The following is a 144,179-nucleotide window of genomic DNA, read 5'->3' as shown; positions in this document are numbered from 1 at the left end:
TCGTAGTACATCGTTTAAGAAGACCTGGAGTGCCGCAGGGGCGTTGCAAAGACCAAAGGGCCTAACGAGATATTCAAAAAGACCATACCTTGTTTTAAAAGTGGTCTTCCATTCATCTCCATCCCTTATTCGGACAAAGTGATATGCACCTCTAAGATCCAGTTTAGCATATATCACCATAATATTTACTTGATCCATAACACTGGAATAAGGGGTAGAGGGTATTTGTTTTTTATAGTATTTTATTTAATGTCGTATAGTTGATGCACGTTCTTGGCTCCCCATTCGCCTTTAGGATGAAAAAAGAGGAGATGGTGCTAGAGAGCTTGAAGGACGTATAAAGCCATTCTCCAAATACTGATCAAGATATTTATTAAGTGTTGATTCTCTGTTTCTGACAGTGCATATATACAGCAGCTCAAAATGCTAGATCCAAGTACCAAGTCTATCTGACAATCGTATGCCCTGTGTGGCGGTAACATGGCTGCCTTTGTTTCACTAAAAACATTAGCAAAGGCAGAGTATTGTGGAGGAAATACAATATCTTTTTCTGCAGCTGTGGCTATCTGACTATGCACTTGATTATGATTTGTAATGTTGACTTGTGGAGCACAATTCCTTAATATTGATTGACAACAAAGTTCTTGTTTTTGCCAATCAATAGACGGATTATGCAAACAAAGCCACGACATCCCAAGTATAAACCCATACTGTGGGGCTTGAATAATGTCAAATTGCAGTGTTTCTGAATGTATTTGCTCTGTGGCATATCTACAAATGATGTGAATTTCAATAGTTTGCATAGTCAAAGGACCTCCGGATAACATTTTTCCATCCACTGCTTGCACTATTTCAGGAATGCCTTTCTTAATGCATGGAATCTTTAACCGTTGAGCTGTTTCAAAATCAATGAAATTTCTAGTAGCTCGTGATTCCAATAACACTTGCAATTGGTGTTCCACTACATCCAACATTAATTTCACAGGTAATCGAAAATGAGCTCTGTAATTTGTAACACATGAGTTAATGGAAGGGAAGGCAACTGTGCCCAAGAGGTCCCCTTCTAAACATCTTGGGCAGCTTAGTTTTCTGTCTTGGTATCCACTGCTGTCACAGTTTCCTTTTTAGCTAAAACCTTACCTTTAGGTTTTATTGGACATTCTTTTACAAAATGACCCTTACGTCCACAGTACAAAGATTGTCCATTTCGTTGACAACTTTCTTTCTCATCCTTTGATTAAAGTTGATGAATAGTTTCATTCTCCATTGGTTCAATCATTTTCTCAGTTGTTACTTGCAGCACTCGGGGTCTTTCAACACAGCAACCTGTTTTTTCAGATTTTCTTCGATCTGCTAGTCTGTGATCTAAAAATAAAGAGGGGTTAATCAACTATGGTCAAGAAGTTGGTTTTGGGTCTATTTGGCCTAAAAGGTCTTTGAGTTCGTCTTTGGGTCCCTGATAAAAAATAACTGACCTTTTTTCTTCTGGCCACGATGTCTCAGCTACCAGACATCTAAACTGAGATAAATAAGTAATTAGATCCTTATTTCCTTGTTTCAGTTCCAGTTCCAGTAATTCTCTGTCTGCAGATAATGTGACCGCACTCCGATCTAAAACTTTTTTTAACTCTTCCACAAACCTCCGACAATTATACAACAATGGTCTATCTTGTCGAACAAGGGGAACTACCCAAGTCGCTGCATCTCCCGAAAGATAGGATATTAAGAATGCTATTCTGGACTATGGATCTGGGTAGGCACTAAGATGAAAAGTGAAATGTAACTCTATTTATGTAAGGAAAATCTATACTTTAGTTGTCTGGAAAAATGTTCAGGAGCTGCCAATGAAATTATTGTTGGGATATTCACAGCAATATTGGTGTGAGTTGCCTGATCAGACCTAGAAGGAGGCAGAGTGGTTTGAGAGAGAGCGGGTCCTGTCCCTTGTTGTTGTAATCCATCCACTTACTCTGAGAGAGTTGCAGTGGCAAGCTTAGGCTCAGCCAAATCTCTCTGCATTTGTGTGATGATCCTCTTGAGATCATCCAAGGTGGCCATTGTAGCTCCTGTGCAGACTGGGAGGAATAAACATCATGTATTCACTATTCTGTAAGAGCCTCCTATCTTTCTCAGTGTCTGCATGTGATGACACATGGACCCACCTCATTACACCTCCAACCATGAATGCCGTAATACCACAGAGGCTTGGAGTGGTCAAATGGGGAAGGGAATTAGGAAGGGAACAACAGGGAAGGAGACCTGCAAAGAAAAAGGTTAATAACAAACAAACCAATAATCACTATCATGAGATTCAAACGTATTCGGAGTAGTGACACTAATGATTCCCTGGTGATATTGCCTTTTTTCCAAATATGAGTAAATATGCAATGAGGGCTGTGGAATGAATCAAACCTAGAATCTTAACCACATGTCTTTTTAATGTTCTTTCATACATTTCATTATTGTGTCATCATAATGAACGGTAAAATCACTTGTAAATTTCAAATGATATCTTTCGACTCTAATTCAAAACAATGCTAATAATTATTATATTCAAACTTTATACATCTGATATTTATATATCTATTCCACTCTCAGATCTCTATTTTTCTTACTGTATCAAATTTGTGCTACTCAGAATGTAGTGGTGCTGAAAGCTTGCAATGCAGAGAAGATTGAATATCTTACCAAATGCGGGAGCCAGCTGCTCGACAATGACTGCCTGAGCCGACCCTTTACCGAAATGCTGAAACCGGCAGCAGGACCACCTCTGGGAGCCGGCTGCTGGACAATGACTGCAGGAGCCGGTAAATTGACATGAATGCTGAAACCAGCAGCAGGACCAAATGCAGGATCCGGCTGCTGGATCTGAATGCGGGAGCTGGCAGCGTACTTCAAAACAAAGGATCAACAAGGAATCAGGAAATTAAGTTCCCAACAACCGGAAACTGCCCAGCAGGCACCGGAACCAAGACAGAGAAAGAAGAGCTCTGCACCCGAGGCACTCCGCTGGAATAGTGAGCAGTGAGAAATGAGCATATGGCGTTGCTTTATTCTGTCTGCCACACCCAAGATGACTGCCAACAAGCATTCTGGGATATGTAGTTCACAGTGATTATAAGCTCCTGGAACAAATAGAGAAAAGGTCCATGAGCTTAATTGTACCCCAAAGGCATTTATGCATAGGGGCATGATCACCACAAGGACTATTATAAGAACATTAGATAATAGAACACATAAAAGAACATTACAAGAACACTACAAGGAAAACACAGCATTGCTCCTCATACAATATCCTAATATTTGTAACAGCACACAGACCACCAATTTGCAATATGATCCGTCTCATAAGCTTTCCTACATTGTGGCTTAGCAAATTAAGGCATAGATGCACAGCTATGCACCACAGAGATGCTTTGAGAGGGTCCTAGACAGCCCACCACCCTAAGTCTGACAATCTGAAAACATTCCTACAGCAGTTTAAACACATTCTGAAGTGCAATTCTACTATGGTCTGTGAGTCAATTGTTTTTTATTATTAAAGCAGTTTCCCTCACATGCTTAAGCAGATGTGATATACAATTAAACTCATAAAAAACATTTTAGTTTTGAAATAGATACATAAAGGACTGTCAGTGATTTTGAATAGACAGTCAAAATATTTCTGAACTGAAAGGGAAGAAGTTGATGTTAATATACCTTAAGGTTGTCTTAATTTGTGAAAAACCAGGGTCGTTTATCCAGGTCATTAATGTGCAGATCAATAATGTTCATTCTGGCCCCAAGGCTGAATCTCTTTCATTTTGTATTGGCCCTGGACACACATTCTAGAACAGAGCTAGAATACTTTGTTAAGGAACAAATCATGATAGGTACCGAAGGCCTCACTAACCTGGAACTTATACCCTTTCTGGGCATCCCTCTGCTCCTGCACTTGTGTGGTACCTGAATATTGTCTCCAAAATACTGTTTGACCATAATATTGTAGTCAAAATAGTGTCAGTAGCAAAATATAATAGAATACAAGTGCAAGAAAATCGTTTAACTTTATTTAATAATAGTGATGTGTAAAATATCAAATATTAAATCAATTTGTATGTATTATGTTATGTGCTTGATTTAAATTATAACTTGGATTACATCTTTATTTTTGAGCTTTTGGGGTTTATTGGAGTGTTGGCTAGATAGTGTTTAATATTCTAGATGTAATGTTATGATTTTATATTTCACAATATTCAATTATTTTAATTTTTGTTTATTTATTGATTTTTTTTATAATTTATTTTTCATTTTAAATGTTTTAGAATACTTTGTTTTGGGTTGTAGAGTTTATTAGAGATGTCAGTAGTATTTAAGTTAAACAGTTAATAAGTTAAATATTGAATACAAAAGTTTCAAAAATAGATACAGTAACTGGAGTTTATTATTATTTTTTTAATAGATATATACATTTGTATTAATTTTGAGGGATGTTAGATATATTGTTATTATTTTTTTATTGAATTCTTCAACATATTTGACCAACATTTTTTTTAAAAAGGTCATATTTTTGAAGTAAAGTAAATAATTGAACTTGACAGAAACCAGATGTTTGTTTTAGTTCATTTTGAAAAAGATGTGTTTGATGATAACATGTTTAGTTATATATCTAAAATATATTTTTTTTGGTTGATTACAATTAGGATATTGAAACCTATCTCTCCCCCCAAACAAAGTATTGGTGGAGCTAATGGGGGGCGAGGTTGTCAAGGAGCGCCATGGCCCCTGTGGGCTTGCTTTCTTGTTTCTTGGTGAACCCCTTGCCTGGGCACACAGAAAACAAAATTCTACATATTCATAATTGAAATGCAAGCAATTCATTTTGCGATATTAATTCCTGAAGTAGTTGGTTAGAGCTGAACTGTCACTCTGTAACCACCCTGTGGGTACTGCTGCCAGGTGCACCAGAGCTGCCTATCTGTAGCTGTGTGAAACCCATTCTCAAGACCACATGAACATATCAGGGTCACTCCACGCACATGCTGATCTGGTTTTGCATCTGCCTGTGAGAGGACTGACTAAGGCTGACTGTCATAACTTGACGGCAGTTCAAGCAGCTACCAGGTCCTGCAAGTGCCCTTCTGTGCAGGAATAATGCTTAGGAGCGGATAACAAGTCAGACAGTGGTCCTGTCTTGTAATCAAGCACTTTTGGGTGGCACAATGTGGAGAAGGCTTGTGTCTCCAGGAATACGGTTATTGTCCTTACTACATCAGGACCCGTAGTTAAAACCATCTACCTGGACCAACACTCCGATCCATACAACACATTAACCATCTATGTGTTGTACTCGCCAGGATCAGAAGAATGAATGGTAGAATGAATGGTGAATGGTACAAAATGAGAAAGAGTGGGAAGAGATTGAAGTGAATGAGACAGAGTGTGTGTGTAGTGTGGCTGGTACTGGGTAGGACTATCTTCCCTGTTGTTGTTGCCCCCATATCTATGTTTGTCCTATTTATGATCTAAATGTACTTGTGATACAAAAATTTCATTCAATATTTATATCCTTGCCATCTTTAAAAAATAAAAAATATATATATTTCTAACATGAACTGTATAGTCTACTTGATTTGACCATGTGATTGTTATGTGTAGTGTCAACCCCTAGGTTAATCACCCCTTCACATATATCTGTTGGACCCTCTAGCTGGGGCCTTTATATCCTGAGGCAGGGCGTTCTTTCTTTCTATTTAAATTGGTCTCTCCCCCCTACTACCTGCCCATATCCTAAAGCTACCCACGGGGAACCCCCTTCTTTGTCTACTGCTGCCAGGTGCACCAGAGCTGCCTATCTGTAGCTGTGTGAAATCCATTCTCAAGACCACATGAACATATCACGGTCACTCCACGCACATGCTGATCTGGTTTTGCATCTGCCTGTGAGAGGACTGACTAAGGCTGACTGTCATAACTTGACGGCAGTTCAAGCAGCTACCAGGTCCTGCAAGTGCCCTTCTGTGCAGGAATAATGCTTAGGAGCGGATAACAAGTCAGACAGTGGTCCTGTCTTGTAATCAAGCACTTTTGGGTGGCACAATGTGGAGAAGTGTGGCTTAATGGTTAGAGCATATTTACAACAAGGGGTGGTGAGGGACAGAGTCTCTGAATTAAGCAGAAAGCTCTCAACCAGTCAAAAGATCAGGGCTAGATCCAACACCGTTTTTTAGCTCACTGCACCATCTCAGTTTCAGAACCTGGCTGTATGCAAATTAGTCTATTCCTGTCCCAGTGCATGATGGGAACAGGGAAAACCAAACTACAAAAGCCAATTCTTACACTGGGAAGGAAACAAGCTCCCGGGGACCGGTTTCTGGCATTACAGCCGCCTTTGGCCCAGTTTGCTTGAATCCTGATGGTGCAATGAGCAAGGGTCTCACATCTGAGAATACCCTTCCACGCTTAGGGTGGACAAAAATATTTACAACAAGGGGTGGTGAGGGACAGAGTCTCTGAATTAAGCAGAAAGCTCTCACCCAGTCAAAAGATCAGGGCTAGATCCAACACCGTTTTTTAGCTCACTGCACCATCCCTGTTTCAGAACCTGGCTGTATACAAATTAGTCTATTCCTGTCCCAGTGCATGATGGCAACAGGGCAAACCAAACTACAAAAGCCAATTCTTACACTGGGAAGGAAACAAGCTCCCGGGGACCGGTTTCTGGCATTACAGCCGTCTTCAGCCCAGTTTGCTTGAATCCTGATGGTGCAATGAGCAAGGGTCTCACATCTGAGAATACCCTTCCACGCTTAGGGTGGACAAAAATATTTACAACAAGGGGTGGTGAGGGACAGAGTCCCCGGTAGCTTGTCTCCTTTCTGGTGAAGAATTGGCTTGGTAGTTTAGTCTGCCCTGTTCCCATGATGCACTGGGCCAGGGACAGACTGATTTGCATATAGCCAGGTTCTGAGCTGGGATGGGGCAGTGAGATAAATAACGGTGATGGATCAAGCCCTGATCTTTGGACTGGGTAAGAGTGGTCTGTTTAACTCAGACACTCTGTTCATCACCACCCCCCTTTTCTAAATCGTTTTTGGCCACTATAGGTGTGGCAGGGTATACTCAGACATGAGTCCCTTTCTCACTGCTCCATCAGGATTCAAGCAAGCCGGGCCGAAGAAGGCTGAAATGCCAGAAACCGGTCCCCGGTAGCTTGTCTCCTTTCTGGTGAAGAATTGGCTTGGTAGTTTAGTCTGCCCTGTTCCCATGATGCACTGGGCCAGGGACAGACTGATTTGCATATAGCCAGGTTCTGAGCTGGGATGGGACAGTGAGATAAATAACGGTGATGGATCAAGCCCTGATCTTTGGACTGGGTAAGAGTGGTCTGTTTAACTCAGACACTCTGTTCATCACCACCCCCCTTTTCTAAATCGTTTTTGGCCACTATAGGTGTGGCAGGGTATACTCAGACATGAGTCCCTTTCTCACTGCTCCATCAGGATTCAAGCAAGCCGGGCCGAAGAAGGCTGAAATGCCAGAAACCGGTCCCCGGTAGCTTGTCTCCTTTCTGGTGAAGAATTGGCTTGGTAGTTTAGTCTGCCCTGTTCCCATGATGCACTGGGCCAGGGACAGACTGATTTGCTTATAGCCAGGTTCTGAGCTGGGATGGGGCAGTGAGATAAATAACGGTGATGGATCAAGCCCTGATCTTTGGACTGGGTAAGAGTGGTCTGTTTAACTCAGACACTCTGTTCATCACCACCCCCTTTTTCTAAATCGTTTTTGGCCACTATAGGTGTGGCAGGGTATACTCAGACATGAGTCCCTTTCTCACTGCTCCATCAGGATTCAAGCAAGCCGGGCCGAAGAAGGCTGAAATGCCAGAAACCGGTCCCTGGTAGCTTGTCTCCTTTCTGGTGAAGAATTGGCTTGGTAGTTTAGTCTGCCCTGTTCCCATGATGCACTGGGCCAGGGACAGACTGATTTGCATATAGCCAGGTTCTGAGCTGGGATGGGGCAGTGAGATAAATAACGGTGATGGATCAAGCCCTGATCTTTGGACTGGGTAAGAGTGGTCTGTTTAACTCAGACACTCTGTTCATCACCACCCCCCTTTTCTAAATCGTTTTTGGCCACTATAGGAGTGGCAGGGTATAGTCAGACATGAGTCCCTTTCTCACTGCTCCATCAGGATTCAAGCAAGCCGGGCCGAAGAAGGCTGAAATGCCAGAAACAGGTCCCCGGTAGCTTGTCTCCTTTCTGGTGAAGAATTGGCTTAGTAGTTTAGTCTGCCCTGTTCCCATGATGCACTGGGCCAGGGACAGACTGATTTGCATATAGCCAGGTTCTGAGCTGGGATGGGGCAGTGAGATAAATAACGGTGATGGATCAAGCCCTGATCTTTGGACTGGGTAAGAGTGGTCTGTTTCACTCAGACACTCTGTTCATCACCACCCCCCTTTTCTAAATCGTTTTTGGCCACTATAGGTGTGGCAGGGTATACTCAGACATGAGTCCCTTTCTCACTGCTCCATCAGGATTCAAGCAAGCCGGGCCGAAGAAGGCTGAAATGCCAGAAACCGGTCCCCGGTAGCTTGTCTCCTTTCTGGTGAAGAATTGGCTTGGTAGTTTAGTCTGCCCTGTTCCCATGATGCACTGGGCCAGGGACAGACTGATTTGCATATAGCCAGGTTCTGAGCTGGGATGGGGCAGTGAGATAAATAACGGTGATGGATCAAGCCCTGATCTTTGGACTGGGTAAGAGTGGTCTGTTTAACTCAGACACTCTGTTCATCACCACCCCCCTTTTCCAAATCGTTTTTGGCCACTATAGGTGTGGCAGGGTATACTCAGACATGAGTCCCTTTCTCACTGCTCCATCAGGATTCAAGCAAGCCGGGCCGAAGAAGGCTGAAATGCCAGAAACCGTTCCCCGGTAGCTTGTCTCCTTTCTGGTGAAGAATTGGCTTGGTAGTTTAGTCTGCCCTGTTCCCATGATGCACTGGGCCAGGGACAGACTGATTTGCATATAGCCAGGTTCTGAGCTGGGATGGGGCAGTGAGATAAATAACGGTGATGGATCAAGCCCTGATCTTTGGACTGGGTAAGAGTGGTCTGTTTAACTCAGACACTCTGTTCATCACCACCCCCCTTTTCTAAATCATTTTTGGCCACTATAGGTGTGGCAGGGTATACTCAGACATGAGTCCCTTTCTCACTGTTCCATCAGGATTCAAGCAAGCCGGGCCGAAGAAGGCTGAAATGCCAGAAACCGGTCCCCGGTAGCCTGTCTCCTTTCTGGTGAAGAATTGGCTTGGTAGTTTAGTCTGCCCTGTTCCCATGATGCACTGGGCCAGGGACAGACTGATTTGCATATAGCCAGGTTCTGAGCTGGGATGGGGCAGTGAGATAAATAACGGTGATGGATCAAGCCCTGATCTTTGGACTGGGTAAGAGTGGTCTGTTTAACTCAGACACTCTGTTCATCACCACCCCCCTTTTCTAAATCGTTTTTGGCCACTATAGGTGTGGCAGGGTATACTCAGACATGAGTCCCTTTCTCACTGCTCCATCAGGATTCAAGCAAGCCGGGCCGAAGAAGGCTGAAATGCCAGAAACCGGTCCCCGGTAGCTTGTCTCCTTTCTGGTGAAGAATTGGCTTGGTAGTTTAGTCTGCCCTGTTCCCATGATGCACTGGGCCAAGGACAGACTGATTTGCATATAGCCAGGTTCTGAGCTGGGATGGGGCAGTGAGATAAATAACGGTGATGGATCAAGCCCTGATCTTTGGACTGGGTAAGAGTGGTCTGTTTAACTCAGACACTCTGTTCATCACCACCCCCCTTTTCTAAATCGTTTTTGGCCACCATAGGTGTGGCAGGGTATACTCAGACATGAGTCCCTTTCTCACTGCTCCATCAGGATTCAAGCAAGCCGGGCCGAAGAAGGCTGAAATGCCAGAAACCGTTCCCCGGTAGCTTGTCTCCTTTCTGGTGAAGAATTGGCTTGGTAGTTTAGTCTGCCCTGTTCCCATGATGCACTGGGCCAGGGACAGACTGATTTGCATATAGCCAGGTTCTGAGCTGGGATGGGGCAGTGAGATAAATAACGGTGATGGATCAAGCCCTGATCTTTGGACTGGGTAAGAGTGGTCTGTTTAACTCAGACACTCTGTTCATCACCACCCCCCTTTTCTAAATCGTTTTTGGCCACTATAGGTGTGGCTGGGTATACTCAGACATGAGTCCCTTTCTCACTGCTCCATCAGGATTCAAGCAAGCCGGGCCGAAGAAGGCTGAAATGCCAGAAACCGGTCCCCGGTAGCTTGTCTCCTTTCTGGTGAAGAATTGGCTTGGTAGTTTAGTCTGCCCTGTTCCCATGATGCACTGGGCCAGGGACAGACTGATTTGCATATAGCCAGGTTCTGAGCTGGGATGGGGCAGTGGGATAAATAACGGTGATGGATCAAGCCCTGATCTTTGGACTGGGTAAGAGTGGTCTGTTTAACTCAGACACTCTGTTCATCACCACCCCCCTTTTCTAAATCGTTTTGGCCACTATAGTTGTGGCAGGGTATACTCAGACATGAGTCCCTTTCTCAACTGCTCCATCAGGATTCCAGCAAGCCGGGCCGAAGAAGGCTGAAATGCCAGAAACCGGTCCCCGGTAGCTTGTCTCCTTTCTGGTGAAGAATTGGCTTGGTAGTTTAGTCTGCCCTGTTCCCATGATGCACTGGGCCAGGGACAGACTGATTTGCATATAGCCAGGTTCTGAGCTGGGATGGGGCAGTGAGATAAATAACGGTGATGGATCAAGCCCTGATCTTTGGACTGGGTAAGAGTGGTCTGTTTAACTTAGACACTCTGTTCACCACCACCCCCCTTTTCTAAATCGTTTTTGGCCACTATAGGTGTGGCAGGGTATACTCAGACATGAGTCCCTTTCTCACTGCTCCATCAGGATTCAAGCAAGCCGGGCCGAAGAAGGCTGAAATGCCAGAAACCGGTCCCCGGTAGCTTGTCTCCTTTCTGGTGAAGAATTGGCTTGGTAGTTTAGTCTGCCCTGTTCCCATGATGCACTGGGCCAGGGACAGACTGATTTGCATATAGCCAGGTTCTGAGCTGGGATGGGGCAGTGAGATAAATTACGGTGATGGATCAAGCCCTGATCTTTGGACTGGGTAAGAGTGGTCTGTTTAACTCAGACACTCTGTTCATCACCACCTCCCTTTTCTAAATCGTTTTTGGCCACTATAGGTGTGGCAGGGTATACTCAGACATGAGTCCCTTTCTCACTGCTCCATCAGGATTCAAGCAAGCCGGGCCGAAGAAGGCTGAAATGCCAGAAACCGGTCCCCGGTAGCTTGTCTCCTTTCTGGTGAAGAATTGGCTTGGTAGTTTAGTCTGCCCTGTTCCCATGATGCACTGGGCCAGGGACAGACTGATTTGCATATAGCCAGGTTCTGAGCTGGGATGGGGCAGTGAGATAAATAACGGTGATGGATCAAGCCCTGATCTTTGGACTGGGTAAGAGTGGTCTGTTTAACTCAGACACTCTGTTCATCACCACCCCCCTTTTCTAAATCGTTTTTGGCCACCATAGGTGTGGCAGGGTATACTCAGACATGAGTCCCTTTCTCACTGCTCCATCAGGATTCAAGCAAGCCGGGCCGAAGAAGGCTGAAATGCCAGAAACCGTTCCCCGGCAGCTTGTCTCCTTTCTGGTGAAGAATTGGCTTGGTAGTTTAGTCTGCCCTGTTCCCATGATGCACTGGGCCAGGGACAGACTGATTTGCATATAGCCAGGTTCTGAGCTGGGATGGGGCAGTGAGATAAATAACGGTGATGGATCAAGCCCTGATCTTTGGACTGGGTAAGAGTGGTCTGTTTAACTCAGACACTCTGTTCATCACCACCCCCCTTTTCTAAATCGTTTTTGGCCACTATAGGTGTGGCTGGGTATACTCAGACATGAGTCCCTTTCTCACTGCTCCATCAGGATTCAAGCAAGCCGGGCCGAAGAAGGCTGAAATGCCAGAAACCGGTCCCCGGTAGCTTGTCTCCTTTCTGGTGAAGAATTGGCTTGGTAGTTTAGTCTGCCCTGTTCCCATGATGCACTGGGCCAGGGACAGACTGATTTGCATATAGCCAGGTTCTGAGCTGGGATGGGGCAGTGAGATAAATAACGGTGATGGATCAAGCCCTGATCTTTGGACTGGGTAAGAGTGGTCTGTTTAACTTAGACACTCTGTTCACCACCACCCCCCTTTTCTAAATCGTTTTTGGCCACTATAGGTGTGGCAGGGTATACTCAGACATGAGTCCCTTTCTCACTGCTCCATCAGGATTCAAGCAAGCCGGGCCGAAGAAGGCTGAAATGCCAGAAACCGGTCCCCGGTAGCTTGTCTCCTTTCTGGTGAAGAATTGGCTTGGTAGTTTAGTCTGCCCTGTTCCCATGATGCACTGGGCCAGGGACAGACTGATTTGCATATAGCCAGGTTCTGAGCTGGGATGGGGCAGTGAGATAAATTACGGTGATGGATCAAGCCCTGATCTTTGGACTGGGTAAGAGTGGTCTGTTTAACTCAGACACTCTGTTCATCACCACCTCCCTTTTCTAAATCGTTTTTGGCCACTATAGGTGTGGCAGGGTATACTCAGACATGAGTCCCTTTCTCACTGCTCCATCAGGATTCAAGCAAGCCGGGCCGAAGAAGGCTGAAATGCCAGAAACCGGTCCCCGGTAGCTTGTCTCCTTTCTGGTGAAGAATTGGCTTGGTAGTTTAGTCTGCCCTGTTCCCATGATGCACTGGGCCAGGGACAGACTGATTTGCATATAGCCAGGTTCTGAGCTGGGATGGGGCAGTGAGATAAATAACGGTGATGGATCAAGCCCTGATCTTTGGACTGGGTAAGAGTGGTCTGTTTAACTCAGACACTCTGTTCATCACCACCCCCCTTTTCTAAATCGTTTTTGGCCACCATAGGTGTGGCAGGGTATACTCAGACATGAGTCCCTTTCTCACTGCTCCATCAGGATTCAAGCAAGCCGGGCCGAAGAAGGCTGAAATGCCAGAAACCGTTCCCCGGCAGCTTGTCTCCTTTCTGGTGAAGAATTGGCTTGGTAGTTTAGTCTGCCCTGTTCCCATGATGCACTGGGCCAGGGACAGACTGATTTGCATATAGCCAGGTTCTGAGCTGGGATGGGGCAGTGAGATAAATAACGGTGATGGATCAAGCCCTGATCTTTGGACTGGGTAAGAGTGGTCTGTTTAACTCAGACACTCTGTTCATCACCACCCCCCTTTTATAAATCGTTTTTGGCCACTATAGGTGTGGCTGGGTATACTCAGACATGAGTCCCTTTCTCACTGCTCCATCAGGATTCAAGCAAGCCGGGCCGAAGAAGGCTGAAATGCCAGAAACCGGTCCCCGGTAGCTTGTCTCCTTTCTGGTGAAGAATTGGCTTGGTAGTTTAGTCTGCCCTGTTCCCATGATGCACTGGGCCAGGGACAGACTGATTTGCATATAGCCAGGTTCTGAGCTGGGATGGGGCAGTGGGATAAATAACGGTGATGGATCAAGCCCTGATCTTTGGACTGGGTAAGAGTGGTCTGTTTAACTCAGACACTCTGTTCATCACCACCCCCCTTTTCTAAATCGTTTTGGCCACTATAGTTGTGGCAGGGTATACTCAGACATGAGTCCCTTTCTCAACTGCTCCATCAGGATTCCAGCAAGCCGGGCCGAAGAAGGCTGAAATGCCAGAAACCGGTCCCCGGTAGCTTGTCTCCTTTCTGGTGAAGAATTGGCTTGGTAGTTTAGTCTGCCCTGTTCCCATGATGCACTGGGCCAGGGACAGACTGATTTGCATATAGCCAGGTTCTGAGCTGGGATGGGGCAGTGAGATAAATAACGGTGATGGATCAAGCCCTGATCTTTGGACTGGGTAAGAGTGGTCTGTTTAACTTAGACACTCTGTTCACCACCACCCCCCTTTTCTAAATCGTTTTTGGCCACTATAGGTGTGGCAGGGTATACTCAGACATGAGTCCCTTTCTCACTGCTCCATCAGGATTCAAGCAAGCCGGGCCGAAGAAGGCTGAAATGCCAGAAACCGGTCCCCGGTAGCTTGTCTCCTTTCTGGTGAAGAATTGGCTTGGTAGTTTAGTCTGCCCTGTTCCCATGATGCACTGGGCCAGGGACAGACTGATTTGCATATAGCCAGGTTCTGAGCTGGGATGGGGCAGTGAGATAAATAACGGTGATGGATCAAGCCCTGATCTTTGGACTGGGTAAGAGTGGTCTGTTTAACTCAGACACTCTGTTCATCACCACCCCCCTTTTCTAAATCGTTTTTGGCCACCATAGGTGTGGCAGGGTATACTCAGACATGAGTCCCTTTCTCACTGCTCCATCAGGATTCAAGCAAGCCGGGCCGAAGAAGGCTGAAATGCCAGAAACCGTTCCCCGGTAGCTTGTCTCCTTTCTGGTGAAGAATTGGCTTGGTAGTTTAGTCTGCCCTGTTCCCATGATGCACTGGGCCAGGGACAGACTGATTTGCATATAGCCAGGTTCTGAGCTGGGATGGGGCAGTGAGATAAATAACGGTGATGGATCAAGCCCTGATCTTTGGACTGGGTAAGAGTGGTCTGTTTAACTCAGACACTCTGTTCATCACCACCCCCCTTTTCTAAATCGTTTTTGGCCACTATAGGTGTGGCTGGGTATACTCAGACATGAGTCCCTTTCTCACTGCTCCATCAGGATTCAAGCAAGCCGGGCCGAAGAAGGCTGAAATGCCAGAAACCGGTCCCCGGTAGCTTGTCTCCTTTCTGGTGAAGAATTGGCTTGGTAGTTTAGTCTGCCCTGTTCCCATGATGCACTGGGCCAGGGACAGACTGATTTGCATATAGCCAGGTTCTGAGCTGGGATGGGGCAGTGGGATAAATAACGGTGATGGATCAAGCCCTGATCTTTGGACTGGGTAAGAGTGGTCTGTTTAACTCAGACACTCTGTTCATCACCACCCCCCTTTTCTAAATCGTTTTGGCCACTATAGTTGTGGCAGGGTATACTCAGACATGAGTCCCTTTCTCAACTGCTCCATCAGGATTCCAGCAAGCCGGGCCGAAGAAGGCTGAAATGCCAGAAACCGGTCCCCGGTAGCTTGTCTCCTTTCTGGTGAAGAATTGGCTTGGTAGTTTAGTCTGCCCTGTTCCCATGATGCACTGGGCCAGGGACAGACTGATTTGCATATAGCCAGGTTCTGAGCTGGGATGGGGCAGTGAGATAAATAACGGTGATGGATCAAGCCCTGATCTTTGGACTGGGTAAGAGTGGTCTGTTTAACTTAGACACTCTGTTCACCACCACCCCCCTTTTCTAAATCGTTTTTGGCCACTATAGGTGTGGCAGGGTATACTCAGACATGAGTCCCTTTCTCACTGCTCCATCAGGATTCAAGCAAGCCGGGCCGAAGAAGGCTGAAATGCCAGAAACCGGTCCCCGGTAGCTTGTCTCCTTTCTGGTGAAGAATTGGCTTGGTAGTTTAGTCTGCCCTGTTCCCATGATGCACTGGGCCAGGGACAGACTGATTTGCATATAGCCAGGTTCTGAGCTGGGATGGGGCAGTGAGATAAATTACGGTGATGGATCAAGCCCTGATCTTTGGACGGGGTAAGAGTGGTCTGTTTAACTTAGACACTCTGTTCATCACCACCCCCCTTTTCCAAATCGTTTTTGGCCACTATAGGTGTGGCAGGGTATACTCAGACATGAGTCCCTTTCTCACTGCTCCATCAGGATTCAAGCAAGCCGGGCCGAAGAAGGCTGAAATGCCAGAAACCGGTCCCCGGTAGCTTGTCTCCTTTCTGGTGAAGAATTGGCTTGGTAGTTTAGTCTGCCCTGTTCCCATGATGCACTGGGCCAGGGGCAGACTGATTTGCCTATAGCCAGGTTCTGAGCTGGGATGGGGCAGTGAGATAAATAACGGTGATGGATCAAGCCCTGATCTTTGGACTGGGTAAGAGTGGTCTGTTTAACTCAGACACTCTGTTCATCACCACCTCCCTTTTCTAAATCGTTTTTGGCCACTATAGGTGTGGCAGGGTATACTCAGACATGAGTCCCTTTCTCACTGCTCCATCAGGATTCAAGCAAGCCGGGCCGAAGAAGGCTGAAATGCCAGAAACCGGTCCCCGGTAGCTTGTCTCCTTTCTGGTGAAGAATTGGCTTGGTAGTTTAGTCTGCCCTGTTCCCATGATGCACTGGGCCAGGGACAGACTGATTTGCATATAGCCAGGTTCTGAGCTGGGATGGGGCAGTGAGATAAATAACGGTGATGGATCAAGCCCTGATCTTTGGACTGGGTAAGAGTGGTCTGTTTAACTCAGACACTCTGTTCATCACCACCCCCCTTTTCTAAATCGTTTTTGGCCACTATAGGTGTGGCAGGGTATACTCAGACATGAGTCCCTTTCTCACTGCTCCATCAGGATTCAAGCAAGCCGGGCCGAAGAAGGCTGAAATGCCAGAAACCGGTCCCCGGTAGCTTGTCTCCTTTCTGGTGAAGAATTGGCTTGGTAGTTTAGTCTGCCCTGTTCCCATGATGCACTGGGCCAGGGACAGACTGATTTGCATATAGCCAGGTTCTGAGCTGGGATGGGGCAGTGAGATAAATAACGGTGATGGATCAAGCCCTGATCTTTGGACTGGGTAAGAGTGGTCTGTTTAACTCAGACACTCTGTTCATCACCACCCCCCTTTTCTAAATCGTTTTTGGCCACTATAGGTGTGGCAGGGTATCCTCAGACATGAGTCCCTTTCTCACTGCTCGATCAGGATTCAAGCAAGCCGGGCCGAAGAAGGCTGAAATGCCAGAAACCGGTCCCCGGTAGCTTGTCTCCTTTCTGGTGAAGAATTGGCTTGGTAGTTTAGTCTGCCCTGTTCCCATGATGCACTGGGCCAGGGACAGACTGATTTGCATATAGCCAGGTTCTGAGCTGGGATGGGGCAGTGAGATAAATAACGGTGATGGATCAAGCCCTGATCTTTGGACTGGGTAAGAGTGGTCTGTTTAACTCAGACACTCTGTTCATCACCACCCCCCTTTTCTAAATCGTTTTTGGCCACTATAGGTGTGGCAGGGTATACTCAGACTTGAGTCCCTTTCTCACTGCTCCATCAGGATTCAAGCAAGCCGGGCCGAAGAAGGCTGAAATGCCAGAAACCGGTCCCCGGTAGCTTGTCTCCTTTCTGGTGAAGAATTGGCTTGGTAGTTTAGTCTGCCCTGTTCCCATGATGCACTGGGCCAGGGACAGACTGATTTGCATATAGCCAGGTTCTGAGCTGGGATGGGGCAGTGAGATAAATAACGGTGATGGATCAAGCCCTGATCTTTGGACTGGGTAAGAGTGGTCTGTTTAACTCAGACACTCTGTTCATCACCACCCCCCTTTTCTAAATCAATGGTTAGAGCGGCAGACCGTGATGCAGAGGTCTAGCCCGGGACCAGGGTTCAATTCCCCGCCTCGGCGGGTCTTGGGCTCAAAATTCCAATGACCTGATAATTCTCGCCTCAGTGCCTATTCTAATCATGGAGTCCCACTCTGAAACTCTGGGCAATAGCTTGCTTAATCTCCACAACGGCCCCCACAACGCTAAGGATGCCTGGCCTTCACCCTGGGGGTGCCCAGGAGTGGACGCCTCACAGGGAAAGCCAGGACGGGTTCCACAGCGGTATTAGTACAAGCGCCTTGAGACCCTTGCGGGTGAGTAGTGCGCTATACAAGTATCAATTTACAATTTACAATGTGAGACTGTGAAACATCTTAACTTCCTGAAGTCAGAGACAAGAAAGCAGGCACCAACACACAGGTGAAGAAACATAAAGCAGTTCGAGTACAGTTCTAGTGCTGGTTGCATGACAATGGTGCTGTGGTTTGTGCATATACACAGTGGCCATGAGTGACATGGCAGAAGGTAGTGGAGAATATAGGATGCCCTTATTTCCTAATTTCGAAATCTGGTCAGGACTACATTGAACAAGGTAGAAATTAATCTTTTTAACTAAAAAATACAATGCCTTTTCTAAATTTGGTTAAAATCAGCATGTTGCTGTAAAGTAGCTATTGTATTTTAGTGATTACTTGGCACTGCGTTGCCACACAAATGGATGCCAAGTGGCTACATGTTGTTTATGGCACCTTAAATCTGTCAATACTTTCAATGCAAATAGTGAAAAATGCAAGCACCAGAATGCAATTTACTGCTATCTTAAAAGCAGTACAGCTCACTGATGTAATGCAAACATAACACGATTTGAAAACAAAGCTTGCTACATTTGTGGTCCAGGAACGTGTATGCATATATTCTTTCCCAAATCCAAGTGGGATTTGAGTTAGGATAGTACATCTGTACCCCCTAGACCTCAATATATGAACTTACCCTACGTTTGTGGGCATGAAGTTAGAACAATAAATCTTTCCTCAAAGTAAATTGGGATAGAACTAGAGTAGTAAATCTGAACCTGTTTAGGCCTGGAATTAAGATAATACATCAGCATACCCGCAATATAAATACCTTCTCCAGTGTAAGTGGGATTGGAGTTAGAACAGTGGCGTAAAAAAACTTGAGGGGGCCCCCCTGCAAATAACATGAGGGGGGCCCCACAAGTTGGGCCCAGTCAGGAGCTCTCAAGCCAGGGGTCTGCTGCACATGCGCAGTGCCGGCAGGGGCTACCCCGCAGGAGCTAATGTTATGCCACTGCACAGAGACAGATTCACGCATTTTAGATCCACCTTCCATATTATTAATTTTCATAAATGCTTTAGATCAAGGGGTCCTTCTAATGTGGTATTTTTGCCACATACTTTTTATCAAAATCCCTTGGGGCATGCCATAAATCTTCCTTGGCTTGGTCTTTCAGTCTCTTCTAGATTTTACCAATGTTTCCGGTGGAACGTGCTTCAAAATGCAGTGTTTAATCCTACTTTGTCTCTAACATTCTGGGGAACCCCAAACCTTACTTTAAAACATTGATTAAATCATATTTCTTTTCACAAAATTCCCAGTTTAAGTGTGCACCTAAAAAAGTATTTGCGATTGCCACGGATTGCCCTGGAATGCCACTAAGGGACAGTAGGACACAAAATCTTCTGTAACGTTGTTCAAGCTCCATCCAGTTTTGACCAAACACACTGGGCAATTGTGCTTAAAAATGCACCATTTCCACAAAATAAGTAAAATAATAACATGACACTATCAAAAATAACAATAAAATGCTTTACACATGTATTATCTTTCAACGTTGTTAACTGTTTTAAAAAATCCAGGGTGAGAATCATCTCCTCCTGATGCCCCCTTTTATATTGGTGTTGCTGGTGGCTGTGCTCCCCAAAACCTACACTCCTGGCTAAGGGCATGTACAGAAACTTGAGGCCTCTGTATGTCATGCGACCTAACCTGGCTACCTGAACCCTGTGCTATTGCCAGGCTAAAATTCACACTGAGCTCTGTCAATGCACTTCTGCCTAAAGCTTGAAGCCCCCAGTGCACTTCTCCAAGCTAGAACCCTTCCATGTGCCATCAAGATGGCCTTGCATACTCCATGCGTAACTCCAGGCTAGTCCTCGACTCTGTTCTGCACATCACTAAATGTGCTTCCCAACGCCACGCACGTCCCATGGTTACACTGCGTAACTTACTTAAAACAGAGAACATCCACCTTATATATACACACCTTATCCAAAACGGGCTCATAATTCTTGGGGCTGGGGTTAACATTTGCATTTCTTGCTCGAAATAAAGCCATCTGCTGTGGTGCAATTTAGTTACTGAAAGCCCCATCTATGCTGCAATAGGTATCACGCATTGCATGTGGCTGCAAAGGAAATGGAGAGGCGGCGGGGCGCTTGCGGAGCACAGTACACGCAGGCGAATTGTCAGATGCACAAAACTGCACATACAATAACTATTTCCTCAAACCAGAAATTGCCAACCTCCAATGATTGACACCCATACCTCATGCAAAATTAACCACTAAGTCTCATTCATGCAGATTTAACCACCTGTTTAACATCAGACTGCTTAATTAGTTGTATGTATGTACATAATTCTGAATGCTTCTCTATTTACCTTACAGAGGTGCTGGAGACAGTGCCGGTTTTAGGGTGGTGCGACCGGTGCCACTACACCGGGTGCTAAGGGGAGGGGGCGCCAAAACCCTGGATCTTTGATTTCACAACGTTGATCCTCGAGGTAATAAAAGTTGGACACAAGTGTTCACGTCATCTTGGATGACGTAGCTTTAGTGTCGTCCCGTGTCCCACAATTGGTGTGCCCTTACAAAATCAAAGAGCACCTGCTTAATTCAAGCTGTGTCCCTTTCCATGATAATATTAGCAGTGACACGCAAAGGTAGCTATGCTCTTGACACTGCATTAAAGGTCAGTTTGGTCCCATGAATTATCCCTACTCCCATCGTAGTGTTTACGTGACATCCAACACCTTGCTTGAATTTCATTTCTATAATTCTCAAATGGAAGCTCGAAAAAGGCTTTCTTGAAAGTTACGTTTTAGTTGGCGTAGTTTTCAGAGGTTATGCAAGCTGTGCATTAAAGCTACAAAAAAGTCAAATTGCAATTACATAACTATACAAAAAAGTTTAAAGTATGATGGATGATGTGTAACAGTTACATCAAGTTTTGGCCTCCACTGATTTAGAAAATATTTAATAAAATGTGACCTCCCACAGCACCAATAAAATCTGCTTCCTGAGGATTATTTTTACTATCCTCAAACAGTAGAATACAAAATTGCCCTCATAAAAATTGACAGAAATCACTAATATTACTAATAAATGTAAGATGCTTCTGTCACACAAAGTTTAAGCCAGCAGAATTTTCATTTGCTTTCACTCACTATAAAGTAGCGCAGAGGGTTAATGTGCCTGCTGAAAAAACAGGTACCCTGCAGATCACAGAACTGTATTTTATTTGGATAGCTCAGTGGGTCAGGTCAGTGCATGTGTCAGAGAGATTCTTCTGTTACTTGCTGCTCATAAATTGCAATTATGGTATAGCTCAGAGAGCTATGATCTGTCGTCCAAGAGTTTAGATGCTTTCAGACTGCGTGATGTAGGTTAGAATATCATTTTTTTCCCTAGTCTTTCATTGTATTAATCTAGCTAAAAATTGGTTTGTTTAGGAGAAATGTATTCTTACTACTACTAAAGCCAACCCTGTGGTGCATTTTAAATTGTGAATTTGTGCTGTTCCAGACCAAACTCTTAAAATATACTGGGTATTGGTTCCGATGTCCTGCGACTCCTTCACAATATAATCCTCATTGTAACAATTCCCGTAACACCGATTCACATTGTTTCTGTAGAATGTGTGTGTTTGATGTATAGTGCTCTTACACTCTACAAATTGGTATGAATAGCACTATAAATCAAATGAAATGCATGTGAGAGACAGGAGCTATAGAGAGACGGCCCTGTTTGAGTGTGGTAGTGAGCCTAGCCCTGGCTGGAGAAGGATTTCAAACTACTGTCATAATATTATAAATCCAATACCAAAAATTATTTACAGAAACAGACGTGGTGGCCTCTAGAAGCTGCTAACTTACCTTCGTGCGCCAGTACATGGGGTGGGAAGAAGGGCTGCGGAGATCAGCCTATACGATGCTTTTATTTTTACAAATGGGGCTGATTCAAACACTGTTGCTCTTCGGGTGGACGGATTTTAACACCTCCTTTGCAGTAAAACACCCAAAGTTCCACCAGTAGTTGGTGTGAAATCCGAGCAGTGATTACTGCTGTGATGCCGCTAATAAGGAGGTGTTCTTTTACAGGGTTACATATAAAGTGGGAGATTTTGAAATGTATGCCAGCAAACTGAAAGCCTGCTGGGAACGATCCATTCCGATGAGCGCGCGCATTTCCAATAAGGCAATCGTGGGGCTCAGGCTCACAGTAGCAATCACTCGAATCTCGCACCCTGGGGTCCCTGAATACAGCAGCCCCCACTGCACGACAAGTGACTGTGGTATCGAGACAGCTAGTTCATTTTACTCGTCTCACCTGTGACCTGCAGCTTCGGTTTCAGGAGCAGGCTGCTTTGCGCCGCACATGTGCAGTTTACATTGAGCATGTCTCAATATAGTCACACCCTGGCCTCCGCCCCGCCCTGAAGACCACGCAGTGGCGCGCACTGCTGCACTGCACCACGTGACGTGTAAAGACTCCTGTGACTTTCATGGCGCACATCGCTTGTACGTGTGCGCAGGAGCGTAACTGTAAAACGAACTGGTCCCAAAATCCAGTAAATTCGTGTACTGGGCTGATGGGGCCCTTTGGAGCTGGGGGCCTTTGTTACGCCCATGGGGCAGCACCATTTAATTTATGGTGACTTGGAGGGCGCGTGCGCACCATTTAGGCTTGCTGCTGGCTCCGCTAAGACTGAGGGGCCCCCTGGGGCCCCTGGAGCGGGGCAGGGCCCCCCGCAATGCAGGGGCTGCGGGGGCCTGTGTTACGCCCCTGAGTTAGAACACTAAGGGGCCCGATTGCGATGCGGCCCGTAAAGGCCTTTCTGTCTGCATCATAATGGTCCACTCGGTTTACTTTATGACCACTGCATTATGTTGCTGGTGTACGTAAAGTAAAGTGTCAGGTTATTCTGGCTGGCTTACAACGGGCTCATGGAGCCCGTTGGCCTGTCAGAGCCAGCTCGCAATCCTAAAGCGCGGGCCTTTCCGCCATTGGGATTATGATGCACGGATCCGTCATGATTTCCATGCCTGCCTGTCCGGCATGGACATGGAAACCAAGTTGGAAAGGGTGTTTTGGTGACCCCCAGCAGGCCCCCCCTTGTGCGTGCAGCCTCTTGTTGGGGGTGTGGGGACACATATGGTGCCCCCTTTTGTTGGTGCAGGGATGAACAACACCTCCCATTTCTCAATGGCAGCTTGAGTTACAGCCGGTTTAAAGCCGTAACACCAGCTCACGTATTACAATTTGCCGGTCGGACCGCCGACCGGAGGTCGGTCAGTCCGAGGACTGTGACAGTGTCAGGCGGACAAAATTCCGCCTGACATCATAATCAAGCCCTTAGTAGTGAGGAGGCTGAGGTGTATCTAAGATACTTGAAATAAGGCATTCTCCTCCTCATCTGGGTTCAGTTGTACTTTTTAACATATCAATATATATATTTATTCAAACATTTTTTGGCAAGGGTCTGCCAGCCCATCACAATCTGTTAATAGCCCTTCATTTAAGCCTGTACTAGCCACCATCCTGCATAGACACATTACGTTTCACTGCTGTAGCCTTACTATCAACATCACTGTTACAGAAGGACCAAGATTTTTGCCAACAACCAAAAAGTATCCAAAACAAACTCTACTTTTTAGCTTTTTTCTTTATAGACAGAACCAGTTAAGCAACTTAGCATAGGAGATAATTACATTAGATGTTCCCAGTTCAAATCATAGTTTAGTTTGTGGGCAATGTACAAATGAATCCCTCCGTATGTTACTGGTTCGAATCCAGTCAGTGCGCTCAATATTTTGAAATCCTGTAACAAACTATAACAAAAACACAGTTCATGCTTAAAATGGAGCAATGATAAATTAGCAAATTAATGTCTGTACGTTTACAGCTTGGATAAAAATACTTGCAAATGTCTGCCAGGTGCCAAAATGAAGGAATCCTCTTTAGTTGTACTTTAACAATGTGCATCATATATTGAAGCTTGCAGTGTGTTTTTTTGCCAACTAGGAGGAATCATTATTGGCTGGTGGTGGGAGTGCTGCGGGGCGGTGAGGAGGGGCTGGGGAGGAGCAGGGTGGGGGATAATAATCTACGGCATACGGCCTAACAGAGGTGAGTAAACAAAGAAATAAATAAAACAAATTTCATTGCGCGAGCTGCATTGCCAATTGAGATGCAGCGCGCCCAGAGAAATTCGTTTTATTTATTTATTTATTTACTTACCTCCGTTGAGCCATGTTCCATAGTTTATTATCCCCCACCCTGCTCCACACCTGCCCCGCAGCACTACCACCACCGGCCGCTATTGCTCTCATGCATGAGAGCAGCTTCAGTATTGGCCTGAGTGCCAATGATTTGAGCTCCCAGGGAGACTGGGAGCCTGTGCTTTGCTGTCTACAACCCCACAATGTAGCTGGGTTGGAGAGAGCTTCAATGCGCATGACAGTTTGGCCAGCCTGAGACTGCCTGCCAAACTGCCATACGCAATTATAGCAGTGCATACCACTCCCTGTGGGTGCCTGCTATCCCTCTGGCCCTGCCCCCAAGACTCCGAGAAACTAAATCAATCGATAAAAACAAACAACTGGGGTTATTATTGTTTTATTTTTATTTATTTTTTACGCTGCTGAAAAGGGGGGATGACATGGGTTTGAATTAATTTTCTCTCTTGTGATTTCACTTTAGGTACAATATGATTTGTAGAATTCGAACCTTTCATTCCAATTCTCAAAGAAGACTGTCCTTATAACTCAGAAACTCCTAGTAACTGGTGCACCATGCTGAAAAAAGAAGCAATACCTCGGTTGAGGCCATATGCTGCTGATATTAGCCAATCTTATGATTCAGCACTATAAGACAATTTTTCTTCTGCATTATACTCCGACTAGGTTTTTCAAATGGAGCTCTTCTAAAAAATACCATCTGAGGTGTTTAGCATGCTGCGGATGCTCTTCACATATGTTTTCATGCTGCCAAACTTCTAACAAATTTTGGATGCAATTCTTCTATACATGAAGGTGTATTCCACCTTTGCAAATACGCATGTCAGATCAGTTAATCCTGAGAAGCATTGATTATTCTATTCTCAGAAATGTATCAGTATTTGTTGAAGTTACAATTACATAATACTAACCTGCAACTGAGTGGCTCAACCAAGATTTTTCATCAGCCTGGTGAAGATGGTCAATCAATCAATCAATCAATCAATCATATCATTTGTAAAGCACACTACTCACCCGTGAGGGTCTCAAGGCGCTGGGGTGGGCAATGCTGCTACTGCTCGAAAAGCCAGGTGTTTAGGAGTTTTCTGAAGGTCAGCAGGTTTTGGGTCTGCCGTAGGTGGATGGGAAGGGTGTTCCAGGTCTTGGCGGCAAGGTGGGAGAACGATCTGCCACTGGACGTCGCTCTACGGAAGCGGGGGACTGTGGCGAAGGTGAGGTCAGCAGAGCGGAGCTGGTGGGTGGGAGTGTAGAAGCTGAGTCGTCTGTTGAGGTACCTTGGTCCAGAGTTGTGGAGTGCCTTGTGTGCATGAGTGAGGAGCTTGAAGGTTATCCTCTTGTTAACCGGGTACCAGTGCAGGTCTCTTAGGTGGGGTGTGATGTGGCTGCGGTGAGGGATGTTGAGGATCAGGCGTGCAGAGGTGTTCTGGATGCATTGGAGCCGTTTCAGAAGTTTGGCTGAGGCTCCTGCGTAGAGGGTGTTTCCGTAGCCCAAAGTGCTGCTGATGAGGGCCTGGGTGACCTTTCTTCTTGTTTCAGTGGGGATCCACTTGTAGATCCTGCGGAGCATGCAGAGGGTGTTGAAGCAGGAGGAGGAGATGGCGTTGACCTGTTTAGTCATGGAGAGGGTGGAGTCGAGGATGACCCCTAGGTTGCGTGCGTGGTCCGTGGGTGTTGGAGCAGTTCCCAGTGCGGTCAGCCACCAGGAGTCGTCCCAGGCTGAAGGGGTGGATCCGAGGATGAGGACCTCCGTCTTGTCTGAGTTCAGCTTCAGTCGGCTGTTCCTCATCCATTCAGCGATGGCCTTCATTACTTCGTGAAGGTTGGTTTTGGCGGTGTTGGGGTCCTTGGTGAGGGAGAGGATCAGCTGGGTGTCATCGGAGTAGATGATGTTGAGGTCGTGCTGGCAGGCAACGTGGGCGAGCGGTGCCATGTAGATGTTAAACAGAGTTGGGCTGAGGGATAAGCCCTGGGGTACGCCGCAGATGATCTCGGTGGCTTCGGAGCGGAAAGGGGGACGCTCTGTGTTCTGCCAGAGAGGAAGGAGGTGGTCCAGTTCAGGGCCTTCTCCTGGATCCCATTGTTCTGGAGGCATGTGCGTAGTGTGTGGTGGCAGACCGTGTCGAAGGCGGCTGCCAGGTCCAGGAGGATGAGGGCTGCCGTTTCTCCATTGTCCAGCAGGGACTTGATGTCATAGGTGGCGGTGATGAGGGCAGTCCCGATGCTGTGGTTGCTGTGGAACCCGGACTGGGAAGGGTCCAGGATGTTGTTCTCCTTGAGGTAGAGGGTTAGTTGTTCGCTGACCGTCTTCTCGATGACCTTTGCCAGGAACGGGAGCAGGGAGATGGGCCGGAAGTTCTTGAGGTCCTTGGGGGTCCGCCTCAGGTTTCTTGAGTAAGGCGTTGATCTCGGTGTGCTTCCAGCTCTCCGGGAAGGTTGATGTCTCGAAGGAGGTGTTGATGACTTTCCGGAAAAGGGGTGCGATGGATGTGCTGGCTTTGTTGTGGGCATGGGTCTGATGGAGATCAAGAGTGGATAGTGTTTATGATCTTGATGGTGTCATTGTCATTGATGTTGGTCCAGGAGAGCAGGCAGTTGGTGCGGATGGTGGTCGTGGGGGCGGAGGTCTCAGTGGTTGTCGGATGGTCATGGTGTTGAAGCTGCCGTGGATGTCTGCGATCTTGCGGTGGAAGAAGGTGGCCATTGAGTCGCACAGGTCTTGCGAGGGTGGGACGTCATCGGTGTTGTAGCTGGGGTTGCAGAGTTCCTTCACGATGTTGAATAGCTCTTTGCTGTTATGCGCATTGTTGTCTAGGCGGTTTTTGAAGGAGGCCCTTTCAGAGGATCTGATGAGGTGATGGTGTCTGCAAGTGGCGTTCTCGTGGGCTGTGTGGCTGTCCGGTTTTCGTTCACGGAGCCAGAACTTCTCCAGTTTACAGCAGGTTTGCTTGGAGGCCCGGAGGTCTTCAGTGAACCAGCTAACTTTCTTGTTGATGTGACTGTTGGAGGGTTTCTTGATCAGGGCGAGGGTGTAGGCACAGTCGTTGATCCACTGTCTGAGGTTGTGGGAGGCGGTGTCCGGGTCGGTAGGGTCGGCGGGTGGGCTCTGGGCGAGGGTGGTGGTTAGCTGATCTTCGGTGACTTTGCTCCAGCAACGGCGAGGCATCTGTTGGGTGAGGTGGTGCGTGGTGGGTTTCTTGAAGGTGAAGTGGATGCAGCGATGGTCGGTCCGGTGGAGTTTGGTGGTGTGGTTGAAGGAGACATGAGGGCTTGCGGAGAATATGGGGTCAAGCGTGTGACCATCAGAGTGGGTGGGTGTTGTGAAAAGTTGTCTGAGTCCGAGGTTGGCTAGGTTGTTGATCAGGGTGGTGGAGTTGGTGTCGTTGTTGTTCTCGAGCTGGAAGTTCAGGTCCCCGAGGAGGATGTAGTCCATTGAGGCGATGGCGTGTGTGCTGACGAAGTCGGCGATGGAGTCGCTAAACTGTGGTCGGGGTCCGGGGGGTCTGTAGATGAGGGTTCCTCCGAGGGTGGTGTTGGGGTCAGTGTGGATCTGGAAGTGCAGGTGTTCGGCAGTGCTGAGGGTGTCGTCAGTGTCTGTCGAGACTCTGAGAGTGTTTCTGTGGATGATGGCGATTCCTCCTCCTGCTCTGTTGGTGCGGTCCCTGCGGGTGATCTTGTAGCCTTCCGGGACGGCTATGACAATGTCGGGTGCCGAGGTGGGGTTCAGCCAGGTCTCCGTCAGGAAGGCGACGTCTGGGGAGGTTGAGTCGAGTAGGTCCCAGAGTTCAACGGCATGTTTGGGGCAGAGCGGGTGTTGAAAAGGATGCATCTGAGGTGGTTGGGTTTTCCTGCTCGGCAGCATGGTGGGGCGTATGCTTGTGAAGCTGCAGTTCCGGCAAGAGAAAGCTCCATAGGTGCGCTTCAGAGAGGCCAGGAAGCAGGTGTGTAATCGTCCGCTGTTGAGTGCATGGAGGGTTCTGGCATCGTAGCGGTATCGGGCGTCGTGGCGTTCGCGGGGTCCAGGGTTCCTGGCGCTGGGCGCGGTCCAGGCAGGGACGGGCGCAGACGTGCATACCTTAGGCAGATGTGGGAGGGAGGAGCAGCTGGGAGGCGGGAGCAGGGCGGTCAATGGGATTGCAGGGTGGCGGGCCGCAGGGACGCAGTGGTGGGAAAACGGGCGGGGGCCGCAGGTGAACTGGGCCCAGGAAGGAAAAACAAGTTCAGGAAAGAAAACAAGCACTGGCACAGGCGAATAAAATCAAGTCTGGGCAAGAAAGCAAGTACAGGCACAGGGGAATAAAAACAAGTCTGGGCAAGAAAGCAAGTACAGGCACAGTGGAATAAAAACAAGTCTGGGCAAGAAAGCAAGTAGAGGCACAGGAGAATAAAAACAAGTCTGGGCAAGAAAGCAAGTTAGGCACAGGGGAAAAATACAAGATTAGGCAAAAACAATGCAGGCAGAGCTGTGCAGCAGCATGGGGAGCGACCTGCCTGCGAGCAGGTCGCTCCCCATGGTCAAAGTATACAGCTTGCTATAACCTTGAGGTTGCATTATATAGACTCAGAGGAAGAGGAAACTAGAAGAAATGCCAAAGTATCAGAGTCCCTTAGAGGATTGATTCATCTTCTGGTTTTAGAAAATAAGATTAATTTAGTTGTTTATATGATATTTTATTTATAATGCTTTTGAATAGTGGGGGAAGTTCTTATTTACATGTTGAGCTACTGTCAGTGCTGTGTATTAATATATTTTTTATTTCAAGATAAATAAATCAATTCACAAACTACACATTTGAAACAACTACAGTAGTACTGCAGCCAAAACAGGCTCAAATGTACTCTAGCACAGCCTTGGATTAAGTCAAGTCAGGCTATAAATAACACTTACACGTAGAGAATCGTATAACATGTATTACATTAAACAATATTTTAAATTAAAGTTTCTTCGTATTATTTTTAACTTTTTTATTTTTAATGACACTTTTCTAAATGGTAATAATTAATATTCATGAAAACATTTTATGAACTCAATCAAGCAATCAAACAGGATTTGTATAGTGCAGCTTATCACCCATGAGGATATTCAGGTGCTGATGGCCTGTAGCATAGGGCTCAGTTGAGCAGCCAAGTCTTAAGTCCTTACTTGAATACCAGCCAGGAGGATGCGGTCCAGTGGTGGAGCGGGTGGGGGGTTATTCCAGGACTTCTAGGACTTCGCAGCAAGGTATGAGAAGAAGCGACTTCCACTATTGCTTCGACGGATGAGAGGGGTTTAAGTGAGGGAGAGAGAGGCAGAGCTCAGGTATCTAGAGGGTTGGTGCAAGTTCAGTTGGTGGTTGATATAGGATGGTCCTTGGTTGTGTAGAGCCTTAAAGGTCTAGATGAGCATCTTGACTTGACATCTCTTCTGGATGGGCAGCCAGTACCTTCTTGAGGTAGGGGTGATGTGGCTCCACTTCAGGAGGTAGAGAATGAATCTTGACCGTGAATTCTGTATGGTCAGCAGTCCCTTCAGGAGGGGCAAGGTGATTCTTACATAGAGTGTGTAGCCGTTGTCCAGCTGACTGGTGATTAGGGCTTGAGCAACAGTTGTCTGGTGTTGAGGGGGAGCCACTTGGTGATCTTACAGAGCATTAAAAAAATTGAGGAAGCAGGCAGAGGAGACTGCTTTGATCTGGCTTTTCATAGTGAGCTCACTTTCCAGATGATGCCTAGGTTGCAGGCATGGTCTGTTGGAGTGGGTGAGGGACCTAGTTCAAACGTAAACCATGAGTTATTCCATGGGGAGTTGTTTTTGAAAATCAATAGGTCCGTTTTTTTCTGTGTTGAGCTTTAGGCAGTTGTCTTTTATTAAGTTGACAATGCACCACCTGCATCTGTGGAAGTTTTCCATTATGGTGGAGGGGGTTTTCTGATAACAAGAGGATTATTTGGGTGTTGTTGGCACAGGATATGATCTTTGATCCATGGGTTCTGACAATGTTGGCCAACTGGCTCATGTATGTGTTGAACAGTGAAGGGCTGACGGATGAGCCTTGAGGACTGCCACAGAAGGTGTTCTTATTTTCTGAGGTAAAAGGAGATCCATTTGTGGGTGTCTCCTTGGATTCCAATGTGGTTGACACTGTTCATGAGGGTGTGGTGGGATACGGTGTTGAATGCTGCTGGAGGATCAGGGCCACCATTTCTTCCTGGTTGAGGAGGGTTTTGATGTCATCTGTCATAGGGATCAGGGCAGTTTTGGTGCTGTGGTTGGTGAGGAATCCAGATTGGGATGAGTCCAGAAGAATGTAGTTCTCCAGGTGTTCTGTAAATTGGCAGTTGATGGCCTTCTCGAGGACTGTGGTAGGAAAGGGGAGCAGAGAGATGGGATGGCAATTTGTGAGTTGACTGGGGTATGCAGACAGTTTCTTGAGAATTGGTTTGACTTCAGCATGTTTCAATTCTCCTGGAAAGGTGACCGTGGTGATGGTTGTAATGAGAATCCGGTGAGCTTGATGACGGATCAGGAGGCATCATATGCAAAGACCCCACCCTATGACATGATGCTAAAGGGTGGGAGCGCAAGCCTTCCTCTCAGCCACCATCACCTTTCACTACTGGGCTGCAGGAACAATAGGTAGGCAGGCTGCAGTGGTTAACTTGTACTCGCACAAATGTGCCTATACAATAGGCAAGTTTAAATGGGCCCCTGCTCCTATCTGGGCATGAGACATCCCGGTAAACCACCTCTTGTAATCCACTTTTTTGTGTGTTTTTACATCAACACACCACTCTTGCAATGTAGCGCTTGTTATTTCAGCATGCACTGCTAACACATAGCAAATTCCTTAGCCTTGCTGTCAGACCCCCCAGGAGGGGAGAGAGGCAGGCATGGGGTTTCTACAGCTCCAGTTTTACTAGCAGAAGGGATTGGGCTGCACTTCGCTCGAGTTTTAACTCTGGTGTGTGGACTCTAATTCATACATTGTCCACGGTGTTTCAGGGCCAGGGAGGGTGTAGGACCTCACAAGTGTTCCAGTGCTGCAGCTGCAACCACACCTGATTGAGTTTCAGTAGGAGGAGTTTTGTCTGCAGGTCAAATTTTATTCAGCTTTGGCAAGAAGGGGGGACGCTTTCCCCCCCAATTTGAGCTTTAATCCCAGAGAGGAGACCTGCATTTCACACATTTTGTTAAGGTCTGGATCAAGATCATGTGAGTCTGGGCAAATTATTTAATTTTCCTGTGGCAACAAAAATGAATGTGTTGTTCTGTAATGTAACTGAGTGTGCGCTATAATAAAAAAACTGCAAAAAACAAAAGTCTCTAAATAGTAAGAGTTGCTTGCCTTTTACTGGCCAGTAGATGTTTGCTAAGTTGGGGCATTTTGATCACCCAAACACACAAAGGGGCACATTATATTAGGAACCGAAGACCAAATATGAGCTACAACAGGGCAAAACCTACATGATGTCTCTGGTGCATTTTAAAGTCACTTTTCGTGTGTACTTGCCCTGCACTGCCCACATTCCCAGTTCAGTCTAGATGGTGCTTAAATCAAACTATCTATCTCTCATTAAAATCTCCTGAGATCTGTGATATTATCTGTGGTAATGCGTTTACATATTTCAAGCCCTGTATTCAAATTGCTTTTTAAATCTTCTTACTTTCTCATTAGGGGCCCGATGTAGGTCGGTCGGTAACGGCCGAAAATCGGTATTTTCGGCCGTTACCGACCGGTACAGAGTGATCGGTATGTAGGTGTCTGAAATCATGCGAAATCGGTAAATTTTCCGAATCGATAACTGTAGCGAATCGGTAAAAATCCGATTCTGAACATTTAATGAATCGGAAAATAATTACCGAATCGGAAACTATACCGAATCGGAAACCTACCGAATTGTGAAAATCACCGATTCGGTAATATCTCCGATTCTGTCAACTTACCGAATCTGAAATAAACCGAATCGGGAAAGAAAAATCGGAAAAAGTGAAGATCGAGATGTAGGAAAGCTCAGAAATACCGATTTTGCTCCAAAATCGGTATTTCTGAGTCGGACTTTACCATGGATTCAAATCAGGTGGTAACAAGGTGCAGCCTATAAAAATAGTCCCAAAATGCAATGGTGTTTGCACAATGGCGTCATTTTATGTAATCGCAAGACGGCTAAGGCTACAGGAGGAACGAGAGAGGGAATGGCAGAGACAGGAGCAGGTCTACAGGCAGAGAGTGACCCTGTTCATGCTCACAGAGGCAGAGATACTGCAGAGGTACAGGTTGGATCCAGACACCATCAAGGACCTAATCAGCGACCTCCAACCACTGCTGCAGCACTCTACCCCAAGGGCACATGCAATACCACCCCATGTACAGGTGCTGTGCAGCCTCCACCTGCTCGCGTCTGGGAGCTACCAGAGTGTGGTTGCTGCGGTGGGTGGTGTGACCCAAAGCAGCCTGTCTAGGATTTTTCCAAATTCATTGACGCAATGTTGCAGAGGATGGAGCATTACATTTCTTTTCCATCCACCTAAGCAGAACTGGTTCAAACCAAATCTGATTTCTACCAGATGGCCAGATTTCCCCATATCATCGGATGCATTGATGGCACACATATCCCCATTTGTCCCCCTGCTGACACGGAATACATCTACAGGAATAGGAAGTCCACACACACAATCAATGTTCAGGTCATCTGCAATGCCAAGTGTGTCATCACGGACATTGTAGCGAAATTCCCCGGGAGTACCCACGACTCCTATATTTTCCAGAACAGCGGCATCTATGCACGGCTGTCTGCAGGGGAATTTGGCGAAGGATACCTCTTAGGTAAGAGACAGTGTGCAACCACATCCACACCTATTGCCGAACAAATTACTATTATGCATGTGAGTAATGTATTCCCTTTCCCATGTAGGAGACAGTGCATATGCCCTACGTTCATTCATCCTCACTCCCTACCTCAACCCCTCAACACCCAGCCAAAGGAGGTATAACCGGGCACACAAAAGTACACGGAATGTGGTGGAACGGACCTTTGGCATCTGGAAGAGCAGATTCAGATGCCTTCACAAGAGCGGAGGTGCAAGGCAGTACACCCCCATCACCTGCTGCAGGATAATTGCTGTCTGTGCCATGTTGCACAATTTGGCTGTGAGGAAGGGAACTGAGGTGGAGTTGTCTGACTACGAGGATCATGACGACGACAATGCTCTGGCTGAAAGACAACCTGCTGGAGTGACAACACCAAGTGACGGCAGATACAGACGTGATGAAATTACAAACAACTACTTCTGAGAAAGTAATGAGTCACAGACAGGTAGTGAATGGAACAAACGTATGTTTATGTAGTCACAACGTCAATCCACAGAAGTGCAATCAATAAAACAAATGAAAGATGGTACAAACATGTCCTGGGTTACATCACCCACAACGGTCAAGTCATTTGCGCAGACGCTTTCCAGACCCACTGGGGTGTTGATCACTGCCTCCCTCATTGCCTGAAGGCTCAGCTGGACGCCTTCTGCTCCTACGTGGGTTATGCACAGTGCTAGACATGCTGCTGCGGCTGCTGCTACCATCTCCCTCAGCCGCATCCAGGGCTGGATCCAATGCAGTGTTGGATATAATCATTGCCTCGAGGGCAGTGGTGATCGTAGCCAGGCCCCTTGTAACCTCAGCCGTGTTGTGACTCAGGCTTTCCTGCATGGCAGTGGCTAGGCGATTTATTGCTCTATTGGTAACACGGGCGTCCCTGCGCCGTGTTTGGGCAAGGCTGTCCAGTTTAGAGCACAGCAGGGTAATAGAAGTGCTCATTTCATGCATTCCTGCAGCTAAGTCACCAATGTGTTTGAATGTCTCCCTGTTGGTTTCCACCATGTCTCTAATGCCATTCCCCATTTCTCCAATTTTATTGTTCAGGGCACGGAATTGGCGGTGGCAGGCCTGTATTGCTTTACCCTGCTGGCGTTGGATTCTTACCATGCTCCCCTCCAGTCCACGGAACACTGAGCCTTCTCCATGAGCAGCTGTATTGTGGGGCCTGCCTTGACGTCTGCGCAAGGTGGAAGACTCTGTTGTGGGCTGCAGTGCAGCAGGACTCTCAGGTGCAGTGTTTTGGCCATGTCCCTCAGCTGCCTCCATCAGTGGCAGTGTGGCCACAACTCAATTCCTGGCTGGTGACTTTGCAGGTGCAGGCTGTGACAGTGTTGGGGAGGTCTCAGGAGAGAACTGCAGAGTAGGCGATTGGGAGAGGTGTGGGGAGTGGGGAAACTCAGGTGTGTTGAATGAGTCCTCATCCTGGGAGGCAACAGTTGTGTGCTCTTCCTCCAGTGAGGCATTGACTTGGCTTGGGCCTGGCACATCACTCTGGTCCATTGCTGGTGCAGTTCCTGGTGTAGCTGTGGCTTGACTGTCTGCTGTTGGCCCTAGGTATAAATAAGCGTATGTCAACTGTGTGGTACTGTGTCACATTGGCTTAAATAAATGCATTACAATTTCACTGTTGTTATTCTGCATTACTTTCAATGCCTTGTTGATGTCTGGGCAGTTACACATGTTTTAATGCTAGCTGACTACATTTCCCACAATGCATTGCTGGTGTTAGATGCTGACTGGACTGGGGTTTGGCTGTGCGATAAGGGTTAAGGGAGGCAAGCTGGTATGGGGTGTCATGCTGCGCATGCATCTTACCTTTTCTTTTTCCTGCTCTGGCTGAGCTGTCCACGTCTCCCAAGCCCACCACACTGTCTGGCTCAATGGTGGACGCCACCAACTCCTCCAGGTCTGTCGCGGGGGGCGCTGGGTTCCTGCCTCCGCCAGTGAGAGCAGCCTGCTTATGTAGCTCTGCCATCTTTCGCTTGGTGAGACTCCTGATGTCATAGAATCTTTTTTTTAGGTCATCCAGGCTCCTGCTTGTCACTCGCACAGCATTCACTCTTTCACCAATTTCAAGCCACAGCTTGTGTTTTACTGACTCTGCTACTGTGAGGGAGTGTCTGCCAAACAGTTGTTTGTGGTTTTTTACCACCTCCTCCACTAGAACTTGCAGCTCCATTGGGCTGAACTTTGCTTTCCTCTTCCTTTCTGCCTTCTGGCTCTCACTGCTGCTGGCCATTTTCACTGTGTTAAACTTGCATCGATCACTCCCTGCAGCTCTGTGTCTGTGCTGTGCTCTTATGGCCGGGATGCCTATCACCCCCTCCCAACACAATCCCCAAGGATGGGAAGACGGACGCAGTACTGAACTTTTGGAAGGCGGGATGGAGTTACCCTCCCGGCCGTATTTATTAAAATATGAAACAAAATTAAAACATCAAAATAACAGTTTCATATCATGTACAATTTTTCATTTATACATTACGCTGCAGTCACGTTTATTGGCTAACCTTAACAACTCTCTAATACAAAGGTTATCCTAGCCGAGTCTAAACATCCTGCAAATGCATGCTTTCTAAAAAATTGTACATCCTAACATTACGGGCCAACGGCAAGGTCGTAACCGGTGTCAGATCCCTACTACCAGAACTTCCCCCTCACGGTGTGAGGGGCGGGCGCACAGAGGACTGTACCTCTGTGCCAACTTCCAATTTCCCTTGTCTTAGCGGGGGCCCCTTATTTAACTCGACGCCATCTTAGTGGTCGTCCGAGGACTCGTGTGAGGTGTCTAGAAGGTAGCGTAGACCCCCCTCCCACCCCACACTGTTCATCACATCCGCCGTTGCGGATATCCAGGCCCCGGGAAATTCCTAGGAGGGGCATCGAGCCACCTCCTCCCCTGGGAGGGGCCTATGACCGCCTTCCCTTCGGCTACCCCATACTTAGTGGGTGCCGCCTCCCCGTGTGAGGGGCCAATGGCCGCCTCCCCCCGGGCGCTCCCATCCATAATGGGTGGCGCCCCTCCTCTAGGGATCTTGAAATTACTGCTCACCGATCATGGCCTTACCGCCCGACCAAAATAAATACGACGTTTTTGGACCTAATGAAGAGAGCGATAAAGCGGTTAAACTGAACGTTGTAATATTCATCCACTTATCTACACATGCAGCACATTTTATTAGACTGTGATACTCTGCTCAACTGAATGAGAAAATTGTTATGAAGCAAAATCATTTTATTGCAGTTTGAACATTGACATCTTTATTACACACCTAAAAAACCTTGGAGAAAAGATACTATCAAAGCAAATCAACTTCATTGCACTACTAACGTTGCCATAAGGGGCTGGTGGGTGGGTCAAAATTGCTCCTTGTTCCGTCGAGGGCTCACGTGCAACGAGATGGTGCAGCTTCCAAGCACAGGAACAAGAGGATGCTTCTTTGGATTGTTGCTCCTTTTATTCCTCTTCGGGAGGGCGTGTACTCTCCTCTGGTACGCCTACGGGGCGTGGCCAACGGTGTAGGTGTCTAGGACAACCCTTCTTGGGCGGGAAAAGGCGCGCCCCGGCTACGCCGCTTCGGGCATACCAGCCGAGATATGCCCCCCGCCCAAAATTGTTTCCCGGGGGGAACCGGGCACCCTGCCATACGTTCGGGGGGACCGAGTGGTCGCCCCTTTCCATATGGCCGGGATGCCTATCACCCCCTCCCAACACAATCCCTAAGGATGGGAAGACGGACGCAGTACTGAACTTTTGGAAGGCGGGAGGGAGTTACCCTCCCGGCCGTATTTATTAAAATATGAATCAAAATTAAAACATTAAAATAACAGTTTCATATCATGTACAATTTTTCATTTATACATTACGCTGCAGTCACGTTTATTGGCTAACCTTAACAACTCTCTAATACAAAGGTTATCCTAGCCGAGTCTAAACATCCTGCAAATGCATAATTTCTAAAAAATTGTACATCCTAACATTACGGGCCAACGGCAAGGTCGTAACCGGTGTCAGATCCCTACTACCAGAACTCCCCCCTCACGGTGTGAGGGGCGGGCGCACAGAGGACTGTACCTCTGTGCCAACTTCCAATTTCCCTTGTCTTAGCGGGGGTCCCTTATTTAACTCGACGCCATCTTAGTGGTCGTCCGAGGACTCGTGTGAGGTGTCTAGAAGGTAGCGTAGACCCCCCTCCCACCCCACACTGTTCATCACATCCGCCGTCGCGGATATCCAGGCCCCGGGAAATTCCTAGGAGGGGCATCGAGCCGCCTCCTCCCCTGGGAGGGGCCTATGACCGCCTTCCCTTCGGCGACCCTATACTTAGTGGGTGCCGCCTCCCCGTGTGAGGGGCCAATGGCCGCCTCCCCCCGGGCGCTCCCATCCATAATGGGTGGCGCCCCTCCTCTAGGGATCTTGAAATTACTGCTCACCGATCATGACCTTATCGCCACAGGCCGGATAGTTGACCGGCTATCCGGACCCCCCACACTCCTACTAAAGGTCATGATTATACAAACCCCTTAACCAGGCTATGAAGTCTCCTATGAGTAAGACATTCCCCTCCCGGGACAAATGAACCCCATCCTCGAGATACATGTTATCCCCCCAAATACATCCATGCGGAATACAGTGCAACTGTCCTGAACGAAACAATCTACTCAGCTTGGTATTGACTTTCTTTACTGAATGATTCAAAGCTGACACAGAGAGGGCCCCCCGCCATACCTTCCTTGGACTCATGTGTGACCATGCTATCGTGCACCCCGGAATCCTCTTTGCCAACCAGCTAACAGTGGATAGAACCCGCTCGAGGAGTACTCGCCTACCGAGCGCCACCAAATCATTGCCTCCCAGATGCACTATGACTATAGACGGCGGTGACCTTGTCCGCCCTAACAGTTCCTCAACAAAACATTGAAACCGGTCAATACAGAGCCCGCCCCTTCCGTGGAAGGTCACCCTGTACCCGTATTCTCCAGCTGCGTGAATCATGTCACCTGCTTTGAATACGTCCGCGGCACGCCTCATGTGTGAGTGGCCCACGACCCACACCACTCTTTCCACAGCCGGTGGTCTTTGACCGCTGGTCCCCAGGTGTCGGGTCAACTGCACAGTCCGCCCCGCCTCGCAAGCTCGCGAAACTGTAAATCAAACAAAAGACAAGAAGCGTGAGTGCATGACATTGGCTTCACAACATGTGCAACCGCACATACCTTTTATAACAGTTCGAGGACCATCGCCCCAATTATTTCACCTTTTCCACACTCTGACCCCTGGCTGTAGCTTCTGTAGCAGCCCCTATCCTGAAGGAATGGGTCCCAAAATCGCTCGGGTCCAAGCCCGCTGCCGCGATTGCCAAAGTTAACACCCGCTGAAACTGAAACCTTGTCAGTGGGGTGGCGTCGGTGTGTCTCAGCAAGCTTCCCCCCCATGCTACCGCCCTTTGCGCCAGTTATTCCTCAACGCACTGCACCGGGCACATGGGGGACACTCGCATGCGCTGAACAACAATACTATCCCCCATCGCACCCTGATCGGTTTTAGACCTGGCTATTGTGATTACCATTGAATCACCCTTGATCTGAACGTGTTGACGACACAGGCCTCCCCCCACATCCTTCTTATTTCTTGCCACCAGCTCGCTCACTCGCATAGCCCCATGGAATGCTAATGCGAAAGCGGCCCGGAATAGCACTGCTTCGGACTGGGAGGAACATGTCGCGGGGAGCACCGACATCAACAGGGACAATCTTTCTAACCCAATCGGGTGCCTCACGTCTACTCTATGACCCTCGAGGTGTTGCCATCCTCGTAGTGCCTTCTTTACCAAAAAGGACGATGTAGGGTCCTTGATGCCATAAGCCTGCGCCATGAATGCAATGGCGGCCCGGTGCCTATTGGCCGTCGCTGCTGATCGGCCTGCCTTGTGGAGTGCTACTAAAAACTTCAGTACATACTCCTCCTGACCCCACTTATCCCCTCCTGCCGGACCCAAAAATGCACAATAGGAACGAAACGCTCCTTCGTACGCCTTCCATGTCCTGGGGGCTAAGCTGGCTCCCACGAGGTCCTGTAATCCGGGGCACCGAGTGACCAGAGAGCTTCGGGAAATGGTGCCGCCACTAGATCCGCGGAAGGTAGATAACCCCTGAAGGCCTGCATGTGGGAACGAGAGAGTGCATCAGCCGCCTGGTTCAGTACACCCGGCACATGCCTTGCCCTAAACTGAACGTTCAGTCTCATGCACAGTAGTACAATTTCCTTTAATAATCTCAAAATCAACTTGCAGCGTGCTGCCTGGTTATTTATGCATTCAACCACGGTCATGTTATCGGACCAAAATACCACTGAGCGATCACGGAAATTGTCCGGCCATGCCTTCAGGGCCACCAAAATGGGGAACAACTCCAGAAACCCGATGTTACCTGTTAGCCCACTGGTGTGCCACCACGTCGGCCATGTTTGTGCCGACCATCGATTACCAAAGATGGCGCCAAATCCTACGCTCCCTGCCGAGTCGGTCCACAAACCCAGCTCATCCGAGGATGCTGGTGGTTTGCTCCATACCACTCGACCGTTGAAATCCGCCAGAAATGCCAACCATATGCGCATATACTGGCGAACCTCAGCAGACAGTCTTGTGCGGTGGTGTCCTTCTTTGAGACCGACCATGGCTTGTGCAATAGAGCGGGAAAAGGGGCGGGCCATTGGTATCACTCTGAGGGCAAAGTTAAGCTGGCCCACCGCTTGCTGCAACTGATGGAGAGTTACCTTCTCTTTGCTAATGCACAATTCTAGCGAGGCCCTAAATTTCATTACCTTGTCCCTGGGCAAACGGAAGCATCCCTTCACTGAATCAAGCTCAATTCCAAGAAACTCGAGTGAAGTAGATGGCCCCACCGTTTTCCCCGGTGCCAATGGCACGCCGAACCGTTTCATGAGATTGCAAAATTCCAGTAAAGCCTGTGCACATTCCGTGTCACCGGCTGGCCCCAAGAACAAAAAATCATCTAGGTAGTGCATAACCTGTGTATAGCCCGTAGCTCTGGTGAATGCCCATTGTAGAAAACAGCTGAATTTCTCAAAATAAGCACAAGAGATGGAGCAACCCATTGGCATACATCTATCCATGTAATAGCGTCCTTGGAACACAAAACCTAACAGACGCTGATCCTGAGGATGTACCGGGAGCAACCGAAATGCTGACTCAATCTCCGATTTAGCCATCAGCGCTCCGGGCCCCAGGCGATTCAACATGGCGACGGCCTCATCAAAGGATGCGTGCCGCACCGAACAGACTCTTGGATCAATCGCATCGTTTACCGAAAGACCCTTAGGAGCCGACAAGTTATGAATTAACCTAAACTCCCCAGGGTCCTTCTTGGGGACCACTCCCAACGGGGAACAAATGAAATTAGGAACTGGCGGGTGCCTATATGGGCCGGCGACCCGGCCCCGGGCAACTTCCTTCGCAATCTTGCTTTCTACCACCACCGAGTGCTGCTGAACGGACAGTTGATTTTTGCACAGTGAGTCCCCCCGAAAATCCCCCGCCGGGATGTGGAAACCATACGAGAAGCCGTCCCGTAACACCCCAGCGGAGACATGATCAGGGTATTCGTTTAGCCAGGGGATCATCGCCATGATATCTACGGGGGTAGGTAGTGGTGCCCCTTGGCCGGTATTAGACCTGTTTGGCACCTCCTCTACCCCCGGTATCCCCATTCTTGGCTCTGCACGAACTCTCGGGGTGCGAAGGATGTCCGCAACCTGCACACTCATGCCTGAACTTACATGTCCCTTGTGGCCTTGTGCACTTGCCTCTGTTAAAATTCCAGCAAACCCCTTTTCTACCCCCACTCCCACCACTCCTGGGTTGGTGATCACCTGCAGGGCTTGCTCGAAAGGGCGCCGCCGATTGATGGAGGGAAGGCGCCGACCCATACTCGCCAAGCGAAGACGACTTCGTCGTGCCCGGCAGGAGCTGCTTCTGCCAAGAGACGGAGTCGAGACAGTCCCACGTCAGAGACGAATTGTGCTCCTTGGCCTTACGAAACTTACTATCATAACCCCTCCATAGATCGCCCTCATATGTTTCATAGAAATCCATTATGCGTGTCTGATAACATGCCAATTCAGTCATAATCTCTGGCTTACGTTCACCCATAATAGCAGTAAACATCCCAAAGGCCTTGGCCCAATTAGAGATCGTCTCATCCACCCTGAAGCCCGCCATTTTTGCGCGCCACACACTCGGATGCAACAAATCCTTCTGAGCCTTAACATACTCAATCTTGTGATGGTCAGTCAGGAGCGAAAACATATTTACATATTTATCAGCCCAAATCATCTCTTTCGTGGCCAGTGGAATATGCTGAACTACTTTCTCCCTTCTTGAGGGCAAAGACCCCCCATTTGCCATTGGCAATGGCTGCTTACCAGACTCCATAGCTGGTCCCGCTGATTTTCCACCGCCAGCCGCTGGTTCTTCCGAGGGAATCTGTGAGGGGACAAGAGGGAGATTCGCCTTTGCAGCATCTCGTGATTGCCGCAACTGCTTCATTAGCAACCTAGCCTCCTTGGCCGTGTCTCCGGGTGCCGCTGCACCCTCGGTATTCTTTCCAAGCCATGCGGCCAACTGGGTGGCCAACTCCGGAGGCATTTCCTCCTCGCTGGTGGGAGTAACTACAACCGGAATCGGTTGGCCTGCATCCGGGATCGGTACGGGGGCCTCGACTGGACTAACTGGGCTTACCGGGGGTGACTCGGGAACTGGGGACTCCCCCCCTGCTGCCCTATTCCTGGCCCTTTTACCTCTCCCTGCGGGGACTACTCCCGGCAACGCTGGTCCGATGACCTTCTTCGGTCTGCCCGTATTATTCATTGCCGTCATCTGCTTCTTCATGCTCGCCATATCTTTCATCAGCATGCGGAGCATCTGCTCCGTCCCTGCCTTCTTTCCGGCCTTCTTGCCAGGCATCGTTGTCGGATACTCAACCCTCACTGCTAAGCCGCTCAACGAGGTCCTGGATCCGGAGGCCCGAAGTCGCTGGGAGAGAAGGCTCCTGGAAGAGAAACACAAAAATTACAAGTTCTCAAAATTGCTCCTTGTTCCGTCGAGGGCTCACGTGCAACGAGAGGGTGCAGCTTCCAAGCACAGGAACAAGAGGATGCTTCTTTGGATTGTTGCTCCTTTTATTCCTCTTCGGGAGGGTGTGTACCCTCCTCTGGTACGCCTACGGGGCGTGGCCAACGGTGTAGGTGTCTAGGACAACCCTTCTTGGGTGGGAAAAGGCGCGCCCTGGCTACGCCGCTTCGGGCATACCAGCCGAGACACGCCCCCCGCCCAAAATGGTTTCCCGGGGGGATCCGGGCACCCTGCCATACGTTCGGGGGGACCGAGTGGTCGCCCCTTTCCAGACTGCCTCTCCTGAGCCTTCAAATTTGTTGCAGCTGCCTGGTTGTCGACTTCCTGGTTTGGTGGGGGAGGGTGGCGGCACCTGATTGGCTGCTTTCTTAGGTTTCACTTTTGTTTGCTTCCCCTTTCGGGATTTCACCGAATCGGTTTTACCCGATTCGGTATTTCCCGATTCGGTGTTTACAATGCTTTCCTATGGGCCTTTTGGCCCATAGGGTTGTATGGGAAATACCGATTCGGGAAATTCGGATTCGGTCACTTCAGAATCGGTGAAATCTGATTGACAGATTCCGATTCGTACCGAATCGGAAAATTATACCGATTTTTTACCTACATATCAATTACCGATTTCAGAATACCGATTCGGTAGGACTCGGTATTTTAAAATCGGTAAATGTTTTTTACCTTTATCTGGCCCTAGATTCTTTATTAAAATTTGCTTCATAATGAACTTTTTCCCACTCTTATTTTTAAAGTTTTATTGGGAAATACCCCCTCGAACCCTCCTAATGTCAGTCGGACTTACTAGCTTTCTACTTAAAACTCAGCCCTATCTTTTACACCCACAACTTTGAAATATCACCAGCTGCCGCTGCTTATTTTATTTTCATTAAAATAGATTTACAATAGACAAGACATGTTTCAGCTCTGCACAAGTCTTACTCAAATAAGGACATCATTTTTGGTTTCTCCTGCTCTATAGCAAATAAAGTGTCACATGATGACAATAGACATAGACAGAATGCTTATTAGGAATATTCAAAACACACAAGATGATGGACAGAATGGTGCACATTGGTAAAACATTCACCCCCAGTCACAGATCTGGGTTTAATCCATCGTTATTTTGTTCACCACGCCACCCAAGTTCAGACATGGCCATATACAAATCAGTCTTGACCCTGTGATCACTAAGCCACTGGAGTCAAGCTATGCTGGCTGAAGGCGGCTGATAGCCAGAAACCGGTTCTAGGATGCTTCATTCCGGTCCAGAGAAGACATGGCTTGGCAGCTCGAGCTGGACTGTTCCCATGAGGCACAGGGTCAAGACTGATTTGCATATGGCCATGCCTGAACTGGGGTGGCTTGGTGAGCAAAATAAATATAGATTAAACCCAGATCTGTGACTGGGGATGAATGTTTTGCCATTGTACAACATTCCGTCCTTCATCTTGTGTGTTTTGCTATTAAGAATATTTAGCGCAGTCCTCCTGCTTGTAATAAAAAAACAATGTAAATGTAAATTGTATTCCATTACAAAAACATTTAAAGAATACTCTTCTCTCACTTATTGAGGAACTTGAAATATTTTCATGTTTGCCTAAATTCCCTGTTATAAAAATGGAAGTATTATGACCGTGGGTATGTATGTTTTTTGCTTTTGAAGAAGTTATCTTTAATAAAATAACCAGAACATAACCACACTATTCTTACTGGAATTGCTACAGTGTAGGTTTCTTAATACCACCAAATTGGTTTCACTCCATCTGGGAAAAGTTTGCCACCACAAAGTTGTCTTGTAGATCTTTTTTGTTTAAACTGCTGCCATTGATGAATTTCGGCTGCCCGCAGCCTTAATAACAATGAGGTGCACCATCTCAGGTGTAATATGTAAAATGAATGCATGCTTACATAGTAGAAAAACATATATAAACACATGTCTCATACACTTTAGGTGACTGTGCTTAATATATTGCAACATAAATTAAAATGATGTAAAATGCACAGTTGCTAAATGTATTAATTATTGAACTGTCTGTTAAATAACAAACAATTACTCGGAGCAGGTTTGAAATAAATCATTTCTGAGTGTACTTTCCAAAGCAATTCTTCTGTCAAGCATGTTTCTATTAACACCACTTCTCATCAAAACAATACTCCCTTCAAAGTAGGTGCAGTGATACACTCTCCTTACATTATTACCACCTGCAGCATGTAGTGTGCAAAAATAATCACTACAGCATATCATAGTGAAGTAGTGTGGCTTACTGGTTAGAGGCGGCAGACCCGAGAGCAGAGGACGGCCCGGGACCAGGGTTCGATTCCCGGCGCGACAGGTTTCTGGACCAGGGTCAGCGGACTCGATAATTCTCTCGCCTCGGTGCCCACTCTGATCAGCGAAAACACTCGGCAACTCTGGGCATTAGCTTGCCTCATCTTCACTAACGGCCCCACCAGACCGCCAGGGATGCCTGGTCTCACCCTGGAGATACCCATTAAGGGACCATCTCTCAGGGAAGCCAGGAAGGGTTTCGCAGCGGTCGAAGCGCCTTGGGACCCTACGGGTAAGTAGTGCGCTATATAAATGCCTATACATACATACATACATACAGTTGAACAACTGCATCAAGCCCTAGCGGGACATTTCTCATCTTTCCCTTTAAGATATCTCTACCACCTCATAATAATAAAACATGAAATGAGCACATTGGTGCAACCTTTGAATGAGTATACCAGCATATAAATATTACCACACCTAAATAACTGAAGTGCCCATGCATTTTCCACATGGAGTGAAAAGGAATGGGCAAAATTTGTATGGAGATTTCCAACTCTATTTTGTAATTGTAATTAGGATTTATAATGTGCACTGTGACCCCACGGGTGTCCTGGCGCTTATATACATGAGTTCTTCTGAACTAGTGATAGTTGAGGAAAGAGGGATAGATTAGAGTGAGGTCAGAAACTTATGCTCTAAGATAGAGCCATGTCTTCAGCTTCTTCCTGAACTGCAGCAAATTCTCCATCTGCCTGAGTTCAGTTGGGAATTTATTCCAGGCCAGTGCCGCTGCAATACTAAAGGCCCTTCCTCCTGATTTACCTCTTTTAAATCTAGAGACACTCTTACCAGCTTATCTGATGTGGAGCGGAGGTACGGCGATGGAGCGTACCATTTGAATCTATCCTACAAGGGTATAGGCCCAAGGCCATGCAAAGCTTTAAAAACTATGCAGAGCGCTTTAAACTGTATCCTCTGCCGTACCACAAGCCAGTGGAGTCCAGAGAGGGCCTGGAAGGCAGATGAACGCCTTGGTCTCATTAGGGCTAGCTTGGCTGCCATGGTCTGGATTCTCTGTAATTTCACAATCAAGTGTTTAGGCGACTCCAGCAGCAAGTCATTACAATAATCCAGACGGCTCAAGATTATGCTCATAACTACCAGTGTTCTCGCCTGTGAAGGTAACAATGGAAGAATCTTTCGGAGTATTCTAATCAGAGAGAAACAGCTCCCAATAGTTTTGTTCACATGGGACTTCAGACTTTGCTTGCAATTGAAGCTTACCCCCTGATTACGCACAGTCTTGGAGGGTATTAGAGGAGTAGCCCCTGGAATAGGCCAAAAACTCTTTGGAAGTAAGAGGGGAATTGGTCCAGGCGCACAGCATAAAAACTCAGTCTTATCCCCGTTGAATTGTAAATAGTAATTTTTTAACCATTGTGTAACATCCCACTTACACGCATGGAATTTGTCCAGTTGCGTTTATTGGTGTCCCTCTAATGATAGGATCAGCTGTGTATCATCAGCATAATTCACAAAGTCAATATTGTGTGACTTGTTGAGAGCAACCAGCGGCCTCATGTAAATGTTAAACAGGATTTTAACCATTTCCTTCGATTTGGAACACAGCAATGGCCAGCAGTACAATAGAATGCAGGTTCATGTAACAAATAGAGCCAAAGTAGGTCTTATGCTTTCAAGTGCTTGTCGCAGACACCAAAAATAGTGTTGTTTCTCGACATGCACCCCCTCTGCTGTAAAAATTGTGCCACTATTCACAAGAAAGCCATTATTGGAATTCAAGTATTATAAATTACCACAATAGGCCCCAAGTGGGCACATTCTTGTTCTTTGTTTCTCTTAAATAACTGTAAAGTTATATATATGTATGTGCAAAAGCAGAAAAAGATGAATATCCTACCCATGTGATGATCAGACCTCATTAGGATCATTTTATGCTTTTCCAAGACTAAGGAGAGACATCTTAAAGATTAAAAGAAAAAAGGAAAGAAATGTCATTAGATATTACAAAAAAGTTTGAAAAGCAATGTAGAAGAGAAGAAATCCATCCATTGAATCAGAGTATTTAACAAAGATGTATATTTAATTCTTCGTCTGTATTAAGGCCAAATGGTTCCTTTGCATGGAATAATAGAATGTATCTCGATTCCGCTCTTCTAATTGGCAACTTCATCACTCTATCTTTAATCAAAGGGTATCCTATCAATACAAAACTACTTAGGATCCTCTCACTTGCCTCCATCTGAGGCATGAATGTGTTGTGATTTTGGGTAGTTCACATGATTATTGTTGATCGCTCTAAAATACTGCAAAATCCTTTTGTGCACCTATAGGGTGGTATTTCATACATAGACTTTTTTACAAAGACATTGTAACACATAAATAGCATAATCACTTTTACATGTGATATGTTTTCTAATTCTAAAAATGCCCTTTCCTTTTATAGATATTCCTATGTTGGTTTTATTGAGGCCATATTTGCATGATTTGCATTTTGAACAACAGAAATACTGAATTTTTTAACAATGAACCCCCATTGACTTCCCTATTCAGATTCTCTTTTTATTAAACTATCTTTAGGGATCTACCTTTTCTGAAAGATACAGCAACTTTGTTTGATAACTTATTACCTATTTTCATAGTTCTCAAATGTTTAGTACTAAATTTGGTCACACATCTTAATTCAAAGGATTTCCTTTTCTCTCTCTGATAGCTGAAAATTAATAGTCTTCCTTTTTGATATTGTGTCCAGTTAACTGCATCAGATACTATCTTATCAGAGTATACTGCCTTCATAAAATGACATACCACCTGTCTTTCTTGCTTTTGCAAAGGATTGTCCAAACAACACATTTGTATTGCTCAACAGAGCTCATTTAAGGGTATGGTTTGTGATTCTTCAAATGAAAACTCTCTGTGTGTAGAAGTATATAAGCAAGGGGTGTTCTATATAGCAAGCATAACATCTCACTCCATCGTAGATCTGAGGGTATCCTATCAATAAAAAAGTACTTCAAAACTTCCCATTTACCTCCTTCTAAGGTGAAATCGGGTAGTGATTATTGGTAATGGTTCTAAAATGTTAAAAAATCCTTTTGTGCACCTATAGGGTAGTACTTCATAAGTAGTATTTGTGACACCGACATTGTAACGCATAAATAGCATATTCATTTATACATGTCATATATTTTCCAATCTTAAAAATGTCCTTTACTTTTATAGATATTCCTACCTTGGTTTTATTGAGTCATGTTGACATGGCTTGCATTTTGAGCAGAAAAAAACAGGTTTTTTTCAACCATGAATCCCCCTTGACTTACCTCTTCAAATTCTCTTTTTACTGAACTATTTTTTAGCGAGTTAGCTGCTCTGAAAGTTAGAGAGGGTTGGGTTTGTAGCTTACTACCTATTACCTTATCGGTTTTTAGTAACTTCCAGCTTTGTGTCAATTGTTTCTGAATTCTAGAATGTTTAGTGCTAAATATGGTCACATGTCTTAACTCTAAGGGTTTCCTTTTCTCTCTCTGACGGCTGCAAAATCTCACTTCTTTATGTTCTACCCTGTTAACTGCATCAGATACTATTGTTTCTGAGTATAATCTCTCCGTAAAATGACAAACCATCTAACTTTCTTCATTTTCAAAAGGAGTGTCCAAACAACACATTTGTTTTTGCTCTAATTGGTTCATTCTAGGGTAATCAATCAATCAAAGACATTTATAGAGCGCACTACTTACCCGGGGGTCTCAAGGCGCTTGGGGGGCGGGGGAGGGTGCTGCTACTGCTCGAACAGCCAGGTCTTGAGCTTCTTCCTGAAGGAGAGGTGGTCCTGGGTCAGGCGCAGTTCGGTCGGGAGGGAGTTCCAGGTCCTGGCGGACAGGTAGGAGAAGGACCTTCCTCCTGTTGTCGTTCTTCGGATGCGGGGGACGGTGGCGAGGGCGTGACTGGCTGATCGGAGATGGCGTTTGGGAGCGTAGAAGTTGATGCGGTTGTTGGGGTAGCTCGGGCCTTGATCGTGTAGGGCTTTGTGTGCGTGGGTGAGGAGACGGAAGGTGATTCTTTTGTTGATGGGGAGCCAGTGCAGGTCTCTCAGATGTCCGGAGATGTGGCTGTGTCGTGGGATGTCGAGGATGAGTCTGGCTGAGGCGTTCTGGATCCGCTGGAGTCTCTTCTGGAGCTTGGCGGTGGTTCCGTCGTAGAGGGCGTTGCCGTAGTCCAGTCGGCTGGTGATGAGGGCCTGGGTGACCGTCTTCCTGGTCTCGGTGGGGATCCACCGGAAGATCTTCCGTAGCATGCGCAGGATGTTGAAGCATGACGAGGAGACGGCGTTGACTTGTCTGGTCATGGTGAGGGAGGAGTCCAAGATGAAGCCCAGGTTGCGTGCGTGGTCTGTCGGTTTGGGTGCGGTGCCCAGGGCGGGGGGCCACCAGGAGTCGTCCCAGGCGGAAATCGAGGAACCCAGGATGAGGACTTCCGTCTTGTCTGAGTTCAGTTTCAGGCGGCTGGTCGTCATTCACTCGGCTACGTCTTTCATCCCTTCGTGAAGGTTGGCTCTGGCGGCGGCGGGGTCGTTGGTCAGGGAGAGGATCAGCTGGGTGTCGTCAGCGTAGGAGATGATGTTGAGGTTGTGTTGGCGTGCGATGGCCGCGAGGGGGCTCATGTAGACGTTGAAGAGGGTGGGGCTCAGCGAGGATCCTTGAGGGACGCCGCAGATGACTTCGGTGGCCTCTGACTTGTACGGTGGTAGACCGACTCTCTGTGTTCTTCCGTCGAGGAAGGAGATGATCCATTCCAGAGCCTTTTCCTGGATTCCGACGTTGCTGAGGCGCTTCACTAGGGTGCGGTGGCAGACAGTGTTGAATGCCGCGGAGAGGTCTAGGAGGATGAGGGCCGCTGTTTCTCCGTTGTCCATCAGGGCTCGGATGTCATCGGTGGCAGCGATGAGGGCGGTCTCGGTGCTGTGGTTGGCTCGGAAGCCAGACTGTGAGGGGTCTAGGGATCCGTTTGTCTCGAGGAAGGCGGCCAGCTGTTTGTTGACGGTCTTCTCGATGACTTTGGCTGGGAACGGGAGGAGCGAGATGGGGCGGTAATTCTTGAGTTCGGTGGGGTCCGCTGTAGGTTTCTTTAGTAGGGCGCTGAGTTCAGCGTGCTTCCAGCTCTCCGGGAAGGTGGCGGTGTCGAAGGAGGTATTGATGATGTCCCGCAGGTAGGGTGCGATGACAGCATCGGCCTTGTTGAAGACATGGTGAGGGCAGGGGTCGGTCGGAGATCCGGAGTGGATGGAATTCATCATGCGGACGGTGTCTTCGGTGCTGATCGGAGTCCAGGCGCGGATGGTGGTGGTGGGGGGCGGTGGTTCGGTCGTGGCGTGCGTCGGTTGAGTGCTGAAGCTGTTGTGTATGTCCGCGATCTTGTTGTGGAAGTAGGAGGCGAGGGAATTGCAGAGGTCTTGCGATGGGTTGATGTTGTTGTTTCCGGCGTTGGGGTTGGAGAGCTCTTTCACGATGTTGAAGAGTTCCTTGCAATTGTGTGCGTTGTTGTCCAGCCGGTCCTTGAATGCAGTTTTCTTGGTGGCGCGGATCAGTTGGTGGTGTTTCCGGGTGGCAAGCTTGAGGGTGGTCATGTTGTACGGTGTTGGTTCCCTTCTCCAGGCTTTCTCGAGGGCTCGGCAGTTCTTCTTGGAGCTCTTGAGTTCGTCGGTGAACCATGGGGCCTTCTTGATGCCGGGTCTGCTGGGCGGGGTCCTCAGTGGGGCGAGTTCGTCCGCGCAGTTGCTGATCCACTTCGTGAGGTTGTCGGCGGCCTGGCTGGGGTTCGCTGAGCTGGCGGGAGGGTGCTGGTTCAGGGAAGCGGCGAGCTGGTCGGCTGTGATCTTGTTCCAGCTTCTACGAGCAACCTGTTGCTGGTGGTGGCGGATCGTCGTTTTTCTGAAGGTGAAGTGGACGCAGCTGTGGTCCGTCCAGTGGAGTCCAGTGGCGTGGCTGAAGGCGATGTCTTTGCTGGATGAGAATACGGCGTTGAGTGTATGTCCGGCGAGGTGGGTTGGGGTGGACACCAGCTGCTTGAGCCGAGGTTGGCGAGGTTGTCGAGCAGGGTGATGGTGTTGCGGTCATTGTTGTTCTCCAGGTGGAAGTTGAGGTCCCCCAGGAGGATGTAGTCAGCGGAGGGGAGGGCATGCGGGCTGACGAAGGGCTGAGGTTCATTCTAGGGTATGGTCCATTTGTGACTCTTCAAATGAAAACTCCATGTGTGTAGAATGATATTATCAGCAGGGGTTTCCTATGTAGCAAGGACAACATCTCATTATCTTCGAAAGCAATTTCCTCCTTGCTGATGGCGTGGGCAAATTCAAGTTTAAAAACGTTATTAGTAAATACTTCAATGAATTCTAAAGCGATCTTTTCTGCTCCCTTCCAAATGAAAAATTACTCTTCTATGAATCTTACCCACAGCATGATCTTACTGCCGTATTTAGACACATTTTCACATGTGCACCTGGTATCTCAATTGATGATAAAAAATATTGACAAAGAGAAAAAGGATTTCCCTCAGACACATTCGTATCATGGCAAAGAGCATGTTAGTGTGTTGGCAAAATCTTTGGGATCTGGTTCATAAAAAGGGGTACACATGGTCGCTCTTAAGGCACCTAGCTCATGACAACTCATGTGGAGTGATATTACATCTAATGCGACTAGCAGAAAGTCCTCTTCCCAACTCACATCAAATATCACTTGATTTTTTTGATGTAGGAGGTCAGAGTCTATCATTTCGCATAAAGGGTAATCGACGTAAATTGGTGTGTTTTCAAAAAGACTGTTGACATAATGGGGTTATAATTGTTAAATGTACTTTAGGTAAAAGAGCACTGGGATGTATGGAGGGTAATTTAAAAAAAACTAAAATGCACCCCTTCTAAAAGGTCTTGATCCTACAAAGAGTACAGTGTGCATTATAACATGCAACTCCATCGCATACTATTTACCTACCACCTATGCTGACCATGAATAGCATTTGGGAAATAGATGTTAAATAAATATTCGGCTACAAAACCAATATAAATAAAACCACGCCAAATACAATGCCTTAATTGCAAAGATGGGAGCGTCATAATTTGTGTTACCACAAGGGCAAGTTTGTGATTGTGCTGCTTTCTAGAAGAGGTAGTGAACGGAAAACTGGTCAGTGAATGTACAGAAAACTAGAAATAGTTCCCGCTATGCAAAGATGAAGATGGAGAGAGAGAAGCGTCTGCTTAATTAGAATGGCCAGGCAATGTATATATTGGTTCGGTGTGAATTGGCATGGTTTAATATTTCAGTTATAATGACTATGTCACCATCACATATATTTGCCGGTTTCATTGCCGGTTTTCATTTATAATAGTTTGAACACAACACAATGTCACAAAAAGTTTCCGATTTACCCTCGTGTAAGTAAGATTCTAAGGAGAATGTGTCGTGACTATTGGTAATGCTAAATTAAATTGTGGCTACGAAGAAATGATTGTCTGGGACTGCAGACAAATGGAAATGTCTGTGCTCGGAGGGAAGACGCGGGGCAGAATAATAAACAGCCCTGGTCATTCCGAAGCGGGCTGGAAATGAAGAGAAACGGCAGAAAGAACAGTGCTGGCTACCAAGGTGCCCCAAGGGGACAGGCAAGCCGGATAGCAGAGCTGCAATAAGACCTGCTTTCACGTGGAATGTAAATAAGTGCAAACTAGTATAATCTTGTGTAAGCAAACAACTACTTTCCGTCTCCTTCTCTTCCTCATAAACTGTGTTCTGTAATCTGTTCTTATAGAGACCCACTACACAGGACCTCATTATGAAGTGTCCAGGGATGGGGCCAATATTCCGGCACCAGGAGATACCTTTATTGGCTCTAAGGAGGGAGAGGTGATGTAGCCACTGGCTACTGTGCATGTTGGTATAGTTGTGTAGAATCCTGGTATAATGCCGGTCTAATAATAAAGGTGTTCATTTCTAAAGTTATTGTGGACATACTCCAAACCCATCTTTCATGGCTGCTTGGTGTAATGCCGATCCTTTATTAAGACTGAAAAGTAGATATTTGAGAAACAAATGTCTAAATAATCATGATTTTTCATGTAAATTCTAAATCTTTGCTCAATTTGAAATGTGTGGATTTGTGCTTAAGTACCCTGTCTAAAAAAACCCTGTCCGACTACTCTACTGAGAGTTGCACGGGGTCTCGTCTTTTTGATGGCTAAGTCCCCACTGGCTCTGCTGTGGGAAAACATACTCCGATGGGCTAACAGAGAATGGGGCCGTCAGAGTAAGAACATGAGAACTGAGAACACCCACCCTATTAAGAGAAAACAATCTGGAGCATTTTATTTTATGTCCATCATCACCAGACCAACCTGACCGTCTTGAACAGCAAAAAAAGGAACAAGCAATGGCATAGCCAAAAAGTTTCACCTTTTGGATCTTAAAAGTGTTTAGACATGCAGCATATGAGCCTTTGTCTCTTGCTTCCCTCAATTAACTTATGCTGCATGATGCAGCTGAGTAGACCGCCATAATGTGAAATGACACTAAGGGGCCTATGTACAAGCCCATATTGCCACTTTTATCAACGTTGTGTCGGCGATAGGGGCTTAGCCTTTTTACAAGGCATGTTAAGCCACTTAACGTTTCTCAACGCTGCCTTGTTAATAAGGCCCCTTTTCATGCTATGGTTAGTGTGAAAAGGGTAAGCAGTGAGTTTTGCGGTCGGCGTTCGACTGCAACACCCATTGATTTTGACGCTGCCCCCTATGAAAAGGGCAGCGTGCATAGGAAGCCTTGCCAAAATTATAATGACTAGGTAAAACCTGGTCTTAATTTGGTGAATTGAGGAGAAATGCATTATTTCCTCTTTTTTGCTGTTTCCATGTGTGCTGCACAGAGAAGCACACATGCAAAAAGCAAAATGCCATGGATTGTTTATGCACAGGAAGGTCCTCCTTCCTGTACATGAACAATCTTAAAATAAAAAACCCATTTTGTGACTTTCATGTGTGCTGCATTCAGCAGCACACATGAAAGTGACAGAATGGCATTTCAGGATCGTTTATGTGCAGGAAGGGGGACCTATCTACACATAAACAATCCTCCACTGCACGCAGACACCCTTGCACTATGGTGCAAGGGTGCCGGCGTTGGCACTACACGGCTAAGTGTAGCGTCATCGCAGGGGGAAATGCAATCCTGCTCAATATGTTTGTAAATATGGTGCAGCCTTGCTTTCAGAAGTGGCGGCGTGAGGCGTTAAGCCATCATGGCTAACACCTCACTCCTGCACTCTCTTGTACACATCCCACTAAAAGTGTTAGAAGTGACCTATGAAAGGTTTCATGCGTTTAATAATTACTGTTCTTGATGTCACAGGCCAGGAGGAAGGACCGGCATGTACAATCTGCAGTGTTAACTGACATCTCCTAATAAGACAGTCATATCAATGTGTCAGTAAATGGAAAAAAAGAACTATAGCTCACAGGGCTGTTGGAAAGACTTTCTTTAGCATCTAAGAGGAGCAGAACCCGGCAGAGTGTTACAGTTTGGGTAGACTCACAATGCAAAATGCCTACCATAAATTACAATGCACAGACCATAGTTCTCAATATACCAGCTGTGGAACACATAATTATTGTGTAATCATCGGCGCAGGAAGCAAAGATGATGGGGGGAAGCAAAAGAATGAAATTAAATGCTGAGAAAATAGTGGGCGGGTGAAAGAAGGAACGTTGGTGGGAGGCACTGGTGGTTTCTGCTTTTGCGGTCGCTGGCAGCCGCATGAAAGAGCGGGCCCAAACTAATGCTGCCCGGGGTTGATGGCCCTCCCCACAGCCCCCTCTTGCTATGCCACTGCTTCATCCCCTTTTGATGCTTACAGGGGAAGATAGACATTTGAAGGTTCTCACTTTATCCCTTTCGCTGCAAGGCCTTTCCCCCCATATGCTAAGATTTTTTAGGGGCTATTTGAGGTAGTTCATGCTTAGGCTCCTGTAAAGTTTAGACCACATGAGGTATTCACGCCAAATTTGTGTACTTTTTTTCCAACATCATGGGGATTCTAATGGTAGCCAGGGTTAGTGGATTCCCCTCGAGGGGACTCCAAATTTCTTTGGGGGAAAAATACAAGAAAGGGCTACTCATGAAAGCGTCTGTTTTTTTCCCTGCAAATGGTATCGAAAAAGGGGTTGTAGTGCTGAAATCACTTCTTCCCAGCTTTCAGGGACAAGCAGACTTTTGTCACAGTTTTGGCATTTTTCTGGGACATTGCCTATCTTTGCTATTTTTTGTGCTTTCAGCCTCCTTCCAGTTAATGGTTGAAATGGGTAGGAAAGCAATGATGGATCATGGAAAGCTATACATTTTTGAAAAGTAGACACAATTCTGAATTCAGCACGGGGTCATTTGTGTAGATCCTTCAAGGTTTCTTTATAGAAAATAACAGGTAATATAGGAAAAATTTAAAATTAGTTGAAGAAAACAGCCTTATGTGCCAACGTTTTCACCTGTAACTTCTAATCATGACATCTCTTTGAAAGCAATATACCGTTACATCCACTGCACGTTGCTGGTTGTGGGGATATATAGGACTTGTAGGTTCATCAAGAACCTAATGAACCTGATGTAAGCAAGCCTCAGCTAGGCCTACCAGTGCAAGGGGTTCGCCCTTCTCTGCACAGAGTCCTCAGACCATAGGAAGAAGTTGGCACAGAAACTGGAAAATACAAAAGCAAATTTTAATAAACCTTTAAAGGTGGTACTGCAATCCACACAACACCCTTCAGTATTGTATAGAGTAGCACACCGACTAAAGCACATGGCCCCTTTATACACAAGAAGGTGGTACAGAATACAAGAGCAGTTTTATGATCATATAAGGACATATTGGAAAACACAATCGATAAGTGGCGGAGTTAACAGTCTTCAGAAAGTAGTAAACACATTCCTATCTGGAACTAATTAGTAACAGTCGCAGACCCTACTGGACATGTCTGGGCATGCTGGAAGTGGGGGTTGCTAAATATAGCCTGTTGCCGGGCAGACTTCAGGCGCAGTTAACAAGGAGGTAGGACAAAGCACATGATGAGCACATGGCATTGTATGGCATACAAAATGGCCGCTACAAATACAAAATGGAGTCAGTTCATTTGCTACGATAATGGTCCAATACAGCATGTCTTCTGCTAATGCTTAATCTAATCACCGTTGATTTACAACAAACCCAGAGCCAAAAACTGAGCAGCAACTTGCAATGGTTTTTTATTATGTACCGGGTATATAGCAAATATTCTGGAAATGTATACATGGTAAAATCGGTATGAAAGACAACTATGTATCTCTGAAATGGGAACAAAATATAGAGTTTAGAAACAGTAGATATTTGCACATTTCCCAAATTGGGAATACTCATATTAGCATGAGAATTATCAATCATTTTTCAAAATTACTTCTTTTTTACACATTGTCTTTCATTTGGGAGGAAGAAATGCATCGAAAGTCAATAGGTAATAACAGTTGCTTTACAAATCTGAATTACTCCGAGTCTCCCTATAAAAATGGTACCTCACTTGTGTGGGTAGGCATAGTGCCCACTACAGGAAATGGCTCACAACACAACTTGAACACACCACATTTTCACAATGAAAAATTACCCTTTTTTTGCAAAGTGCCTAGCTGTAGATTTTGAACCCTTGCTCTGCCGGCACCTAGGGAAACCTAGCAAACCTATACATTTTTATAAACTAGGCAGCCACGGGAATCCAGGATGGGGTGACTTGACTGGCTCACACCAGGTTCTGTTACCCAGAATCCCCTGCTAACCTAAACAATTGTCAAACAAAAACACATTTTCATCACATTTCTGTGGTGAAAAGTTCTGGAATCTGCGTGGATCCACAAATATTCACCCACCCTGCAATCCACAAAGTCTGCAGAGAAAAATTTTACCTCACTTGTGTGGTAGACCTATTAGCCATGACATGAAATGGCGCAAAACGCAACGTGGACACACCACAAATTTACAGTGAAAAATTAAACCTTTTTTAGCAAAGTACTTAGCTGTAGTTTTTTATTTCTAGCTGTTCCGGCACCAATGGAAACCTAGCAAACCTATACATTTTAAAAAAGTAGACCAAGAGTAGAAACCAGGATGGGGTGACTTGACTGCCTCTCGCCAGTTTCTGTTACCCAAAATCCCTTGCAAACCTAAAACATTGTCAAAGAAATAATTTTCCTCACATTTCTGTGGTGGAAAGCTCTGGAATCTACGTGGATCCACAAATTTCTACCCATCCTGCGTTACCCAAAGTCTTCCGAGAAAAATGGCTCCTCACTTGTGTGGGTAGACCTTGTGCCCCTGACAGGAAACGGCGCAAAATGCAACGTGGACACACCATAATTTCACAGTTAAATATAACCCTTTTTTGGCAAAGTGCCTAGCTGTAGCTTTTAAACCCTAGCTCTGCCGGCACCAAAGGAAATCTAACAAACCTATACATTTTTGAAAACTAGATACCCAAAGGAATCCAGGATGGGGGGCCATGACTGCCTATCGCCAGTTTCTGTTACCCAAAATTCTTTGCAAACCTAAAACATTGTAAAAAAAAACTTTTTCCTCACATTTCTGTGGTGGAAAGCTCTGGAATCTGTGTGGATCCACACATTTCTACCCATCCCAGGTTACCCAAAGTCTTCCGAGAAAAACTGTTCCTCATTTGTGTGGGTAGACCTAGTTCCCATGACAGGAAACGACGCAAAGCGCAACGTGGACACACCATAATTTCAAAGTTAAATAGAACCCTTTTTTTTGGCAAAGTGCCTAGCTGTAATTTTTTAACCCTAGCTCTGCCGGCACCTAAGGAAACCTGGCAAAGCTATACATTTTTAAAAGCTAGACATGCAGTTGAATACAGGATGGGATGACCTATCTGCCTCTCACCGGGTTCTGTTCCCCAGAATCCCTTGCAAACCTAAAAAATTGTCCAAAAAACCACATTTTTCTGACATTTCTGTGGTGGAAAGTTCTAGAACCTGCGTGGATCCACAAATTTTCACCCACCCCATGTTCTCCAAAGCCTTCTCAGAAAAAGGGTACTGCACTTGTGTGGGTAGGCCTAGTGCCTGTGACAGGAAACGGAGCAAAACGCAACTTGGACACACCACAATTTCACAGTGAAAATGACCCTTTTTTGGCAAAGTGCTTAGCTGTAGTTTATTAACCCTAGCTCAGCCGGCACCTAGGGAAACATAGTAAAACCTATATATTTTTTAAAACTAGACACCCTGGGGAATACAGGATGGGGTGACTTGACTAACTCACTCCTGGTTCTGTCACCCAGAATGCCTTGAAAATCAAAGAAATGTGAAAAAACAAATTTTCCTCACTTTCTGTGTTGAAATGTTCTGGAATCTGCTTGGATCCACACATTCCTACTCCCCCGTGTCACTCCCCTGCGTTCCTCCAAGTCTTCTGAGAAAAATGGTACCACACTTACGTGGGTGGGACAAGGACTGTGACAGGCAAGTGCCCAAAACCTATTAAGGCGACATCAAAATTACCTATCACAAACCAACCTGGTTTTGCAAGGGGGGTCCCATAAGGTTTTCGCCCCGGGCTCAGCGACCATCTACTAGACACCCTGGGGAATACAGGATGGGGTGACTTGACTAACTCACTCCTGGTTCTGTCACCCAGAATGCCTTGAAAATCAAAAAAATGTGAAAAAACACATTTTCCTCACATTTCTGTGTTGAAATGTTCTGAAATCTGCTTGGATCCACACATTCCCACTTCCCCGTGTCACTCCCCTGCGTTCCCCAAAGTCTTCTGAGAAAAATGGCACCACACTTACGTGGGTGGGACAAGGACTGTGACAGGCAAGTGCCCAAAACCTATTAAGGCGACATCAAAATTACCTATCACAAACCAACCTGGTTTTGCAAGGGGGGTCCCATAACGTTTTCGCCCCGGGCTCAGCGACCATCTACATAAACCTACCAAACCCACACATTTCCGGAAACTAGACACCCAGGGAAGTCAAGCGAGGTATGGCTTACATGGGTCCCCTAACGTTTTCCTACCCACAATCCCCTGCAAACCTTAAAATTAGCTGAATAAATTACTTTTCTGTGCGGGAAAGTTCTGGAATCTACGTGAATTCGCACATTTCCTCCCACCCAGCGTTCCTCAAGGTCTCCTGACAAAAATTACATTATGGGCCCTTGCCTGTCGCAGGTACTTGACCCACCCATGATACGCTGACAACCAGAAGAAGAGTCAAAGGAAGAAAGAAGGAGAGAGTCATAGGCATGTATTCCTGGCTCTGCAGAATAAGCTAAGTCTTTGATAATTACAGTGTGTTAGTCAGACTAAATAACTTCTAGAAAATAAGCGTGTAAGTTGAATACTCACTAGAGAACTTCTGCCAAAGACCTTGTACCTGCAAATAAGAAAATATATTTCTAATAAGAAGTAGAAGATAGAGAAAGACACAAGACTAGATATTGCAAAATAATTTTAGACCATAATAAGTAACAACTGAGGTACCGACAAGAAAATAATTAATAATCAATGTGTTTGTTATTCCGCCAGAAAAGAATATTACAAAGGAGTACGTTTCCGATCTGAGGACAGGCACACATTATCTGCTTTTCAAGGTCATTCTGACTGGGTTCACCACTAGACAAGTGGAGGCAGGCCTACATTTAACAAGAAAGGTATGCACTAATAAGAACAGTGCATTCATTAGTGTAGCAGAATCAAGCTTTGAAGAAAAAACCTAGAGAAGGGCATTTCTCGGGAACGGCAAAGTATTAGTTTTAGTGACGATTTCAAATGGCGGCCATACATAAAATGATGCAGCGAATGCTAACATTACATAAACAATGCTAAAACATATTTTCTATTCTAACAGACCCTCCTTTTAGCATGAGCTGAACATTTTCTAATAATATCCAAGAAAACATGTAAGGCAATAAAACATATCATCATGTATAAAGAGCACTCCATGGCTTCAGGAAGTGAAAAAGTAAGAAGGGAATAAGTATTGAAAATACCCTCATCTCTGTGCATAATGTCATCCACCTCCTTCTGTATAATGATTGTTGCATTGGTATCATGAATTGATGTCTTCTTAGGGGCAAGAAGAGTGGTGCAATAAGAGCAGCATAAGGGGAGAAACTGAAACAGGACACAACAAGAAACAAAAATCACTATTAAATAAATCAGCTTCTCAAGGATCCAGCCCCAACTACCAAAAAGTTACCAACTCCAGTTCCCACTTTCCATTCCCTAACTTTTTCTATAATGTCTAAAATATGTTGGGTAATATTCTTTTCCAAATTAGTAATGCTGACTACACACTGGTTGCCTACTACTGCTCACACACCACTGCTCTTAGCCATAATGAAATAAAAAGCATATCTACTCTGCTCAGAATGTATCTGCATACTTTCCAATTGGAAGGTGATATCATGCAAGGCTGCTACTGTACAGATAGACAGTATCTGTCTCTAGCTCTTTCACCTCAGGCCATAGCTGTACCGCCAAAGGTAATAATGGAGCAGAGAATGTATCCAAAAGTAATAACATTACTATAACTATTGACTTCCAAGTCGGTCACCCCATCACAAAACTCTGCAGTCAATGTTCTTTTTACCAATCTTACGCTTGGCTTACTATGCTTACATGGCACACCTAGAGGGAGCACCATTCCTAAAGCAACATCATTTGTACTATTATGAACATTTGAGTAGGTGCCATTGGACAAAAAATAAATTCCTGGGTGTGAATAAAGTGGGCCTTGATAATCAACAGGAGCATATCTGGTATTCATTCCTAAGGTGCTCGGGTACTTCTTTTTCACTAGAGACACAGTATTTTTGAACAAGATTACTTCAGAGCAATTGACATACAGAAATGCATCAGTACTATTTAATTATCTGGCAACATGCAGGGTAATCATTACATTTTTACAATGACAGCCTACTAAAGCTACGTTCTGCTCTCTCATGTACAAATTTTCACATCCACGGTACCCCATACCTAGTGGCTTTCAGTAATACAAACAAGGGCTAGGATATCCCATACCAAACTCACCTCTCACTTCTATTAAGTGGGCTGGGTGAGTATACATGAAATGAAATGAAATTAGGAACAGCTAGTTGTTATACAGCAGGGCTTTTAGAGATTTGTGGAACGCCAGAATGTTGTTTCTGTCTTTAGTCCTATTGGGAGTGAGTTCCACAACATCGTTGTCCCTGCCATGGCGCTTCTCCCACTCCACTTGGCCATTTTGACTTTGGGGACTACAAGATTTGAGGACGTTGCAGGGTAAAGCTCCCTACCCTGGAAGATACGACTTACATTTATTTGCCAGGAAGTCCGGGCCGAGTCCATGGAGTGCTTTAAAGGCAATACAGAGGGCCTTGAATTTGATCATTCTTTTTACCAGTAGCCAGTGCAAGGAGGGTAAGGCATGTGTTACAGATTGATGTTTCGGGATATCGAGCAGCAGACGGGCTGCTGCATTTTGTAGGACCTGCATTCTATTGAGAAAGCGTGTGCATATGTTGAGGAACAGCCTGTTGTAATAGTCGAGTCTGGATAATATGAGCGCAGTCACCACTTCTTTCTGGAGCTCCAGTGGACTGAAAGGAAGGATCTTTCTGATGTTTTTATTCATAAAAATACAAGAGGTGGTAATTGCATTGATTTGCCCCTCGAAGGATAGGACTCAAAATTAACTCAGAGGTTTTTCACCTTAGTGACGGGAGTGGGAGTTTCACCCATTTCCTGTGGCCAAGAGCTTGGTTGCCAGAAAGAGGTATCATTTCCAAATAGAAGCACCTTGGTTTTCCCTGCGTTCAGTTTGAGGTAGTTTTAGGCCATCCACTGTCTGACTTTGTGCAAGCACTCTTGGAATCTTACAGCGGTGTCCATATGGTCTCCATAAAAGGACACCACGATTTGTGTGTCACCGGCATACACCACTATTTGAAAGCCAAATGATTTTATGAGCGAGCAAAGGGGAGTAACATATAAGTTGAAAAGAGTTGGGCTCAGTGTGGAGCCCTTTGGCACCCTGCAGGGCAGGGTGAACCAGGATGAGCGGTGCCCGTCAAGCTCCACCCGTTATTCTCTGTCAGTAAGAAAGGACTTTAGACGGGCCAGAGCCTTGCCCCTGATGAGAAATAGGCCCATAGCTGTTTGCATCTTGACAATACAAGTTTGTTTTTTTCAAGAACGGAAGAATGGACGCCTTCTTCCAAGCAGTCAGGAAACATCCAACACAAAACATTTGATTGAAAATCCCGGTAAGGAAATGGGCCAAAGACTCAGGGACCAGTTGGAGTTTTTTAGGGGGCAAGGGTCCCAGGGTGATCCTGCGCTTGTCTGACTAAGCATAGTCATAACCTGCATTAGCAAGATGTTACTGAAGTTGTGAAGGCAGGGGATTGTGTCAGCTGAGAGCCCTTCCTCGCAAGAGACCTCAGTCTTAATAAGAGAGGGACCGTAGGCTAGCACTCCTCCTAATCCCTGAGCGGAGCCAACAAAGTCTTCAACTGCCTTTACTTTTGTTTGAAAGAAGGATGCAAACTGGTTTCAGAAATCTTGGTTTACTCCTGTATTTTTCTGGCCAGGAAGTTTACTCAGTTTTGGTACAGTTGAAAAGAGTTCCTTGGAGGGGTTGAGAGAAGCTCTTATTTTTGTAGATAAATATTGTTTCTTATTAGTTAAAATTTTCACTTTGTAATCTGCAAGGGCTTTTTTATATATGAGCTTGTCATTTATTTTGTAATATAAGCGCCAATCCCTTTCCAGCCTTCAACATACTTGCTTCTGCTGTCTCAGGCTTTTTTCAAACCATGGTTAGGACGGGGACGTCCTTTTAATGGTTGCAGATTTAAAGGGAGCTATGGAGTCAAGATTTTTTGTGATCCAATTATGGTACATTTTTGTGGCCTCATCCAAGTCCATGGCCTGACCTGGTCTTAAGAGGTTCGAATGTCTCGTAAGGCTTTCCGCAGTAATTTTGTGCCAGGGGCGTTTCACTACTTTGGTTGGAAAGGGAGGCCTCACCTCTGCTCCTACGTCTGGACAAATACTGAACAACACCGCAGAATGATCGGACCAGGTTAGAGGAACGATAGAGGAGAATTTGAGAAAAGGATTGTCCAAGAAGATACCATCTAATGCAAGGCCTGCCTTACGGGTAGGGCTGTCCACTAACTGAACCAAGCCCACACTACGTATAAGGTTGGTGAGGACAGCTGCGCTTTGGATTCAGTATTTTCAAGATGAAGGTTAAAGTCCCCTTAGATGGTGAAGTCTGAAAAGAGGACTTTAATATCCAGCAGCTGACTACTGTTGTGAAGAAAGGTTGCACTAGGACCAAGGGGTCTGTAAAGCAATACATCAAGGTGATTTTAAAGGCCAGTGCTTCACAGTTAGAGGCAGTTTGCAGGGTCTTAAAATACATTTTAGGTGGCCCTGTGAGAAAATAGCTAAACCGCCACCCTTTTCTAGGGGGAGGTCGAGTCTAGAGATAGTAAAGCCCAGGGGGTGGCCATATTGAGATCTGCCCAGGTTAATGTAACAAAGGCTAGGTCCAGTTTCTGGGCATCTATGGAATCGGCAAAGGCCACTTCATTTTTTACTAGTGACCTTGCATTGATGAGTGCTGCTTTAAAGCACCTAACAGCTAACTTTGACTGTATTGAGTCTGGGGTCATGGGATATAGATCGTACTGGACAGCAGGGGCCATGCAGAGGCATGTAGCCTTGATGTTATGATTTGTCAAAGTGAGATGACAGAGAGGACAGGACGTCTGGGACCAGGGATGCCGAGGATTTATGATGGCCCAGGATAATACGAATCTGTACATCCGATCTGAATCAGTTTATCACGCGCCTAACACTGAGGTTTCCAGCTAAAATTGGCAGCGGGGCTGGCACTGAGCGCGGACTGAGCACGGATGGGCGCAGACAGTCTTGCCTTTGGCACGCCGGCATCGTGCCAGCAGCACGCCCGCTGCACATCAGCAGTGGCATTTGAGTTAAATACTGTGAGGCCGTGAACCACTAGACCGTAACCCTGAGGTGCGACCAGAAGTAGTCAGGACTTTGCTTCCCCTCACTTGCTCTCCCCCGCTCTTTCCACAACAATTAGGACGAACTGTGGTGTACCGGAGAGCGGGAAGTAGAGACCTTGGTACTCCAGAGGTGAGCCCTTAACTATTATACTAAAACCAGCTTTTAAAACAAGGGACAATGGGTAAGCAGTCCATAAACTTGTAACAGATTCGGTGGGATAGCAAGCTATACCTTTTCCCAAAAATCATTTAAGTGTGCCTAAAAACACATTACTCTGGGCTGTCCTCTTCGTGCAGACCTGTGAAGGAACCTTATTCTTAGTACATGATGGTGTATCTTGATCACATTCCAAAACACAGTACACCCCACCCAGAATCAATAACAGCAAGATCACCAAAATAATAATTTACATTTTCTTTTCCGTAGACCAAAATATACATGTATGAACAAGAGGGATTACTGGCTGCTCTTCGTCAGCAACCATTCTGCCACTGGGGTGCATTGCAAATGGTGGGACCAAAGGGGATAAAATGCCAGTAAGGGAATTATACAAGTTCCCAGTGTCCATCAGAGCCTCACTGGTACAGGCTCCTATTGTCCATCGAAAACGTTGATGCTCTTGAGCACCGGCGGTGGAGCTTGATCTGTCTTAAGCTCAAACAGTGCACAAATCTCACATCACCCTAAACTAAGTCTGTTGGTACTGTAGCAATGTACACCTTAACTTGCACAGTTCGTCCCTAACTAATCTGACTTCTCCTTTGATGCACAATCTTTCGGCCGGGTGCACAAATTGTACCTAGTGACTCCAGGCACAGAAGGGTCAACAAAAAGGGACTCTTGAACAACTCGGATTTCCAAGGAGCAGCTGCACTCAACACATTATCATTTTCCTCATGCATTTTGGTCCAGCTTTGCATCCCTGAAGGGGACACACTAAAGGCACTGTTTCACACTCAGAGTCCCCTACTCCATCTTTCACCCGTTGACCATAGGGCAGAGCTAGTGGAACCCTGCGACAGTGAGTTGCATGGACACGGCCGCTCCCCACGCTGCTCCCTGACCCGCCTTGCTTCTCTGCTGGGTATCGTTACGCAGCTCGCTGCTTGCTTTGGCCGCTACTGTATTGCTGCTTGACACTGCCTGATTGGACGGCATCGCGCTATTCTGGATATTATTGCGTATTTACAATTACTGTTTTTGCATCCATTTAATTGTTCAGCGCCGCTCCGCTGGTTGCCCTGACCGCTGCTGCCTGCCTGGCTTCACATTTCCTTTTCCGCTTTGCTGCGCTGTGTGTCACAGAGAATACAATCGATTTCAGCAGGCACAGTGCAGCTGATCGATCCTGTAAGGCCGCCGGCCATTTTGTTGTTGTTGTTGTTGATCGCCCTGCCCTAGTCTCCACCCCGCTCCCGCCTTCCCAGCTGACCCGCCCTCCCACTAAGCTCTACCTCCGCACTCTGACCCTAACGCGCTGTGACCGTTCTGCTACCTGCGGACACGGCCGCTCCCCACGCTGCTCCCTGACCCGCCTTGCCTCTCTGCTGGGTATCGTTACGCAGCTCCGCTGCTTGCTTTGGCCGCTACTGTATTGCTGCTTGACACTGCCTGATTGGACGGCATCGCGCTATTCTGGATATTATTGCGTATTTACAATTACTGTTTTTGCATCCATTTAATTGTTCAGCGCCGCTCCGCTACTTGCCCTGACCGCTGCTGCCTGCCTGGCATCACATTTCCTTTGCCGCTTTGCTGCGCTGTGTGTCACAGAGAATACAATCGATTTCAGCAGGCACAGTGCAGCTGATCGATCCTGTAAGGCCGCCGGCCATTTTGTTGTTGTTGTTGCTGATCGCCCTGCCCTAGTCTCCACCCCGCTCCCGCCTTCCCAGCTGACCCGCCCTCCCACTAAGCTCTACCTCCGCACTCTGACCCTAACGCGCTGTGACCGTTCTGCTACCTGCGGACACGGCCGCTCCCCACGCTGCTCCCTGACCCGCCTTGCCTCTCTGCTGGGTATCGTTACGCAGCTCCGCTGCTTGCTTTGGCCGCTACTGTATTGCTGCTTGACACTGCCTGATTGGACGGCATTGCGCTATTCTGGATATTATTGCGTATTTACAATTACTGTTTTTGCATCCATTTAATTGTTCAGCGCCGCTCCGCTGCTTGCCCTGACCGCTGCTGCCTGCCTGGCATCACATTTCCTTTGCCGCTTTGCTGCGCTGTGTGTCACAGAGAATACAATCGATGTCAGCAGGCACAGTGCAGCTGATCGATCCTGTAAGGCCGCCGGCCATTTTGTTGTTGTTGTTGTTGATCGCCCTGCCCTAGTCTCCACCCCGCTCCCGCCTTCCCAGCTGACCCGCCCTTGCCCCTCCCCCCTCACCACCATATATGACAGGAGTATTTGCGCGCAGCGATCACGCGCAGCGACCGCGCCCCATTCGCGCCGAAGGTGCGCCAAAGGTAAGCCCGTCTGCGCCCGTCCGCGCCAAGCCCGCGCCCAGCGCCATACCCCCTGGCCCTTGCACCACCCACCCCTCCCGCATTACATACGACGCCTCCACCCTCTTAGCCCTTAACCCCGGCAGACCCCACAACTGCGACCAAGCCGCTCCCGGACACATCCATGGACCCTTCTCCTGCTACTCCTGCAAATTCGACGGCTCCAAGATCGACTTCTCATCCACGAACACAAAACATACACCTGACACCAACCACCTACAATGCATCCTGCTCAACACCCGCTCAGTCCACAGACACGCCATCGACCTCTGGAATCTACTAGATACCATTTCTCCCGACGTCGCCTTCCTAACAGAAACATGGATGAACGCCTCATCAGCCCCAGACATCACCATTGCCATCCCGGAAGGCTACAAGATCATCCGTGAGGACCGTACCGACCAAACAGGAGGAGGCATCGCCATAGTCCATAAAAAATCCATCTGCATCTCTACCAGCTCAGACATCAATCTCGCCAACACTGAACACCTTCACTTCCAGATCCACATCGACCCCAAAACCACACTCAGAGGCACCCACCTTTACAGGCCACCAGGACCCCGTGCACAATTCAGTGAGGACATCACGGACTTCATCACCCCACACGCCCTCCCCTCCGAGGATTACATTCTCTTAGGAGACCTTAACTTTCACCTTGAAAATAACAATGACCGCAACGCCACCACCCTTCTGGACAATCTCGCCAACCTCGGACTCAAACAACTTGTCATTACCCCCACCCACATCGCAGGTCACACACTTGACCCTATCTTCACCTCCAGCAAACATGTCTCCTTCAGCCACACCACAACTCTCCATTGGACGGACCACAGCTGCGTTCACTTTGCCTACAACAAGACCCCTACCAACAACCATCCTCAACCCACCCTGCGTAAAAACTGGAACAAAATCACCATCGACCAGATCTCCTCATCGCTTCTTCACAACCCCCCATCCCACTCCTCAAACCCCGACCAAGCAGCCATCAACCTCACCCAATGGCTATCCAACAGCGCCGACACCCTAGCACCATTGAAAAAACGTCAAATCAAACTAGGCAGCAAGAAGGCCTCCTGGTTCAATGATGATCTTAAGAAATCTAAGAAACTCTGTCGATCCCTTGAGAAGGCCTGGAAAAAAGACCCAAACACCAGCACCAAGACGCCTTCAAAAACGCCACCCGCATACACCACCAACTGATCAGGAATGCCAAGAAAGCCGCCTTCAAGTACTGACTAGATAGCAACGCCCACAACAGCAAGGAATTATTCAACATCGTCAAGGAATTTACCAACCCCTCAGCCAACTCCAACGACATCACCCCCTCTCAAGCCCTCTGCGACTCCCTTGCCTCATTCTTCCACAACAAGATTGCAGACATCCACAACAGCTTCGACAACCGACCCGAAGACCTTCCCACCCAACCCTCTGCAGGACCTCCACCCCCCTTGAACATCCTCAATGACTGGAACCCAATCTCCACTGAGGACACCATCCGCCTGATGAACTCTATCCACTCAGGATCCCCCACAGACCCATGCCCTCACCACATATTTAACAAAGCAGACTCCATTATAGCACCGCACCTCCGAGACGTCATCAACTGCTCCCTCAACTCCGCCACCTTCCCGGAAAGTTGGAAACATGCCGAACTCAGCGCCCTCCTAAAGAAACCCACAGATAACCCCTCCGAACTCAAAAACTACCGCCCTATCTCACTCCTTCCATTCCCGGCCAAAGTCATCGAGAAAGCTGTCAACAACCAGCTCGCCGCCTTCCTCGAAACCAACAAATCCCTCGACTCTTCACAGTCCGGCTTCCGAGCCAAACACAGCACTGAGACCGCACTCATCGCAGCAACAGATGACATTCGAACTCTGCTAGACAACGGAGACACAGTCGCCCTCATCCTCCTCGACCTCTCCGCAGCCTTTGACACAGTTTGTCATAGCACCTTAATACAACGCCTCAGAAACATCGGAATCCAAGGAAAAGCACTGGAATGGATCACCTCGTTCCTTGCCGGAAGAACTCAGAGAGTCCGCCTTCCACCATTCAAATCAGAAGCTTCCGAAGTCATCTGCGGCGTGCCACAAGGATCGTCACTCAGTCCCACCCTCTTCAACGTATACATGAGCCCACTCGCGGCTATCGCACGCCAACACAACCTCAACATCATCTCCTACGCCGATGACACTCAACTGATACTATCACTCACCAAAGACCCCAACTCCGCCAAAACCAACCTACATGAAGGAATGAAAGAAGTAGCCGAATGGATGAAGCACAGCAGTCTAAAATTGAACTCTGACAAAACTGAAGTCCTGATCCTTGGTTCCTCCCCCTCCACCTGGGATGACTCTTGGTGGCCAGAGGCCCTTGGAAAAGCACCCGTCCCGACGGACCACGCACGGAACTTAGGTGTCATCCTGGACTCCTCACTCTCTATGAACAGACAAGTCAACGCCGTCTCATCTTCTTGCTTCAACATTCTTCGCATGCTCAAAAAAACATTTCGCTGGATCCCCACCGAAACTAGAAAAACGGTCACCCACGCACTGGTCACGAGCCGCCTGGACTACGGAAACACCCTATACGCCGGTACCACCGCAAAACTCCAGAAAAAACTCCAACGCATCCAGAACGCCTCAGCCAGACTCATACTAGACATCCCGCGTAAAGACCACATCTCCGGACACCTGAAAGACCTCCACTGGCTCCCTGTTAGCAAGAGGATTACTTTCCGCCTCCTGACCCACGCACAAAAAGGACTCTACGTACTTGGACCCGACTGCCTCAACTCACGACTTTCCTTCTATTCCCCCTCCCGCCACCTACGATCCTCCAACCAAGCCCTTGCAACTGTACCTCGCATCAACAAAACCACCATGGGAGGCAGATCCTTCTCCTACCTGGCAGCTAAAACCTGGAACTCACTTCCCACTCACCTTCGCCTCACTCAGAACCACCTTACATTCAGAAAGCAACTTAAAACCTGGATATTCGACAAGTAATTCCCCACCCTTCCTCAAGCGCCTTGAGACCCTCCGGGTATGTAGCGCGCTATATAAATGCTTTGACTTGACTTGACTTGACAGCCTGCAACCTTGACTGCAGTACGTGTTGATGAGAGGACCTCTTCTGGTCCTTCCACCACGGCTCCAAACTCTTCTTCCACTGAAAGTTTTGTATGAGTATGTAGTCTCAAGGCTGAATATCATGTATGGGCTCTTCTGGTGTAGCCGGTAGGGACTCTCGGACCTGTTGGTGAATAGAAGTAAGGCTGGGCAGAGCTGGCGTAGGCCTCTACGGTAGCTTCTTGGAGATAGAAAAAAAATCCTTGGAGCTATACATAGCTCCGCTCCACTGCCTCCCTGCTCCCTGCCCACTTTCAAATGCCTTAAAAATATATAAAGAAGGCACTTGCCTGTATTTCTACCCATTACTCTGCTTGGCCGCTCTCCTTCCTGCTCCTCTCTCATCCTCGATGATGTCCTTCATCCAAAAAAGATGCCACATTGTAGTTCTTGTGTGTGCGCATGCGCACGCACAAGAGTTACAACATAGTACATCCCGCGCACATCCCGCATGGGACGTGTGTGGGACGTGCAGGGCTGTCTGATTCCGTCGGAGACCGAAGGAGACCGGACTGGGACACCCCCTGTCATTGCATTCCACTGTTTAAGCCGATTAGTTGTTTGTTTAACTTTACATTTGCATTTGTTCTCTTGTTCAAAGTCAGGAGAAAATGTGTAAGAACAAGCCTAAGAGGGTTTGGGGTCAGGAGTAGTGGGGACTTTGGACTTGTTTCTTTCTCAGGCCGAATATGCGTTAATGCACGAGATCCAACTCTCAGAATGCAGACTCTCTTTAGAACGCACATGACCCCTCACTTGAATGGCACTAACTCCTGTACCAGAGCACAATGCAACAGCTGACTGTATTTCCCAACTAAGTAATATGTCCCTGGTGCACTTGCAATCTGGGCCATCTATAGTATCCAGTCCAGATAGCATCTCACCTTAAGTGCCTGCCTCCCCAGCTAAGGTACTTACCAGGCAGCATAGGTTTACACAGGTTCTTGGTGGTGAACCCTTACAAAAAAAAGGAAGGCACATGGGTTACCCAAGACCAGCTATCAGGCTTCCAAAATTGTGAAACTTAAGCCCGCCATAACAGGAAGCGAGGACGGTTTTAATTCTGCATCTACACCTACAAACTTGGGTGCCGATCACATTAACAATATCATTACAGAGGAACAGCCATCTCGTAATATTGAGACTAATTTTTTAAACTAGGTTACTTAAAGCTCTGATTGATGTCATGATGTTGAAATTGTCAGCCACAGATATGAGACTAGCCAAAATAGAGCAGCATATTTTTAATACCCGATAGAAGAGTACTTCTGATAATAGACAATTTACTAATTTAACATTATGTCCTCCCCCTTCGGGGGTAGTCGCATCTACGCCACACCTTTGGTAAACCCCCCCCAAAGTGGTATAAAGGCACACACAGTAGGGCCAATTAGACCTTGGGCTCCACTGCAAGGTATGGTTGGGGCCATGAATACCCATATGTCCCTCCACCTCCCACCTGAAGCAACACCATTCACAATTGTATTGGCAAATGTTCCAGTGCTCCCAGCCAATGCCCAGGAACACTGGTCTTCCTTAAAAAACAAGGCACTACATCTGCTGATTACTAGGACTTAAATAAGGAACCATCTTTTTTCAGAATTTAAAATGGTACAAAAATCCCCCAAAGCTCTCAGTGGAGACTGCGTGGTTTTAAGTTTTAGGTCCCTGGGCCTGGTCCAGTTAATATTGGATAGGGCAGGGTCCGGTCACCTAAGTAAGGCAGATATCAACGTACTTCCGTTGGTCCTTTTCTATCAAACATGTGTCAACCACAGAAGGGGAGAACTAAGAGCACCTGCTCCAGATTTGGGCCCCTATAACTGCGGTTACTACTTTTAATAGATTTGAAGCTTTTGCCTCATTGGATGAAATTGATTCAACTCCAGTTCTATTAGTCTCGAGTCACATGTACGAAGGGAGACTTGTGTGGCCGATCCCAAAGTAGATATTAATAACCTAGGAGCATCACAATTACTAAAGTCAACTGTACAGGGGGTGCTATTAATGTGGTCGACAATACTGGGGGTGAAGTTAGGGATGGTGCCCTGTTGAAGGAACATGGAAAGGTAAGCGTACCTTCAAGGGGTTTTGTTGATGTTGACTCACGCTTTTTCTTGCCTCGATTTGTAGATCCATTGTAATAAGGAATAAAAGCGTTGAAAATTGTTCCAAAGAAGTGTTTAATTGATTGTTTAACATGTACTTCTTGCAACATTGTTGACATTGATTTTGTACCGTCTTTTAATTTTCATAGAGTATTAAATACAAATTTTTCATATACTCCCGCTATATCTGTTTTTTCTCCCCTGATCACCTAGTGTGACTGTTCTATAGTGAATGAGTAATTGTTGTTGCATTTTTGCACATTTGAACTAAATTGTTTCGGGTCACTAATTACTATTATGAGCTTTAAGCTTTAACTAACATCAACAAAACCCCTTGAAGGTACGCTTACTAAGCATGGGCGAATTTTGCGAATTCGCGATTCGCGAATTTGCGAATTTGTGAATTCGCGATTCGCTAAATTCAGAATTCTCACAAATTTGCAGATTTCTTTGTTTTTGCAAGTTCGCGGGGCACTTGGCGTGTTCGCGGGGCGCTTTGCGTGTTTGCAGGGTTTTTTAGTGCAAGCCTGCAATGCACCCTCTGGTTCATCACTGCCACCCTCTCGTTTTTTGTGCCCTTCTGCCCTCTGCGCCACTCATTTTTTGTGCCCTTCTACCCTCTGCCCCACTCGTTGTTGTGCCCTTGTGCCCCTTGCCCCACTCGTTTTTTGTGCTCTTCTGCCCTCTGCCCCACTCGTTGCTGTGCCCTTCTGCACTCTGCCCCCACTCCTGTTTTCTTTTAGAATGGCGCCGGCAAGCTGCCAGCGCCATCCTAAAGTAGTTACTAAATTAGCTTCAACAGGAAGCACTAATAGATAAAATAAAGCAGGTGCTCGAGCACCTGCTTTATTTTATCTATAAGTGCTTCCTGTTGAAGCTAACTTAGTAACTACTTTAGGATGGCGCTGGCAGCTTGCTGGCGCCTTCCTAAAATAGTTACAAGCTTGAAGGCTTGAACTTTTAACCCCCGGATCGCCGCTCGCGAATTTGCGAATTTTCGGTAAATTCGCGGGAGTTCGCGGATCGCGAATTTGCCGAATATTCGCAAAATCCGCGAGCGGAACGGATTTTGCGCTCATGCTTAACGCTTACCTTTCTATATTCTTTGCCCGAACCCTCAAGGGTATAATGGGTTGCTTGCTTTTTTGTTATCATTCAAGCACAGACGCTGGTCTGGTGTGGGCCGCTGTGAAAAGTGGTTGTATGTAACTACAACTGGTCTATATGTCTGAGGCAGTGACTTTGTCCTACTCAGAGGAATATATACTGAAAATTGCAGGAGGTCCCTCTCTATTGGGCAATAAAACTCCGTTAGTACAATCAGCTTATGAAACAGATTTAAACCAATTGGAGAGGCTAAAAAAGAAACTTGTGCGGACAGAACTCCACGCCAAGTTCCTAACTGATTGCCTTAATGCAGATATAATACCAACTGGTCTGCAAATACGTAACATCCTCATAATTTTTAAAGACGACTAGTACTTTAAAATTAGTTTTAGTTTCTCAGCTAACAGGTGCTCCCGCACCTGTATGTTGATCAGTATTGAAACAGCTTTCAAACAGATTAAAATACTAACTAAAGAAATAGAAACGTTGGAGAAAAAAATCACAGGAGATTCTAATATTACCAATAGCAAATTCCTTTTAGAGAAAGTACAACAAACTATCAAGAAATTTGAAGAGTTTAACTTGCACAAAAAGACCGAAAAGCTGCAGAACAACATTAGACGGTGCAATAAGGAACGCACATACCCGTATTTAAATAAAGACTTCTATGCTCCACAAAATACTAGTCCACAATAAAGAAAGAGAATTAATTTTTCTGATACCAATTCAGAATCTGGCACTGATAAATCAGTAGATACCAACTACCGGAAATACGACTAGCAGTCTTCCACCTCACGCCAGTCTTTTTTAGCACAGGATCGCAGGGGCAACGGTCAGCCTCACAGACCACAACCCCAGAGGAGAAGATGGAATCGGAACCAATACACTCCGGGATTTCGCAAAATTCGCAACCAGTATTACGAGTGGTAACATCTGATCAAACAATCCCCATCTTCAACCTCTTTAATCATGTTCTTTCAGAAAAAGAAATTGAGGTGCTATCAGCCGGTCTTAGTTTTGTCCCTACACATAGAAATGATATATTCCAAACAAAACTTGAATTGTACCAATTTTTTCGATCTGTAAGACTGAAGAATTTCTTTGCTAATAATACTACGAGCAACAATCTGGGTATTACAGGACTACGTAATCCATCGACTTTCTATCCAATGAATTCCATGGTTAGAAAAGAAGTAATTGCATTTGAAAATGCCACCCTTATAGAGATAGACAATCTTTTTAGGAAGAGAATGCAATATAAATCTAATTTTCCTCAGTATCAACAAAAGGCTCTACGAAACCTCCAATCTTTAGGAGACACTTTGATTAAACCTGCTGACAAAGGGGGTGGTAATATAAATATAAATATATATAAATATGGAAGAAAGAGTTGCCCCATGGTGGGAATGCACTTACGGGTAGGAATTAATGCCACCGCAAGGGAGCGAGCCGCGAACAAAGTCCTTTTCCTGCCAGACGCGTTTCGGGCCAACGCCCTCTTCAGTGGCAGACCATGTGATAAGACGGCAAGCGGCAAACACCAGTAAATACCCACAGTAATTATACGCAGCTGTAGCACCTGAAGCAATGCTTTCTGGGACTGGTAGTTTATAAGTAGAACCCAAGTGGGTCGCCGCCGCCATTCACATGTAAAAAAGTATTAAAAGGATTGCCAATGTCCCCGCAAGCACCCCGCAAGTAAAAGGCACCTTCCGTACCTCAATATGCTGCCCAAATGAGGCAGCTGTGGACCCGCAGTTTTTCCGCGGTAGTGCAAACCCGCGACCGGGCTGGCCGCTAAAAAATGGAAGAAAGAGTTTCCCCATGGTGGGAATGCCCTTACGGGTAGGAATTAATGCCACCGCAACGGAGCGAGCCGCAAACAAAGTCCTTTTCCTGCCAGACGCGTTTCGGGCCAACGCCCTCTTCAGTGGCAGACCATGTGATAAGACGGCAAGCGGCAAACACCAGTAAATACCCACAGTAATTATACGCAGCTGTAGCACCTGAAGCAATGCTTTCTGGGACTGGTAGTTTATAAGTAGAACCCAAGTGGGTCGCCGCCGCCATTCACATGTAAAAAAGTATTAAAAGGATTGCCAATGTCCCCGCAAGCACCCCGCAAGTAAAAGGCACCTCCCGTACCACAATACGCTGCCCAAGTGAGGCAGCTGTGGACCCGCAGTTTTTCCGCGGTAGTGCAAACCCGCGACCGGGCTGGCCGCTAACAAATGGCAGAAAGAGTTGCCCCATGGTGGGAATGCACTTACGGGTAGGAATTAATGCCACCGCAAGGGAGCGAGCCGCGAACAAAGTCCTTTTCCTGCCAGACACGTTTCGGGCCAACGCCCTCTTCAGTGGCAGACCATGTGATAAGACGGCAAGTGGCAAACACCAGTAAATACCCACAGTAATTATACGCAGCTGTAGCACCTGAAGCAATGCTTTCGGGGACTGGTAGTTTATAAGTATCACATGGTCTGCCACTGAAGAGGGCGTTGGCCCGAAACGCGTCTGGCACGAAAAGGACTTTGTTCGCGGCTCGCTCCCTTGCGGTTCAGGTGCTTCAGGTGCTACACCTGCGTATAATTACTGTGGGTATTTACTGGTGTTTGCCGCCTTATCACATGGTCTGCCACTGAAGAGGGCGTTGGCCCGGAACGCGTCTGGCAGGAAAAGGACTTTGTTCGCGGCTCGCTCCCTTGCGGTGGCATTAATTCCTACCCGTAAGTGCATTCCCACCATGGGGCAACTCTTTCTTCCATATATATAAATATATATAGAAAAAGACAACACAGTAATAAACCTTTCAAACATGGAGCTGACCAAAGATGAACTTGAAATCTTGTCACTAGGCCTGACCTATTGCAGTGATACAAACTTTGATTACACACAAACAAGGATTGATCTCTTCCTCTATGTAAGAAAACTAAAACTGCAAAAGTATTTCTACAATGTCAACGCAACCGCAACAGGGGCAGGATTGAGCAGTGAAACAACGAATACACTGAATGTTGAACATATGGAACCACTACAGAACCTAATTGACTTGGAAATGGAGAATGAAGGTATGAATGAGGAAATCACACCCAGTGGGGCAGCAATGAGTTCGGATATTAACATCTGGCAACCAGTGAAAACCGGTTTCAAACCAAAATCAATTTTTATGCCAACAATGCCAAAAGATGGACTGGATCTGTTTGCAGAATACGTAATAAAAGACCTGAAAGAACTCTCCATTTTAAGCACCAAGCAGAGATATAGGAAAAATGAAGATCAGAATAGAAAATACAATGCATTAATGGAGAAAATCAAATCCAGGCCTGACATCGTAGTAAGATGGTCCGACAAAGGTGGCAATATTGTACTCTGGCCATTGGAGATGTACAATGCGGAGGCACTTGCACAATTGCAAGACAGGGAGTGCTATACAAGGATCAGTCCAACCCATTTGGTAGGTATCCAAGAGAAGTACCATAATGAACTGTATAAATGGAGAGGAGAAGGCTTACTGAGCAAGAATGAACTAGAATTCCTCAAAACAGACTATCCAGTAACAGCACAACTGTACCTAATCCCTAAGGTGCATAAAAATGAGAAAGTACCTCCGGGTAGACCAATAATTTCAGCCATAGGAAGCCTCTTCGAGAATACGAGTGTATACATTGACCACTTTCTCCAACCAGAGGTCAAAAAACTACCAGCATATATAAAGGACACGGGAGATTTCCTAAAAAAGATATTCGATGTGAGATGGAAAGAGAACTATGTATTCCTAACATTGGATGTCCAAGGGCTGTATACCAGCATTAGACACAAAGATGGACTGAATGCCATAAGACATTTTTTGGGAAAAAGACCTATTAACCAGTACAAGCATACTGCAATGATTTTGGAAATGACTGAGTGGTGTCTCACAAATAATACTTTTATTTTTGATAAATTGTTTTATAAACAGATCCAGGGTTCAGCCATGGGTACATGCTTCTCCCCCAGCTATGCGAATTTGCATATGGGCTGGTGGGAGGAGCAGGTACTGATGAACCTACACAAGGAGACATTGGAGAATAATGTAATTGTTTATAAACGATTTATAGATGACATTTTTATTTTGTGGGAGGGGAGTGTGGAAAGTGCCAATATCTTCACAGAACAGTTGAATGAGAACTCACTAAATCTAAAATTTACTTGCAATGCTAGTAAAGAAAGCATTCAATTTTTAGATGTGGAGCTATTTGTAGAGAATGGAAAAATACAAACACGCACGTACCGTAAGCCCACTGCGGGCAATACAATCCTCCACGCGAACAGCTTCCACCCAACACCACTAAAACAGTCGATCCCATATGCAGAATGCCTTAGGATGACTCGCAATTGCAGCACAAGGGAGGGGTTAACCAATGCAAAGACAAATCTCTTTTCTAGACTGAAAAAAAGAGGGTACACAGATGAGACATGCAAGGCTGCAGAAACAAAGTGTAAATCTAAAACCCGCCTGGATTTACTATTCACAAAAGAAGTGGAGTCTGCGACAACCACACCCGACAGACAACCACCCAGGCTAATCACAGGCTTTAATCGTCACCAAGCCAATCTTCGCAAGATACTCCGAAGACATTGGCCATTGGTTAAAAATGACTCAACCATAGGCAAAACAGTGGGTGAAAGACCACTAGTGTCCTTCAGGAAGGCAAAATCCATGCGACAACAACTGGTTTGCAATGCCCCAGAAATACCCAAACAAAAAGCCTGGTTTCAGTCTCAAAAAGGTTTTAAAAAATGCATGAAATGCAAAGCCTGTATCCATGGCAAAAACACTGTCAGCATCACAGTACCCTTCCGCAAACAACCCTACACTCTGAGGGATCACTATACATGTAAAACAGACCATGCTGTATATCTTCTAACATGCATATGTGGCAAAATGTACGTAGGATCAACCATTCACCCAGTACATGTCAGAGTGCTGCAACATCTCAGGGCAATAACCAATAGGGACCCAGCATATCCTGTAGCGAGACATATCCACGAAGTACATGGTGGTGATGCAAAAGGCTTAACATACTGCGTACTGGATAATGTCCCAAAAAATCTGAGGGGAGGCAATCGCAAACTTGCATTGCGTCGTTTGGAATCACGTTACATAATCTTACTTAATTTCAAAATCCCTGTAGGGCTCAATGCAGATGAAGCCTTAAGTGTACATATATAAAAGCAGTGTCCGCTTCCTCTTTCCCAAGTACCCTTTAACTTTTGGTAAACAGCACACGCGATAATGTGAAAATTATCACTTATCTCATCACATAGTCATAGCTAAATCTTTGACTAGTTGGCACCAACTCACTCCCGAATGGCACATATGGCACACAGGCACCTCCATTCCGTAGCGGAATTACCTTTGAGTGGGAGAATTAACGCGCACTAGCGCAAAACGGCAAATTCGCCTTAAGCGGGAAAACTATTTGCTGGCTTAAAAGGCACTCGGGACGCTGGGATCTCAAATCGTAGGAAACAGCTGTCCCATACATGTAAAACAAAGGCTCAATAGCGCAATTAGAGGTTTCACACAGCAGCGGTAAAAAACCCCGGGCAGACTGACACGGAACGAACAGTGCATCACTCACTCGTTTCAGGAGCGCCGTCTGTCACTTGTGAACTTGTTCTGCCCCTGCCAACCAGACTAACAAACCGATGTCTGAAACGGCAGAACCCATTTGAGAACTGACTTGTTCTGGGTTACCAATCAGGGGCCTCAGGGGAACACACCTCCTTAACTGATAGGCCAGTGTAACCATGACACCGCTAACATGTAAGCAAGCACCGAAAACGGAGGCTTTCTCCCGCCAGTATGATTAACTACCAATTAATGTGACATAGAAAGGACAGAATGTTGAAACTGTACTATTCAGGAATATGTTTATATATCTAATGTGTGCCTATGTAAATAAAATAAGAAACAAAGAAATGTATTGTAAATTGCCAGAAAATTGAGTGAACATGTACAATTGATGGGGTGTAACATGTGATTACCATGGAAACTAATGAGTGCCAATTGAGAATGACCATTATGACACATGTGAGAGTTTAAACATGTATAAAAGCGTCATTTTGTTTAGTCAGATGTTAGTGAGCAAGGCGGAGGTTGCCGCCGAAACGCGTCTGAGCAGAAGTTGATATGAAATAAAACTCTTGAACTAAGATACACGGAGTCAGCGCCTTCTTGGATGGTGAAGTTTGGTGTGGTATTAATAAATATATATATATACATAAATATAATACAGAAATGTTGAAACAACTGACAGTCAGGACTAATTACATGGAGTTATCAACCAACCCTACATCACGACTATCAAAAGAAATCTGCGCACTAATTAAGCAATGCTTTGACGGTGGTTGGTTGAATGGCAAAGAAGCATCCTTCCTGATTAATAAGACACCTACGGTGCCTGCTATTTATTTATTGCCAAAGGTTCATAAAGAACTAATTAATCCCCCAGGACGGACGATAGTTTCCGGCTGCAATTTAATCCTGAAGCCATTGGCCCAGTATGCCGATCACTTCATTAGACCCTTTGCTATTCAGCAGCCATCCTATATAAGAGACACAATGGCAGTCATTAATGTTGTTGAGAATTTTGACTTTGACCCGACCAATGAAATACTCGTATCTATGGACATAGAAAGTCTTTATACGAATATACCCCAGCGAGAAGTTCTGACAATTCCTATAGACCTTTTGGAAGGTCGTCCAAGACCACATGAAGTTCCCACAGAATTCATAGTTGAATGTGTGCGCATTTCACTATGTGAAAACTTATTTCTTTATGAAAATAAATTCTATCAGCAACTCAATGGAGTTGCTATGGGTGCCATTTATGCCGCGGACATTGCTAATATTTATGTTTCCCATTTTGAAAACCAGCACATTTTCGATATATCCACCCCCTTCTCTACTAACATCCGGAAGTGGTTGCGATATATCGATGATGTTTTTATGGTGTGGCAAGGCACACAACTTGAATTACAGGATTTCCATGGGTGGTTAAACACTAGAAGTCAACATCTTAAGTTCACCCTTGAGCATGATAACCATGAGATTAATTTTTTGGACATCACCATTAAGAATTACATCTCTAACCATCTGTACACAAGTCTCTATACCAAGCCTTCTTCCAGGAATAATTTATTAAATTACCAGAGCATCATCCTCAAGCCCTCAAGGATGGGCTACCTTTCGGTCAATTTCTGCGTTTATGCAGAAATTGTATCTTGAAAACTGATTATTTCTGTGAAGCCAAAAAAATTTAAGAAAAACTAAAAGCGAGAGGCTATCCAGATAAGCTCCTAAAAAAATCGATGCAAAGACCTTGGTACAACAACCGAGAAGCTCTTTTGACAGTTAAAGATCGCCCTAAGAAAGAGAACCTGATCTGTGTGTCCACTTTTAGAACACACACGAATGCCATAAAGAAAATCTTGCTCAGACAATGGAATCTCTTAGCATCCATTCCAGAGTTTTTGCAGAAGCCTCTATTTGCATTCAGAAGAGGAACTAATTTGCAGGATCGCCTTGTTCATGCTTATGACAGCAAAAATGAACAAAATACAGTTGACAACATGAGACAATTGGCTCCAATTGAAGGTCACTTTAAGTGTAGTAATTGTCAAGCATGCCTTACCACAGAAACAGTTAAGACCTGCACAATTAATTATGTGAATATAACTTTCAGGTCATTCTCTAATTGTAATACCACAAATGTGGTTTACTGCATAAGATGCCTGTGCAACCTACATTATATTGACAAGACCATCCAGCCTGTTAAAAGGAGGATTTTGCAACATCAGTCACGCATAAGATGTAAAAAAGAAAATGCACCCCTTGTCGAACACTTTACTCGAGTAGGACATACATGCAACCAAATGACGTAGTGGGTTATTGATGTCATCAAACCCACGAAACGACAACAAAATGTGGACAGGATTCTAACTTTGAGGGAAGGTAAATACATTTGCACTGCAGATACAATAGAAAGGGGACTTAATAGTGCCACTGAATGGCATACACTAGCTTGTCTTTGAGTAAGACATATAATCTTGTATCTGTTAAGAGCTTATTACTGAATAAATAGGTGCACCATATATAAGTTCGTAAGTTTGTCCCTAAAGAAATTGGTAACATGTAGTCGTTACAGCCCTGTGCATATGCAAGCCATCAGAATGATGCACAATTTTGTTTAATGGTTGTATATAGGATGACAGACATCGGATATGATATCAAATGTGAACGGAAACTATGGGAGTCCTCATAATTAGGGATAAAGATGCTATTATTACCGCAATCATTTTATATCAGGATCTGAATGCTGTCCTAGGAATGTAAAATGTTAATCACTATTTGCTGCTTATTTTGGAGATTTGTCAATCTGAAATGCAGTAGCTATGTTGTTTGGACACAAGTGCATAGGTCTATTTGTATTTGCAGTAAATGGTGTACAAGTCTTTAAACAATAACAGCATGAGGTTTTGTAAATATCTCTATGTATACAATTGTAATGTCAGTTGTTACAATTATGTGACTGGAAATGTATAATATGAAACTCGCACAATCCAAACAGACAACTTTACATTGGGTCTCGTTGATTTTAACATGCATTGTTTTGGACAAAGTGTAATGTCATAACATGGTCAGAATTTAGTAATCTGCCGGGTAATAGTCTTTAAATAATCTTTTGGCATACATTTAAATAAAGTTTCAGTTGAAAGACTTTGCAACAGATACTTCTAGGATCATTGTTCATACAGATCTAGGTTAATCCAAGGTTTTAGTGGTCCGGCTTTAGAGCTGCATCGTTAGAAATATCTGAACAACGGGCATGTCAGTCCAAGAGAAAATAAGAATACTTCAAATCGATATGGTTGCCACAGCATTATGCCCGACTCTGCGAGTTTAACGACTATAGGTTTTTTGAGAAAAAAGAGAGCCTGTATGATGTGCTCCTTCTAAAATTAATTTAGGCTGGCCTGCAATGTGAATTATGTACTATATAATACGGTACTTTATGAATGAGGTGATAGTTTATATCACAATAATAGTTAAATCATGCATTCTAAGATGACCGCTCTAATTGTCATACACCAACAGCGGTGAATGTAGTGGGACCTATAGCTAAGTCATATCTCGATCTCCAAACTATCAAGTAAAACCACTTGTGGTACCAGTTAAGGCTTTTCACCTTGACTTGGACATATGCGTGTGTGATGACCGTTTAAAGACTTCTTCTAAAGGTGAGCGCTAATCAGGGCCTCATTGCGTGTTGGTAATTAATTTGTAAAAACAACAAGTGATGGACTGAATGTGGATCAATGTCACACACTCCCCCAGTCAAAAGATCTGGGCCCAAATCCATCGTTTTTTGCACTCCACACCACCCTGGGTTAGACAATGGCGATATGCAAATCAGCTCTGACCCTGTTGCCCCATGGGAACAGTCCAGTCCGAACTACAAAAGCCATGTCCTTCCCAGAACGGAATCAAGCATCCGAGGACCGGACCGGTTTCGAGGTAACACCTCTCATCAGCCCGGCTAGCTTGACTCCAAGTGGTGTGGAGTGCCTGGGACTCACGTCTGGGCATCCCCAGCGCACTTAGGGCAGCAATTGCAAAAACAACAAGTGATGGACTGAATGTGGATCAATGTCTGGGCCCAAATCCATCGTTTTTTTGCACTCCACACCACCCTGGGTTAGACAATGGCGATATGCAAATCAGCTCTGACCCTGTTGCCCCATGGGAACAGTCCAGTCCGAACAACAAAAGCCATGTCCTTCCCAGAACGGAATCAAGCATCCGAGGACCGGACCGGTTTCGAGGTAACACCTCTCATCAGCCCGGCTAGCTTGACTCCAAGTGGTGTGGAGTGCCTGGGACCCACGTCTGGGCATCCCCAGCGCACTTAGGGCGGCAATTGCAAAAACAACAAGTGATGGACTGAATGTGGATCAATGTCACACACTCCCCCAGTCAAAAGATCTGGGCCCAAATCCATCGTTTTTTTGCACTCCACACCACCCTGGGTTAGACAATGGCGATATGCAAATCAGCTCTGACCCTGTTGCCCCATGGGAACAGTCCAGTCCGAACTACAAAAGCCATGTCCTTCCCAGAACGGAATCAAGCATCCGAGGACCGGACCGGTTTCGAGGTAACACCTCTCATCAGCCCGGCTAGCTTGACTCCAAGTGGTGTGGAGTGCCTGGGACCCACGTCTGGGCATCCCCAGCGCACTTAGGGCGGCAATTGCAAAAACAACAAGTGATGGACTGAATGTGGATCAATGTCACACACTCCCCCAGTCAAAAGATCTGGGCCCAAATCCATCGTTTTTTTGCACTCCACACCACCCTGGGTTAGACAATGGCGATATGCAAATCAGCTCTGACCCTGTTGCCCCATGGGAACAGTCCAGTCCGAACTACAAAAGCCATGTCCTTCCCAGAACGGAATCAAGCATCCGAGGACCGGACCGGTTTCGAGGTAACACCTCTCATCAGCCTGGCTAGCTTGACTCCAAGTGGTGTGGAGTGCCTGGGACCCACGTCTGGGCATCCCCAGCGCACTTAGGGTGGCAATTGCAAAAACAACAAGTGATGGACTGAATGTGGATCAATGTCACACACTCCCCCAGTCAAAAGATCTGGGCCCAAATCCATCATTTTTTTGCACTCCACACCACCCTGGGTTAGACAATGGCGATATGCAAATCAGCTCTGACCCTGTTGCCCCATGGGAACAGTCCAGTCCGAACTACAAAAGCCATGTCCTTCCCAGAACGGAATCAAGCATCCGAGGACCGGACCGGTTTCGAGGTAACACCTCTCATCAGCCCGGCTAGCTTGACTCCAAGTGGTGTGGAGTGCCTGGGACCCACGTCTGGGCATCCCCAGCGCACTTAGGGCGGCAATTGCAAAAACAACAAGTGATGGACTGAATGTGGATCAATGTCACACACTCCCCCCTGAGTGTACTGGGGTAGCCCAGACGTGGGTCCCAGAGCCTCCACACCACTGGAGTCAAGCTAGCCGGGCTGATGAGAGGTGTTACCTCGAAACCGGTCCGGTCCTCAGATGCTTGATTCCGGTCTGGGAAAGATATGGCTGTTGTAGTTCGGACTGGACTGTTCCCATGGGGCACAGGGTCAGAGCTGATTTGCATAAAGCCATTATCTGACCCAGGGTGGTGTGGAGTGCAAAAAACGATGGATTTAGGCCCAGATCCTTGTACTGGGGTGAATGTAAGACATTGATCTACATTCTGTCCATCAAATTGTCTTTTGTAATTTTCTCCCTGAGTGTACTGGGGTAGCCCAGACGTGGGTCCCAGAGCCTCCACACCACTGGAGTCAAGCTAGCCGGGCTGATGAGAGGTGTTACCTCGAAACCGGTCCGGTCCTCGGATGCTTGATTCCGGTCTGGGAAAGATATGGCTGTTGTAGTTCGGACTGGACTGTTCCCATGGGGCACAGGGTCAGAGCTGATTTGCATAAAGCCATTATCTTACCCAGGGTGGTGTGGAGTGCAAAAAACGATGGATTTAGGCCCAGATCCTTGTACTGGGGTGAATGTAAGACATTGATCTACATTCTGTCCATCAAATTGTTTTTTGTAATTTTCTCCCTGAGTGTACTGGGGTAGCCCCGACGTGGGTCCCAGAGCCTCCACACCACTGGAGTCAAGCTAGCCGGGCTGATGAGAGGTGTTACCTCGAAACCGGTCCGGTCCTCGGATGCTTGATTCCGGTCTGGGAAAGATATGGCTGGTGTAGTTCGTGCTAGACTGTTCCCATGGGGCACAGGGTCAGAGCTGATTTGCATAAAGCCATTATCTGACCCAGGGTGGTGTGGAGTGCAAAAAACGATGGATTTAGGCCCAGATCCTTGTACTGGGGTGAATGTAAGACATTGATCTACATTCTGTCCATCAAATTGTTTTTTGTAATTTTCTCCCTGAGTGTACTGGGGTAGCCCAGACGTGGGTCCCAGAGCCTCCACACCACTGGAGTCAAGCTAGCCGGGCTGATGAGAGGTGTTACCTCGAAACCGGTCTGGTCCTCGGATGCTTGATTCCGGTCTGGGAAAGATATGGCTGTTGTAGTTCGGACTGGACTGTTCCCATGGGGCACAGGGTCAGAGCTGATTTGCATAAAGCCATTATCTGACCCAGGGTGGTATGGAGTGCAAAAAACGATGGATTTAGGCCCAGATCCTTGTACTGGGGTGAATGTAAGACATTGATCTACATTCTGTCCATCAAATTGTTTTTTGTAATTTTCTCCCTGAGTGTACTGGGGTAGCCCAGACGTGGGTCCCAGAGCCTCCACACCACTGGAGTCAAGCTAGCCGGGCTGATGAGAGGTGTTAACTCGAAACCGGTCCGGTCCTCGGATGCTTGATTCCGGTCTGGGAAAGATATGGCTGTTGTAGTTCGGACTGGACTGTTCCCATGGGGCACAGGGTCAGAGCTGATTTGCATAAAGCCATTATCTGACCCAGGGTGGTGTTGAGTGCAAAAAACGATGGATTTAGGCCCAGACCCTTGTACTGGGGTGAATGTAAGACATTGATCTACATTCTGTCCATCAAATTGTTTTTTGGTAATTAATTTGTGACACACCCTTAGATGTGCTCACATGATCGATAAAATGGTTCACAGAAACTTTCTTCTCTGTTGCAGGCATATCTACTGGCCTCAACTCATTTAAATAAATGGATGAGCAGCCAATAAAGTTTGCGCAGTAGGTACAAGGTTTTCCTCTGCGCAATGTCGACAGTACTTATTAAAGCGTCTGCTTCTGCTTTTGTGACCATATGAGTGATAAATGTTTTACAGAGACTATGTTCTCTGTTACAGGCGAATCTACTGGCCTCAAACCCCTCCCCTTTTTTTAAACAAACGGACGAGAAGCCGATAGAATTCTTGCAACATGTACACGATATTGTCTTTACCTGTGCAATGACGATATTATGCATGAAAGTTTCTGCTTGCCATAATTTTTGGAAAAGGGGCTATGTGTCATATGAAAATTAGGCTAATTATACATGTATGTGGACCTATTTGAAAGATAGGGGTCTAGCAGGTTGACACAATTCAAGATAAACCTCATGTTTGTTATACGAATCGCGAACCGCCCAATATGACAGACAACATTCCAATACCTCACGCGGTCTTTCACTTAGGTCAGTTATCGACATTGCTGGTGCTGAGCAAGAACCAAATCTAATCTATCACGTTCTTCAGTGACGATTGTTTTAACTCCAGGTAATGATTCAGCTTTACTGTTTTATGTGGGAGACAGAGGCATGCATTTATAGATGTAATAGCAGTTGCGATAAAAGGAACCTATCGATAACGACATGACAAATATGGTTGTAGAATGTTAATTCAAACTCTTCCTCTATACCTCACAATAATGTGTGACTGGCCATAGCCACCATTAAATCTCACAATATTGGTTAATTAATAACGCACACAATGGTGTGTGCCGACCTTAAAGCAACCATTGCTTGTAAATATGCGGTTTGCTTTAAAAGGGGCTCCAAGATGGAATTAGAAAAGCCATATCTATGGCGACAGAGAATAATACTGTTGCAATGCCAACATAATCTCTTGGTACAATGATAAATTATGTGATTAGAACTTCCATATGTATATATTACAGATACATTTATCATTTGAGTAAGCAGCGAAGACATCTGCCGCTACGATTCAGGTTACCTATGATTCACCAACTAAGGTACTAAATATACAAGAACAAATGTCCAATACTAGTGCAAATAGTGCCTTATTCCGAACCGGTGGATACAAAGGCTTTGGCCGTTCAGTGCATTCTGGTTCATAATAAGTAGACATCAGCAATTGGTGAAATCATGTGTTCAGTTAATAGGAAATGTCATCAGGCATAAATTATGAACTCTTTTAATCACAGGGAGCTTATAATTTGAGATATATGAATTTTATGATAAATACTAGCCAACATGGATGTTGAAGTAAATATCTGTTTAGGCTAAACAGAGCTTGGGTGCTATATGTGTAATGTTCAGTTTCATGTAATGGACATCATATAAAATGTTTTTTAAATAATAACTCTATATCACTTTTAGGGTCTTCAGAAATTGTCCTTTGTCCTGATGATGGTCTCATCAATGAATCTAAAAGAGACCGAAACGTCGACTCACGCTTTTTCTTGCCTGGATTTGTAGATCAATTGTAATAAGGAAGAAAAGCGTAGACAATTGTTCCAAAGAAGTGTTTGATTGATTGTTTAACATGTACTTCTTGCAACATTGTTGACATTGATTTTGTACCCTCTTTTAATTTTCATAGAGTATTAAATACAAATTTTTCATATACACCCGCTATATCTGTTCTTTCTCCTCTGATCACCTAGTGTGACAGTTCTATAGTGAATGAGTAATTGTTGTTGTATTTTTGCACATTTGACCTAAATTGTTTCCGGTCACTAATTACTATTATGAGCTTGAAGCTTTAACTAACATCAACAAAACCCCTTGAAGGTACGCTTACCTTTCCATATTCTTTGCCCGAACCCTCAAGGGTATATTGGGTTGCTAGCTTTTCTGTTGAAGGAACAGCGTCTTTCCCACACCAAGCCTGTTGCAACTGTTCTAAAAATATATAACTCTAAAATTAGCGCCTCGGTTTTATATGGGGCAGAAATATTGAGGCTTTGACAACTTAGGCCCCTGGCTACAGCCCAAAACAAATTCCTGAGGGCCATAACTGGCCTTCCCCAATCAACACCATCAGAGTGGCCCAGACATCCTCTACACTATAAATAGGATTGCGGGCCCACTGTGCAGCCTGGTTAGCTATTACCTGCTTCTCATCATCTCCCACATCACGTTCCTTAAATTTCATCTAATCCCCATACTCAAATCCAAGTACCGGGGCCCCACTACTTACCAATTTTGGAGGATGAAAAACCATAGGAGGAGAAGCAACAGAAGTGACAGGTACTAACGTTGCTGAAGGTTGCATTGCAGGAGAAAGAGCTTGGTCTCCTATTGGTCCTAAGGTTTAGTGTTAGCCTTGTTATTGGATATGGTTAGGGCTGGGGTTCCCATTGGCTGAAGGGGTCACCTGACTTCTAGGGCTATAAAAAGCCAAGGCTTAGGGCGTCTCAACCCAGGTGTTGATGCTAAGAACGCAGAGGACAAAGGTGAGTGCCTGTTTGAGACTGTTCGAGACTGGTCGGGACTAGGGCAAGAAATGCTGCCCATTTTCCCATTCATCAGCACACATCCAACCCCATCCATGACCATAGTAGCACACTCACACCAAATGTAAACCACTCATGTATACAAACCAATCCTATGCACAATCCAATATATCAGCACACACTACTAAATCACACAAACCAGACCTATATACCCTTCTGTCCCAGCTACCATAAATTTCTACCGTCAACTATAAAAAGTACACAGCTCTATCCTATACCACTAACCAATCCACTCATCATTAACATAACCTCCTTCCATACCATACTTAACTACATACCCATCCAGACACACACTCTCCATTCTAATTACCCCTAACACACCCACTTTTATCACTAACAAACTGATGCTCAGCCTTCCATCATTGGTCCGACCAACACCGTCCTCTTCTTTCTACCACAATACCACAACCGCACAACAGATACACTCCACGGCACCACACATTTTTTATCTCTTGTTGCAGACAAGTCGAAGACAAACAGTCTTAACTCTACTTCATCCCCTCCTTCCCACAACATACACTCTACTCACAAACACATCACCACCCCCTTTACCTTACAACTTCCACGCGCAAACAATACAATACAAAGAAATTCATCTCATAAAACAAATACATCAGCATCTCCTTTCACTGCTCCTCAAAAACAAAACATATCACGCACACCGACAGAACAAAAGGGCATATTATCAAGGGGGTTTATCTCCGCTTTTTTGGCTTTAAAAGCCAAGAAAGCGGAGATAAAATTATCTCCCTATTACCTAGCTGTCGCTAACACCAGTTAGTGACAGCTAGTAGGAGATAGCGACCATCTTGGGCCCCACTTTGCATGTCAGTGATATTTATCACTAATGACATGCAAAGTGGGCGTGCCAAGATGTTAGCGACTCGAAACAGTCGCTAACATCGCTATCTCCTATTACCAACTTTTGGAGATATTCGCGCTAAGCACCTGCCCTGAGTAGTTCTTAGCCATGTTATTCAATAGGAGGTGGATAACATGGCTAAGAGAATTAGCTCGGTAATGCATGAATATCGCTGACTTTTCAGCGATATTCATGCATTGCGGCCGATTTTTATCGCATTTGCGATAAACCTTGGTAATACCAAGGTTTATCTGCGATAAAAATCGCTGCAGCTCAGCGGTAAATTTTTGTCTCTAACCAAGCAATAGCAATAATTATCGCTATTGCTTGGTAACATGCCCCAAAATCTCTCAAGCGCAACACCTCATAATACTTACAGCCACAATATACAAACATACACCCACCTTTCAAACAACACAAATGAACAAACTCAAATGCCACGCTTTCTTGCTTCCACCACATCTAACACACATCCACCAACACAGCAACTCTCTTCCAACCGTTTCTCATCCATTGGACAATTTAGAAACTTACTACATGACCCACATGCTGCACCACCACCCCTGACTCTTACACCATCTGTCCTAAACACACGCAAACAATATAAGCAGCGTGCCACACCTCACAACTTTGCTTCTCCATGACTACTGCAAAACAAGGTACACCATGAAAACAACACAGTGCACTAATTCACTCTCAAACTCCTTCTCCATCTCCTACACACGCAGACTCACCAAAATGCCTTCTTGGCCTGCTGGACGAGGAACACAAGGAAGAACAGCTTCACTTTTGCTATTCTTAACAGCTAATACCAAAACTAAGGACACACCCACAAAATACTGATCACTCTTCTACAAAACAAAATCACACTATCGCCAAAGCACATTCTCTTAATTGCCTACTAATAAATGCTCAATCGCTCTCTAAAAATAAACATCACATCTATGACCTTGTCACTGACACAAAACCAGACATATGATTCATAACTGAATCATGGTTGGGGGTTGATATGGCGTTAGTCCTATATGAAGCTGTTTCTCTAGGCTATCAAACGATCACCCAAAATCATATAAGTAAAAAAGGAGGTGGCCTAGCTGTTGTGTTTAGGCAAAGATTACATACCACTACTTTACCGGGGAGGACAGATGTGGGGGCCCCCTCACCCATAAACTACAAGAGGCCAGACTGAAACAAGGGGTTCAGGAACTAGGAAAAGGGTGTGACAAGAGGGTTAAAGAGGACTCCGAGATTGCTGAGACCTTCCGAGATTTTTATGCCCAACTTTATACAGGAATGTCGCTTGACACCGCCTACGGTGCTGCATACCTTTAAAAATGCCCACCTGCCCGCTTTGACTCAGATGCAGGCGGACCACCTAGAAGGAGACATTAGAGTAGAAGAGGTCATAGAGGCTATCTTGCATCTTAAAATAGAGAAATCACTGAGGCCTGATGGCTACTCAGCCGCTTTTTATAAAACGTTTTATGCACAGTTGGCACTACTTGTGACCAAGCTCTTTAATTCCTTTGCCGAACCAGGGGTGATTCCCCGGGATATGCTCGAAGCCTCCATAGTAGTTATACCAAAACCGGGGCGGGACAATACCGCCTGTGGTGCATACCATCCCATATACCTCCTAAACATAGACAATAAATTATACACTGGAATTTTAGAAACCGATCTTGCACCCTACATGCCGCAGTTTTTATCCCTCAACACCAGAAGAGTGATAATACCAACATGCTCTACATCTCATAGAGAAGAATACATGCTACTTGAGATTAATGCCGAGAAGGCCTTCGATAGAGTGCACTGGCCTTACGTGGAGCAGGTGCTCAAACGAGTGGGAATGGGCGACAAATTGACTACATACATCTTAAACTGTTACCGGTTTCCCACGGTCTGCGTGAATGGCAACACATCATCTCAGTTCCTTATAGGCAGAGGTATGCACAGGGGTGCCCCCTCACACTCCTGCTCTTCCCACTCTATATGGAGCCTCTAGCTCAGCAAATACAGCACAACCCCTCGATAATGGGAATTAAATTCGGGAGCGATATCCACACCATCACAATTGCGCTAGGCTCTGCACTACAGAACATCCTGACACACTGGTACACACCCCAGATCCCTTCCCTTACAGGTTGGATACAGCGCTTATGGCAGGTTCTAGGAATGGAGAAAATGACTCCCACACTGGCAGGGAAAGGCACCACATTTGTAGATCTTTGGCAACCATTTCAGTCCCTTCTTGCCTCAGAATTTAGGGAAGTAACCTGTCCCAGATATCTGAAACTTTTACGCCTTTCTGATCACCAGCAGGCAGCAAATTAACTTGACACTCACCCACTTTGAGACAGTCTTCTGAATAGTCGACATCCGGATGGATGGGGGACGGGAGTGGGGTGGGTGTGGAGGGATAGCGTAAGTTTCATTTTTATGTTTTTTCTATGTTATGCATTTACCTGGAATCACCAACATGTGTACTCTACTCATCCGGGACATAACTTCCCATGCTGCTCTAAATGCCTTGGTAGACCGTAATGTTAATTTTTGATAAAATCTTATTAAAAGATTTAAATCCATAAAGTGGACGACATCTCCATAAAAGATTGTGAGGCAATTTTCACCAGATGCAATCCTATACCATCTTCCTCCTTTAACTTCCTGATCCTTTTACAGACCTCCACCTAGCAAGGTGACATTCCCAGACACACTTGTACACACGGTTTCAAACCTGATAACACTACAGTACCACCTATGCATTCTGGGTGTCCTCAACATTTGGTTTGACAAACCCAATATTTCCCATCCAAAAACAATATTCACTGGCCTAGATGTAATGAAACTGCATCAGATCGTACACAAACCCACACACAATGCTGGATACATCGTAGATGTCATTTTTGCTAACACTGAACTAGTTACCTTTCAAACTATAACTCCAGTCACATGCTTTCTTTCCAACATAGAACAACTCTAAGCGACATACCGAAACCACCTTACCTGCGTCCACCTATTGACAGTGGAATAAACTTAATTTGGAACACTTAGAAACACAAAGAACACCCAGTTCAGATCTGTAAACAATAAATTCTGTTAAAAAACGATATGATATTTTCTACAGGAAGCTTTTGATATTCTGATACAACTCAAAACTATACAACAGAACAAAAGAAAACAGGCACCTTGGAGAAATACAGAGATACAGAGATAAAAGACATGAAACAAAAATTTCGAAAGCTGCAATGCGCCTGGCTCAAAACAAACGCCAATCAAGACAAACTTCACCTGCAGAAAATTTACAGATTATACAAGTCAGCAATCAAAAAAGCAAAGAAAAGGTACTATTCAGACAGAATTCAAAACGCTAAATGTTCAAATAAAGAATTCTATAAAATACTCAATGAATTTCATAAACCACATTGCCTACAAGGAGCTCATCCCATTACTCAAGATTTCACAGACAAAATGGGAAATCATTACACGGTCAAAGCAAACACGTTGGACTCATACTTAAAAGAAACTCAACGCACCAGCGCTGACCCTTTTCTAAAGCAACAATCCAAGAATACCCTAACCCAGCCTCTCTGTTCCTTCCAACACATTTCACACAATGAATTTATGGACCTGGTCAAAGCAAGAAGGCCTACTGGCAGCCCTCCTGACCTGTGCCCAACACAAACTTTCAAGGAAATTCTTCTAACTACCTCTGCTGTCTGTCCAGTAAGAAGACTAATCAATGATTCCTTAACTACCAGAATATTTCCAGAAAAACTCAAAAACAGATGCATATGCCCAATACTGAAGAAAAAAAACTTGGACCCGCTGAACCTTGACAACTCCTGACCCATTACAGATGTACCTTTCCTGGGCAAACTTATAAAAAGAGCAGTGTTCACCAAGATGTCACAATTTATTGAAGACAGTGTCATAATTTCAGATTTCCAAACAGATTCAGTCCGGGAAGAGGCACCGAATCTGCCCTCCTTGGCATCTGGGATGACCTGTAGAACGCAGTTCAACAGGGTTGCTGCACTACTGCTCTTGGACCTCGTGGCTGCCTGTGACACAGTTGACAATGACACTCTAATACAAAGACTCTATGAAGCCGGCACAAGGGGAATGCTCTAGACTGGATCACATCCTACCTTCGCAACTGAACTAAAGTCATCCATACCCCAACTTTCTCATTCAAACTCTGCTCCACAAAAGCAGGGGTACCCAAGGGCTCTATCATCCGGCCCATGCTTTTCAACATCTACATATAGTCAACAAGTAGTCATTACTGGTACAGATTACTGGTACTGATCAATCAATTTCACCTTACCTGCTATAAATATGCAGATGATATGCAAATACTCCATCAACAGAAATGCCACAAAGACATTGGAAACTCACCAATTTCAGTTGTCTCAGACCAATGGATCAATGGGTGACATGGAGTCATCTCAAATTGAATGCTTCCAAAACAAAAAGTACTCAAGTGTGGCGATTGAAAACATTATGACCCACTCGCCGCCTGGTCTGATGAAATGGGATCACTGCCTAAAGTATAAAAGGATGCAAGAAACCTTAAAATGACCATGGACTCCATGCTATTGATGAATGCCCAAGTGGACAAACTAGCAAGCTCAAGCTTTGCTGATGCATAGACTCTTTGATTAATCTTCCCCCATTTAAGATTTCCACACAAGGTCCAAGCGACCATCTCCCTTTTTCTGTCCAAATTCTATTACGTCAATAGCCTCTACCACGGATCACCTTTAACGATCATGAAAAGACTACAACAGATTCAGAACTCGGGTGCCAGACTACTCCTACATATCAAACCACGAGATCACATGTATTGAAAGCACTGCATTGGTTACTGGTTGCCAGAGGATCCATGTCCAAGCTGCTTTGTATCTCCCACAGAGCGGTACATGGAATGGGACCACTCTTCATCAGGAATAAAATCAACAAACACATCCAACAAAGGAACCTCAGGTCTAGAGCGACACCTCCACTCATAATCCCAATATACAAGAAAAAAAACATGGAGGACACATCCTTCCCTGTTCAAGCAGCCAAACAATGAAACTCTTTACCCCCCAACATAAGATCCATATATACAACATACGCTAACAGTAATATACAGCATATCCCTCTTTATCTAAGCATTTATTTGTACTATAGATATGTACCTATATATGTGTAAACATGTAGAATAATTATGTTTTAAAAACAAATAAGTAAAATGCATTTTTTAAATACACCACTTGAAAGCCGGAATGTATTTAATGCATCTTTAATCTACATATACTTGCTTCCTCTATGCATCTATATCCCTTCTATGTACATAGATCTATGTATTTATTACTTTTCTGCTAATTCAGCAAATCCACTGCATTTCCCTATTTCTCACCCTAAACCTCTCTCAATATATCCTCTACCTCAACTCTCTGGCCCATCTCAAACCTCTTTCTACTACTCTTTCCAATGCACTATCCTGTTTTTCACCCTATACCTCTATCAATATTTTTTATCTACATATAATTACGTCCTTTATGAATCTATATACTTTCCATGTACTTATGGATCTATATATTTACTACTTTTCTTCTAATTCAGCATATCCAATGCACTACCCTACCCTCTCTCAATTTATCTTCTACCTCAACTCTGACTCATCTCAAACCTCTTTCTACTATTCTACCAAATGCACTAACCTATTTCCCACCCTATATCTCTACCAATACAATCTCCACTCTCTCATTCATCCCAAACCCAATACCACTACTATGATCCCAAAATAACCCTTTCTAGACTCTACTCTACTCCACTCCTCCTTTCATCATCTCATACCTCTTTTACTATACCGATCCTCGTAAAAAAGCCTTTCTAAACCCTTCCCTCTGACTCTTCTCCTCCACATCCCTTTTGCTCATCCCAAGCCTCCTCCTACTGCTATGACCTCCAAAACAAAAAAAGTCTAAACCCTTCCCTCTTCTATCCTTCCACTATCCTTTTCAATCCAAATAACAGACTAATATGTCCGCTCATATTTCACAATACTAATCCTTCATAGGTTCCAGAGTAGTGTGCTACTTGCCCAAAAAACACCTCATCAGGGTTAGCAAGCGCTATATAAATGCAAACCTTTTTCCTTTCTCTGTCCCTCCGCTATTCTTCTCAATCCAAATAAGTGACTAATATCCACCACTCAAATTACTTTCATATTTCACTATACTAATTCAACACTAATCCTTTATGGGTTCTGAAGTAGCGTGCTACTTGCCAAAAAAGGGCTATAATACCCCATCAGTGATAACAAGCACAATATAAATAGAAACCCTTAACCCTCTTCTAACTCTCTGCTGTCCTTCTCAATCCAAATAACTGACTAATATCCACCACTCAAATTACTTTCATATTTCACTATACTAATTCACCACTAATCCTTTATGGGTTCCAGAGTAGCCGTACTCACCGAAAAAGCACTTTGACGCCTCCTCAGGGGTAGTAAGCGCTATATAAATTCAATTACAATACAATACAATGCAATACAAAGGGGGCTTTGCTCTTCAAAACATCTCCATGACCTAACTTCAATAGAAAATACAGAACTGGATGTGATCTCTCTTTATATAAGCTATGGATTTCTGATGTTGAGCTATAATAGATGTAGGAAAGCAGGGATCCAGTAAGTTCAGTGTAGCCAGAAATTGCACTGTTTACATCTTAACCGTGACCTAAGCGGTACACTTGTTCACTTCTTTTTTAGTTTAATGCCCAGCCTGTTTCCAGGGCATGTTGGGCACCATGACTACTGTAAATATCCATCCATTTCCCCTCCACCTTCCTGGGTTTAGAATGATCCAATGCATCTGCAGTAAACTGGTGATCCTAGTCACCAGAGCTTCTTACTCTATTGATTCACATGGCCATAGTACTCTAATCACCCATGAGTTGGATGGGGAATGGAGGCGGCAGTATTACAAATTGGATACAAGGCACTTTACAATTGTGTATGCAGTTTAAAACTCAACATTTGGAGGACTGAGAAAAGCAGTTACAAATAGGCATTCTAGGCCAGTGATGTAATTGTAAGAATTATTTAGATTTATAAGCTGAGGCAGAATGCTGTTTGGATTGTCTTTAAATATGATACCCTTTATGATTTGGCTTCTGAAGACCCTGGAAGCAAATTGATCACAAAACAGGCTCCTGTACAGAATAAAAAAGATTATCGTCATTTGAAAATGTTTATTAGTTTTCCTTCTCTTTGAAGAGCTTTTAGATCTTCTTCATCAGACCATCTGCACAACAGGTTCATTCCTTGAAATGGTAGTCTCAGCTTGGGCTTCTCCTTTGATGCATCAGTGTGCCCACATCCTGCTAATGTGGAGCTCCTCACCCCTTTTACGGCTAAATCAGATCCACCTGCATTACCATTTCCTCTATCATAGCAGAACACTTGGCCCTTTCTTTCTCTACTGATTTAAGAAGGCCCTTAAAAATGTGCATTAATGTGTTAGCCAATATTCACACAATGGATCAGTGTGCACAGCTGAATTGCAGTAGAGGAAGTCCGCAATGCATAATCAAACTTTTGATCAATGGAGGTTCAAACAACTCCCTGAATTCAATTGAATTGAATTGAAAAGCAATTTCTATTGCGCGACTAAAACCCGAAGGTATCAAGGCGCCTACCAAAACAGATCAAAAAAGGCAGAGCACAACTATAGGTATGTCCGCACAAAAAGATGGGTTTTCAAAGCATTTCTAAAAAGCTGAAGGGTGGGAAGGGACCTTAGTTCCAGTGGGAGGGCGTTCCACCACTTAGGTGCCAGATTGGAGAAGGCTTTACCACCCCATCTGGTTCTCCGAATACGAGGGACTGAAAGAAGGAGTCTGTTAGAGGAACGAAGGTTCCTACCGGGGCTGTAGCGAGACAGAATGGATCCAATTCCAGTGGGGCTGCTTTTTGCTAAGGTCCTGTAGATCATGCACATGGTCTTGAACATTATACGGTCCTCTATAGGAAGCCAGTGAAGTGATTTTCTGGCAGAGGTAGCCGAGGTGCGCCGAGGTAGATCAAGAACAAACCTAGCCGCTGCATTCTGGACCACCTGCAAGCGCTGCAGCAGGCTTTTATTCAGTCCCGCATACAGCGCATTGCAGTAGTCCAGCCTTGCACTAACCAGGGCAACTGCAAGTTGTTTCCTTACCTGCTGTGAGAGGTAGTGCCTGATCTTCCTCAGTATGTGAATGATACCCCAACAGGTAGCTACAGTTCTGTTAACATGTTGGCACATACTGAGGGTGGGATCTATCACGACCCCAAGGTTTTTAGCGGAAGAGGCAGGAACAGGGCAAGCTCCCAATGAGTCTGGCCACCAATCGGCTGACCATATCTCCTCCTTTCCTCCGAACACCATCACCTCAGTCCTCTCCCCATTCAGTTTCAACGAATTGTAAATCATCCATTGACCGACTGCCTCCATACAAGATCTCAGAAGACCTTAATATAATTTTCTCACTAAAGTGGAATCAATGGCACAGTGGCTTGTAGTTTCTTGTGAATATTCAGGAGACGATACAACTGGGATTTGAAGCAGGGCTTTGAAATTGTGTGTGGTTTCCACTTGGGTTTCCCTAGAAAAGGTATTTGCAGATCTAATGTAGGAATTAGGAGATATTGAAAAAGCTAGTTTTGTGTACCAATTTAAACACATTGATGCTCTAGCAGTAGTTTTAAAATCCGGTCAGTGAGAGGCAGCAGTGCACTCATTTTTAGAAACCAAACAACACAATACCCCCGTCATAAACAAAGAATGATTCCTGGAAAAATACTGGTCTTCAAAACTTCCTTCACTTACTTTTACAGTTGCAGAGGTCTAAAGAGTTGCAGATGACAAATAGCATGCCCAACATTCAGATAGTGTAGCCAAAGTTCAGTAACTTCAGGTCTGGTGCTCTAGTTGTCCCTAGATATTTAGGATCTGTCTCTATGGTACCAAACAATTGATTTCAGTGGTACTTCCAAAACACATTCTACATGCTAGAAGTCCTTTTCCAAATGGATCTGCAGGTTGTCCCTAAGATGTCACATCTAACTTTATCTTTTTAGAAAAAGTGCTATCTGCAAGCGATACATTCACTATGATGAAGTTGAGGAATATATGAATACTTATCCAAAAAGGGTCTAAAGAGATGAATGAAAAAATATGCCATTGCCTTATATGGTGGATTTGAGGGTGTTAAGGAAAATAGGAAAGTCTGTGTTAGGATTTAGGTTTCATGGAAGAGATGGCCAACATTCCATTATTTTCCTAGGAAATGAAGATTGAAAGTTATTTTGTAGTTCATTGGGATCTTGTTCCATTTATTTTTAATATGGGGTAATGAAGTGAAGTTGATGCTTTTGTCTTAGCTGGTAGGCTGACTGTCATGTTGGCCTCTTGAGGTATGAATTTTGAGAAGACTGAGTTTAGCAGTTGTGGGGCAATAGGTGGGATGAGAAGAGGTTCCTGAGAGCTGACAATCAACTCACAAATATTGGCTATTTTCCATTTTAATTACTCAGGTAGATCTCTGCAGTGCTGTTTAGAAGTACAGGATGTGAGGTGTCGGACACTAATATTAAATTAGTAGACTTTCGGTATTCACTGAAGGCATTTAGGAGTCCTGACTTCTGTAAATACGAAATGAGTAAGTGCCTTCTGTGAATACCAACATTAGTAAGTGCCTTCTCTGAATACCAAAATAGTAGTACGTTTAGGATTTTTTCTTAAGTTAGTTCGGTGAATTGGGCCCATAGCCATTCCCTGACGGTCCCTAATCCATCAGAGAGGGTTGACTATTGTGGTGACTGAGTAGACACTGCCACTGCTGTAGCCAAACCTTCCTCCGTATCTAGACTGGTGTGGCGGGCCATTATATTGGCAGTAGGTACACTATGTCACCTTAACAACGGAGTATACATAACTCTAAAATATAAATTAAGCAAAGAATTGCATGTTCTCTAATTAGTACAATATTATCAGAATTATGTTTATGGTAACTGTTACTGCAGGTCATGTTTGTGTATTATACATGTACATGACACATATATATACTTCCTTGCCATCCTATCATTAGGCAGATAAGCAGTCCAACCTTCAAGGTCCAGACACATCTAGCTTACTAAAGTCACATTTAACACTTAAATGCAACAAATAGTTCAATCTGACATTTTGTCACTGCAACCTTGTCTGGAGAGTGACAGGGTTGCCTTGCATTGCATTCACGTTCTTATTGATAATACATGAGGGTGGCAGATAGGTTTTCTCTCTCCCAAATTGGGTATTTGTCTTTTGTGCCTCATGGACAGTTATTTTTCACTTTTGCCATGAGCTTACTTAAAAATCAAATATGCCAACTGTTTTCCAGTCTCTTACTGTGAATAAGAGACAATGAATATGGAAGTGAGAGGAAAAGCAGCATCCTTTATTTCACTAAGACATCGAAATTACAGCAGTCTAGATCCATAAACTTAAAAAACTGATATGAACAGTTTAAAAAAGCAGAATCCCTACAAAGGATATATTCAAATACCTTGTTTTAGCTCTTGCTATGTTTTCTTAATGGGGATAGACAGGAAACGGTGGAGCATGAAGAAGATAGCTCCATTGATGCCTCCTCTTTGATGCATGCTTTCTGTCGGAAATACACTATGGGGCTGATCACGATATCGATGGGACTGATACTGACGTGCGGTCAGTCTCGGTCCCACTGCCACCTACCCCTGCGGTCAGACCACCACATTAGGATGTAGTTGGTTGGAGCACAGTGGCCCAGAGACCAAACAACAGCTCCCAACAGGCTCAAGGAGCCTGTGGGGCGGTTGTTCTTATTGCATTCCCAACAATGGAGGCAGTATCCTCTCCGGCACCGGGCCGGGGATTACGATCTACCTCTTTACCAGCCATTTCAAGTTGGTTAATCTGACATGAAAAGGCTGGCGGAAAGGCTTTTTAGGGGCCCTTGGAAAGGGCCCCTGTCCCCCGTGGTCCTCTGCAAACGGTCCTGGGGGGGGGGGACGTCCATTATATCGCTCACATTATATTGCAATGCCTTTAAAATTTTACTTTTACAACGCAAGTGTCTTGACATCACATGCCATTACAACACATGCCATCACAACAATCACAACACAATATGAGGTTAGTAATGGAGATTTTCTAAGTTTTAGGGTGGGTATAGGTTTTGGGGTAGTTGGGAATAGTACTTTTTACCCCTAGACTATTCAACAATGTCCCTACTGTTGACTCACTGGAGGGGGAATAGTAAATTTCACTCCTACGCCATCCAACACTTACCCTACTGTTGCACTAAACGTATATGTGTTGTAATAGTATGCATTAATGGAATGAGTTGTAATGATAGTTTAAAAAAAATGCATTGTAATGGTATGTGTTGTAAAATCATGCAATATAATGGTAGTTCCGTTGTAAAAACTGTGATATAAAAGCATGCCTTGTAATTGTTTGTGTTGTAACATCATATATTCACTCTGTGGGGTCCTTTGGTGCTCCCCTTAACATTGCTGCATTGTGTGGCAGGCCCTGCATGGAGCCTGCCACAGGGTGCAGGGATGCTTCCAAACATGACTGTTGGCATTTGGGGCTTTTGCTGCAGCCCTTTTCTGGGTTGCCGCACAAGCCTCAATTCAAAGGGGCATGCTTCCGACTACATCCTTGGTGGTCGGATAATAATTTGGCGGGCGAGACCACCGACTAAGTGCCAGCCGGTCATCGTAATTGGCGCCTATTTTGTGTCCCCATTCAGCATCAAAGTATATGAAGGAAACACAATGTGAGACAAATAGATGAGCAATGAAACTTTTCTTCCAAGTGACATCACTGAGTATGATGCATTCTGTGACTTTTAAATTTGAAAGAGGTGCTCATAAATGATTGTCATTGCAGTGAGTCTGATGTCAATGACTGCACTTGTGCGTAAGCACCTGTCGTGGTACAGGCACCAGGATCATGACACATTAATCTCACTGGAATATTCTTCATATGGATGACTTCACAAACACTATAGCTATTCCTACACTCTCAAATAATACCTGTACTTAGCATTTGCCCTCCAGGATAATATGGGCAATAGACAGTCAACCTGCTTGGGAGTAGTGGAAATTGGATGACCCAAGTCCACTCCCTGTTGCTCCTTTATATCACTTTAAATGTTAAATTAACCCCCATCCCTGGCCAACAGGTGAGCCATCACAGGGGGAAGTAATAGTAGAAAAACTATGCAATGCTCTTGCTAAAAAGTATCTTTGTCCCTTTTAACACCTTGGCTGCTAGGCGTTTTCCCGCTGTGTGCTGGAAAATGCTTTATTCCTTTATTTATGACGAGCTCAGCTCGTCATCAGCACAGCTCAACTGTGCATCATGACGAGCTGAGCTCGTCATAAGCATCGAAAGGGTTAAAAAGGAAAGAAGAGAAGGATGCTCTCATTCTCAACCTACTTCCACCAATTTTAGCAGATTGCCAGGGGAAGGTTCAAAGCATAATTTCATTTGTGTGACATTTTCTATCTTGGTGCATGGATTAGCTGCATAATTAAGAATGGTGCCCAGAAAGTAGAATATTAAAATAGTGCATCTGCGAACCTGGCTTGCAGACGGATCTAGACAGCTGGCAAAAGATATTGGATAAGTAATTAGTTACACAAGACAAACTCCGCTGCTGTTAACTTCCAAAAATAGCAGTAAGTCACTAACAAGGCATCCAAAAATCCAATGTTGTAAATCACGACACAACACTAGAAAATACAAGGTAAAATAGAATGTCAATCAAATTCAAAGACTGCCGAGAGTTCATGTCATCTTTCATATTAGACTCACAGTCCGTCACAATTACTTAAGCAGAAGCTGTCAATTCTCACCTTTGTTTCTGCAGGAGCGATGCTAAAAACCAGACTTCCCAACTTCCCTGCACCACCAAAACCGCCTAACAATGTCAAATCACTTTGTGGTGAGAGAGGGAGAGAGCATTGGTCCCACTAAGCCAACGCAGAGAGGAAGTGAGGTCCTAGGTATCTCTATGTGTTCCCTGTATTTAAACAAGAAAACATTGATATCAATAGATGTGCAAGACCAGTATTCTCTACTATATATATGATTTTTTTTTTTTTTTTTTATAGAGCGATAAAAACATTCGGGAAATTAAAACTGCACAAAATTGCAAACAGGCGGTCCTAAGACACTAGATTGAAGGCTTTCTCCGCATCTAAAAATCAAATTTGAGCCTTCACCTTGTTAATTTTAAAATAATCTAGTGCATCCAGTAAAAATGTAGTGTTGGAATGGAGATGCCTGCCTGCAATAAAACCACACTGATCGTGAGCTACCAGTAATCCTACTCATGTATTTAATCGGTTGGCTAAAAGTTTTGTAAAAATGTTATAGTCTTTATTCAGGAGACTTATCGGTCGGTACGAATTTATATTTTCCTTGTCCTTTCCTTTTTTTAAAATACTAACCACCACTGCGGTATGAAAAGAATCCGGTGGGGGACTTCCTTGAAGTAGATAATTAACTAATATCAAAAGTTCTTTGGGCAGAGTTCCTCCAAATTTTTTTTAAATTCAATCGGAAGGCCATCGTCGCCGTTGGCCTTACCATTGGGGAAGGACTCTATCACTTCATCTAGTTCTAGTAGTGTGAAGTCCTGTATGAGGTAATTCTTACCCTCAGCGTCTAGTTTAGGTATTTCAAGTGGCTGTAGGAATTCCATAATAGAGTCAGGTGTAGCCCCCTCAATCGCTTGATATACCTCCTCGTAATGTTTCAGAAACAATCACCGATGGAAGTGGTGGCACTTAGCTTGTACTTTAGTAATGGGGTCTGTTAACTGGTCTATTATATTTCGGACCTGCTTTTCTTTGGCTTGCCAGGCCAGGAGCTTTCCTGTATATTCGCTCTCCTCATATATCTTTTGGACATAGAGCTTACTATTTGTCTCGCCCAGGTCGTAATAAAAATCCTTCATCTTGCGCTTTGCCTCGGAGAGTTTATGCCCAGAGATCATAGATCTGACCCTATAGTGCTCTTGGGTTGCCTGAGAGAGTTCAGTTTGGAGTGTGGTTTTCTCCTCCCTTCTTGCCTTCTGCTTAGGTATTTCTTTAGATGTAATTATCCTGCGCAGAGTTGCTTTAAATGCATTCCAGGTTATATTTAATGGGGCTGTACCTCTATTCTGTGCAAAAAAACTGCTCTATCTTTTCATCAATATCTGTGCACCATTGCTGGTCTAGGAGGTTAAGTTTGATGAAAAAAATCTTCTTGGAGGCCTTACTTCGTAAGCCCCCAAATTAACCTCCATGCAAAGTGCTACGTGGTCTGAAAAAGTGTTAGGTAGATGGGCAGAGTTGTACAACAGTAATTAAACAACTGGTAGGGAGGAGGAAAAAATGTGTCCGTTTATTTCCCCATGGTAAGTATAGGGTTAATCAGAAGGAGAAAAAGGACACTTGTAACATTTCTAAACCATTGGTTAGAAGAGTAGATGAAACACCCCCAAAAACTCAATGTTATTCGAAAAAGCAGTATATATTTTTCATCCGCCCCCACATTGATGTTGTGGCATTTATCATTGGATGTTCCAATACGTGCTCAATGCCAGCCTCATCCAGAGGCACCTCTGGTATAGAATGCAGTGTCCAGAGATTGAGGGTTACCCCCAAAAAAAGGTGTTTAGAAAAACAAAAATTCTTGGAAAGGAGAAATGTTAAAAAGAGAAAGTCGCCCAAATGCTTTTATGTGGGGTGAGATTCTACTATTATAAAATATATGGGTACTTCAAATAGATCGAGTTACTGGATCTATTAGTATCGAAATGAGCTTGTCAACATGTTTTAGCTCCTTTTGGCCCAGCCGGGTCTGTGGAGCTTTCGTCAGGACTAACATACACGAATACTTATACTCACACGACTTGTGTAGTACACTTAAGTGTCCACTTTTTGGCACTTAGTTATGGAAACGTGCTCTCAGTATCTGTAATATAAAGAGAGAGACAAACAACAGTACACAAATTCATTTTACTGTCTCATTAATTTCTTTGGGGAAAGGGGAAAGGAGGAGGGTTTGTATCATCCTTTCAACGGCAGCGTTTTTTATCGCTAAAGTGCTGGTTAGAAGAGGATTAGTTTGGTAGTGGACCGAGATTAAAATATCGAGCTAAATATGATGGAAATAGTTGCATCATTGTTTTAAGTTTACAGAGTGACATGGCAGTGTTATAGGTTGGGTCTCACACGTCGCGCGTCTGACCACGCTCTGATCGGCTGAAATGTTCTATGCCGTTATTATTGAAGGTTCGTTACTGGGTGGTAACTGGTATTGTTTCACAGAGGTGTTATGGTACACAGATGAGGGTCTATGTAGTAGGGTACACAGTGACTCCCAATGTCTCCAAAAATTGTTGTTATACTTGTCCCAATTATATTCTAAAGGTATATAACAAGGAATACTCTATTTTAGAAAACTGTTGCCCATTACTTTAATTTATTCTAGTTATTCTACTGGATGAATAACTAGTGCCGTTGTGCTTCTGTGATGAGGTACTGGTTCCCCAAGTAGCACGGGCCCCCATATCACTAGTACTCACCCACTTTAGAGAAACGTTTGCGGGGAGATGGTAGTGAGCATCATTAAGAGTTGTATTCGCTCCGAGCTAAAGATCTTATCTCAATCGATCCTACCTGTACGTGCAGAGCGTGTTTCTTCATCAGGGGGATGCCGCTTATTGAGCGCAGAGCTGGAGAAAAGGAGGTAAATTATTAGGATCGCTGCTCCTGCGTCTTACCGGTTGCCTGGAATAGTAGTGGTGCTGCCATTACCCGCGTGGTATAGGATTCTATGGCTTGTGCTGACTCTGCCCCTAGATGTCAGTCCTGCGTGTTTGGCTCATATTTAAAGGGCCATGCGCGGTAATGGGAGAATGTTTTTTTTTAAATAACTTTATGTTTTGCTTTCTTGGCTGTGGTGGACAATGGAAATTCAAGCCAGTGAACAAACTGGTTACATTGTCATATCAATTGGGCAAAGCTTACTGTTCTATACTTTTGCTCGCGTATAGAGATAAGTATTAGATTGATAGTGAAATTATATTCTATTTTTAAATAGGCTATCTTATGGGACTTATTTACTCCGTTAAGCATATGTTACTCAGCAAATGTTACTATTTTGCGAATTGGTGCCATGGTACATTGTCATTGAGACCCTGTTGATAGGTTTAAAGACGGTTCACCCACCTCTGTTCCTTTTCGTAGAGTATTTTTTCTGAATTCTGTGACTTGTCTGTTAACATTTCTATCACAGTCCAGTGGAGATTGTCACAAGAGTGGTTCATTTCTACAAAGTGCGAACATAGTTTTGTGGTGTTCTTTTTCAATCTAATATTGCTTCTGTGTTCCCCAATTCTTGTTTTGACTTTTCGGCATGTCATCCCGATGTATTTCTTCTTACATGGACAGCTTACCATGTAGATGACGTGGGTAGAATTGCAATTCGTATGCTGTCTTTGCTTCCATAGTAGGGTCTCTGATAGTTGTAATGATTTTGATGCTGTGGTTGTTTTGCATGCTACACATGTCCCACAAGGATAATGTCCTGTAATAGGTATCACCGAGACATCTCTTATTTGGACCAGTGGTTTCTTTTTTGTAGGTCGAGTGTGTACCAATGCGTCCTTCAGATTTGTGGTTCGTCTATTGGCAAATCTTGGTTTTGGCCAATCAAATCTCCCTGTGTTCAGTATGATTCTCCTCGATCTGTCGTCGGCCTTCGACACCGTAAATCACGAAGCATTATTGTCCAGGTTACGGGACAGGATGGGTCTGTCAGGAACTGTGCTGAAATGGTTCATCTCTTTTCTACAGAACAGATCACAACGATTCCTGGTCAACCAGTCAATTTCACCTCCATGTCCTATTTCAATCGGAGTCCCTCAAGGATCAACGTTATCCCCAGATCTGTTTAACCTTTACGTTGAGCCGCTTACAGAAATTTTCCAAAAAGCAGAGATATCGTATCACATGTATGCAGATGACACGCAAATATATCTAAAGATCTCTTCTCTAAAAGACTTGGAACGAGGGAACAAGGCTTTAAAAATGGCTCTCTAATGGTTAACTACCAACCAACTGAAGCTTAACGCCAACAAAACGGAGTTCCTACTAATCTCACCAGCAAGGAGCCGTACGGAAATAAAGGAGTGGACGAAAGTGGTGACTGCGCTAAACTGCACCCCAACATTAATCAAGTCAGCGAAATCCCTAGGAATCATTCTGGACGAGAATTTAGACATGAAAGCCCACATCAACTCAATGGCCAAGAATGCTCGATTCCACCTGAACTACTTAAGAAAACTGAAACCTTTCATCTCAGAGGCGGATCTCAAATTGGCTATCCAATCCTTAGTTATCTCTAGGATTGAATATGGCTGCACCACCTTAGCGGGCTTACCAAAAATGTCCACAGCACCATTGAAAGCATGCCTAAACGCTGCGGCAAGAATTATCACCGGATCCAGGAAATACGACCATATATCGCCACACTTGAAAGCTTTAAGTTGGCTACCCTATGAAGCAAGAATCCAAATGAAGATAGCTTGTATCACCCATAAAGCGCTACACCACAACACCCCAGGATACCTAGCGAAGAAACTCCAGCTATCGGGAGGGAATCGACCAGCAAGGAGTACTGAAGAATTTCTACTATGGCCAGCCTTTTTCCACAAGAAAAAAACCTATGACAGAGCGTTCTCAGGAGCTGCCCCCAGAATATGGAACTCAATTCCTCCTATCATCAGGAAGATCCAAACTGTGGCAGCATTTAAGCGAGAGTTAAAGAGCTTTCTGATGAAGAAATACACTACCTAGAATAGATCAGTCACGAACTGACAATGAACTAAATATCATACTTGTTTACACACTCTACCTATGATAGAAATATACCCACCTCTGACTTTATTTATCATCTACCTCCTATCATCTACCTCATATTTGTTGTCAGTATAACTGTTGGACATATTTGTCTACCTAGAATAGATTAGTCACGAAATGTCAATGACCCAACTAGTCTTACTTGCTTACACATTTTCTTGTGATTGAAGTATATCCAACACTGACTACATTTATTACCTACCTCTTATCATCTACCTCATATTTGTTGTCTGTATAACTGTTTGATATATATGTCTTTCTTCCACGCCGCATATGTTATTCGTTCCGATGCCCGTATAACTGTCTGATATATATTGTCTTTCGCATACGCCTATATGTTAAGCGCTCTGATACCCACGGGTCTTGTTCGCGCTATGCAAAACTTTCTAATAAATAAATAAATATGTGCCAATTTTTATTAACCAATTTTTGGACTTCATAGGTGGATGGGCAGAAAGTTGTGACGCAGGTAGTTAAATCTGGCACTTGTTCTTTTATATGGATTTGCAAAAGACAGTCTCTCGGCTGTTTGTTCGCTCTTTTTCAGCATTTAGAAATGGTTCTCTGGGTGTAGTCTCTATCTTTTAGTTTTTCACTGAGTTCTTGGGCCTGCATTTTATAGTCATTATCTTTACTACAATTTCTTTTGAGCCGTAGAAATTGGCTGTATGGGAGATTGTCTCTCAGTGGCTTCGGGTGATAACTCTTATAGGATAATAGGCTATTCTTAGCCGTTGGCTTAGTGTACGTTTTGGTTTGCAAGGTGTTGTTTTGGTAAAAATTGTGAGGTCCAAACATGTGGATTTCAAAGAAAGAAGCTGACTAGTGTTGAGCAGTTAAGTTCACAGACATAAATAGTTGTCCAGCTAATTCAATTGTAGTCTCGAGTAATATACCTTGACATCCTAATCTATTCTCCCATTTACTAGTACGAGCTTCCAAATCATTAGGCATTGCATCAAGCATGAGATTATAGAGTATATCTATCCGTGCGGCTTCCTTATTTGCTTCAATAAGAGGGTTAGGTTGTATATTCAAGCGGGCTTTCAGCAAATGGTCCCGTATTTGCAGATATTTTAAAAAATCAGATCGCGGAAGCAGATATTGCTCCCTAAGCTGATCGAACGATTGTAGCCCGTCTTTCATATATAAATCACCAACACAAATAATACCTTTAGCCCGTCAGTTATACACAACCCGATCCCAAAAGACACTGAGAAAAAAGATCGGAGCTATCAATGGGGTATACCAAGATACTTTTTCTACCATGTATATTTTTTAAATGGCTTTCCATACTTTGTATGCGGCTATTAGAACGTTAAATCTTGTATGCTTATAATAGCTCCAGTCCAAGATCAGAAACAGACAATTTTTAACTTCAGTGCCTAAAAGCATGCAGTATATAGAGGGTAGTTCAGCTGGGTCCACCGGCTCTACCCCAGTAAGCAGTATATTCATGTGTTGGAGCATGCAAGCATAATATGCAAAGTAAAATCGAGAACAGCCCACCTACCTGTGGCCCTAGGTAAGACCATATACTGATTTGCTCTGCGAGCTTTTCCACGTGCCCATATGAATCTTCTACACAGAGAATGAAGTTGTACGAGATTAGCACGAGGTATTTCCAGGGGTACGCATCTGAAAAAATATAGAATTTTTGGTAAGATCATCATTTTTAAAATATCACATCTACCTACCAACAATAGATGCAGACATTCACATTATTCTGATTGATTGCGAATCCCAGTCATCAGCTTTCCCCAATTGGATTCTGCCAGAGCAGACGCTGAAGCGCTTATCCGCACCCCTAGATACGTCTCCTCTTGTAATACCCTTGGGTCTGTATAAGAGCCAGCATTGACACATAGGATTTGTGTTTTGGCGGTGTTTAATTTATAGCCCTATACGGCCCCGTATTCAGCCGCCAAATGCTCGATCTCCAGCATTGCTGCTGCTGGTTTAGGGGAGACCTCAGCCACGTCATCAGCATATGCGAAGACGCGGTACTCTTGTTGGTGTATTATTACTGACTGTATCAGTAGGTTATTCTCAATCATCTTTAGAAATGGGTCAATGTATAGAGAAAATAAGAGTGGGGAACAGGGACAGCCCTGTCTTGTTCCCCGCTGTATAAACACTGATTCTGATTGAAGCCCCATAGTGCAAATCCTGGATACTGGTTGATGATATAGCGTCTGCAAGGCTGTGATGAACTGTGTCCCAAACCCTGAACTTCTCATCACAGCCCATTAAAAGCCCCAGGAGACTTGATCAAAAGCCTTCTCGGCATCTAATAATATGAGACTGAGAGCTTCACCAGTACCGTTAGCACGATCTAATAAAGTTATCACCCAATTGACGTGATCTGTTGTTTCATGATTAGGGATAAATCCATGCTGCCATATTGACACCAGTGGAGAGATCACTGCTGCTAGCCTTGTCGCCAGAATTTTTTATTACATTTTGCCGTCCATGTTTAACAAGGATATAGGGTGGTATGATGCTGCCTGATCCGCAGATTAATCCTTTTTTCTAAAAACCACAATACTGGCCTCATCCCATGACTTAGGATAAGCACCAGTCTGAGCCCTCCTAAACATAGCTAACATATCATCCTTTAAGACTTTAAAAAAACTTTTCTAAATCTCTAGCGGAAGTTTGTCAGGCCCCATCGCCTTACCTGCAGCTAACCTATTAATAGCCTGCTCGAGTTCAGAAATCGTAATAGGAACCTCCAATTTCGCTGTTACCTCCGCCCCAAGATCTTGCTTACAGTACTGCTGTAATAATGTTGTGGCTTTTTGACTATCATAATATTAACTTGCATATAATATTTCATACAACGGCTTAAATATATCCAGTATTTCAGTCTCACTCTCTACCGATCGCCCACCGGAGTCGACAAGAGAATTAGTTCTTTGGGCAGCTTCCTTAGATCTCAATTTTTGTCCCAGGCACCTGCCTCTTGCCTCCCCATACTCGTAGTTCAACTGTCGCTTGATAGTGTATGTTTTGGTTGCCTCTTGACTCCATTGGAGATTTATTTTTGCCATACAGTGGGCCACTTCCGCTTTTAAGTCTCGGATGTCAGTGCCTGCACGTATACCCTGCACGAGCATCTCTTCAGCAACTATAAGTCCCTGATATAGTTCCTGTAATTTTAACCTTAGTTGTTTTTGTGTATACAAACCAAAATTGAAAACCTCCCCACTGAAAGTGGCTTTAAACGCATCCCAAACATAACCCATCTCATTACTCCCCCTGTTATTCCTAAAAAATTCAATAATCCAACCCTTCATATAAGCATAAAATTTTGAGTCAAACAACAATTTGCGATCAAAAGAAAAACCCCTGGGCTTGCTAGCTACCCCAATGCCAGCTATAGTCAAAACAACCGGACCGTGGTCAGATGTGACCCTTCAGTAGACCTTAATACACGCATCGATCAATAGATATTGCAAGACAAAAAAGTAATCTAACCTCACCAGCTTCTGGTGAGGAGAGGAAAAGAAAGTGTATCCCGGATTACTACCCCTGAGGAAGGTCCCTGAGTCTACCTACCCTTGTGCTGTTATAAGTGATTGGAGTGATTAAACACTTTTGGTTTCCTGCCAGTGTACTTGTAGCTTACATTGCCCAGTGAATTTGGTTGTAGGTTTATATTTAGATCGCCACACATGATTACAGGAGTGGGCCAAGCCGCTAGCTCCACATTAAGAAAATCTAAAATAGCAGGCTCGTCCAAATTAGAACCATATATAGAGCCTAGCGTAAATTTTGACGACCCTACAACACATTCAGCTATTGCCCATCTACCAAATCCGTCCGCCAATGTCCGGCCTGTAATCCCAATATGTTTTTTTAACCAGAATTGCAACGCCAAGAGATGTGCAGGCTTGTTTAGTACATGCTACTACATTATAACCCAGCTCAGTTAGGAAATTCTGCTTAGCCAATACTCCTGGAGACAAATAACATCACAACAAAGCATCTGAAGCTCCCTTGCAACCCGCTGACTTATGCTGACAATAGATGGTATATCTTCATCATAAGAACTGCATAGCTCTTCTCCCTGGAAAGCTCCCTCTCCAAGTGTGTGTTACCTAAACATGCATCCCCATAATATCAAAGCACGAGTCTCCAGCAGCAGCTGTGTTAGCATGCTTTGTCTAGGTGCTAGGGATTGACCAGAACAGAATAACAAGGGGCATTGTTTATCGACCTTGCTCACAATGTTCAGACTAAACTCCAGGAACAGACAGAAAATGAACAAGGCAGACTATCCTCATGTGAAAGGCATAAACAGAGTCTTGCAGAAATAAAGCAATGTATTAAAGTGCGCAAAATCAGCCTCATGGCTGCTGGGCTCATGCTAATTTAGCAATGTCGACAATGTCCCTATCGGCCACGTGACACCGTCTTTATTCTGGCGCTGCTCTACCCCAGCCACATATGTGACCGGGTATGGAGCACACCTGACAGGAGCAAATCAGAAGAAAGTTGTGGAAAACTAAATTGAAGGTATGATTTAAGAAAGCAAACTAAGGACACACGTGTAATTCAAAAACATAGCTTAAAAGGAGCCTCAACACATCACATTAATAATATTATTGCAAATTATTTGGCAATCTGAGGGTTTGCTACTTTGCTGTAGGAACACACCTCTTACACATGCCAATCAGATTTCTGCTTTGGATCTTGCGTACAAGTAACGTTTACCATTTACCTTGTGCAGTCTTCATGTACTGCAAAACTTTTTGACATGCTTTTATGTCAAACACTCTCCGAAATATTTAGCAAGCTTGTAATACTGAAACCATATGTAATATGGATAGGAATTATTTGTAGTTTCAAGTACTGTGTGCAACCTGAATACAGACTTGAACATCTTTCCAACATGAACTTCATCAATTTATAGGAATACTTTGACATGTATTATGAGATACAATGCATGGCGGACTTTAGTAATTTTTTGAAAATCATCACAAGCTTAGCTGTTGATAGGTTGAGTCGGTCCCTGTGTCGTGACTTCTAATTCTGAATTGTTAAAGGTTTGCTGGTTCATATGGACTGTTCTACATCTTTGCTTGGACTGATGAGTCTCCTATTTTTTTATGTGGTATTTGTACAGTGTGAACCTTTCTAAATGACTGTGGATTTTGGTCATTGAGGCAGCTTTTCAATAGTTGTTGCTTTTTGCTATTTGCAAAAAATAAGAACTGCTTCTAGGTACACTTGAGCCTCATATAGGTGGACATCAAGGTCTAGATGAGATGTAGGCAGTGTTCGACCCATTGAATGTCTGCATCAGAGGATTCTACTCTTTCAGCTTCACAGTCATTCCGGTTCTCACTTACCCCTTCTTTCCGTTCAGGAACTGCAAACTTGATAGAGACTCTGGGGTCGATAATGATGGTGGTCCGAATTGATTGCAGTCCACCGTCATCTGCTGCTGCGGTCTGACAGACACATTACATTGTGTGTGGTCAGAGGCAGCAGGTAGCGGGAACGTCCAAGGCTTTTCCCTTGGAAACACTTCATGATCCCTTCGGCCATCGGGATGATGATGCCGGTTCCTGACAGCCATTCCATGTCAGCCTTTTCAACATGGAAAGACTCCTGGAAAGCGACATAGGGGGGGGCCCTAGCAGGCCACTTTCTCTCCTGGCCCTCTTCAATGGGGCCTAAACATCCCTGCATCATGTGGCAGGCACCTTGAAGTGCCTGCCACATGGTGAAGGGATGTTTGATAACATCCATTTTTCAATAGAAGCTTGTTCTGCTGGCCTTTCCTGCCAGCCACAAGCTTCCATTGAAAAATAGATGTTTCCAACTGCACTATGGGCGGTCGCATCGAAATACTGCAGTCTGAACCACCGAACAAGGTCAGACGGTTACCAATCCGCAATGCTCACGTCTGCCTGAAAATGTAGTAGGTCCATCTGGCTCAAAATCCAAATAGCACGTCTACTCATGTGATAAACTCTCTACTGTGTACATAAAAAGCTGAAATCCAGGTTTCCTGACACTAGGTTTTTAAAAAAGAAGTTGGTAAATTGAAAGTGATTTAGTAAACATTTGTATGCATCACAACCATTTGCTGGTCATTGATCTGGTAGAGCTTGCCACACGGTCTAGACTAATGTGCGATTTAGGCAATTTATCACATTCTAGTCAGAGCAATCAATGAAAGCGGGTGTAATTCTGTTTCAGCATATTCCATCACGGGGAGAAACATGCTACCGCGCAGACAAAGCTTGTGAAAATAGATACTAGAGTTAAACACTATAAAAGGATAGTTTTATGAAACAATGCCTAACATACCTAACTGAATGAGAAATAATGTGAGGATTATCCCGATGTAAAATAGTTCTTGCAACCCACTGGAAGTGGACGTATTCACTCAAACACCGATATAATGGCAGTGAGACAGTCTAAATAAAATACACCTATCCCTACAATGTCTCAAGCCAGAGACTTAAGGGTCGGGAGTCAAAGAAGCTAACGGCTTACCTGTAACCTAAAACTGAAAAAAACCACTGGGAAAACTACAACCACACGTAATGGGGTCGATCTACTAAACGTGTGCACCATTTTTGCTTCACGCAAACCAGTCCAGTGGTTAAAGTAGCATTTCCTACTTAGCATAATGTAGCAATTACATAATTTGTTACTCCTTACCTGGTGCAAAAAATGCATTGTGTATGACCCGTGAAGATCTTTTTTTTCAGTGCTATGTTAGTGGAACCATGCAAATCAACTCATAAACACGTGATTTGCTATTTTCATTCAGTTACACAACGTTGTGCAACTGCAAAATTGCACAGAAAGAGTATGTTAAAGAATCAATGCTAACCAAACGAAAAAAAATCCCAACCACACAATACTCTAAAAGTTGAAAAATTAGGAGCAACCTATCAATTAGGTTAGTAGCCCATGTTGGTCCACACCCGAGCAATATGATGAAACATTGCACGCTTTCCCATACAATTAATAAATTCATCAAGTTTAACACATCACGGATAAAACAAACACAATATTGCCCTTACATTAGATTATGTCTTGGTTTCGTATTACAGAAGAGTATCAAATTATGTAGTTTTACTCTGGGTATTTCTAGTTAAACACTAGAAATATTTTTAGAAGGAAGAAAATACTTTATCAAAAAATAAAAGTTAAAGATGCTGACTTCATTTTTAAGCACCACCTCCTCATCGTCCTCAAAAGAAGGTTGTCAACTTATAAATTATAATTTTGTTTAAATGTTAAAACAATACAAATTTTCACCATAAAAATTAAAGGAACATATTAAATTTAAAATAAAATTGTCTTCTAAATTTCTACACCTATACTACAACATATCGGGGCATATTACCAAGCAATAGCGATAATTATCGCTATTGCTTGGTTAGAGACAAAAATTTACCGCTGAGCTGCGGTGATTTTTACCGCAAATAAACCTTGGTATTACCAAGGTTTACCGCAAATATGATAAAAATCTCCGCAATGCATGAATATCGCTGAAAAGTCCGCGATATTCATGCATTACCGAGCTAATGCTCTTAGCCATGTTATCCACCTCCCATTGGATAACATGGCTAAGAACTGCTCAGGGTAGGAGTTAGCTTTTGGAGATATTCGCGCTTAGCGCGAATATCTCCAAAAGTTGGTAATAGGAGATAGTGATGTTAGCAACTGTTTTCAGTCGCTAACATCTTGGCACGCCCACTTTGCATGTCATTAGTGATAAATATCACTGACATGCAAAGTGGGGCCCAAGATGGTCGCTATCTCCTACTAGCTGTCGCTAACTGGCGTTAGCGACAGCTAGGTAATAGGGAGATCATTTTATCTCCGCTTTCTTGGCTTTTAAAGCCAAAAAAAGCGGAGATAAACCCCCTTGATAATATGCCCACTTTGCATGTCATTAGTGATAAATATCACTGACATGCAAAGTGGGGCCCAAGATGGTCGCTATCTCCTACTAGCTGTCGCTAACTGGTGTTAGCGACAGCTAGGTAATAGGAAGATCATTTTATCTCCGCTTTCTTGGCTTTTAAAGCCAAAAAAAGCGGAGATAAACCCCCTTGATAATATGCCCCTACATTTTATATTTAAGTGAAAAAATACTTTTTAAAATTATAATCATATTACATTTATCCATAATGTTTTAATACATATTCTTTTATTGTAATTGTAAAACCATTAAATACATTTTATGAAACAGATTAAAAATGTATGTAAGTATTTATAAAATAATGATCACCAACTTCTTCGCTGTTACGTTTTCAAGGTGGTGGAGCAGGTCACCCTCTCTACCTTTTGCATGGTATGTTAATTGCTGCTGATGTCGCTTGAATATGAGGTGATCCTCTCCAACTGCTGCCCCTGGTCTTAAATGCAAAATCCTGACTGAAGATGGCTGATAGCCAGAAACCGGTCCTAGTATGCTTGATTCCGGTCCAGGGAAGACATGGCTTTGCGGTTCGGGCTGGACTGTTCCCATGAGGCACAGGGTCAAGGGTGATTTGCATATGACCATGTCTGAACTAGAGTGGTGTGGTGAGCAAATAAACGATGGATTTAGGCCCAGATCTCTGTACTGGGGTGAATGTATGACATTGTTCTGAATTCTGTCCATTAACTGGTGTTTTTGTTTTCTGGTCTTAAATGGCATACTTTCTGATTCTGCCTCAAAACATCCAAATCCCTATTAGTAAAAGTGCAAGTTGGTCACAGTGCACCACATTTTTATTTGTTTTAAATATTCTAGAATCATTTCCATGTTGCTACCATCTCGTGTAGAATTATATTAATTAGGCTTCCTCTACATTTACATAAATTTGGGCAACATGAATATTTAATCCCCCCCAACCCCCTTTGCAGTACATGGAGACTGTCTGTATCTCAAGCCTTTTGGGATAAGTATGGTACACATTTTGTTTTCTAATTTTCAAAAGTTCTGTACAGGCATTGAGAACTGTGCATATCCTTCAATATAATACTCTAGGGCTTGTTGCTTCTCTTTCCCTAGTCATGATTTGATCCATTCTAATTCCAATTAGCAAGTCAGGTAGAGATAGAAGCAGTCTTAACTAAGATCAAATGTCACTGATGAACCTTGGTCTCGCTCCTTGCTCCAAGACTGCTCTTCCGTGTTTGCCCCTGTCCTGACTGATGCGTCCATTTTGTAATTAATATCTCGATTTTTTCTTCTGGAATTGAAACTTTTTTTTTGATTAACCTAAGTTAAAATGTAACTCTAGACAGTGCCAAGGATATCAATGGCAGAACTATTACCCTTTTTCCTGCTTTCAGTACAATCACCGGACAACTATTGTATGGTTGTACATCTAACAAGGTTTCAAGAGGATTTTATTTTTCTAGATCTATGGCAACTTGGATTTCAGCCAGGGAATGGAGGCACTTTTACTTAAAATCTCACTTAGACCAAAACATATTTGGTCAAGGGTGACTATATTGTGCTTCTTCTGTTAGACATACCCACTGTGTTTGAATATATGGGTAATAAAAAGTCTTCGCAGACTACGGTTTGTTTCCCCTTGTGCAGGATATTAAGATAATATCTACTCCGTTGAGCGACCATAGTATATTGTTTGTTACTCTCTCCTTAAAGCCTTTGACAATGGCACCTTGGTCTTTTAAGGGTAGTGACGTCGCTTTTCATGCCACCTCGGGGAGGTGCTATTGGAATCCCAAGGCCATTAATGGGGTACAGGATGGGGTACAGGATTTTTTAGACGAGACCCTATTAGTTTTAAATACGTGGCATGGGAATGAAATAGCATACTTTGAAGAATTTGTTGGTAATATCACTTCTTATGCCAAAAAAATTTCTCGACCAAGAAATAGGGCAGCGGTCCCGAGTATACTGCATTGCCTGAATAAGGAAATAAACAAACTGGTTCGCAAACAATATCTTGATAGGGTTATCGATCGGGGTAAAGAAATATCAAGGTTAAAAAGAAAGAGAAGCAGAGTCCAATTAAAATTAAAAAAAGAAAGGGAGGATAATGCATGGATTAATTTGAGGGAATCGGTGGTCCATGGCAGGATTAGAGATTTTTGGACAATAATTGGTAAAGGGTGTGGGTCTAGACTTGGCCCCTCGCCTATCCCTATAGCGGAAGAGGATTGGATATCTTATATTCGGGAACTCTATGCTGGGAATGGGTTTTCAAGTAATAATACTAACACCAGTGGTCGTTTAGGCAAAGATAATGACAATAGTGCTACTCCCTTGGGGCTCATTAACTACCCAGTTGAGAAGGAAATTGAGATGGCGATAAGAAACATGCGGGCCTCCGGGGCAATGGGGCCCGATGAACTCCCCATGACGGTGCTGAAATCTGATCCTGTAAGGTGGAGTAAAATCCTGTTTCCCCTGTTTAAAGCATGTTTTATGACAAAAATAGTCCCTGATTCATGGAGGGGTAGTATCCTGGTCCCTATTTTTAAGAAGGCAGTTAGGGACAGCCCCAGTAATTATCGGCTTATTGCTCTCCTCGACTCCATCGGAAAAGTGTTTGCTAAAAGCCCTCTCCGATTGGGTCGAGGAGAATAATATTCTGCCGCTAGAACAGACTGGATTCCGTAGGGACCACGGTACGTTAGACAACCTTACCGCCCTGCATGTGGTCACGGATAAGTATGTTCAGGTGAGAGGTGGGGTGGTGTATGCTGCCTTTATCGATTTCTCCACAGCGTTCGATAAAGTGGATCGTGGAACGCTGTGGAGCAAATTGGCAGCGCTTGGTCTGCCATCCTACCTATTGGAGCTGGTGCAGACTCTACATACAGAGACCTGGTGCAGTGTGTTGATGGGAGGCGATAGGGGTCTTTCAGATATAATTCCATCACTGAATGGCCTTAAGCAAGGTTGTTTGTTGGCCCCCCTTTTGTTTTCTCTGTATACGGTAGACCTACCTGCAGCCCTTTCTTCTAGTATAGGCATTGCCCCGGTGCTCGGGGGGTCCCCTATATTTTGCCTGATGTACGCCGACAATGTCCTCATTTTAGATTTATCCCCCAAAGGACTGGCAGATCGGCTAAATGCGCTTCATATGTTTGCTGTGGTGCATCAGATGAAGATCAACATCACTAAAAGCAAAATTATGTGTATAGCTGGTAAGAAGAGGTGCCGCTCCGCTGACTTTGGTTGGTTTTTAGGAGGCCAAAAACTTGAGGTGGTAAAGTCCTATACTTTTTTGGGGAAAATTATCATGGCTAACTTGAGTGAGAAACTCCACATAGAACATTGTACACGCAAAGCTATTGCCCATGGCAAAGGTCTAAACTCTCTTTACCATGCAACGGGGAAACGGCACTTTACGATTTTATTGGAAGTGTACAGATCAAAAATCCCCGCAACAATATTGTATGGTATTGAACTTATTGATATGAAAAAGTGGGACTTTTGCCATAAGATAGAGGGTAAACTTTTAAGATCTCTCTCCTCCCTAAACAACGCGTGTCCCTTAGCGGCCTGCAGGCTGGATTTTGGACTCAGGAGTACCTGGGTACAGGGACTATCTGCCCTTGTTAGATGGGTGGCCTGCCTTGCAAGAGCTAAGGTAGGGACAATGAGAGCTATCCTCAAAAGTGAACTACTGGGTAATTTTAATGAGTTTTCTCAACTTGTGTGTAATTTTCGAAAAGCTGTAATCCTCCTCAAATTAGATGAATCTGCTTTGTTTTTGTATTCTTCTTTACAGTTAAAATTAGTTTTAAAAGCAGCTTCATGGGACTTGTGTTTCCAGACGGATAAAAAAGTAATTTGTGGAAAAAGAAAGGTAGAACATCTCCTTGATTCCTATCTGTGGAAACTCCCTCAGCCCTATGTAAGATGGAACCTACCACATGGTATCCGTAGATTTTGGTTTCTTTTACGCTATGATTTATTACCGTTAAACCGACTGTTATCTAAATGGAATGGCTCCTCTCCTCTGTGTAATTTTTGTAAAGTAAATATCCAGGACTGTATGCATGTGCTGCTGGTCTGCCCGGCGCTTCGTAAATTACGATGCAGATGGATAAAAGTAATCTGTTTGAATCTTGGCATTGTCACTTTGAACGATTTCCTGCTTGCACTTTATTCCCCCCCGAATGAAATGTTCTGTTTTTATATTTTTAACTTCTTTAAAGGGTTTTTAGCTATTTATTATTATGTCTATGGAGATGTACCTTGACTGTTCGATTTGTGTAGCTTTTTGATTCATATGTCAGTTTCGTATTTACCTGTGGATATTTTTTGTACTCTTCTTTGAGCAATGTAATGGTTGCGCTGTAACTGTTGTGTGTTATATTTTGTATATTTTATGTGGCCCTCTTTGAGAGCCAAATCATAATAAATAAATAAATAAAAAAGTCTTCTCTAACGTTTTATTGACTCTGGATGTAGGAATCTGGCATTGTTGTGTTTTGACTCCTTTTCATGGGGATTGTTTCAAACAGTGTAACTCTCTCCATTGTCTTACTTTGTACAATATGTGACTTGTGGGATCAGCAGAGGCTTCTCACTTCTGATAATGCTATTTAATAACTAACTGACCTATCTATGGCTAATTTTACAACTTGCCTATCATCAGTTCAGAGTTGCAGGTTCACTAAATGTTTTCATATTAACAGGAGCATAAAATAAATCTCTATTTTATCAGAGTCTGAAATGTTGAACAAATGTTTTTTTGTACTACTACTTTAGGAAGTGCTCTGAGAGTGCATGCTTTGATGGAGATGTGCAGTGAGCTATATTTTGACTACCTACTTTCATTTGAGATGAAATTAGTGATGTCATGAATTATGTCATTTAGCATATCATGAATGATGTAAAATGAGCAGTGCATGGTGAGGGCATAAGTTATAGTCAACTCTGTAAACTATAACTTATGAAGGTCAGTAATCTTTTTGAGAGGGGTTCAGTATTACAAGAACTAACTATAATGTCACTTTAATCTTTGGATTAAATCGAGTTTTTTCAGATCCTTTCATTTTGCTGGATGTGACAAAATGTGATCTCAGTAATGGTAATGTTAACTCTTTCAAAGTCAGTGATGGTCACTATAAATTCTAACAGTATGCTATTGTTGACAGAAATATGTTGCACAGTGAATAAATCTGAGGTTTTTGGTCAGTAATAATGGCAATCATTAGTCCTTTAGGATTACATGTGAGTTTAAGTTTTAGTTTAATTTAATTTAGTATTTATATGGTGCAACAAATCATCCCCAGGGGATCTCTCGGCGCCCGGGTGGCAGACAGCTAATGATAACATGGTTGAACAAGGCTCATTGAAATAACCAGGTTTTAAGACGTTTCTTACATTTTACCAAATTGGTGCATGCCCAGATATCTTCTGGCATACCATTCCTGTGTTTCGGGGATAGGTGGGAGAAAGCACCACCCCCACCCATCCTAACTTTCTTTAGTCTCTGGGGACAGAGCAGCTTTTGACTGCTAGATCTCAGCTGGAGTCCTAGAGTATACCATTCTAATTCTTTGGTTAAGTATGCCAAACCTAACCCATGGAGAGATTTAAATACCAGGCAGAAGAGTTTAAAAACTGATCTTTTCCTAATGAGGAGCCAGTGCAATTCTTGTAGCAGAGGCAATGATGGGGTTCGGGCAGGTTTGATGAGGGCAAGGTGTTCTGTTGTGTTTTGGACGACTTGCAGCCTTGATAACAGATCTTCCCTAATCCCTACCAGTAAAGAGTTCCCATAGTCTAGTCTACTGACTGGAGGTGACTGAATAAGAACCTTTCAAGAAGAGAGGGGAATCCATGGGAAGATCTTGCTCAGCATGCGCATCAAGCCAAAGCATTTACCGGAGAGCATTTTAACATGCTCTTCCATGAACAGTCTGTCGTCTATTATGATCCCCAGATTTTTTGCCCATTTTTTAGGTGTAGGGAGTTGCAGTGCAGCACACCGTGTTAGGATTTGTCCTAATATTGGTCTACAAATGCTCACTTTTTTGATGCTAACTTCCTTCAGAATAATGGTTTCATTGGTCTCGCTCTACTGCTCAGTGCCAGACACAAATGTTTATGTCTATCAAGCTACTCAAGGATTCAAGCAAAATACAAAAGTAAGAACAGGAAAGAGGGCTTGAGGGAGCAAAATTATGAAAATTATTTTCCTCAAAACATTAGCATATAGTCAAAGACAACTGTAGTGTTTTTTGCTACATTGTAAGGAATAGATCAAGAGAGTGCAAGAGGACAGGCAACGGAGAGAATGGTGTCGAAATCAGGGAGGAAAATGAGGAGGGTGCATGAGAGGAATCATGGCCTGACAGATTTTAACATCTTTGATTTTGGGACATGCAACAGAGACTCTCTGGGTGGTTGAGGAGTCTCTCAATAGTTTGTTTGTTCGTTGACCTCCCATGAGCCTCTCCTTAACAGATACTATTATCCGTGGACCCACAACTCATATAATTGAAATTAAAGTAGGATTTGGAATTAAAGAAGATGCACGTGTTCCTTGGGAAGACAGATGCTTTAGGGCTTAAAGAGGAGCCCTCTAACAATTCTGAAGACTAGTACTAGTAGTTTTCCCAATCTTTTTCTGTGTATATACTTCTCTGGCTGGTAAGAAAATCTAAGTGCTGCTGAATTAGATAAATGAGTTTCAGCATGAGACAAAGGAAGCAGAGAGAGGCAATGAAATTGACATAGCATAAGAAGTGAGAGGGATAAGGGCAGTAGAGATAAAAATGCAGTAGAGAAATAAGTGACATACGTATAGATATAGGTAAAAGAAAGAGAAATGAATGAGCATGAAAGATGCGGAGAAGTTAAAAGTGTGAAGGAGAGATGTGTAAGGTTATATAGTGAGGTGAAGAGGCAGAGAGAGCATCAGATGGGGAGAAGGAAATGTAGATTATGAGAGAGGGTGGGATACAAAGAGGTGGTGAAGTATATTGATGAAAGGGATCAAGATTGTTGAGTTGGAATGGCTATAGGTAAAGAAAGGTAGAGGCAGACTAGTAGAGAAGTGAGGTTGTGAGAGTCATACAGAGGACCCAATGGTACCGAAAGAGTGGTGAGATAGAGAATAGTGCAAAATGTGAAGTGAGCTATAGAAAAAGGTTCAGTTAAAGAGAGTGGTAAGGCAGAGGGAATGTAAACAGAGTGGGTTGGAGGGTAGAAAGAGCGATAAAGATGAAGTGGGGAGAGACAGGTGAGGCATATATTGAGTACTAAGTTTGATAGAGGGGTAAACGTGTGGGGGAGAGAGATACATTTAAAATAGAGACAAAGGTATGGTAGAAATTGTAATTTGAAATAGTGTAGGAGGTACAGAGAGAGATCAGAAAGTTAGGGAGAGATGGTACCAATAGCAACAAGATGCACAAATAGAGAAATATGTAGTGAAACATGGGAGGGAAGGAACATTAAAACAGGAGGTAGTGTGAGAGGTGCAGTAGAGGAAACAGAGTTAGAAAAAAAGGGATAAGGGAAGGTAAGGTAACCAGCGAATAGAAATGTAAAATGAATCACTAGGTAGTGAGAAGGAACAAGAGAGAGAAAAATAGAGGGGGCGGGTAGAAAATGATAATAAAGGGGGAGATTTGAGTTAGCGACAAGAGGTAGAAAGAGGAATGATAAAGAGTGATAAGGCAGAGCTTGGGGTGAGAGAATGGCAGAGAACAGTGAGAGAGAAAGAGAGCTAGATACATATGGAGAGAGAAATGGAGAGGAGAGATACAGAGAGAGATTAGACTGAGTGCCAGGTGAAGTAGATGTAAGAGAGATATATGGGCGTGGACGCAGAGCAGTGAGGTATAGATAGAAGGGTGTGATAGATAGGCAAATAAGAAAGGGTATTAAGAGCTATAGAATTAGGGGTAGGCACAGAGTGGTTACGAGAGAGAGAGAGACAAGGTTGAAAGAAGCACAAGGAGCAGTGGTGTAGAAAGAGGTGTAATTCAGAGAAAGGTGAGGTAAAGTGAGTTGAGACAGAGAGACTGAGTGGTAGGTAGATACAGAAGTAGAGATAGGTTTTAATAGAGGGAAAGGGAGAGGTGAAGTGGAAGAGGTGAGTTGATGTAAATGGAGAAAAATGCTACAACGATAGCTAAGAAAGAGAGAGAATGAGACAGGGAGGTACGGAGATGTGACAGATAGGTAGTTAGAGTAAGGAATATAGAGAAAGGAGGTAGAGAGAAGGAATGTGGTTTAGTGATTCATGAGTTGAGAGGAAATGATATTCAACAAAAGAGATGTGGACAGGTGAAGTAGATTGAGGTAAATGAAAGGAATTGCGAATTAAAGGAAGATAGATGCCAAAGACCCGAGACACTCTAATGAAAACCACAACATTGGTGTGGCGGATGACGATGTGGCTAGGGACTGCAATCTTTCAGCCTTTGAGGACCTCAGGGATGAGATCCACACTATCAAGGCAGACTTGCATGGTGACCTCCAGGAGGTGTGATGAGAGGTTTCAGACCTGGGCTGCAGGGCTGAGGAGTTAGAGACAGGCCTCCATGAACAGGTGTAGGAGTGAGACGAAGTCTAACAATGAATGCTAGGCTTAGATGAGCTAGGTTTACACTAAAACAATGTTAGGCTTAAATCAGCAATGCGTACTATTCCAGGACAAGTGTGAAGACCTAGACAATAGATCATGACAGAACAATGTCCAGGTCAGGGGAGTCCAGTTGGAGGTACATCCTGAGAATCTTGCATCATATTTCAGTTATTTTGGAGGAACCATATCACCCCAATAGCTGACACAATAAAACACATAGGGTCACCACTGGATGATTTGCAGGAGTAGCACCTCCATATGCCTTCTTGACAGTTCTTTTCTTCAGGGACTGTTGCAGAGATTTTGCACATACATAGAACTATGCACAGGAAAACAGGACCTCAGTGAATAGGGGTGTACGAACAAACCACATCAGTACTCAAAATCCCAAACCAACTAACTATTGTGTCTCATTTGTTCTCCTCCAAAGATCACGGAGCTACAAATGATTAGACAACCCAGGACACAATAATCTCGGCTCTCTCACGAATCGCAGGAGCTAGACATACTTTTTCGCTTACTTACTCGTACTTGTCCACAATGCGAATAGGCAGAGTCACTGAAATAGTTCAAAATTTTTATTTTAACTATTGTGCTCTACAATACAGTATACGGGCCACTACTAGCAGCAAAATGCATAAACTCAGCACAGTGAGCATTGTTACAATTCCATAGAATACAAAGGGAGAAGTCATTTTATAAAGACTTTGGAAATAAAGGCCTTTTAGCCTAACCACCCTCTCCTTGGTAAGAAGAAGTTCATTTAACCCTTTAGGTGCTGCGCACGTTCGGCGGCCGATGGCACCACTACCTCCGTAGTGCTGCCGTCGGCCGTTGAACGTTCGAGCCTCACCTGCGCAAAGGAACGTCCAGCACTGGAGCTGGACGTTCCATAGCAGCTATTAGGTTAATGTAAAGAATGATCTCAGGGCTTTGACAGCAAACCCATTGCTTTAAAGCCTGGATGTAAGGTTTACATCATAGGAACAGCAGAGCTCTTCTCCTTGAAACAGCTTTCTCCAAGTGTGATAAAACAACATGCAACAACGTAATATCAAAGCGCGAGTCTTCAGTACTGCAGCTGTGTGTAGCATGTTATGTCTAGGTGCTAGGGACTGACCGGAACAGAATAACAAGGGGCGTTGTTGATCGACCTTCCACATTGTTTTCAGACTAAACTCCAAAAAAGGCAGAGAACGCGAAAGCAGCCCTTTCTCATGTGAAAGGCCAAAACAGAGTATAGCAAAAACAAAGTTATGTAGTAACATGCGCAAAAGCAGCATCATGGCAGCAAAGCTCATGCTAACTTAGCAATGTCAACAATGTCCGCAGGGGCCATATAAAACCCTCCCCTTGGTAAGGTCATAGGACATCGACAAAGGACCAAAACAGAGTTCAAAAGTCAAGCAGAGGTCAAAGCTTTTGAAAAAAAACTAATTGGAAAAAAGTGAAATAAAAAAAATTTAAGATTTTTTTTTTCAATATTGTCAGTAGTTCGGGCCGAAAGAGATTTGCCTCTGGAATAACAAAGTTATTATGAAGGCGGCCTTAAGAAGGAAGTGGTAAGATCATCAAGGTATGTGAACGGAGGAATTCAATTCCCTCCAACAGATCATCGCTATCGTTTGTAAAAAAAAGGGATGCCATCCAATTAAGTAAGTCGAAGGAACAAACGTGCTCCTCATAATCAGACACCTCTAAAAGCATGAGTGGGCAAGTTGAATGATATTCAATTAAACTCCATTGCAGGACGTTCTGCACAGCCGAACAGACATCCATTTCGGCCAACACTCCAAGTGCATCCACACGCACCATACAACCATCCCCAGAACAAGCCTGGTCATGAGCCTCTAAGGGGTCCATCAACTGGATAAAATCTGGGACTGGATGTGACGTGTTGGTGAGACATACATTCATTGTGGAGTAGAAGGGGCATTGCTGACAGAAAAATACTGGTCGCACACAAGTAAAGTAGGCAAAGCGAAAAGTTAGTCTATAACTGACGCCAGGTGTAGCTAATGGCAAACATCCCAAAAATGGTTGAAAGTGATTACGGTACAGCTGCACTTTGCTTGGTCTCTGTAGTACCACAAGATGAGCAGCCATTATGCAGCAGACACAGGAGAAGCGGAATTACAGCACCTAACACCAGTACTAAGAGAAAGCCTACAAAGATGCTTGAAAAATAGAATGAATGAAAACCAGTATTACTCTAAATATAATCTGAAAAGAAGTCACAAGGCCAGATCCTACCCGTTTAAAAAAATGTGCCAGGCCTTTCGTGTCAGAAGCATTGAATATTTGGTGTAATAGCTCCCCAAAATGTTGTGGGAGCCTAGTGTTCAAAAGGGACTGTATTTCACTAGAAGTCCTAGCCTGTAACTCGTAAGTCTCTCGGGCCGAAGTGAGAGACACCTCTTGTTGGAATAGGAGCACTTTGAGCCTGCTCAACTTGTTGAAATCAGTTTTCAAAGTCGGAATGGAAGGCCAAATTGAACTATCTAAACTCCCATGCGGGGGTGGAAAAAGCACATTGCTACAGCAAGTTACGTGATGGAAAACTGTTGCTAAATACAGGACTCCTGCCCGTAAACCACGGCAGTCTTGGTTGTTCAAATGAAGATAGCTGCCATTTGTAAGCAATGTAGTGGAAACTATTGAGGGAACTGGGGTCTCTTTCAAAAACAATCAAGGTTGGGTGCTGCACGTTACACACGCTGTGTAACTTAACGTGTTTGCAAACCAGGGAATGTCCTATTGAGGAATCGCAGTTCTCTCCTATAAGAACCCTCCCTTACCCTCCCTCTGACATCTGTAAGCGAAAGGTAGGGACCAAAATTTATGTAAAAATGCACCACCCAGTGGTTCAAAAAGGCCAATCGGATAATGTTGCATGCAATATTTAAATTGAAATAGCGAAAAAGGGAGAGAGATAACCCCATGAATTAACCAAACAGCGGAGTCTGTTGCAGCCACAGAGAGCAGTAAGGACTCTAATTGTTCAATATGCAATAGTGTATATTCAGCATCTTTCATTGACATAAATCAGTTAGATTAAATGGCAAAAACAAAGCAGTGGCACTTTTTTGACCATGATATAACATAGAAACATCTCTTTGAAAAATATCAATAACAGGTGAAAAAATACTATCCAATGTATAAATGCATGAGGAAAGTGTGTTAATGCTGTGGTCTACTATGGCAAGGACTTTCTCTAAATTGGCTTGATCAATTTGGCGCAGACGAAATGCAGCTTCAATCTGAGAAAGCTTCCAAATTTCATTGTATGCAGCATATGGAAAACGCTTTGCTGTAATATTTCTAGGCCCTATAATAAAATATGCCAAATTAATGTCATGTGACAACAGAAAAAGATTGTGTTGCATTGATGTCAGCGTGGAATGTTCCAACCATTGTTGGCATAACTTACCCATCGAATATGTGGAGACCGAATGTGTAACGGTATACCGTAGTTCAGGTCTAGTTTGAATGAAACTGGGCGTAACATTATAAAAATGCATTTGACATGCATTTGTATTAGTTTGCCACACCAACCACATGGAAGAATCAACTTCAGAGACATTAAAAGTGTTATTTCGAAGGAAAGCTTGCAATGCCTCGATGGTATAATTTGTGTGAGTGTGCCAATCATCATATTCCGCTAAGGATGGAATGGACGGGGTATTTACAGTTTTGACAGTTGCCAGGCCAAAACAAGTTGTTTTGTATGTTGTATCTTTTAAAAACAAAAATTTGAGCTGGGATCAGGCAGGCACAAGGTAAATCTTCAGTTCCCTGAACCTGTCAAGGCTTAGTTCCCCAGATTGATTTTAAATCAATAGTCTCTTTCCTAATGTTCATAACCCTGCATAGCAAATTTATTTCTGAACAAGTTGGCGTAAATCAATTTACTGTGGGTTAACATATATTTGGATTGTGAAGATGGCCGAAGTTTAAAGTAATAGTATTTCGAATTAGATTTGTCATATTCTTTACAATAAGTAAACTTATCCCTGAGAGTTTTAGAACTCCCCTCTACGGGAGTAGGACAATGTTCCTATTGTGTATAAATAAAATCAGGTCTTATCGTATTTTTTGGTGTGTAAAAATGATGCCCATAATGTTGATAACAAAATAAAATCCCATAATTGGCCAAATTTAAATACAACTCTTCAGCATCAAAAGCAGAATAATAGTTTAAATCTGAATACAATGCATGTACTGCTTGAACATCCCAATCATCAGAATGTATTTCCTGTGTCACCACATCTACTAAAGAAATGCGAAACACGTATGGTACCTAAGGACCTCAGACGGGCCGTGGATTTCATAGACCATTTTGCTGAAATGTTAACATGAGACTGATCACGTTTCATGACAGGGGACGATGTGTGAGGGGCCAGAATTCCTTCGACCAAGTTTACAGCAGAGCGTTCTGGCAAGTAATGACTATGGATGAGCAAAAAGAACACTGCCACAAATCCAATTGACATGTAGAGGAAAATCAGGATACGCAGCAACCAAATGTAGGTACATGGAGGGACCAGGTAATTCTTTTTGAACCATACGAAAAAACACTTAATTTAGTCGGTGTGTCTGCCAAACTGGATGTCGAGGAGGACGAGCCGGAAGAGAGGCTGGCATGATCTCCATAGTAGCCACTCGTAGGTCGCTTAGTAGCACTGTTCGGCACCTCACTCACAGACTCATCAGGATGACATATATACTCGATATCCATAGTAGACTATAGAGGTCAGATGGGTGAAAGATCAATAATAAGTGTCCATCACTTTCTTAGCCCTACGAAGACAGGTGGAAGATGATGAAGTCAGTGGATCCAAAGAAATTGTGTTGCACGAAACTGCAGGTGTCACACTATTCAGAATCACCCACATGGTGTAGCTTGACATTGTCACTTAAATATATCTGTTATCTGTGCGACCATGTAAAGGTGGTAAAAGAACTGTATGATTACCCTTTCATTCCAAGCAGTGGAACTGGTGCATAATAAGAAGGAACCAAATTATTTTTTGTTCTCCAGCTTTCCTCGCACCAGCTCTCGGATTTCAGGAGGTCAAGCAGTAACTGGAATCAGCAGTGCTTCTTCAGTGGAAGAGGGTAAATGTTCAGTTTCATAGCTGTCACATGTCTTTTGTAGATCCTGTAACACAGTAGAATGATAATCTACGTCAAAGGTTACCACAGCCGACACAACGTCTAGACCATCAAGTTCTGACACAAACATTTTAATGCTAAATAGCATTTCGTATGGGCTCTGCCCACCCAGAGGTCATCTAGGGAGGTTATTAAGTGCACATTGAACCTCATGCAAGTGGACCAGCCAGTTCCTGCCAGTACCTAATAGTCTAGCTGTCAAGGATTGCTTTAAGTCATGGTTCATTCCCTCCACAATTGAATTGCCCTTAGGCCCGTATAGAGACGAAAACTGCACCAGCTCCCCCATCAACTTCATCGCATCCTTGTACGTCTTAGAGGGGAATGCTGAACCTTGGTCAGAATGGAAGGTACCACAGGCAAACATCTAGACAAAGACAAACAAATCCCTGATGACATTTCGAGCATCAGCACTGCGTTGTGGCCAAACCCAAAGAAGTCTAGTTCATGAATCAACTGCCACAAATATATATTTATATGCATTATCGGAAAAGAGAAGACTGCAGTGATCAAGATGGATACAGCGTTGATTAGGAATACATCACTGTTTTTGTGGTCACCATGTGACCGTAGATGGCTTGATTTGCCGACAAATGTCACAAGAAAATACATAATTACTGGTCTGGTTATATAAACCACGCCACTAGTAACATTGCTGTAAAATAGAGACTGCCACCGACACACCAGCATTTTCAGGCACTATGCCTTTGTGCGTGGCTTTGATCAAAGTAGGTTTGCGGTCCATGTTGGGAATCATCCGATCCCCAAACAAAAGAATAAAAGCATAATGAACCTGTTCAGGAGTTATTTGATAAGGATATTTCAAAGGAAAACCCTGAGGATAAGCAGTTCCCTCCCTTGTTGCAGCTACTGCTGCCAAAATCTCATTATCTATTTTAGTCATGGATCTTGTAACTGCTGCTACAGAACATATGGCTACTGCAGACTTGGCCACTTCATCAGCCAAAGAATTACCAAGAGCATATGCTCCCATACACTGATGGCCAAGAGTATGTATAACAAATGTGAGGGGCAGACTTTGTTTAAGATCTGCCACTCAAACCCAAAGGGTTTTATGCTTAATTATGCTGGTTTTAGAATCTCAATAGTCATTACGAGACCAAAAGAAAAAGTTGTCATTAATAAACTGGACACAGTATCAAGAATCACATACAGTAAGAGTATTCACATTTGAATCAGAAAACTCGAGAGCAAGTACAAGAGCACGCAGCTCGGCCAATTGTGCTCTACAGTCTCCAAGTGCCTAAGTGTGCACAATGGAAGACTTAAACTCTCCATTAACAATTGAGCCAGCAACAATTGCTCATGCCACTGATTAAGCATGTTTGGAAACTGTGTCCGGTTGAGCTGAGCCATCTGTATAAATGATGCAGGTGTACTCATGCAGAGGTAGCAAAGACAAGGGAGGAGGATTAACGTGTAAGCATGGGTGAATTTTGCGAAACTGGCGTTCGCAAATTTGCTTATTCGCGAATTTGCATTCCGCACTCCGCACTATCCGCAAACTCTCGCGAATTTGCAGATTTTTTTTGGAGTTTGCAAGGGTTTCTGCCAGTTCGCGAGGGTTTCGTACCAGTTCGCAATTGTCAGTTCGCAACGGTCGCGACTATGTTGTTTCTACGTCTGGTTCATCATCACAGGTTCACAGCACCCTCTGTTTCACCACTGCCACCCTCTGGTTCATCACTGCCACCCTCTAGTTCATAACTGTAGATTATGGGGGGGAAAAGCAAGCACACCAGCCCTGCTTCAACTGACATGAATTAATTTGGGGTTGATTTATTAATGTGTCACTGAATTTAAACTTCCAGTCTGGCACCTGCTTCCTTATCTGTAATTTGCTTCCTTATCTGACTCTTAGATAGCATATGTGTTTCTAGAGAGAGTAGACGGTCACTGGATGAACTATGTGTTACTTTGAAGAGCATGTAACACCGCACTCGCACGTCCGTCCCAGTGTAGGAAAGGCAAGGAAAAGAAGTTGTAATTTTGTCCGAATACTACCATGAATAGTAGCAGTAGTTTGTATTTCAAGCACAGCATATATCCGGCTATTACGAAAGCCACTCACTACCTCTGTTAATAAGTTTAGTAGAACTCGGTCATTTATGTGTGGATGTATCACTGTTCACGCAATAAAAAGCAAAGCACCTAAAGTCATCCCATTTGTATGTAAATACATACCATGTGCAGTGATAGATAATCAGATTATTTATCTTCTTCATTTTCCTTTTCTAGTATTCATTGGCACTGTAGGGTAAAAGTTAAATTAATTAAGCAGTAGCCCTTGTAACAGAGTAGTCTCAGTGCCACCCGTAATAGAAAAGTAAGAGCATCACCACCTGCATGTACTGGACTGGTACAGTAACGCAAGTCTGTCTCACTCATCATGGCGGGTGTCTGTTTTCCTCGGGTTTAAGTTGACTGCGCTGGCATTATGCCGGCTTGCAGAAGTTAACGTACCAATTTTGCTAAACAAGAGAGAAGAATAAGAATAAGACTGGTGTACTGTCATAGTCGACTCTAATGGAGTGAGTCCATAGTGCTCGTAGAATTGATTCCTTAAACTCCCACTAATGTTAGAGCAAGGGTGAAGAAGTGGGAGGTTAGATAGATACTGGCCACAATAGTTATGTACTGCACTTGCCCGTTGCTAGTTCTACTGTGACACAACTTTCTGCTGAATCATTTTTTGTTAATCTTAAAGAGCATTGGTTACAGACTATGTCTTTCTTTCTTCATATAGATGCTCCTTCCAAACCAACCCGGAAGGAGCTGGCTAGACGGGCCCGGCAACGGAGGCTGGAGGCCACTGTCGCTAAATATCACCGGCTGGTGGCCCAGGAGGAGGGGGACATGCAGTCTACCACAACATCTACCGGGACAGCTGCATCCTCCTCCACGCTCCCTGGGTCACCCAGTCAGCGCAGGTCTCCAGCGGTACGGAGCCGGGGTACCGCAGCCACCCGCCACCGCCGAGCAAAGAAATCAGCTGCCCCCCACAGCAGTTGCAAGAAACGCATGCACCGCCTTTCCCTGAGGGTTTCCTACCTCAAGCAGGAGCTGCTCAACACGAAAACCCTGCTTGAGACCCTTCGCAAGGAGCATTCCGACCTGGCCCGGAAATTCAACAGCAGCAGCCAGCAGTAGGAGGAGACTGACCCTTGCCCCTTTTTTAAAGACTTCTGGGGGGTGGAAATTGGGAGTTGGTTTTTTTCACTTTTTTGGACTTTTCATGGACATTCATTGGGGTTAGGGAGTGGGGGTGGGTGGGTCTTGTGGGAGATTATTTTTGTTAGGGATATAAATATACTTTAAACTTTATCTTAGCATACGTGTTTTTTACTGCTTTTGAGGCTGTTGGGTGGGGTTTTAACAGTAACTTTGTTTTGGTGACACTTAAGTGGCATCTTGATTCAAGTTGTGTAATTAATTGCCCAAATGTTTTCAAAACTAAGTGCCTCTCACAGAGTAAGTGAATTGAATATTCCTAGGACTTTACTAGTACTAGCGTCAGTCTCTCGTCTCTCCTAATACTCCATTATACTTCCTCCCCCCAAACGCTTATCTTACCTGTAATTTGTGTTTGGAAATAGGGCTAGGCACAGGGCTGGCTGCAAGGCAAATGGCGATTAAGGTTGGCAATCCTGGGCAGATGAAATGTCATCATTGCGTTGGTACTAGTGGTGTTACACAGTGGCAGTTGCAGCATCTGAAAAAAAAAGAAAATGAAACCTTGTTTGTCCTTACTGTAGCATAAGAACGGTACGATAGAGAATATAGCAGGTGACAGTACACTAGAACAGTGCCACAATGTAGCCTTACAAATAGTAAAGTATTAAAAGTATAACTAGTACTTGCGTTGAATTTCTTTGACATTGGCTACTACTACAAGAAATAGTACTGAAGGTGAAGGACACAGCAGCGTAATAATTTGCCACTTCTAGGAGGATGATGTTCTTGATGACCTATCAAGTTGATGGCGCACATGAAAATCTGCGTGTGAAGCTGAGTAAGAATAGAATATATCCTCGGATTCCTTCACCAGCCTGTTGCTATGACCTTATCCTCCCCAGCAAGTGTGTGGAATTATTGCTCTCATTTAGTCACACATCAATCAAAACCACACAGCCCGGGGGAAGAGGGTTAGGGTTTGGAAAATGGATGGGAATGGGGGATTTTGGGAAAGTTTTTTTGAGAGAAGAAAAAAAAGCACAGCATGGACAAACAATAATTGAAGATAAAGAAATCTTTGAGTACAAAGCTAACCATAAATCTTTTAAGTGACATAAAGGAAGTGCATGCACTACTGCATGCATGGTTACTGAAAAGTAAGTAGTACTTTCGACAACCGTGAATGACAGAATGCGACCGTACAGTGCTGCAGCATTTTCACTTGCCTATCTCTGCACTCAGAGAAACACTTCTTACATTAAATTAGGTTTAAAAAATAGCCGAAGTAAAACCTATAGAAGGGCTGTAGGGATCAATTTAGAAGCAGAGAGAGATCCAAGAAATGCAGAGTCACACTCATAGAAGTTCACAGCAATAACATTACTTAAAAGATAATTAGAAAAGAACGGATACTGTATCTGTATGTTGTTGTAGTTGTCCTGTTGAATTTTGTAAGTTGCACGCATCAAACCATTCCTCTTAGTAGCGGCACTCCTCCATTCCAGCTGACGCTCTGTCCATCAATGTTGGTGACCAGAAGACACCCTGTCCACTGCCTGCCTGGCGGATGCTGAATTGCGGCTCGCTAATGTGAAGCCTGACTTCATCCTTTTTTTCCTATTGCACAGACTTAAACCCGGCCTGTAATTATTGATGGAAAAACAAAAAGTGATATTAGAACACCACTGACAAATAAATATAAGGTATGTACGCTGTGTAGTGCAAAAAGTCACACTTTGAGTTTCCTAATAGACAGTACAATATTTTTGAAAGTGCGTACTCTGTCTGAGTCTCCTTTTGAAGGATAAATAAGTATGGGCAAATTAATTTAGCGGATCTTTCCCTTCAAGCTAGGTGTACTGTAAACTGTGTTTTAGAACAAAATTAGACCTTCCCAGCAGTGCTCCCACCCAGACCCTTACTAAAGCCAGTCGCAAAAATGTAGAAGACCCCCAATCAGATCTCAAAAAACGAGGCCTAGTAGAAAACTGGTGACAAAACCCCCCTTACCCACCGTGGATTGTATTCAAACCACTTGCAAGCAAGCAAAAGTATCCATACCCAGCATCGCTCCAAGACTCGCAAACCCCCCACAAACAGCCCCCCACCCAAACACATGCAATACAAATACTGCTAACCCTAACGAGCCCTAAGTTAAGAATAGTGGCAAACGCTTTCTTTAACTATGCCAAATCCCCCCTTTCCCACCATGGATTTACTTCAAATCACTTGCAACCAAAATTACACATTCCCATGAGTGCTCTAAGACCCCAGAACTCAGTTGCAAAAATCTAGAACACCCCGAAACACATGCAATCCTGCTGCTAGGGCTAACCCTAATGAACCCTAAGTTACAAAAAGTGCCAAAAGGCTTTTCCGCATGGATTTTCTCCAAACCAGTTTTATCCGGTATTAGACCTTCCCAGCAATGCCCCAAGACCCGCCAACCCACCCGCAAAAAAGCACAACACCCCCAAACAGCCAATAAGGCAAAATGGAAAATCTCATACTTACAATATTTTTCGGCCTTCTGTCCAAACGCGCTGTGCAGCTAGGTCATAACTCCCGTTTTTCACCATGGATTGCATGAAAAGCAAATGCAATCAAAATTAGACTGTGCCAGCAGTGCTCCCAGACCCCAAAACCCACCCACAAACACCCGGCACCCCCCTAAAGAGCACCTCAAAGACATGCAAGTCAGCAAAAACGCAAAAAAATGTCGCCTCCGATTTGGTCCAAACCACTTTTATCCGGGATTAGAGCTTCCCAGCAATGCCCCAGAGCCGTCAACTCAGGCGAAAACTAGTAGAAGACCCCCAAACAGCCAAAAAGCAAAAGTACAAAAATGGGGACCTAGTCATTTTCATGGCAATTTCCAAAATCACTCTGCGCACGCTCTGCAGCTAGGCCCTAACTCCCCTCTGCCACCATGGATTTGCTTCAAACCTCTTGCAATCAAAAGTATGTATACCCAGCAGTGCTCCCAGACCCCGAAACCCACCCACAAACACCAGGAAGCCCCCCAAACAGGCCCCCGAAAACGTTACATTGAGCGAAATGTCAGAAATAGCAAAAACTTTTTCATCATGGATTTTGTCCAAACCACTTCTATCCGGTATTAGACCTTCCCAGCAATGCCCCAAGACCAGCTAACCCACCCGCAAAAAAAGCACAACACCCTCAAACAGCCAAAAAGGAAAATGTCATACTTACAATATTTATCGGCCTTCGGTCCAAACGCGCTGTGCAGCTAGGTCATAACTCCCGTTTTCCACCACGGATTTCCTGAAAAGCAAATGCAATCAAGATTAGACTGTCCCAGCAGTGCTCCCAGACCCCAAAACTCACCCACAAACACCCGGGACCGCCCCAAAGAGCACCTCAAAGGCAAGCATGTCAGCAAAAACGCAAAAAATGTTTCGCCTCCGATTTGGTCCAAACCAGTTTTATCCGGTATTAGAGCTTCCCAGCAATGGCCCCAGTGCCGTCAACGCAGGCGAAAACTAGTAGAAGACCCCCAAACAGCCAAAAAGCAAAAGTACAAAAATGGGGACTTAGTCATTTTTTTGGCAATTTCCAAAATCACTCCGCGCGCGGTTTTATGTCAGTAAAATTTCCAGCTAACTATAACTGGTGTGAAACCTATGGTTTTTTCAGTGAATATATATCTATATATATATCATATATTAAATATATGAATGTTTTTTTAAATATATTATTTGCCCTGTGTATGATTCATTATTCACTTTTTTAATCAACAGTTGTTATTATATAAAACTGTCTCATTTACTGTTTTGATTAATTCTGTTCTCCACTACTAATGAGGGTGTGACTTGAAATAGTTTTATTGACCAAGCAATTGGAAACGATCTCAGACAAACAAAATCACTTGTAGGCAACTTGTTCCTTCTTTTGAAAGCTTTACCGCCCAAGCCTGGGTTCCCACTCTTTTTTGAAATTTCACAATTCTGAGCAGGCCCATCATTTTTATTGCTGTCTTCCTGGAAAGGCAGCATCGTGGAGGTTGAGGAGAACACTTCTTATCTCATCCTAGACCTACTACTCTACTGCAAGTTTCACTGACTGCCACTTCATTTATAGATCAGGTAAGAACGTTTACATTAAATGTTTATTTTTCATTGTTTCATTTTAGCACTGATATCACTGCAAACAGTGGCCTTTATTAGAATTATTGAATCACAACCTTGCTGCTTTGACAGTTTTAGTAATGACTGAAGAGCCAAGCCAGTGGTCTTGTTTCTTCTATTTAATCCTCTATTCTTAAAGGTGGAGTGACATTATGGTCTTTCACACCACATGTTGCTCCTACATAAGCCTCAATTTTTAAAGGTGGAGTGACATTATGGTCTTTCACACCACACATAAGGGATATTGTTGTACAGAGTGCAACCTGAACTGAATTATTTGAATGTGATTTCAGCTGTGAGGATCATGGAAATGGAGGGGCACAGGAAAGAAAACTAACCACCCAGGGTCCTACGGTTTGGTGAAGCTTTGAAGCCAGGATTAAGACCAGATTTTCTGAATAGACATTGTGCAAATCCCATCCTGGATGGGTATTGCATTCTTTTCACCTTTTTCCCTAATGACCATTGTATTAGTGAAGCAAGAGGCAAGTCAGTTGTCTTATACCACCTATAAAAGTCCTTTATTGCTGCTATCCATGAGCATCAATGTTGTCAAATAAACCATATGAGGGAAGATGTTTGTACATTGCACATCCTGAAATAAATTATTTCAAGGGGCTTTCAAATGCAATGATCGCAGGAAAAGGAGGCATAGGTAAGAAAATTAATTGTTCAGGATCATGCGTGAGTGACATGTAGTTTACAAACAGATATCTGGAGTGGGTTCCCTTTTACTAAGATGAATGTATAAGTGGATGAGTTAGTGAATATGCAAATTCTGATGCCATCCTAGCTAAGGTGATATTCCAAGTCAGTAACCTAAAACTCCTGCTGTTTGTGTTGATTCTTTGGTGTTCCAAGCATTAATAAGTAGCCCTTATCTAGTAGGTCATTGCTGCCTTGCCACAGCATAACTAACTATGCTCTAGACAGGCAGACTGAAGCCAATCTCCACGAAATGGAGTGGAGTGCACACGCACCAAAATCTGTGCCATCGCAGGGTCAGTGCCGCATCTGTTCAAAATGTTGAGACCCCGCCAGTGAACCGGAGCATGGCCATTCATTCGTACATTAAGAGCAGGTGACGGAACAAATCTGCAGCCTGGGTGATTATAGGAGTTTTATGTGCGGTTTACTAAAGTGTCAGATACCCACATGTTTTCCAAAATATATGGGTACTTTAAATATTACGCTCAGTGTGTTAGCCGCTTCTTCTGAATCGATAAAACCATACCTGCATAGAATGCACAAGCAGAAAGTGCTGTAAATAAGGCCCTTGTCATGTTACTAGTATTGGAGCACTTAAATCTGATGTTAAGCAATTTTGAACCGCAACTGAGAAAAAAAGCGGAATGAAGCAGAAGGGAGATAATTTATACTTAAATTAATTCAGTGTACCTCCCTGAGAGGAACTAAAGTCTCTGTTATCCATTTGTGACTGTAATCTCCTTTGATCAAATGCAAGGTCTTTGAAAATGCAACCTATAAATGAATCTTCGGTTGGGGGTCCGATTCCAGGCCAACGGAAGCAGATGCTCTGTTTGATTTGCTAATGAATTCAAACAATTAAAAAGCAATGAAGATGGACCTCCTGGAAGATTAAATACCTTTTAGATGATCAGCCTTGCTGGTCCCCTGTTACGATTTCCCCAAAGGGCTGCCAAATAATTAACACTGATGAGGTAAAGTGTAGCCACAGGGTACAATTCTGTGAAAACAGTGGGCATCAATGTTGTTTACATCTGATGCATGCGTTTAGACTGCCAGCAGGGCCAGAAGAGGCAGCCATTTACCGTGCATAACAGTGATAGCTGATTATGTTGTGTTTGATTAGATGGTGCTGACGCAATCCAGTGATCCTATTTTGATAGCAGACAAAACAAAAGAGAACAGCTTTAAAAAACAGAAATAAAAAGAAACTGAAAAAAACCCAATTATGACCAAGACAAAAAGAAGGCCTTGACAAATCAGACTAAATAGAAACGGACATTTAAAAATAATGTTTACGGAATAATTTTGTGGACGAGTAGAATGTGGGTCAAAAATGTGTTGTTTTTTGGGTCATTATTCCCTGAACATCATTATGACGATGGCTTATAGCAGTTTCCTGCTGGTGCAATTGGAAGTAAAGGCAACAAGTAAAAGAGAACGCAATAACATGAAACCCATTTGCAAACCAGGATGTGCGATTTGCGCATTGACTGTTGTTTGAATGGCTTTGCAGTTTGCGATGGTATGCATGTACAAAGAGGTCACATTGCAAATTGTCTATCTGCAGATGTCTCAAAAAATCTGTCTAATCAACGTTAATTAGACAGGTTGCAATTTGCAACCCATTGTGATTGACTGTGAATGTGGTTAAGTCGCCCTGGAAGTGTCAGCAAACCTCTTTAGCTGTATTTGCATTCCCAAAAGGAGAGCCATTTTTTAAAAGAATCCTGTGTCCTTTTAAAGAAAAGTGCTGTTAAAACCACAACCCTTTGACAAAAAACATTTGCTAAAAAACCAAGAGAGCATTCCCAAGATCGTCAGCAATAATTCTAAATGGGAAAGCTATCTCACAAGATAGGCTAACCCTCTGCTAATCAGTTACCGGACCACCTCAGCTTGCGCATCGGAAGGTCAATGGGTTGTGACACCCCTTTCAAGCCTGCACCTATTTGTGATTCAGAAGGGGTCACAAAAGCCTTTTTATAAGTTGAAAAGACCTGTAAGATTGATTTTGACAGAATAAAGGGGCATATTACCAAGCAATAGCGATAATTATCGCTATTGCTTGGTTAGTGGGAAAAAAATATTGCTGAGCACCGAGGATTTTTACAGCTGAGATACCTTGATATTATCAAGGTTTATCTCAAAAGCGGTGAAAATCAGCGATATTCATGCATTATCCTGACAATGCTCTTAGCCATGTTATCCACCTCCCATTGGATAACATGGCTAAGAACTGCTTTTAGCAGGCGATAGCTTTTGGAGATATTCGCGCTTAGCGCCAATATTTCCAAAAGTTGTTAATAGGAGTTAGAGATGTTAGCAACTGTTTTCAGTTGCTAACATCTTGGCACGCCCACTTTGCATGTCATTAGCGATAATTATCGCTAATGACATGCAGAGTGGGCCCCTAAATGCCCGCTATCGCCTACAAGCTGTCGCTAACTGGTGTTAGCGACAGCTTGGTAATAGGGCGATAAAATTATCGCCACATTAGCGGGAAAAAGTCCCGCTAATGCTGCGATAGTGCCCTTGGTATTATGCCCCAAAAAGTTCTCTTGTAATTGCAAACTGCATGAATTTGTTAGATCAAAGGAGTTGTGACTGCAAAACAACTTTGTTCTAAAGGACCAGACATCCAAAATTAATTGGAGATGGTCAACTACCCACTGCAGAAAATAATCACAACCATTTTCAGGGGGAACCCTCAAAGGCACTAAATTAGTCTGAGCTCAATTCCCTGGTAGCTATGGCACATAGTAGACAAGCATAATTTAGGACACTGTGTGCAGTACCAAAAGAGTAATAAAGTCAAAATGCAAAACCAATAAAAATCCCAAACTGAATTAGACAAATAGAGTAAAAGGTAATAACATATTGACACCAAAAAAAAAGCTAACTTCCCAAAAGACTTTTCGTTAATATTTATCAAAAATCTAACTTCATCATTGAATTGGGTTTTTTAATAACTATTAACAATTGTTGTTTCAGTAATTGTCTGGCTGGTCCCATTCCCAAGATACAGCATTATTATGTAATATTGCTCCCTAATGTTTCTCTAAGGGCTAGCCAGGCTTCCTACAGTGAAAATAGCTTTTAGGTGCTAGTCACTCTATGGACACATTCATTAAATATCTGCATGTCCTACTTTTAAAGATCATGCATTCTTCCTGGTGGGCTACAAGGTCTACTTAGGCTCGCACAGTTGGCAAAAGGTGTTAAACAAAACTCCTATTCAGCAATACCTCTAGGCACTGTGTGCAGTCCTCTGGGTTGTCCATAATGTCTATCGAAGTTTTCTAAAAGTTTATGCTTTGACAATTCCCAACAATAAAATGTCAATGGCCACCAAGAATAATATACTGGTTTACGTTTTGATTGGATAGGAGGACATACTAATACTGTTGCAGGGACTATTCTGCACATACAGAACTTTGGACAAGAAATAGGGCATTGGTGATAATAGGTGCAGTTAGACTTTCCACATACCTTGGTCATAACAGAAGTTGAACCCCCAAACTCCTTACTGACTAGCTAGTGTGTCAGAGTCCTTATTTAGCACCCGAATGCAGCGATGATCCCCAATGATTATACAACCCAGAACATAAGACTACGGAGTCAGAGTCCCGACCTCCCAGACTCACAGACTCATGCTTGCAAATTGCAAACCCTTTCGCTCACTCACTCATGACCAAAAACCAAAGAGTCTATGTAAGTTATAAAGCTTTATTAAAAGTAAAACAACTAGCTCTGTGTGTACTCTGTAAAAATTTAAATTGTGCATTATATAAAAATATTTATGAATATCAACTTATATAAGATAAACGGTGAACCACTGAAAAGTGGCTGATTTAACACATTAATTGTGGGAGAGCCCTCACCTGTTTGGAACTTAAAGTCTTGGTGGGGATGAATCGTTGACGACTCCTACTAATCTTGATATTGCTCTTGTTCATAGAAGGGAAGCCTCTGTCTCTTAGGAGAAAAATGGTGCGAGTTAAAAAGCAAGCATTCATCAGTTGTGCCAAAAAGTGTAGCATCACATGTAATGGCTAAGCATAAATAAAAAACACCCTTCGCTGAAGAAAGGGACATTTTTAGTTTAGACTAGAGAGTCACAAGTTATTAAATTTGTTTATGTAGTATTAGTAAAAATGTTTTATTCCTAGACAAAATAGGGAGTGGTGTAAATGGCATCTAAAAATATTACATGTATTTTCCAGGCGTAACACCATCGGCACAGCCATCCACCAGTGCCGGGGCCAGCACGGAGGTGGGCACTCCAGGGGCGGATGTGGTGCCACAGCCAGCAGGAACTGCTATGGGGGATGCCACAGTAGTGGCGGGCAGTGGTAAGCTATTCTATTCCTTACTTATTGAGATTTCAGAGTGGGCTCTCTGCAGGGGTATATATGTTGTACACTACAAGTACACTTTACTGTTAAGAAGTCTTACAAATTTAGAACTAAGTTTTTGTCAACCAGGTAGAAGACAGTCACGTTTGACTTCTCATTAGCCATAGCATTAGCGGCGGGAGTTGACCAGTAACCAATGGCCTCCTCTAAATTTGACTTCAACTCAGCTGTGAAAGTTTTATCAAGAAGCCAAGTCAGATCAGAGATGAACTTGATGTATGGGATGAACGAAAAGGGAAAGAAGGGTGTAAGGAAGGACAAGCGAGTTAAAATTATTGACTGGCAAAGAATGATACATATGTTTTAATGCTGCCCGAGGTGGCTGGGAATCTGATGCAAGGCCGGTTGAAGGCTGAAGCAAGGATGGGTGGAAGGAGAAAGAAAAGAGGACTGCCTGGGTGGGTGAAACAGAAACTGTATGTGTGTGCAATATATCCTTTGGTTCAAATTCAAATGCAAGTCAAGCCCGGATGCATGGCTGGCGGTTTACAAAATGAAATAAAAAGGTTGTTTTTCGGTGAGAAAAAGTAAGGTTTGTCCAGTTGAGACATTATGAAGAGTGATTGACATTTACTTTGAATGAGTGGATACCGGGATGGTATCTTCCTCATAGACAGCATAGGTGTATGTAGACAGAGTAGACGGTCACTGGATGAAGAGTGTTACTTTGAAGAGCATGTAACACTGCACCTCTGTGCCAGAGTAGCAAAGCCGAGGAAAGAAGTTGTAATTTTTCAGAATACTACCATGACCAGTAAGAGTAGTTTACAAGCACAGCATATATCCAGCGATTAAGGGGACCACTCAATCCCTCTGCTAAAAAACATTTTCACAACTCTGTCATTGACATTGATGTGTGGCCTATCGGTGTTAGATAGATACATGCCACAAATGTTATGTACTGTGCTTGCAAGTTGCTAGTGCTACTGTGACAGAACTTTCTGCTAAATTATTTTGTGTTAATCTTAAATAGCATTGGTTACAGTTTGTTGTTCTTTCTTCATATAGATACTCCTTCCAAACTAACTAGGAAGGAGTTTGCTAGACGGGCCCGGAAACGGAAGCTGGAGGCAATTGTTGCAGAATATCGGTGGCTGGTGGCCCAGGAGGAGGAGGAAACGCAGTCTCAGTCAACAACAAAATCCACGACAGCTGCATCCTCCTCCACTGCCCCTGGGTCATACGGTCAGCGCAAACCTCCAGCGGTACAGAGCCGCGGTCTGGCAGCCACCGGCCACCGCCGAGCAGCAAAAACAACAGCTGCCCCCCACAGTACCTGCAAGTGCAAGGGTAGTGTGCACCCCTTGACCCTGAGAGTGTCCCACCTTGAGCAGGAGGGGGCGAGGCAGAAAGCCCTGCTCAAGGAGCTCCAGAGAGAGCTGCGTGACCACCTGGTCAAAGGACACCGCCGGAGTAGAATCCCTTGCCCCTTTTTTAAATACTTTTGGGGGGGTGGGAATTGGGCGTTGGGATTTTTCGACTTTTGGGGACTGATTTGATTCATGGACATTGGTTGGGGTTAGGGAGGGGGTGGGTCAGGTCTTCTTGTGGGATAATTTTGTTTTGTTAGGGCTCCAATAATTATGTCCCTTGGTATTATGCCCCAAAAAGTTCTCTTGTAATTGCAAACTGCGTGAATTTGTTAGATCAAAGGAGTTGTGACTGCAAAACAACTTTGTTCTAAAGGACCAGACATCCAAAATTAATTGGAGATGGTCAACTACCCACTGCAGAAAATAATCACAACCATTTTCAGGGGGAACCCTCAAAGGCACTAAATTAGTCTGAGCTCAATTCCCTGGTAGCTATGGCACATAGTAGACAGGCATAATTTAGGACACTGTGTGCAGTACCAAAAGAGTAATAAAGTCAAAATGCAAAACCAATAAAAATCCCAAACTGAATTAGACAAATAGAGTAAAAGGTAATAACATATTGACACCAAAAAAAAGCTAACTTCCCAAAAGACTTTTCGTTAATATTTATCAAAAATCTAACTTCATCATTGAATTGGGTTTTTTAATAACTATTAACAATTGTTGTTTCAGTAATTGTCTGGCTGGTCCCATTCCCAAGATACAGCATTATTATGTAATATTGCTCCCTAATGTTTCTCTGAGGGCTAGCCAGGCTTCCTACAGTGAAAATAGCTTTTAGGTGCTAGTCACTCTATGGACACATTCATTAAATATCTGCATGTCCTACTTTTAAAGATCATGCATTCTTCCTGGTGGGCTACAAGGTCTACTTAGGTTTGACTTAATAATATTTAAAAGGAAGGTTTCGAGCTGTTCAAAGGATCTATTTAACAGGTTGAATCTAGGTTTTAAACTGCTAGTCAGGCCACAATGGTAGCCTGATGCCACATGTGTATTGCCACTGTAGTGAATTGCATAATTAGTGCTGCAGTTCGCCAGTGGCATTTAACTTCCAGGCAGTGGTACACATTGTACCGCATACTAAGGACCTATAGGCAAATAAGAAGTTCCGGTTCGGAATGGGCCAACTTAATGATGTGTAAATCTGCAGCACAATAACTTTACTTCTAGTTAGCAGGGCCATAGTGCACAGAGTTCTAGAGTCAGCAAAAATAAAGGATACACATCTTTGGTGATATCATTCAAAATAAATATATTTTCTATCTAATTTTTCTTAGAAATGTTGTACATCCCACCACCGCACGCAACAAATCCCCCGCAGACACTGGAGCAAAATCACCACAGACCAGCTCCTCTCATCGCTGAGCCAGAACCCACCAACAAACACCGCTGAAACCAACGACGCAGCCCACAACCTCGCACAGTGGATCACCAACTGCGCCGATGACCTTGCACCTCTGAAGAACCCCCCAGGCATGACCGGCTACAGGAAAACTCCATGGTTCACAGACGCCCTCAAAAAATCAAAGAAGTACTGCCAAACCCTTGAAACAACCTGGCGCCACAAACAAACTACAGAAAACATGACAGCCCTCAAGACCGCCACCCGCAAACACCACCAGCTGATCCGCACCACCAAAAGGACATCTTTCAAAGAGCGACTAGACACCAACACCCACAACAGCAAGGAACTCTTCAACATCGTCAAAGAACTCTACAACCCCAGCGCCAGCAACAACGACATCACACCATCGCAAGAACTCTGCAAATCCCTTGTCATGTTCCTCCACCGAAAGATCGCAGATATACACAACAGCTTCGGACCCCAGACTCCGCCTCCAGTCACCGAACCAACGATCCCCACCACCACCCTAAGCGCCTGGACCCCCATCAGCACTGAAGAAACCACCAACGTCATGAACTCCATCCCCTCCGGCTCCCCCTCGGACCCATGCCCCCATCATATCTTCAAAAAAACCGACACCATCATTGCACCCCATCTCCGGAACGTCATAAACATCTCGTTCGCATCAGCCGCCTTCCCCAAGAGCTGGAAGCATGCAGGAATCAACGCCCTTCTGAAGAAACCCACAGCAGACCCCAAAGACCTCAAGAACTTCCGCCCCATCTCTCTTCTTCCCTTTCCGGCAAAGGTCATCGAAAAGACCGTCAATAAACAGCTGACTGCTTTTCTCGAGACAAACAACTC

Source organism: Lissotriton vulgaris, chromosome 7, assembly GCF_964263255.1.
Source record: "Lissotriton vulgaris chromosome 7, aLisVul1.2, whole genome shotgun sequence".
NCBI lineage: Eukaryota > Metazoa > Chordata > Amphibia > Caudata > Salamandridae > Lissotriton > Lissotriton vulgaris.
Note: the sequence above shows the minus strand (reverse complement) of the source record.